At 41.3% G+C, this 144179-nt stretch overlaps 1 protein-coding gene, 1 non-coding gene and 3 pseudogenes across 2 annotated transcripts; 4 read left to right on the top strand and 1 right to left on the bottom strand.

Annotated features, from left to right (window-relative positions):
* The first annotated feature begins 21901 nt into the window (after nucleotides 1-21901).
* Nucleotides 21902-115044, top strand: RAB10 (RAB10, member RAS oncogene family). Its single transcript, XM_002757962.5, has 6 exons — nucleotides 21902-22540; nucleotides 76565-76625; nucleotides 89663-89801; nucleotides 104620-104709; nucleotides 105334-105435; nucleotides 112530-115044. Exons 1-6 carry the CDS (start codon nucleotides 22414-22416, stop codon nucleotides 112611-112613), a joined length of 603 nt encoding a protein of 200 aa, XP_002758008.1. The 5' UTR covers nucleotides 21902-22413; the 3' UTR covers nucleotides 112614-115044.
* On the top strand, nucleotides 29431-29537 carry LOC118147516 (U6 spliceosomal RNA). Its single transcript, XR_004733972.1, has one exon. It is a non-coding gene; the product is annotated as a U6 spliceosomal RNA (small nuclear RNA).
* A 4888-nt stretch (nucleotides 115045-119932) lies between the features above and the next one.
* LOC100394548 (epithelial membrane protein 2 pseudogene) lies at nucleotides 119933-120488 on the bottom strand (annotated as a pseudogene).
* A 9603-nt stretch (nucleotides 120489-130091) lies between these two features.
* Nucleotides 130092-131831, top strand: LOC100394192 (SWI/SNF-related matrix-associated actin-dependent regulator of chromatin subfamily E member 1-like; annotated as a pseudogene).
* Nucleotides 131832-137723: 5892 nt separating this feature from the next.
* LOC108588144 (peptidyl-prolyl cis-trans isomerase-like 1 pseudogene) lies at nucleotides 137724-138300 on the top strand (annotated as a pseudogene).
* Nucleotides 138301-144179: the final 5879 nt, after the last annotated feature.

A 144179-nucleotide genomic window follows, 5' to 3' on the forward strand; every position in this document is an offset into this window, starting at 1 on the left:
GCCAAGGTAGGCAGATCACAAGGTCAAGAGATTGAGACCATCCTGGCCAACATGGTGAAACCCCATCTCTACTAAAAATACAAAAATTAGTTGGGCATGGTGGTGTACACCTACAGATACTTGGGAGGGTGAGGCAGGAGAATTGCTTGAACCTGGGACGTGGAGGTTGCAGTGAGCCGAGTCGCAGCACTGCACTCCAGCCTGGTGACAGAGCAAGACTCCGCCTCCGAACAAACAAATAATTAATTAGTTAAAATAAGTAAATAAAATGGGATGTTACACAGCAGTGAAAAGAAATTATTTCTTCATACAATGCATAGAAAAGCTCAGACACAAAGAATACATACTGCAAGTTCAAAAACAAGCACCATGGTGTTACAAATTGGAAACGTGGCTCCCCTGGGAAGATGGGTAGTGATTGGAAAGCGCATGACATTTCTGGAGTGCCAGTAGTGTTCTGTTGATTAACGTGAGAGGTGGTTGCACAGGTGTGCTCATTTTGTGAAAGTTTATTGAGCTGAACACTTAGGATTTGTATGCTTTTGTGTATGTGTGCTTCAATAAAAATAATGACTTAACAAAAGAAGGCAGTATCTACTTTTTACCATGATGAAGGAATGGGGTTTAGATTTATCTTCTTAATCAACCAAAAAGTTGAATGAAATATATGAAACAGTGATTTTAAGACATTGGTTATCAGTCAACAGGTAACTCAGGACACTGATCCCTAAGAGAAGGGAAACTGGCCAGTTGCGGTGGCTCACACCTGTAATCCCAGCACTTTGGGAGGCTGAGGCCAGTGGGTCATGAGGTCAGAAAATCAAGACCATGCTGACCACATGATGAAATCTGGTCTCTACTAAAAATATAAAAAATTAGTTAGGCATGGTGGTGTGCACCTGTAATCCCAGCTACTCAGGAGGCTGAGGCAGGAAAATCTCTTGAACCCGGGAAATGGAGGTTGCAGTGAGCTGAGATTGCACCACTGCACTCCAGCCTGGTGACAGAGTGAGACTCCATTAAAAAAAAAAGAAAGAGAGAGAGAGAGAAGGGCCGGGTGTGGTGGCTCACGACTGTAATCCTAGTACTTTGGGAGGCCGAGGTGGGTGGATCACAAGGTCAGGAGTTTGAGACCAGCCTGGCCAAGATGTTGAAACCCCATCTCTACTAAAAATACAAAAATTAGCTGGGTGCGGTGGCATGCGCCTGTAATCCCAGCTACTCAGGAGGCTGAGGCAGGAGAATCGCTTGAACCTGGGAGGCGGAGGTTGCAGTGAGCAGAGATGGCGTTGCTGTACTCCAGCCTGGGTGACAGAGTGAGACTCTGTCTCAAAAAAAAAAAAAAGAGAAGGGAAACCAATGAGGTGAGCAGGGCAAATGTCCCAGCTCACTGCCTGGAGAGTGTCCAGGCTACAGCACAGAAAACATGAGCTCCTGGAGACCTGCAGAGGAGTTCCCTGACTTTTTTTTTTTTTTTTTTTTTGAGACAGGGTTTCACTTTGTCACCGAGGCTGGAGTGCAGTGGTTCAAACTTGGCTCACAGCCTGAGTAGCTGGGACTATACTTGCAAGCCACCATGCCTGGCTAATTTTTGTAATTTTTATAGAGACAGAGTTTCATCATGTTGCCCAGGCTGGTCTCAAACTCCTGAGCTCAGGTTATCTGCCTGCCTCAGCCTCCCAGAGTGCTGGGTTTATAGGCGTGAGCTATCGCGCCTGGCTTCCTTGATTCTTTGGGTTCCAATCAGTCCTGTGTGTGAAGAAACTACTGACCCACTGGGGAAAAGAACACTGGAGAGGAGAAGGAGATGGATCCATCAGCAGAGCCTACACAAGGCTGGGAAGAGTTGGTGTTCCCATTAGCTAGGGTAGAAAGACCTTCCAACCCACTGGGCATAGAGTGTGCCCACAGTAAGGCCCTGGGGCTAGACCGGCAGCCGTGAAAGAATTAGTGGGCCTCAAGTCTAGTTATTAAAACATGGCCTCTCCGGCCAGGTCAGACTAGAGGGAAATTTGATCTGCTAAATCCTCTGAGATTGAGCTAAAGCTTCTTAAGTCTTCCTGGTGCACAGGAGACAGGGAGGGTCTAGTATCTCAGAGATGCTGAGCCTGTATGCAGGAATTCAGTAACCCCAAGTGTGGACTCTCAGTTTATCTATTGATACATTTGCCTTTCTGTTCCGTGTCACCCCCTCATCAGCGCCTGCACTCTGTGAGGATAGAGATCTTATCTGACTGTCACAAGGCTCTGACCAATGCCTGGCACGTAAATGGCACTCAATAAATATTTGTTGAACTGATGTTGAATGAATAAACTCACTCTAAACCAAACCCACGAGGGAGAAACCAGATGCAGCATTATTCATTCATTCTGTGAACTATAATTGACAATAGGCTGGAAGAAACCCCTGTCAGCACATTCCTTGCTTTGTGGGAAGGCGCACTTGAGAAGCTCAAAGTAGATCCAAGAGTCGCTTTGTAAATAGAGTCGGGCTAAGGGGACTTGAAAGATCTTAAGAGCCTGTGTCACTGAGCTATGGCTCCGATGAGTCATGCTTTCCCACACAGGGACAGACATCCCTTGCCAAACAGGATCCTGCCTTGCCCAGCACTGGCCTCTCTTCTCTGTCATTGTGGGAGAAGCGCTGACGGTCTGTCCTCTCCCACTTCCCTTCTCCGTACTCTTTATCAGTCATAAAGCTTTGGTCCTTCTACTTGACCTCACATTACAGTGTCTTAGATTACACAGTGTCCCTTACTCGTTACATTTTCCATGTGAATTTGGCCACAATTTCATACCATCCTGCAAAAGACAAACCATCCTAGAAATAGATCAAGACCTCCCACTGTCTAAGTTGCAAAGTTCCTCAGTCACTGTCCCTCAATTCCCCTATCTTTAGAAAATGAAATAATACATATCCCTTTTCCATCTAGCCTACTGGGCTGTTAAGCAAAGAAAAAAAAAAAGGAAGAAAATGAATAAGAGTGGCTCAGAAAGCTGTGATTTAGGTCGGGCGCGATGGCTCACGCCTGTAATCCCAGCACTTTGGGAAGCCAAGGCAGGCAAATCACGAGGTCAGGAAAATTAGCTGGGCATGGTGGTGGGCACCTGTAAACCCAGCTACTTCGGAGGCTGAGGCAGGAGAATCACTTGAACCTAGAAGGTGGAGTCTGTAGTGAGCCAAGATCACACCACTGCACTCCAGTTCAGGCGACAGGGCAAGACTCCGCCTCAAAAAAAAAAAATGAAGTTGTGATTTAACCTTTCTAACTGAAGTTCTATACCAGATGTGCCACTAATGAACTATATGACATGAAATCATTTTGTCAGATGCTTAGCCCAGCATCTTATTCTTAACAAGCCTCCAGGAAATATTTATGATTGACATGGCTCTATTGCCATAGAATGAACTGAGATACCTCCCACTTTCCCAAGGAGCATGCTTGAGGAAAAATAGTCAGTTGCTTTTTAGGTAACTATTGTGCTTTCCTTTTGTCAAGTGACCATAGGCTTGGAAGAAAAGAAGGAATTCAGAAGTTGTAGCAAGGGAGGTAGCAAGGGAGAAAACTTGGAGGGAGAACAGGTCTAGCTGGTGGAGTGGAGAGATCTAATTGAGCTGTGCTTTATGGTGTGGGACGTAATCCTCTTCTGTCTTCCCATGAAGCCTTCAGTAAAATCTCCTTAGTCATAAATGCTTTTGAATATGAATGTGTGTGGGGGGATGTAAACAAAGTTCTCAGTTTGGACTTGAGGTGCATAAAGACTGAGCAAAGAACAATCATCTTCTGGTTATATTATCAATTTAAAAATGAGGAGGTGAGGCTGGGCCCGGTGCCTTATGCCTGTGATCCCAGCACTTTGGGAGGCTGAGGCAGGCAGAACACTTGAGGTCAGGAGTTCAAGACCAGCCTGGCCAATATGGTGAAACTCGTCTCTACTAAAAATACAAAAGTCAGCAGGGCATGGTGGCAGGTACCTGTAATCCCAACTACTCAGGAAACTGAGGCAGGAGAATTGCTTGAACCCAGGAGGCAGAGGTCACAGAGAGCCGAGATCGTGCCATTATGCTCTAGCCTGGGAGACGGAGTGAGACTCCAACTCAAGAAAAAAAAAGAATGCCTGGAATTATGCAGTCAGGACTGTGGTGTGGTGTGGTCTGGCAGATGATCAGAAAACAACGGGCCCATATAGGTATAAATACAATTTATGGGAGGCTACTGGTTTGAACTGAGCTCCTGCACTAGGTCCAACAGACCAAACCAAAATGAGGTTACTCATGCTGAAATTTCATGTCATCAAGCTGAAACTAAGTTTATCTGACCTTCTACAAAATCAGGAAAGTGAGAGATAATAGCCAAATTTCCAAAAAGGCCAGTTTTAGCCAGCGTGATAAGGAAGTCCCCTTTGTTTTAGCCTTTATAAGAAAAGTAACTTTGAAACAACAAATCCACTTTTTGTTTTCTGTTTCTGCTTTCTGCCTATAAAACCAACCTCCTCAGCTCAACTCATCGGAACATTCATTCGGCTTTATAGAATGAGATGTTGCCCAATTCTGGAATTTCAAATAAAAGCCAGTTAAAGCCGGGCACGGTGGCTAACACCTATAATCCCAACACTTTGGGAAGCCAAGGCGGGTGGATCATGAGGTCAAGAGATCAAGACCATCCTGGTCAATATGGTGAAACCCCGTCTCTACTAAAAATGCAAAAATTAGCTGGGCATGGTGGCACGCACCTGTAGTCCCAGCTACTCGGGAGGCTGAGGCAGGAGAATTGCTTGAACCTAGGAGGCAGAGGTTGCGGTGAGCTGAGATCGCACCATTGCACTCCAGCCTGGGTAACAAGAGTGAAACTCTGTCTCAAAAAAAAAAAAAAAAAAAAAAAAAAAGCCAGTTAAAATCTTTAAGCTAAATTTGTTGCAATTTTGTCTTTTGACGTGGAAATCAGTGGAAGGTATTGGGACTCTGGTGTAAATGCCCAGAATCAAGAGTGAAGAACTGGGCAGCGCTTTGTCTCAGGCCTAAAAGCTTTGATATCAGTGCAGTTTGAATAGGAGCTGGTCCCAAGGAGCAAGGAAAAGTGAAAGACACTGATTTCTTTCTTTTTTTTTTTTTTAGACAGGGTCTTGCTCTGTTGCCTGGGCTCACTGATCTCGGCTCACTGCAATCTCTGACTCCTGGGCTCAAGTGATCCTCCCTCCTCAACCTCCTGAGTAGCTAGGACTACATGCAAACACCACTGAGACTGCCAATTTTTTTTGTATTTGTAGAGACAGGGTATTTGTAGAGACAAATACAAAAATTTATTTTGTATTTGTTTCACCATGTTACCTAGGCTGGTCTTGAACTCCTGAGCTCAAGCCATCCCCCAGCCTTGGCCTCCCAAAGCGCTGGGATTATAGGCATGTACCACTGCACCCAGCAAGGACAAAGATTTTTATTGTGCACCAAGTGCCTCAAATGAATTACTTTGTCTGACCTTCATGACAACTTGCAAGGTAGGTGTTGTGTTCCTACCTTATGGATGAGAAAAACTGGGGCTCAGAATGGTTAGTTACTAGCTCAAGGTCACATATGCCTCAGTGGCAGGGCCAGGATTCAGATCAGGCTGGCCTGGAGGTCTGAGGTTGGAAGCAGGTGTCACCTTAGTGACTTAGCAATAAGATCGGTGTCTGTGTCCTCCAACCATAGTGCCAGGTTCGGTCCCCACCAATGCCTGGAGAATATGTTGACACTTATGGTAGCTTCATGTTTAGACCAAGAAAAGGCTGAGATGAGACGATCCATGAGAGTTTCTTACAGAAACACAGACCAAGAATTTGGTCTCCATATTGCCCTAGCCCTGTTCTCTTCTGGGACTGAACTTAGTGGTGCAATCCTGCTCTGCAGGAATCGGGGGCTTCTTTACGTTTCATAATGGTTTGTTTCCCTAAAGCAAATCCCAGAGCTACTCTGAGAGGGAAGACCCTTCTGCAGATGATGCAGAGGTGCCCAGGCCATCCTATGTCATCTATACCCAGAGACAGTGTCCAGATCTCTGTTCATGCCTCTGAGGACATGGAGTGGGCCTTTTAGCTCTCTTAGAGTTTCAGGCATGCGGTTGCTGCCCTATATGACAAGGATAGTGCAAAGGTGGGAACTCCAGATGCATGTAAGGGAGCAAAAAGCTGCCCACTGAGGAGGATACTGGGGTAACTCAGGGCTGGGCTGACCCAACCAGCTCAACTCAGCCAGTAAAGGGCAGGTCAGATCTGGCTCAGCAGGGAAGGCTGTGTAAGGGAGTGGTGCTGACTCAGGGCCTGGTGAGTCAGGTGACAACCAAGGACAGCTGTTGCCTGGGTGTTTTTAGAAAACTTTGGCTGCCAACCACTCTCTCATGGGTGCTTCTGCACCTACTCAGAAGCAGGCAGAAAAAAGGAGGGCATCCTCTGTATAAGCAGCTCTGGGTGAGGGGTATTAATATCTGGGTCTACTTGTGTTGATCCTTCCCATGAAGTACTTGGAAAACAGAGCAGAAATGAATTGAGAGGCTTCCAAATCCCTTCTGAATTCTCTGAAATTCACTTATCTTTTCTGCTCAGTTCTTTTTAGGCACCTTGCCAGATATCCAGCATAGACGTTAAGAGAGCAGGCTCTGGAGTTAGGAGGGCCTGGGATTGAAACCTAATTTTATCATTTATGTTTGTATGACTTAGATCATGCTAAAAACAACTTTTAATTATGAAATGTTTCAAATATATATGAATTATACACATGAGTGTGATGGACTTCCATAAACTTATTATCAAGCTTGAATAATTACTAACCCACTGTAATCTTATTTCAGCTATACTCTACTTATCCCCCTTGCTCCCAATTATTTTGAAGGAAACACCAGGCACCATCACATTCCATCTTTTTTCTTTTTTGAGATGGAGTCTTGCTCTGTTGCCCAGGCTGGTGTGCAGTGGTGCTATCTCAGCTCACTGCATCTTCCCAGATTCAAGCAATTCTCCTGTCTCAGTCTTCCGAGTAGCTGGGATTACAGACGCCTACCACCACGCCCGGCTAATTTCTGTATTTTTAGTAGAGATGGGGTTTCACTGTGTTGGCCAGGCTGGTCTCGCACTCCTGATGTCAGGTGATCTGCCTGCCTCAGCCTCCCAAAGTGCTGGGATTACAGGTGTGAACCATGGTGCCCACATTCCATCTCTTTTAACATATATATATTTTTGAGATAGAGTCTTCCTCTGTTGTCCAAGCTGGAGTGTAGTGGTGCAATCCTAGCTCACTGCAACCTCTGCCTCGAAGCTTCAAGCAATCCTCTCACCTCAGCCTCCCATGTAGCTGGGACTACAGGCACCCACAACCGTGCCCAGCTAATTTTTGTATTTTTCGTAGAGACGGGGTTTCACTATGTTGCCCAATCTGGCCTCGAACCCCAGGCCTCAAACGATGTGCTAGATTTGGCTTCCCAAAGTGCTGAGATTACAGGTGTGAGATACCATGCCTGGCCTCTTCTAACCTCTTTAAACACTTGTTTCTTCATCTGAAAATGGGGATGATTATAGTTCCTATATCAATGTATTATTGTGAAGTCATGCCTCTAAAGGGCCAGAACAATGCAGAAACTCGGTAAATGAGAACTCATGTTGTTAGATAAAATATAAAAATACCCTTGGCGTGGTGGTTCACACCTGTAATTCCAGTACTTTGGGAGGCTGAGGTGGGAGGACTGCTTGAGGCCAGGAGTTGAAGACCACCTTGAAATACAGAGTGACACCCCCATCTCTATTAAAAAAGACAAAGTAGCTGGGTGTAGTGTCTCACACCTATAATCTCAGTTACTTGGGAGACTGAGGCAAGATGATCACTTGAGCACAGGAGTTTAAGGCCACAGTTAGCTATGATCAAGCCATTATATTCCAGCCTGGGTGACAGAGTGAGACCCGCCTCAAGAAAAACAAAAACAAAAACAAAAATTAGCTGGGTGTGATGGCACACACCTGTAATCCCAACTACACAAGAGGCTGAGGCAGGAGAATCAACTTGAACCTGGAAGGCAGAGGCTGGAGTGAGCCAAGATAGCACCACTGCACTCCAGCCTGGACACAGCAAGACTGTGTCTCAGAACAAACAAACGAAAAAGGAGGTTTCTGCAACCTTCCTATCTCTTTGCCTGTGTCCCTCTTTCCTCCTGGTGACCCTCCCTTCTAGCATCTGAGGAATCTGCCCTGCCAGCACTAGGCCCGGTGCTGACATCACGACAGAGTTAGGATTACTGCCTAACCTGTCTAGGCCTCAGGATGAGCTGGGCGCACAGGGCACCTGAACCTGGGGTAGAAGGGGTTAGAAGGAGGCAGTGGAGACACAGGAGAGAGGGAATGAAGCTGCAGCAGCCTTGGAGGAGGACTGGCAGGCAGGAGCCAAGTTTGAGCAGAGGTGCAGCACATTCAAGAGGCGAGGTCAGCAGAAGATGGGAAAGAGGAAGTGGACATGCACGAATGTCAGGTACAGCTGGGGTCATCTTGGGAATTTTACCAGAAACAAATGTGTCAGTCATAGGTTTTGGTTGCAACAGAAACTGATATTTGGCATTTAGAAGCAGAACATAAATTCACTGAAAGGCTATTGGGTAGCTCTCAGAATTACTGGGAAGGCTAGAGAAACAGGCTTGGGGGTCTGAGGAAAGAAACAGGTCACAAATTCAGTCTGTTAGGCCAAGCAGTGAGTCCATCACTGCCCCTGCCAGGCCCCAAAAGAGATTCTGCAGCCTGTAGCACCACAGTGGCCAGCACTGGACTTGGAATCCCATCCAACTCTGGAGCCAAGAGGTGCCCCAGAATCCAAATGCTGCTGCTGCTGCTGCACCACTGCCCTCTCAGTCACCCTCACTGTGCCTGCTTCTTTGGGTCATCATCCTCTAAGAGTCCAAGTCTGGGGCTGGTGCTTCTGACTGGTAGAACTCGGGTCATGTCTCCACAGCCTAGAATGAGTTTGGGGTTGGGATGAGGTTGGGAAATGGTGCTGGGGAAGGGGCTCTGCCTACTGAAGCTCATGGTGGAATGTTTCCCAGTCAAAGACAAGGAGTTTGTTGCTGAACGGCCAAAGACCTGACAACTGTCCATTAAAAAAGGAAGTGAGGGTGAATATTGGTAAGGGTGGGGGGAATGGCACAGGTAGCAAAACGACAAAAAACAAAAATAGCATCCCTGGCCAGGCACGGTGGCTCACACTGTAATCCCAGCACTTTGGGAAGCCAAGGAGCGCAGATCACTTGAGGCCAGGAGTTTGAGATCAGCCTGGCCAACATGGTAAAACACCCTCTCTACTAAAAATACAAAAATTAGACAGGCATTGTGGTATGTGCCTGTAATCCCAGCTACTCGGGAGGCTGAGGTAGGAGAATGACTTGAACCTGGGAGGCGGTGATTGCAGTGAGCTGAGATAGTGCCACTGCATTCCAGCCTGGGCTACAGAGTGAGGCTCCATCTCAAGGGGGAAAAAAAAGAAAAAGAAATAGCATCCCTATTAGGCCTTCAAGGACACAGGGCATGTTTGCCCTGTGGATACTAGTGCCCTGAGGAAGGGCAAAAGGTAGTGGAACCCTGAATGCATAAGCTACATGGGCAAAAGCCTGCCTTCCTCTTGGGGGCATTTTTTCTTTTCTTTTTATTTTTAATGATTGTGGCTACCTAGTAGTTGTATATATTTAGCAGGTACATGAGATGTTTTGATACAGACATGCAATGTGAAAGATGCACATTGCAGAAAATGGGGTTTCCACTCCCCTAACTTTATCCTTTGAGTTGCGAACAGTAAAATTATACTCTTTTAAGTTATTATTTATTTATTATTATTTTTTTTGATGCAGAGTCTCTCTCCGTCACCCAGGCTGGAGTGCAGTGGTGCAATCTCAGCTCACTGAAACCTCCTCCTCCTGGGTTCAAGTGATTATCTTGCCTCAGCCTCCAGAGTAGCGGGGACTACAGGCACACGCCACCACATCTGGCTAATTTTTTGTGTTTTTAGTAGAGACAGGGTTTCACCATGCTGACCATGCTAGTCTCAAACTTCTGACCTCGTGATCTGCCTTCCTCAGCCTCCCAAAGTGCTAGGATTACAGGCGTGAGCCACTACACCCAGCCTATTTTTCCCCCTTCTTCCCTCCCATTGCCTTCCTCTTCCATAGGTTCCATGTGTAATATGTTTGATGTATGTTATTAAACGTGTGACACCTCATAAAAGAAAGTATAGTTTTGGTTTTTGTAATTTACCTGAATGGCATTGTATTATAAATCATTTTCTGTCTCCTTCATTTCAGTTCACCATGTTGCTGAAGGTGCAGTTAGAAGCTTAATAGAGCATGTGTGATAGGCCATGGGAAGCCTGCTATCCTTGCAATAATACAAGAAACTTTATGGTATACGGTAGGCCCTTGAATGCTGACCTGACCTCCTCCTGAGCCTAATCCTACCAAAAAAGCTAGTCCCAACTGTGACCTCATTAGACCAGTTTTCTCTCTATGAGTGTGGGATAGGCCATGGGTAAGGCCTGCGCTGATCACCAGAACTTGGGGATGTTTCTGTGAGGAAATAGGAAAGCATTGTTCTTATGCTTAGTGTTTGCCAGTTTATTACTTATTTATTTTTGAGAAGGAGTCTCTCTCCCTCTCTCACTCAGGCTGGAGTGCAGTGGCACTATCTCAGCTCACTGCAATCTCTGCCTTCTGGGTTCAAGCAATTCTCCTGCCTCAGCCTCCTGAGTAGCTGGGATTACAGGCCTGTGCCACCACACCTGGCTAATTTTTTTTTTTTTTTTGTATTTTTAGTAGAGATGGGATTTCACCATGTTGTCCAGGCTGGTCTCGAGCTCCTGACCTCAAGTGATCTACCTACTGTGGCCTCCCAATGTGCTGGGATTATAGGTGTGAGCCACCATGCCTGGCTGCCAGTTTATTAATATGCATAAATGCTAACTTGGGTCTGACTCGTCATAATAGCCAATTTTCAAACCCAAGCCAACCCTTTGTGATCTGGTCTAACTCAGTGAGCATCCATTGTATTTTATTTAGTTATTCTCCTAGTAATAGATGCTTAGATTGTATCCAATCCAACATATAACTACCACAAACAAAGCCATGATGAATCTGTGTGGGAATTTCTCTTGGACGCCCCCAGAAATGGTGCTGTTGAGTCACAGGTATGTACATTATTTATTAAACATTGCCTGGTTGCTTCCCAGAATGGCTGGGCCAGATTGAATTCCCATCAGCTATGCATGAGAGTTCTCATCTCTTCACATCTTTACTAACACTTGGTATTATCCATCTTTCTAATTTTTGCCATGCTGATAGATGGAAAATATTGTCTTATTGTTTAAATTTTAATTTCTCTGGTTACAAATTTGAATATTTTGTATTAGAATGTTTCTTTATATAGTCATACACTTCCGTGAATTACCTGTTCTTCTGTTAGTTTTATTTTATTTTTTGAAATAAGATCTCCCTTTTTCTCTCGGGTTTGAGTGCAGCGGCACTACCGCAGCTCACTGCAACCTTGAACTTGTGAGCTTAAGTGATCCTCCTACTTCAGCCTTCTGAGCAGCTAGGATTACAGGCGTGAGCCACCACGCCCAGCTAATTTTATTTTTTGTAGAGACAGGGTCTTGCCATGTTGCCTATGCTGATTGTGAATTCCTGGAATCAAGTGATCCTCCTTCCTCGGCCTCCCAAAGTGTTGGGGTTACAGGCACAGCCATTGTGCCTAGCCTTCTTGGTCTATTTTAAATTTGTAAATGTGAAATGTAATGTTAATCATAATTTATTGTATAGCTCTTTAGTTAATGCAGTTAACCTGGAAGGTGGTTTTCAAACCATCTTAGTCTTAGACATTTCTATTACCTGCCAGTGGTAACTTAATCTGGGTATTTCTATGGGATTATGCCGTCAACTCAAGCACAATTTCAGTTATGGGTGTCGCACTTTAAGAGAGACATAAGCAAAGCAGAATGATGGTGATGGTAGTTTTCTGAGAATCATCTTGTATGAAAAGAGTTTCAACACCTCAGAAGGGGAAAAAGAGAGAGAGGGTTAACTTAAAGCAGCCTAGAGGAAAACACCAATACTATCTTCAGATAGTTAAAGTGCTATCATGTGAAATTGGGGTTTTCTATGTTGCTCTAGAGGATGGAATTAAAACAAATGGGTGATGTTATAGAAAACCAGTTACTCTCATTCTATGGAAAGCTTTTTTGTCAGAAATACCCAGCCCTGCAATCGGCTGTCTGTATGGCAAGCTCACTGGCCATGCTGACATAGAGGCTGGTTGCAGCATTTCTACATGGAGCAGGAAATTAGTTATGACTTCCAACATTTCTCCCAATACAGATACAATTTAATTGTTTATTGAGCTCCTACTATGTGTAAGACACTGGGCCGAGATAGGAGGACTGCTTGAGGCCAGGAGTTCAAGACCAGCTCAGGCAACATAGTGAGAACTTATCTCTAACAAAAAATAAAATACATTAGTCAGGCATCGTGGCACATTCCTGCAGTTCTAGCTACTTGGGAGACTGAGGCAGGAGACTCAATTGAACACAGAAGTTTACTGTGGGAACAGAGAAGATACTGTGGGAAAGAAGACTCATCCACCTTCTCTGGAGGTTAGCATGTGGAAACTAGGGTAGAAAATAAGACTCAGTGATCTGGTGGTTATCTTGTAAAATTGTGTAATTGCACCTTTTTAGTGGTTGTTACTCAAATCTCAGTTTCTATAATTAATTGCTTATTATGGGCTAACTTGTAACACCATTTTAGACTTAAAAATTTTTTTTTTTTAGAGAAGGAAAGAAAAGGAGTGAAGGAGAGGAAGAAAGGAAGAAAAAGGGAGAGAGAAGGGAAATGTTGCTTTATTCTAAAAAAAAATGGGTATTAATAATGGCCAATCAATGTTTCATTTAAACCTATGAGTAGGTGTGATGTGGTATTGACAAGAATGTATATTTTGTGTATTTAAAGTGGAGAGCTCTATAAATATTTATTAAGTTTACTTGTTCCGGATCTGAGTTCAAGTCCTTGATATCTTTATTTTCTGTCTCGTTGAGTCTAAGTCTCTTTATAGGTCTTATGTATCTGGGTGTCAGGATCATTAGCTCTTTTTGTTGCATTGATCCTTTTACCACTATATCTTTGTTGCTTTAAGATCTATTTTATCATATTCGAGAATTGCAACTCCTGCTTTTTATTTATTCATTTATTTTTGCTCTCCATTTGGTTAGTAAATCTTTCTCCATCCCTTTGTTTTGAGTCTTTGTGTGTCCTTGCAAGTGAAATGGGTCTGGATGTAACATGCCGTTGGGTTTTGGCTGTATCTTTTGATTGGGGGATTTAGTCGATTTAAATTTAGCATTACTGCCATTTGATGTTAACTGGCTGTTTTATCCATTCGTTGATGTAAATTCTCCTTTATGTTGATGCTCTTTACTTTTTGGTGTATTTTTAGAAAGGCTAATACTGGTTGTTTCTTTCTATGTGTAATGCTTCTTTCAGAAGCTCTTGTAAAGCAGGCCTGATGGTAATAAAATCTCCGAGTACTTGCTTGTTCATAAAAGATTTTAGTTTCCCTTCAGTTGTGAAGCTTAATTTGGCTGGATATGAAATTCTGGGCTGAAAGTTCTGTTCTTTAAGGATGTTGAATATTGGCCCCCACTCTCTTCTGGCTTGTAGAGTTTCTGCTGGGAGATCTGCTGTAAGTCTGATAGGCTTCCCTTTGTAATTAACCTGACCTTTCTCTCTGGCTGCCCTTAGTAATTTCTCCTTCGTTTCAACCCTGGTGAATCTAATGATTATGTGCCTTGGGGTTGCTCTTCTTGAGGAATATCTTTGTGGTGTTCTCTGTATTACCTGGGGTTGAATATTGTCCTGCTTTGCTAGTTTAGGAAAATTTTCCTGAATAATATCCTGAAGAATATTTTCCAGCTCGGATTCATTCTCTCTGTCACATTCAGGTACACCTATCAAACGTAAATTTGGTCTTTTCACATAGTCCCACATTTCTTGGAGACTTTGCTCATTCCTTTTTATCCTTTTTTCTCTAATCTTGTCTTCTCGTTTTATTTCATTAAGTTGGACTTCTACCTCTGATATCCTTTCTTCTGCTTGAACAATTCGAGTGTTCAAGATAACCACCAGATCACTGAAATGTACATCTCTCTTAATAAATGTAAAAAGTAAATAATATTCAGTATTCTGAGGCACTGTATTATTTTGTATCTATATTATCTCTACATCAAAGTTGCTATTCTCCCACCCACTCCCTTGATAAGCAAACACAGCCAATGTCCAGGATCCCTCATATGGAGAGGTCAGTCAACGTCATAAATAATAATAGTAATAAAAACAATTTCTAATGGGAGAATTAAAAACGGACTGTGGAATCCAAATAGGATGGAAGGTACATGGCAGCATGAAACTGTTTCTCACTTCTGATTCTTCTGCATCACTGCCTCCCAAAGGACTAGAGAATCTGAAGCTCTCATTGCCACATCTACAAATTAAAGTATCATGTTTAAAGAGCTCACAGGTTCTACGAATGGTCAGTATTTAACAAAAGCACCCCACTACACAGAAACTCACTCAGCTGCAAAAAAAAAAAAAAAAGAAAAGAAGACTCATTGGCTAGGGCCTGGAGCCCCTCAAATGCCAACTGAGATTAGCATTTCAGAAATCAGGCATCCTTGGCAGTGGACTAGAACAAACACCTCCAATGGGCTGGGGAAGACTTCTGGGGCAATCATTTTCTCTTATTTTCTTTTTTGTTGAGACAGGGTCTTGCTCTGTTGCCCAGTCTGGAGTACAGTGGCGGGATCTTGGCTCACTGCAACCTTTACTTCCCAGGTTCAAGCAATCCTCCTGCATCAGCCCCCTAAGAAGCTGGGACTATAGGCATCTGCCACCATGCCTGGTGGACCAATCATTTTCTAACAAGAGGAGGCCCGAGTCAAGATATGCAGGCAGAGCAGAATACTGACAAGCTGCCAGCCGCGAGGCTATCAGTACTTAGCATCAGGAAAGTCCAACCAAGATCTGTCCTTATGAAGTCCCTGCAGGAAGACTATGGGTGTGAACACAGGAAGCAAGCAGTAATAAATACAGAAAGTCCTGGAGACTGGAGGGGAAGGTTTTACAGCAAGGTGATGACGTAGCAGTGGGGTGGTCCTTCCAGGGAAGACTCCATTCTTAGGAAGAACACTGAGAGTAAGTTGGGGAGGGACAAAAATTAAGAAATCAGGTATAGGGGCTGAGCGCAGTGGCTCATGCATGTAATCTCAGCACTTTGGGAGGCCGAGGCAGGTGGATCACGAGGAGATCAAGACCATTCTGGCTAACACCGTGAAACCCAGTCTCTACTCAAAATACAAAAAATTAGCAAAGTGTGGTGGTGGGTGCCTATAGTCCCACCTACTTCGAAGGCTAAGGCAGGAGAATCCTTTGAACCAGGGAAGCAGAGGTTGTAGTGAGGCGAGATCGCACCACTGCACTCCAGCCTGGACAGAGCGAGACTCTGTCTTAAAAAAAAAAAAAAAAAAAAGAAATCAGGTATAGAGACTGAACATGAGTGGGAACAGTGGTAAAGATGATCCTGCCTCAATATAAAAAAATGCTTGCTTCCAAAGATAAGGTAGAGGCAGATCCTAAAAGCTTAAGTGGAAGACTAGAACCATGAACTGGTCAGCTGTGCTTTTTCTATAAAAATATAGAGATAATACCTTAATTAATAGTATAAACATATAAATATGCTTATTTTTTTCTTGGCTTTGCAAATATTTGGACGACTTTCTTTTTGAGACAGTGTCTCACTGCTGCCCAGGCTGGAGTGCAGTGGCAGAATCATGGCTCACTGCAACCTTTGCCTCCCGGCTCTAGCAATCCTCTTACCTCAGCCTTCTGAGTAGCTGCGATCACAGGAGCACACTACCATGTCCAGCTAATTTTTTCTTAATTTTTAAGAGATGGGGCTTCACTATGTTGCCTAGACTGGTCTGGAACTCCTAGACTTAAGCTATTTGCCTATGTTGGCCTCCCAAAGTTTTGGGATTACAGGCGTAAGCCTCTGCGTCCAGCCTGGATTACATTTTTTGTTATTGTTGTTGAGACAGAGTCTTGCTCTGTCACCCAGGCTGGAGTGCAGTGATGCAATCTCAACTCACTGTAATCTCGGCCTACCAGGCTCGAGAGTCTCCTGCCTCAGCCTTCCAAATTGCTGGAATTACAGGCACCTGTCACCATGCCTGGCTAATTTTTGTATTTCTAATAGAGATGAGGTTTCACCAAGTTGGCCAGGCTGGTCTTGAACTCCTGAGCTCAAGTGATCTGCCCACCTTGGCCTCCCAAAGAACTGGGATTACAGGTGTGAGCCACCATGCCTGGCCTCTGGACTACATTCTGTATAGAGCAATTTTGAAAAAAAGCATAAGCCCTAAACTAGAACTAGATTGGTATTTTCTTTCACTATTTCCACTTTTATGAAAGATTTCTTCGTAACTCCAAGTTTATCCTCTAGGCCTATGTAGATCCCCATTTTATTCTTTTTTCTAGAGTCCGAGATCTTCCATGCCTTGATCATTTCTGCTTGCTTTACTGGCAGATATAGCTTGATGCTTAGGCCTCACTCCAGCAAAACCTTTAATTAACTTTAGAGAATCCAAATGCTAAGTACTGGCTGAGCCTCTCAATCCTCCCAATTCTCACCTTGACATAATATGATGTCTTATGGAGGTTTTCTTCTCTTTTCCCTTACCCATATAGTCTAAGTTCTGCATTAACACTGTGACTTCTGGGAAGGCTCTGACTTCTCTGAGCCTCAGACTCCTCATCAGTGGGTTACGTGCAGGGGTCGAATTATGCCTGGGCACGGTGGCTCACGCCTGTTATTCCAGCACTTTGGGAGCCCAAAGTGCATGGATTGCTTGAGCCCAAGAGTTCAAGACCAGCCTGGGCAACATGGCAAATCCCTGTCTCTACAAAAAACATAAAAATTAGCCAGGCATAATGGTGCGCATCTGTAGACTCAGATGCTGGGGAGGCTAAAGAGGGAGAATTGCTTGAGCTCAAGAGGTTGAGGCTGCAGTGAGCTGTGACTGCTCCACTGCACTGCAGCCTGGGTGACAGAGACCCTACCTCAAAAAAAAAAAAAAAAAAAAAAAAGGTATGATCCTGGCTGGGCGCAGTGGCTCATGCCTATAATCCCGGCACTTTGGGAGGCTGAGGAGGGCAGATCACCTGAGGTCAGGAATTTGAGACCATCCTGGTCAGGCATGGTGGCTCATGTCCTAGTTTAGGGCTTATGCTTTTTTCAAAATTGCTTTATAAGGAATGTAGTCCAGGGGCCAGGTGCAGTGGCTCATGCCTGTAATTCCAGCACTTTGGGAGGCTGAGGAGGGCAGATCACGTGAGGTCAGGAGTTTAAGACCAGCCTTGACAACATGGTTAAACGCTGCCTCTACTAAAAATACAAAAATTAGATGAGCATGGTGGTGGTGCCTATAATCCCAGCTACTTAGAAGTCTGAGGAAGGAGATTCACTTGAACCCAGGAGGCAAAAGTTGCAGTGAGCCAAGATGTGCCACTGCACTCCAGCCTGGGTGAAACAGTCAGACTTTGTGAAAAAAAAAAAAAAATTCTATGATTAATAATTTGTTAATAAATGTAACCTAAAGTTTCAGAATATGAGTTCATAGGGAAAATTTTCTAAGTGATAAAATGGTTGGTTACAGGATAAAAAATAAAGTCAAAAAATCTTTTCTACTGGTACATATTTGTACATATTTATGGAAGTACATGCGATATTTGATACATGCATACAGTGTGTAATGATCAAATCAGGGTAATGGGGGTATCCATCACCTCAAACATTTATCATTTGTGTTGGTTTTTTCAAATTTTTCAACTGTCCATTATCCCCAAAATTTATGTAGTGGTATTACTCTCCAAATTAGGCTTTTTATTTTTTTGAGATGGAGTTTTGCTCTTGCCAGGTTGGAGTGCAGTGGCGCGATCTTGGCTTACTGCAACCTCCCAGGTTCAAGTGATTCTCCTGCCACAGTCTCCCATGTAGCTGGGACTACAGGTGCACGCCACCACACCCAGCTAATTTTCATATTTTTAGTAGAGACAGGGTTTTACCATGTTGGCCAGGATGGTCATCTCTTGACTTTGTGATCTGCCCGACTTGGACTCCCAGCACTTTGAGCATGATCTACCATGCTCAGACTGAATTAGGCTTTCTACACGAAAAATCTTGGCTGGGTGCGTTGGCTCATGCCTGTAACCCCAGCACCTTGGGAAGCCAAGGTGGATCGCTTCAGGCCAGGAGGTTGAGGTTGCATTCAGGCCTCTGCACTCCAGCCTGTGTAACAAGCAAGACTCTGTCTCAAAACAAACAAACAAGACCTTTAACACTTCATTTTTTCACAGATGGTGTCCACTTTATTACCCAGGCTGGTGTCAAACTCCTGGACTCAAGCAATCCTCCCACTTCAGCTTCCTGAATAGCTGGGACTACAGGTTCAGTCACTGTACCCAGTTTAAATACATTTAAGACTTTTTTTTTTTTTTTTTTAAGATTGGGGTTTCACCATGATGGCCAGGCTGGTCTTGAACTCCTGACCTTAGGTGATCTACCCACCTTGGCCTCCCAAAGTGCTAGGATTACAGGCGTGAGCCACTGCGCCAGGCAAGACTTTTTTTTTTAAGACGGAGTTTTGCTCTTGTTACCCAGGCTAGAGTGCAAGGGCGCGATCTCGGCTCACCGCAACCTCCACCTCCTGGGTTCAGCCAATTCTCCTGCCTCAGCCTCCCGAGTAGCTGGGATTACAGGCACGCGCCACCATGCCCAGCTAATTTTTTGTAGTTTTAGTAGAGACGGGGTTTCACTATGTTGACCAGGATGGTCTCGATCTCTTGACCTGGTGATCCACCCGCCTCGGCCTCCCAAGGTGTTGGGATTACAGGCGTGAGCCACCGTGCCCGGCAAGACTTTTTTTTTTTTTTTGAGACTGAGTCTCACTTTGGTGCCCAGGCTGGAGTGTAATGGTACGGTCTCAGCTCACTGCAACCTCCGCCTTCCGGGTTCAAGCGATTCTCCTGCCTCAGCCTCCAAGTAGCTGGGATTACAGGCGCACGACACCATGCCCAGCTAATTTTTTGTATTTTTAGTAGAGACGAGGTCAATGTGTGTGCTGCTGACCCTGAGTATGGAAGGTCAGCAGCATACACATTCACCATGTTGACCAGGCTGGTCTCGAACTCCTGACTTCATGATCCGCCTGCCTCGGCCTCCCAAAGTGCTGGGATTACAGGCATGAGCCACCGCGCCCAGCAAGACTTTTTTTTTTTTTTTTTTTTAGACGGAGTTTCGCTCGTTACCCAGTCTGGAGTGCAATGGCGCGATCTCGGCTCACCGCAACCTCCGCCTCCTGGGTTCAGGCAATTCTCCTGCCTCAGCCTCCCGAGTAGCTGGGATTACAGGCATGCGCCACCATGCCCAGCTAATTTTTTGTATTTTTAGTAGAGACGGGGTTTCACCATGTTGACCAGGATGGTCTCGATCTCTCGACCTCATGATCCACCCGCCTGGCCTCCCAAAGTGCTGGGATTACAGGCTTGAGCCACCACGCCCGGCCAAGACTTTTAAGATACTTTATAACATTGGGGCTTGAGTTAATCTAACTTATTTTGAAAGGAATAATCAAGGTAAAAAGATTTTCCTTCTGACTCTGAATTGATAACACACCTGTGCTGCACTAACCATCGCTCACTTCGTGATTTGCATAGTCTATTTTAGAATTATTATCGTAAGGCATTCCCAACTGAAGTCAGAACGATTCATAGAGGACAAGAAGGTTTAAGTGAGGGCCGGTGCGGTGGCTCACTCCTGTAATCCCAGCACTTTGGGAGGGTGAGGCAAGTGGATCACCTGAGGTCAGGAGACCAGCCTGGCCAACGTGGTGAAAACCCATGTCTACTAAAAATACAAAAATTAGCCAGGTGTGTTGGCACACGCCTGTAATCCCAGCTACAAAGGAGGCTGAGGCAGGAGAATAGCTTGAACCTGGGAGGCGGAGGTTGAAGTGAGCTGAGATCTGCCATTGCACTCCAGCCTGGGTGGCAGAGTGAAACCCTGTCTCATTAAAAAAAAAAAAAAAAAAAAAAAAAAAAGTTTAAGTGACATGACTAGGAGCAATTAGAGAAAATGACTGAAGAGAGATGTATTAGTGAAGACAAGTATCTTTGGCAAGGATGCTTTAGGGGTGGTTGGGAAGAAAGGAAACATCTAAAACTGAAACCTAAGATGGAAATGTAAGACAGAATTGCCTGAAAGTCTAACTTTACACATAAAATACACGTTTTGGTGACTTGGCGATTGTGGGATGATGTGTGTAAAAATGTAGTTTTTACTTTCCTATCCCTGTTTCTTACTTCCCACGTCTCAGCGTTTTTCGCTTTATCAGGCTGAACCAGCTCACCAGGTTCAACTCCTGTGCCAGCACACCTAGACGTGCTTAAGGGATGGATGACCCTGAGAACGGAAGGTCAGCAGCATACACATTGCAACTACGGAAGGCAAGGAGAAAAAGAGCGGTGTAAATAGGATTGATGGGGAGAGAGGTCAGAAGTAGGTAAAACAAATGAAGAGAGAATGCGAGGATGGAGGCTGTGTCGGATTGGGGGTAGGCTTGACCACCTTTCAATTTTTTTTTTTTTTTAATCAGACGAGGTCTCGCTCTGTCGCCAGGCTGGAGTGCAGTGGCAAGATCTCGGCTCACTGCAATCTCTGCCTCCCAGGTTCATGCGATTCTCCTGCCTCAGCCTCCAGAGCAACTGGGACTACAGGCACGTACCAACACGCTCGGCTAATTTTTTGTTTTTTTAGTAGATATGGGGTTTCACCGTGTTAGGATGGTCTCGATCTCCTGAACTCGTGATCCACCCGCCTTGGCCTCCCAAAGTGCTGGGATTACAGGCAAGAGCCACCTCGCCCGGCCCACCTTTCAATTTTCAACCCAGTACGACTCTGGTGGCAGGTAGACGCTCCACGTCCTCTGCGGAGAGCTCTCGGGTTCTCCCGGATTCCTAAAGGCCAGCAAAGGCCTAGAGCAGGTTCTCTGAGCATCGCACATAACCTTCCACTTCGCGGGGTTGTTGTTCCTGCGCCCAGGTGTTCCTCAGCCTTCCTCTCCTCGCCCAGGAAGAGGCTGTGGGGATTACATCATACCAACCCGAGCAGCATGGCCAGGTTTTCCATCTCCAACTCTTGCTCCAGAAGCGAACCGGGATGGAGCGCTCAAGTTTCCCCGTCAGGGTTGGCCCTGGCGGGGGGGAGGGGAGCGGGTGGCACGCCGGGAGGAGTCTCGTTCTAGCAAAGAAGCTATTAAATGACCCAAGGCACGACTTTTTCTCGCATTCACGAGCTCCACCTACACAGGAACACATGGCCACCCAAGCCCGTCGCTGCGCCCAGACCTCCGGCTCAACACACCCGACAAACTCTGTGCAGAGAAACCGCAGCGCGGGCTAGTCGGCGACCCCGGGAAAGGAAAGAGGTGCGCGGTGCGGAAAGCGTGTACCCGAAGGCGCTGCGCCTGCGTAGTGGCTAGGCAGCGACTCCCGAGGGGCGTGCTCGTAACGCCGCGCACCCTATCAGGCGGCCAAAGGGAGCGCGCCGCGGCCTCACCCCCTCTCGCCCCTCCCTTCTCCCCTCTGGGTTTAGCTTCAGACTGAGGCTTGGAGGCCGGAGGGGGCGCTCCACTCTCCACCCAGGCGCGCCCCACGCCCTCTTGTGCGCGTGCGCAGAGGCGGACCGCAAGGCGAGGGCGCGAGGGAAGGGCGGGCGTACGTCCTTGCGTGCGTCTCAGGCAGCGCGCACGCTGGCGTGAGAGGGCACGGGGGAAAGGTGGCTCTGGCCGGGGTGGCTCGGCTTCCTGGGGCTATGTAGCTGAGCCCGTCGACTTGGGGGTTCTTCTTCGCTGTCCTCGCGGCGTGCTAGCGCAGAGTTTCTGCTCCGGGGAGAGACTGTACACACGCCCGCCGCACCTCCTCGACGGCAGAGCAAGCTTGCTCGCCCGTGGGAGCGTCCCGGCCGAGAAACCCTGAGGGGGGAGGGGAGGCCATTTTGTCCCGACCGACTCCCCGGAACCGGGCGGAGCGGCTGGGAGAGGCTGCGGAGCTGCGGTCGCCGCCCTCGGAGGCACTGGACGGAGGCACTGTCTGGGCTTCCTCGAAGCTGTTCGTAGGTCGCCCGCACCCTCTCGAGCTTTCCTTTTTCCCACGCTTCCCCGTCCTCCGGCCTGAGAACGCCCGAGTGAGGAGTTGGCTGTAGTGAGAGGGACCGATCCCTTGGGGCCGCCGGCGGCGAGAGCCCGAGCCGCTCCTCCCAATGGCGAAGAAGACGTACGACCTGCTTTTCAAGCTGCTCCTGATCGGGGACTCGGGAGTGGGGAAGACCTGCGTCCTTTTTCGTTTTTCGGATGATGCCTTCAATACCACCTTTATTTCCACCATAGGTAAGACCTGTGGGAGGACAGTGTACGGTCTCGGTAGCTGCAAACCTTTTATTTTACTCCAGACATCTTGCTTCCCGTGATATACGCCTTTGTTTCGGTGATTCCGATTCCAAACGACAGACCCAAGTTACTGTTTGAATCGGTATGGAGCTTACTGGGGCGGGGTCTTCCATGCTTTCCATCCGGCCTTTTGCTTTCAAGTCTCCCACTATGCTCAGTGCCTTCGGTTACAAAATATGCATCATTTAACCACGTTCCGGAACCTTATTTCTTCAGGACTGGCTTTTTCCACATTTGCGTGGAATTATTAGATGTGTGGTATATGTAAGGTATTTATTTCAGTGGTTGTGATAGAAGCAGTACTAGCTATTTGGGAAAGGCCTGAGTTTATACTCCGGGGCAAAAAGAAGATTCCATATGGTCATAACTTAGAGTAAACTTGAGGGTTTGTGTGTAGAATAATTAAGGCAAATTAGAAGGGAAAAGTGAGTTGTCCTCCTTGACTAATCCATTGATGTGTCAAACAATCGGAGGCCCTTCGCGCTTGGGGTGGGACTCTGGCATATTTGCCTCAGTGCCTTTTGAGACATCAACAGAAACAGTAATCTGAGGGAGATATGATCAGTTTCTGTCCTCAAACCCAACAGAATGAAGTCAAGTTCTCTCTTCTGTTTCGACTGTAGTATTTACAGGAAAGTATTTTGCCAGTCATAGCCCTAAGGACTTCTAATGTACTTTCACCACGTTTCAGAATTACTTAGTGTGGAAGTAAGAGCTAAAGAGTGACCTTTTAAATCGAATTTCCCATTTAGGAAAGGAAAAGGGAAGGCTCTAGGAAAGTCCCTTTTGAATCTGGTTAGAAAATTTAGTGGCGCTGATGCTAATTGTGCTAAATTAATTGTGAAACTCATCCGATCCCCAATACATTTCTTCAAGACACATAGCTGCCTCTGTCACTTGGAGCCCAGCACTCAGCATTGTGGCGGTGTAGTTTAACCCATTTTTAAATGTAATTTTCTATTGAGACGATTTTAAAAAGCAACTGCAGTTGTCTTTGAACTCTGGGAATTGTTAAAATTAAGCTGATTTGAAAGAATTTATAGCGTTACTGAAATAATTTGGTTTGGATTTTTGTGCGTGTGTGACAAATAGCTGCTTCATTCTCACAAAAGAAATTACACTGAAATTAAATTGGACAAGTGGTTTTTTAAAAATAGATTTTTATTTTGCTCACCCTTTTTGGGTGGAAATTACAGTTCTTATTTCCGGAGTATCTTACTGTTCTCTTGGTCTTTCACAAATTTCATGAAACTTAGAACTTGTTCTCTAACTTCTGGGTTAGAGAACACTAGCACTTAGCGCTAGCACTTACAATGCACTAAGTTTGCTTTTAACACTCCACTTTTAGCTGTAGTTGGGTGGGGTTAGGTGATCAGATGGGTCAGCAAATATTTACTGAGCACCTAATGCTTGGCACTATTCTTAGGCACTGGGAATAAGTGGTGAACACAACAGACCCCTCGAAGAGCATTCCAGTGAGGTCAATCATAACAATGTGGAAGGTGCTACAGTAGTAACCATAGGGAGGAGGACTGGCTAGCCTAAATCGTGAGGAGTCTGAGTAGGCTTACATAGAGATGATATCTAAAATGATGAAGTCTGAGGGACTAATAGGAATTGGGTCAGAGGGGTGAGATAAGGCCTTTCTGGAAAAGGGAACATAGAACAAACGTATAGTAAGGTTGAGGATTTAATTCATGTGGTCAACTTTATTTTGAGACAGAATTTCGCTCTGTCACCCAGGCTGGAGTGCAGTGGCATGATCTCAGCTCTCTGCAGCCTCCACTTCAGGGGTTCAAGCAATCCTCCTGCTTCAGCCTCCTGAGTAGCTGAGATTAAAGGTGCCCACCACCGTGCCTGTCTAATTTATGTATTTTTAGTAGAGACTGGGTTTCACCATGTTGGTCAGGCTGGTCTTGAACTCCTGACCTCAAGCAGTCCACCGCCTCAGCCTACTAAAGTGCTGGGATTCCAGGGGTGAGCCACCATGCCCAGCCATGTGGTCACCTTTAACCTGTCATTAGGAACAGTGGTGGATGGAGAGAATTGGAAGCAAAACATTGTCTACTCCAATGTTTTTGTAAAGGGTACATGCCCCCATCTAAAACTCAGTCCTCTAAGATAATGCTATAATCTTTTTGTCGTCCTTTTACTTGGGAAGATGTGTGATGATTTCGGATCAAGTCTGCTGGGTTGAAATCCTGGTTCCACAATACTACCTGTGCAACTTTGGCAAATTACTTAACCTCTCTTGGCTTCAGGTTCTTTAGAAGTGTTAATAATGGTATCTACCACATAGGACAATTGTGAAGATTTTATGAGTTAGTGAGAGTAAGGCACTTCACATGGTGCCAGGCACTTTGTAGGAGCACAGTCCACATTAGCTATATATAGAATATGTGACTCTTCTGCTGTGGAAGTGTGGCAGAACATGTCATTGTGTGGATTGAACATCCTGCGCATAGTGGTATCCAAGTATTTGTTGGTGCTCCACTAAATGATTACTTTTTTTTTTTTTTTTGAGATGGAGTTTCGTTCTTTTTGCCCAGGCTGGAGTGCAATGGAATGATCTTGGCTCACTGCAACCTCTGCCTCCCAGGCTGAATTCTCCTGCCTCAGCCTTCGAAGTAGCTGGGATTACAGGTGCCCACCAGCACACTCAGCTAATTTTTTGTATATTTAGTAGAAACAGCGTTTCACCATGTTTGCCTGGCTGATCATGAACTCCTGACCTCAGGTGATCCGCTCACCTCGGCTTCCCAAAGTATGGAGATCACAGGCGTGAGCCAGTGTGCCCACTCTCCCTTTTTTTTTTTTTTTTTTTTTTTTTGAGATGGAGTTGTGCTCCTGTTGCTCAGCTTGGAGTGCAGTGGTGCAATCTTGGATCACTGTAACCTCTGCCTCCCAGGTTCAAGCGATTCTCCTGCCCTCAGTCTCCGAAATAGCTGGGATTACAGGTGCATACCACCACGCCCAGCCAGTTTAGTATTTTTAGTAGAGACAGAGTTTCATCATGTTGGTCAGGCTGCTCTCCAACTCCTGACCTCAGGTGATCCACCTATCTCAGCCTCCCAAAGGTGCTGGGATTACAGGTATGTGCCACTGCACCCAGCCCCACTAAATTACTATAGATTCTGCATTTTGATACTTTCCTATAAAAATGTTTTCATACAGGCTGGGCGCGGTGGCTCACGCCTGTAATCCCAGGACTTTGGGAGGCTGAGGTGGGTGGATCACCTAAGGTCAGGAGTTCGAGACCAGCCTGACCAATATGGTGAAACCTCGTCTCTAAAAAAAAAATGAAAAAAAAAAAAGTTTTCATATTTAAGATGTTGAATAGTGTAAATTGAGAAAATGAATATGATTCTAAGTACTGCTTGAACACATTCATGTATTAGCTCTGTGTGCACAGGTTTAGAAGTCTGTCATTGAGTTTAACCAGTGCCATCCAAGTGAAATAATGTGAGCCACAAATAATACTTTCAATAGCCATCTTTTTTTTTTTTTTTTTTTTTTTTTTTTTTTTTTTGAGATGGAGTCTCGTTCTGTTGCCCAGGCTGGAGTTCAGTGGTGCAATCTTGGCTTACCACCTCCTGGGTTCATGGGATACTCCTGCCTCAGCCTCCCAAGTAGCTGGTATTACAGGCGTCTGCAACAATGCCTAGCTAATTTTTGAATTTTTTTTTTAGTAGAGACAGGGTTTCACCATGTTGGTCAGGCTGGTTTTGAATGCTTTACTCAGGTGATCTGCCCACCTTGGCCTCCCAAAATGCTGGGATTACAGGTGTGAGCCACCGAGCCCTGCCAAATAGCCACATTTTAAAAAGCAAATTTTAATATTATATTTCAACTTATATCTAAAATGTTATTTTATTGTGTAATCAAGACTTAAAAATTGTTGAGGGCAGGCTCAGTGGCTCACACCTCTAATCCCAGCACTTTGTCAGGCCAAGGTGGGAGGATTGCTTGGACTTAGAAGTTTGAGACCAGCCTGGGCAACATAGTGAGACTCTGTCTGTATGAAAAAAAATAAAATTGTTGAGATATTTTGCATTCTTTTTCTCTGGTTTGTAAGCTATGCTTACAACTCATCTCAATTTAGATTTGGTATATTTCTACATGGATAATATATTTTATAATGAAAAAATAAATTTTACAAAGGTACATTTCAAGTGATTAATAGCCACATGTGGCTAGTGGCTACCGTACTGGGTGGTACTTTTCTTTTTTTTTTTTTGAGACGGAGTTTCGCTCTTGTTACCCAGGCTGGAGTGCAATGGTGCAATCTCGGCTCACCGCAACCTCCGCCCCCTGGGTTCAGGCAATTCTCCTGCCTCAGCCTCCTGAGTAACTGGGATTACAGGCACGCACCACCGTGCCCAGCTAATTTTTTGTAATTTTTAGTAGAGACGGGGTTTCACCATGTTGACCGGGATGGTCTCGATCTGTTGACCTCGTGATCCACCTGCCTCCGCCTCCCAAAGTGCTGGGATTACAGTCTTGAGCCACCCTGCCCAGCCTGGGTGGTACTTTTCTAAACAATCTAAAGTAGCCAGTTGGCCATTATGCAGATGACTAGAAATGCTTTGAATGCAGAATACTTTCAGGAATGTGTTAGATTTTATCAAATGACTTGGGTTTGTTGTTTAAAAGATTAAATTTCACTCTTTCACCCAGGTTGGAGTGCAGTGGTGCAGTTGTAGCTCACTGTAGCCTCGAACTCCTGGGCTCAAGCAATCCTTCTTCCTCAGCCTCTCGAGTAGCTGGGACTGTAGGTGAGCACCATTGCATCTGGCTGGGTTGTTTCTAAAATCTAGAGCATTCTTTAAGTATAAGTGATAATGAAATTTGTGAGTGTCACTTGATTGTTAAAACATCCTGAGGGCTGGGCATGGTGGCTCAAACCTGTAATCCCAGCACTTTGGGAGGCTGATTTGGGAGGATCATTTGAGGTCAGGAGTTTGAGACCGTCTGGGCAACGTAATGAGACCTCCATCTCTACATAAACAAAAAATTAGCGGGACATGATAGCATGTTTTCTGTAGTTCTAGCTACAGGGGAGGCTGAGGTTGGAGGATCACTTGAGCCCTGGAGTTCAAGGGTGCAGTGAGCTCTGATCACGCCACTGCACTCCAGCGTGGGTGACAGAGCGAGACTGTGTGAAAAAAACAAAACAAAAAACATCCCAAGGTTTGTATAGTAATATCTTGCAGGTGTTCAGAAGAACCAGACAGCCAAAATAAGGCAGGCCCTCATTATTTCAGGTACAGTCATCCTAGTTTCTTATTGGCTATTGGTTTTTTGAAGAAATAATTTTTATAGATTTATAGGGTGGTATTCACAAAGACTACTGTATTTGAATTTTTTTGTGTATTTTTAGCTCTCATATATCTGTGTTAGGAATTATGTATTATATTTATGATCATATTTTTTGCAGACTGCTGCAAAAACAAGTTCCTGGTATGTTACACTCAACCAATCTCAAAATGAATCTGAGGGCACCAGAATATAAGTTGCACAAGGGCAGAAATCTTTTGTTTTTTTTCTCATGTGTGCTAAACTACACTTACTGGGTACACCATAAATAATGAATGAAGGCGGACAGGTGGTACAATCAGGATCCTCTTAATGCAAATTGGGACTAGTTTATTTAAAATTTTTCCTTTTTTTTTTTACCTACTTTCTGATCATTATGTGAAGTAGGTTGGCATCGGGCTTAAGAATATTAGCTGTGGTCAGGCCCTGTGGCACATGCCTATAATCCCAGCACTTTGGGAGGCTGAGGCAGGCAGATTACCAGAGGTCAGGAAGTCGACCTGACCTCGAGAGAGGAAGGCCAATAAGGCAAAACTCTCTCTCTACTAAAAATACAAAAATTAACTGGGCATGGTGGTGCCCACCTATAGTCCTAGCTGCTTGGGAGGCTAAGGCAGGAGAATTGCTTGAACCCGGGAGGTGGAGGTTGCAGTGAGCCAACATTGTGCCACTGCATTCCAGCTTGGCCGACAAGAGTGAGATTCTGACTCAGAAAAACAAAACGAAAAAGAATATTAGCTGTTTGGCTAATAGGGCAGGACTGCTCTTAGAAATTGAAAGGTTGTTTGAAAGATAGTCTTGAGAGAGTTACTGCTTTTGGATGAGCAGATTTCAGTGGTTGATTTGACCATAACCATCTTGGTAGTATGAGCTCAGGAACACATTTCTCATCAGTGGTGTGGGAATTACATAGACTTGTCCCCAAAGCACAAGTTTTTAGTGGGCTGCTTCTATACTGGATATGCTACCTTTTGGTGTCATTAATTCTTTCACCACCATAAAACTTAACTCCTTTTTTTCACAGGGAGTATTTTCTATTGGGAATTGGAGTCTCTGGGCTCCATGTCAGTAATCAAGTTGGTAAAGGCTGTTGTTCCTGAGAGAGGTATAATACATACATTTTGTTAGGATGTTTTTTGCTAAGTTTTGGAAGAGTAGGTTGGTTCCACTAATCAGAGTTTAAGAAATGATTGATTAGGCTGGGTGCTATGGTTCACACCTGTATTTCCAACACTTTGGGAGGCTGAGGCAGGAGGATAGCTTGAGCTCAGGAGTTCAAGACCAGCCTGGGCAACTTAGACCACATCTCTACAAAAAGATCTTTTAAATAAAAAAATTAGCTGGGTGTGGTGGTGTATACCCATAGTTCCAGCTACTCAGGAGGCTGAGAGGGGAGGATCACTTGAGCCCAGGATTTTGAAGCTGCAGTGAGCCATGATTGTATCATCACACTCCAGCCTGGGTGACAGAGTGAGATTCTATCTTAAACCAAAAACCCCAAAAAACTATCCAGAGTGCTTGCTTTGGCAGCATATATACTAAAATTGGAATGATATGGAGAAGATTAGCATGGCCCCTGTGCAAGGATGACCTGCAAATTTCTGAAGTGTTTCATAATTATTATTTTTTTAAAAAATCTATCCAGATATACTTCAAAGAAGATAAACAGTTGGCCAATAAGCACATAGAAAGATGTTCAGCATCACTAATAATTAGGGAAATGCAAATCAAAACCACAATGAGATGCTATTTTGCCACTGTTAGGATAGTTATAATAACAACAATAAAAGACAAAAACAAATTGAGGTTGTAGAGAAATTGGAACCTTGGTACATTGCTGGTAGTAATGTGAAATGGTGCAGCCACAGTGGGAAACAATATAGTGGTTTCTCAAAAAATTTAAAATGAAATTACCATATGACCTACTAATCACACTTCAAGTTATATCTAGAATAATTTAAATCAAAGATTCAAACAGGGCCAGGTGCGGTGGCTCATGCCTGTAAATCCCAGCACTTTGGGAGGCCAGATTACTTGAGCTAAGGAGTTCAAGACCAGCCTGGGCAACATACTGAGATTCTGTCTCTACCAAGAAACCCCCAAATATTAGCTGGATGTGGTGGCGCATGCCTCTTGTACCAACTATTTGGAAGGCCAAGGTAAGAAAATTACTTGAACCTGGGAAGCGGAGGTTGCAATGAGCTAAGATCATGCCACTGTGCTCCAGCCAGGGCAGCAGAGTAAGACCCTGTCTCAAAACAAAAGACAACAATAACAAACTCAAACAGATATTTTTTTCACCAGTGTTCATAGCAGCTTTATTCACAATAGCTGAAAGGTGGAAACAACTCAAGGGTTCATCAGTGGATGACTGGATAAAAATATGTGGTATATACATAAGATGGAATGTTACTCAGCCTTAAAAGGGAGGGAAATTCTAAAATATGTAACCACATGGACGAGCCTTTAAAGGTTTACTAAGTAAAATGAGTTGGATACAAAAGGACGGATAATGTGTGAGGTACCTGTAATAGACAAATTAGTGGAATGGTGGTTACTAGGGTCTGGGGGATTCGGTAATGGGGAATTATTGCTTACTGAGCAGAGTTTTAGTTTGGGGGGATGAAAAAGTTCAAGAGAAGGATAGTGGTGATAGTTGCATAACAGTATGAATTAATTTAATGCCACTGAACTGTTCACTTGAAAATGTTTGAAATGCATGAAAAGACAACTACTAAGTGATTTCATTTATATGAGGATATCAAAGTCAAATTCATAAAAAGAGAAAAAATGATGATTACGAGGGGCTGGGGAAGAGGGAAATAGGAAGGTGTTTAATGAGTATAAAATAACGCATTACAGTTTTGCAAAAATGAAAAGACTCTGGAGAGCTGTTGCACAGTGGTGTGATACACTTGACACCTATTGGACTGTACACATTAAAAATGGTTAAGATGGCAAATTTAATGTTATATTTTATGCCATGTTTTAAAAGATGGTTTAGATATATTTTCCCCACCACCCAACAAACCCAGAAAACTGACACTTGACCTAGCTCTCTAAAAGAACATTTGATTACAGATGGCCCCTCCTGTTCCAGGTGTTAGCTACTGTTAACCAGTGGTTGTGAATCAAGAGGATCCTTTATGGTACTTTCCCATGCTTTAATATCACTGGTCTGTACTTTTAGATATTAAAGGCAGATTTGTCTTTTTGTTGTCTGTATCTACATAGACCTTCTTGGAATGTTAGGATCATAAAATATTAGTGCAGGAATAAACCCTAAAATGAATTTTCAAAGTGGGAAAACAGACTGGTGAGGTGAAGTAACTTCCAGAAGGTCACATGGCTAATTAGTGAAGGAGTTTTTTGTTTTTCTTGAGATGGAATTTTATTCTTGTTGCCCAGGCAATGGCATGATCTTGGCTTATTGCAACTTCCACCTCCTGGGTTCAAATGATCTTCCTGCCTCAGCTTCCTCAGTAGCTGGGATTACAGGCACAAGCCACCATGCCCGGCTAATTTTTGTATTTTTAGTAGAAATGAGATTTCACCGTGTTGACCAGGCTGGGTCTCAAATTCCTGAGCTCAGGTGATCCGCCCGCCTCGGCCTCTCAAAACGCTGGGATTACATGCGTGAGCCACTGCACCCAGCCAGGAGTTTTTATCAGAATCCACAGCCAATCTTGTTCATAACCACATTGCTCATTCTGAGAATTTCATTATTGTGTTTAAAAAAATCAATGATAGTTGATACTCATCAATTTCAATTTGAAAAGTAGAGTTGCTATGGTTTTTTGTTTTTTGGGAGGGACAAAAATAGGGAAATAACAAGTCTTAGCATAAAATATCAAGGATTTTGTTCAGTTTACTTGTCCTTTGCTAACTTAGAGCATAATCGAGAAGAAAGAATTGTATATATAATGATGCACAAGCCCAGCAAAGGAAATACTGATATTCTTATTTTGTTTGCAAAAGGGAGAGAACAATAGGAGAAATATTGGCAATCTCTTTCAACTATTAACAGTAGAAGGTTGCCCAGGCAGAGCTGTGGTAGCAGTTGTGAAGAACAGAGGAGTAGGAGCTTGTTGAGTGTTTATTTACAAATAAGAGACCGTCATTTAGCACAGAATATAAATTGTATGATTGGCTGAAGAGATTTGCAGAGAAAACTGTTTATTGAGATGGTTAAGTCATAAAGGAGGAGTTTAGTTTTTATTTTATTTGACTCTTGTAGAGACAGGGTCTTGCTATGTTGCCCAGGCTGGATTCAAATTCCTGGGCTCAAGTGATCCTCCTGCCTCAGCCTCCCAAAGTGCTGATATTATAGGTGTGAGCCACTGTGCCTGGCCTAGAATGCTGTGTTTCAAATATGACCCAGAAACAGAGCTTCCAAAGTTGTAAAACATTAGAAAATGGAAAAACCATTATTCTGGAGACCCAAAAAGTACATCACATCAAAATTAGAACAGAAGACAGTGTTGATTTGTTTCTTTCATATCATTAGTAATGTTTATCTACAGTCTTTTTAAAATTAAAATTTTATTATTATTTTTTAAGACAGTGTCTTGCTCTGTTGCCAGGCTAGAGTGCAGTGGCGAGATCTCGGCTCATTACAACCTCCACCTCCCAGGTCCAATCGATTCTACTGCTTCAGACTCCTGAGTAGCTGGGACTACAGGTGCCTGCCACCGTGCCCAGCTAGTTTTTGTATTTTTAGTAGAGACAGGGTTTTACCATGTGGGCTGGGATGATCTTGATCTCTTGACCTTGTGATCTGCCCACCATGAGCCACCATGCTCGGCCTAAATTGAAATCTTTATTAGAATAATTGTAGTTTATCATGCAGTTGTGAAAGATAATACAAAGAGATCTCTTGTACACTTTGCCCAGTTTCTCCCAGTGGTAACAGTTTTGGGAAACTGTAGTATAAGATCACAAGCAGAATATTTACATCTGTTGTAATACATCAGACTTATTAAAATTTCCCTAGTTTTATTTTTATTCATTTGTATTTATATTAAATTTGGTACAATTTTATCACTCATATAGGTTCATGTATCCACCACCACAGTCAGTACACAACAGTTCCAAGGAACAAGAATCCTTCATGTTCTTTTATAATCATAGTCCGCGATATTTCTACACTCCACACCTTGGTAACTGTGAAACTATCCTCCATTTCTAAAATTTTGTCACTTTACAAATGTTATATAAATTGAATCATAAAGAATGTAACCTTTTGGGATTGGCTTCCCCCCCACTCCCACTCAGCATAATTCCTTGGAGATTAATGCTAGTTGTATGTATCATTAGTTGTTTTTCCTTTTTCTTTCTTTCTTTCTTTCTTTCTTTTTTTTTTTGAGACGGAGTTTCACTCTTGTTACCCAGGCTAGAGTGCAATGGCGCGATCTTGGCTCACTGCAACCTCCGCCTCCTCGGTTCAGGCAATTCTCCTGCCTCAGCCTCCTGAGTAGCTGGGATTACAGGCACACGCCACCATGCCCAGCTAATTTTTTGTATTTTTTTAGTAGAGACGGGGTTTCACATGTTGACCAGGGTGGTCTCAGTCTCTTGACCTCGTGATCCACCCGCCTTGGCCTCCCAAAGTGCTGGGATTACAGGCTTGAGCCACCGCGCCTGGCCTCTTTTTCTTTCTTTCTTTTTTTTTTTTTTGAGACAGTCTCACTCTTGCTCAGGCTGGAATGCAGTGGTGCAATCTTGACTGACTGCAACCTCTGCCTTCGGGGTTCAAGTGATTTTCCTGCCTCAGCCTCCCAAGTAGCTGGGACTGCAGGCATGTGCCACCACAGCTGGCTAGTTTTCGTATTTCGTAGAGACAGGTTTTCACTGTGTTGACCAGACTGGTCTCAAACTCCTGACATTAGGTGATCTGCCTGCCTTGGCCTCCCAAAGTGCTGGGATTACAGGTGTGAGCCACTGTGCTTGGCCCATTAGTTTTTTAATTGTTGAGTAGTACTTCATGGTATGTACCATAGTTTGTTTAATCTTCACCCATTGAGGAACAAACATCTGGGCTGATTCCAGTTTTTAGCTAATAGGAATAAAGCTGCTACAAATATTTGTATACAGGTTTTTGTGTGATCATAAATTTTCATTTCTCTGGAATAAACACCCAAAACTGCAGTTGTTGGGTCACATAATAATTGCATGTTTAGTTTTATAAGAAACTGCCAGACTGTTTCCAGAATGGCTATACCGTTTTACACCCCCATCCTCAGCAGCCTATGAGTGCACTTTATCTGCATTCTCACCAGCATTTGATAATGTTACACTGTTTTGTACTTTAGTCATTCTGGTAAGTGTGTAGTGATAATCTAATTATGGTTTTTAATTTGCATTTCCCTGATGGCCAAAGGTGTTGAAAAGTCTTTTTATGTGCTTATTTGCCATCTTTGGAAAAATGTCTGTTCATGTGGTTGCCCATTTTCTAATTGGATTGTTTGAAAATTTTTTGTACATTTAAAATTCTAGTCCTGACTCATGCCTGTAATCCCAGCACTTTGGGAGGCTGAGGTGGGTGGATCACTTGAGACTAGCTTGGGCAACATGGGTAAACCCTATCTCTACAAAAAAGAAAAAAAAAATTAACTGGATATGGTGGTGCGCACCTGTAGTCCCAGCTACCTGGGAGACTTAGATGGAAGGATCAGCTGAGGACAGGGAGGTTGAGGCTGCAGTGAGCTGTGATCGCTCCAGTCTGGACGACGGTGAGACTCTATCTCAAAAGAATAGAAAAATAAATAAAATTCTAATCCTTTGTTGGATATGTGGTTTGCAAATATTTTCTTCCAGTGTGTAGCTTGTCTTTTCATTCTCTTCATAGTGTGGGGTTTAGGTTGAGGTTGACTTATTTTTTGCTTGTGGAAGAGATGTCTGTTTGCCCCAGTACCATTTATTGAATATGAAGGCCTTTCTCCCCCACCTAATTTCATGTAGTTAATCAGATGATGTAGATGTTCTCAAGGTTTCAGAGATTCTGTATGACCTGACAGGAATGAAAATTGACTTAGTGGTTTACTCTTACCATAATTTACAATGTGCTTTCTGAAATTTTTTTTTCTTTTCTTTTTTGGGATGGAGTTTTGCTCTTGTTTCCCAGGCTGGAGTGCAATGGTGCAATCTCGGCTCGCTGCAACCTCCGCCTCCCTGGTTCAAGTGATTTTCCTGCCTCAGCCTCCCGAGTAGCTGGGATTACAGGCGCCTACCACCACACCCAGCTAATTTTTTTTTTGTCTTTTCTTTTCTTTTTTCTTTTTTTTTAAGATGGGGTTTCACCAGGTTGGCCAGGCTAGCCTTGAACTCCTTACCTCAGGTGATCCACCCACCTCGGCCTCCCAAAGTGCTAAGATTACAGGCATGAGCCACCACACCTGGCCAATGCCCAGCTAATTTTTTGTATTTTTAGTAGAGACGGGGTTTCACCATGTTGGCCAGGCTGGTCTCAAACTTCTGACCTCAGGTGATCCTCCTGTCTCAGCCTCCCAGAGTGCTGGGATTACAGACATGAGCCACTGCCCTGGCCTAGATGAGAATTTTAACCTTTTATAGTCTCATTCCACTCTCTGTTTCAATTCTTTCTTAAATTGGTATGCAGTGGTTACATTAATGTGGCTGTGTAAATATTCCATTTAGTCAAGTAGTCTACTATATTTCTTCTGAAGTTAAAAATTCTCTTGTTTGATTAATTTCAATCTTCCTATGTACGCCAGCAACCTCTCAAAATGAATTTCCGCATAGTCAAACCATCAGAAAAATAATCTTTTGGTTTTTATTGTTTTCCTGGACACCTCTCTACTAAGATATTTTCCTCTGTCCTGCTTCAGTAATGGACTGATTATTAATTATGCCTATTTTGTAATTATTGCCTTGGGAATTTTGTAAGTTTCTCTCCTGTATGTGATACCTTATTTTATTTTATTTTTTTGCAATACCTTTCTTTGTTGGTTTACTGCTTTTGAGCGTATCATTCTGTCATAGTTTCTTGCTAAAAGGGTATATGGTAAAGGAAATTTTTTGAGGCTTTCCATGTTTAACAATGTCTTAATTCTTTCCTTTACACTCAGTTGAGTGTTTGACAAGGCAAAGAGTTCTATGTTGAAAACAGTTTTCCCTAGGACTTTGCAAGCATTATTACATTGTCTTCCAGTTGCTGATAGTTCTGATACTGTTCTGATTCTTTATCCTTTATCAGTAGGATAATTATTTGTTTATAGTAGCCTAGTTTGTTTCTGAAAGATTGCTAATTTTTTAAAATCTTAGTTTAAAAAAATTCATAATCTTGTACCTTGGTTGGTGGGGCTTTTTCTGTTGTTCTGGGTACTTGGTGGGCCTTTCCACTTCCCACTTTGTTAATTTATTTTACTGCCTGGGAGATTTCTTTGACTTTATCTTTTTACCTTTATATTGAAAGTTTTATTTCAGCTGTCTTATTTTTTAATTTCTAGTAGTTTTTTTCTTGTCTATTTCTTACTTTTTTTTTGAGACAGGGTTTTACTCTGTCACCCAGGTTTGTGACAGCCTTACTCTAGCCTCAACCTCCTAGGCCCAAGCCGTCCTCCCACTTCAGCCTCCTGAGTGGTTGAGACCACAGGTGCACACCACTACGCCTGGCTAATTTTTTCTGTTTTTTTTTTTTTTTTTTTTTTTTTTAATACATGGGTCTCATTTTGTCTCCAGGTCTCAAGTGATTGTCCCATGTCAGCTTCCCAAAGTGCTTAGATTATAGGTATGATCCTTGTGCCTGGTCCTTAAATTTTTTTGTTTGATTTTTCTTTTTGGAAGCAGAGTCTTGCTCTGTCGCCCAGGCTAGAGTGCAGTGGCGTGATCATGGCTCTCTGCATCCTCAACCTCCTGGGCTAAAGTGAACAGCAGGTGATTCAGCAAATTCGTAATCTGCTAGAGGATTTCAATGGGTCCCATATATCATAGCACTTAGCATTGAATAATAAGGTATCATTTTGATTTTTTTGCTGATTTGAAACGTGCTGGTAAACATTTGTGCTTACAAAGTGGGAGTATTTTTAGTCTACCTCTTTATATATTCTTAGTCTTACATAAATACTTTTGCTGTCCTTAAATTAGATATTAATGGATACGTTTATTTTTTTAATCCAAGCAAATATTTTTTTAAAATAATTTTTTAATTTTCTACTTCGGTTTTTTGTGGAAAATATATATATTTTGAGATGGTGTCTCACTCTGTCACCCAGACTGGAGTGCAATGGTGTGATCTCAGCTCACTGCGACTTCCACCTCCCAGGTTCAAGCAGTTCTCCTGTTTCAGCTTCCCGAGTAGCTGGGATTATAGGTGCCTGCCATAATATTTATTTATTATTATAAATAAATAGAGTTCATATCCAGATCTTGGTTTCTTTTTTCTTCTTCTTCTTCTTTTTTTGAGAAGTTGTTTCACTCTTGTTGCCCAGGCTGGAGTTCAGTGGTGTGATCTTGGCTCACTGCAACCTCCACCTCCTGGGTTCAAGCAATTCTTCTGCCTCAGCTTCCTGAGTAGCTGGGACTACAGGCATATGCCACCCACACCCAACTAATTTTCATATTTTTGGTAGAGACCGGGTTTCACCATGTTGGCCAGGATGATCTCGATCTCCTGATCTTGTGATCCACCCACCTCAGCCTCCCAAAGTACTGGGATTACAGGCATGAGCGACCATGCCTGGCCCCTTTTTTTTAAGATGTAGAATTTTAAACACTCAGTTTAGTAAGACCACATTTATCTAGAGATTAGTCTTTTATCAATTTCTGACTACAATCCAGATTCAAACAAGATGTATTTTCACATATTCCCTAAATTATTTATTATTTTTCTTGAGACAGAGTCTTGGTCTGTCGTCATCCTGGCTAGAGTGTCATGGTGTGACCATATAGCTCACTGTAATCTTCAACTCTTGGGCTCAAGCAGTCCTCCCCATCAGCCTCATGAGTAGCTAGGACTACGGGTTCATGCCACTACACACAGCTACATTTTTATTTTTTGTAGAGGTAAGTTTTGCAATGTTGCCCAAGTTGGTCTCGAACTCCTGGCCTCAAGTGATCCTTATGTCTCCTGAAGTGCCGGGATTATAGGTGTGAGCCACTGAGCCTGGCCCTAAAAACTGTGTGGCGCCAACTACGAAGGACTTTGTATGATCTGACAATAAGCTTGTACTTTGCTGTATAGAGGTGTCATGGGTGGCAGCATTAGCTCTATGCCACATATTTCTGGTACTACCACTGGCTGGGCCAACTGGTAACATTAACTTAGGGAATGAATATGCAAGAAAGAGCATATCTCAGAGGCATGATATTCCTTGTTGTGACATGCTTGTAGGATATTTAGGTTAATGTGTCCAGTAGACATTTGTATGCTATGTCTGGGAGATAAGGAGTGGAATCTAGACTTGAGAAATAAAAGTACTTGAAGTCATAGTGGCTTCAATGAGTATGGGGTGAGAAGACCTCCAAAAACTAAGGAAGCTGGGCATATTGGTGGGTGCCTATAGTCCCAGCTACTGGGGGACTGAGGCAGGAGGATTGTTTGAGCCCAGGAGTTTGAGCTAGCATGACACACAGTTGTGCCTATGAATAGCCACTGGACTCCCACCTGGGCAACAACAGTCAGACAGTCTCTAAAAAAAAAAAAAAATAAAAATAAAAAAACTGTAAGGAATGCCAACAATTAAGATATAGACAGGATGGGAATCCAGCAAAGAAATTAAGAAGCAGTGGCTAGAGTGGTTGGGGTGATGATGTTGAGAAAAAGGCCATGGATTAATTGGAATTTGTTTTGTCCCTTGTTTGACTAAAGGCAAGTTTTATTTATTTTTTTTGAGACGGAGTCTTGCTCTGTCACCAAGCCTGGCTCACTGCAACCTCTGCCTCCTGAGTTCAAGCAGTTCTCTCACTTCTGCCTCCCGAGTAGCTTGGATTACAGGCACACCACCATGCCTGACTAATTTTTGTATTTTTTTTTTTTTTTTTTTTTTGAGATGAAGTCTCACTCTGTCACCAGGCGCAATCTCAGCCCACTGCAACCTCTGCTTCCCGGGTTCAAGCAATTCTCCTGTCTCAGCCTCCCAAGTAGCTGGGATTACAGGAATGCACCACCACGCTCAGCTAATTTTTGTGTTTTTAGTAGAGAAAGGTTTCACCATGTTGGCCAGGCTAGTCTCCAACTCCTGATCTTAGGTGATCCACTGGCTTCAGCCTCCCAAAGTGCTGGGATTACAGGCGTGAGCCACCACACCCAGCTAAGAACAAAAATTATTTAATAACTGTTTCCAGTGATCTCTAAATCATAGACCACATTTAACAGTTCTGTGTATCTTAAATAAAGTTCTTTGTATATAGTAGGTGCTATATAAAGTTCATGTTTTAGTATGAAGTATTGTACTAATTGCTTATTGCTTTACCATTTTAGAAATCTGTACTTGATTATTAACAACGTTCTTTTTGTTTAGGTGCTCCAACAAACTTAAAGTTGGAGATGCAGTATATTTTCGTTTTGCTAATACGTTCCTTCATTTGAATATTTGAATAGCCCAGTATGTGCTAGATACTGGGGATATGACAGCGAAGTTCTTTTCCTATGATTTTTTTTTTTTTTTCATGGAGTCTTGCTCTGTCGCCCAGGCTAGAGTTCAGTGGCCCGATCTTGGCTCACTGCAATCTCCACCTCCCAGGTTCAAGCGATTCTCCTGCCTCAGCGTCCCGGGTAACTGGGATTTCAGGCACCCACCACCATGCCTGGCTAATTTTTGTATTTTTAGTAGAGATGGGATTTCACAATTTTGGCCAGGCTGGTCTCGAACTCCTGACCTTGAGATCCACCCACATTGGCCTCGCAAAGTACTCGGATTATAGGTGTGAGCCACTGTGCCAGGCCATGAAATTTTATTCTAGTGGGAGAGACAGGTGTATCAAATAAACACAAACAACATACGAGAATAGAATTCTAGCATTTAGTAGCATAAGCAAGCATACATTAGAATAAACTCTTAATTTAGGGATTTTGTTTTTTAATCAAAATGCAAAATTTGAGAAGCATATAGTAAGTAAATGTTTCAGAAATTTGTTGGGGCAAAAATTGTGAGGACTTTGGTATTAAAATTATCGTAAGTACTCAACAAATTAAAAATAGAATTACCTTATGATCCAGCAGTCCCACTGCCAGGTATATATCCCAAAGAACTGAAAGCAAGGTTTTGAGATCTTTGCATACCCATGTTTATAACAGCACTATTCACAGTAGCCAAGAGGTGGAAACAACTTAGTTGTCCATTGATAGTTATCAGGATCTGGGGGAGGGAAGGGATGAAGGGGAGTTATTAACGGATATGGAGTTTCAGTTCTGCAAGAGGAAAAGTTCTGGAATTATATTTCACAAAATTGAAAATTAAACACTATTGAACTGTACAGTTAAAAATTGTTAACGTGGTAAATTTTAACAATTTTGATGTGTTTTAAATTATGTGTTTTTAAATAAAATATCACAATAAAAATATTGAAAGATTGTCATAACTAGGTTGGGATTGTATAGCATAGTTCAGGCCATACCATCACGGTTTTGTTCTAAGTATACATAATAATAGCTAGAATTGGGGGTAGAGGCAGATTACTTATAATGACAGTCTTTTCTAAATCCTCCTTAATTGGCACGTTTGAAGAAGCTTGTTTGGATTTAGAATTTGAATTCAAGTGAATGCTGTGAATTCGCTAATATGGAGGGGGAAAGAGAAAGATACTGAACAACTGCTATATGCCTGGCACTGTGTGAAATACTTTTATATGGATTACTCTATTTTATTTTTTTCTAACAGTAGTTCTCTGAGGAAAATTGTATATCCTTATTTTGACAATGAGAAAATTTTGGATTAGAAACATTAGGTAATTTGTCAAAGAAGGTTATGTCGCTAATAGTAAGTGGTAGAACTGGAATTGCTAACCCAGGTCTGTCAGACTCCAAAACTCATGTTCTTTCTTTCTATCACATTATGCCAGAGAAGCTGTAGAGTTTTTTGTTTGTTTTAGAGTAAAACTAGTTAAAAAAAGCCACAACAATAAAATATCTGCTGGCCAGACTTAAATGTCTGGCATGAGGGCTACAGAGCTGCCATTTTGTGACTTGAAAAAAACTTCATTGACAAAAATCTTCTAGATGAGTGATTTCTTCAGTTACATATAATTTTGGGAGTGGTTATAGACAGACTAGATGTAGCTTCTTTGTATACAAGAACTTCATTTGCTTTTTTAAAAATACTGATTGAAAGAGCTGATAGTTGAGGTTTTTTTTTTTTCATTTATCTCTCTTTTTCTTTTTTTGAGACAGGGTCTGACTCTGTCACCCAGGCTGTATTACAGTGGTGCCATCTCAGCTAACTGCAACCTCTGCCTCCGGAGCTTAAGCTATCCTTCTACCTCAGCGACCCCAAGTAGCTCGGATTGCAGGCTCACACCACCAGTCCCAGCTAATTTTTTGTGATTTTGTAGAGATGGGATTTCACCATATTGCCCAGGCTGGTGTTGAACCACCTGAGCTTAAGTAATTCACCTGCATATGTTTCCCAAAGTGCTGAGATTACAGCTGTGAGCCATTGTGCCTGGTCCATTTTTTTTTTTTTGAAAGACAGGCTCTTGCCCTGTCACCCAGGCTAGAGTACAGTGGCACAGTAAATAGCCCACCACAGCTGTGATCTTTGTTGGCTGCCCAAGTAGCTAGTATTACAGGTGAGTGCCAGTATGCTTGGCTAATGAAAAAAAATTTTTTTTGGTAGAAACAGGTCTCGTCAGGTTTCTCTCCCGGGCTGGTCTCGAACTCCTACCCTACATTAATTCTCCTGCCTTGGCCTCCCAAAGTGTTGAGATTATAGGCATGAGCCATTTTCCCCAGCCTTATTTATCTCTCTTAATGGTAATTTTAAGCAGCCATCTCTCTTCACTTCATATCTGCTCCCCAGCCCCTTGTTACTTTTGAGACAAGGTGTCATGCTGTCACTGAGGCTGGAGTGCAATGCTACGATTTTGGGTTACTGCAGCCTTGACCTGGGCTCAAGTGCTCCTCCTGGCTCAGCCTCCAATGTAGCTGGGACTGCAGGTGCATGCCACCGCACCTGGCTAATTTTTTTTTATACAGAGTCTCACTTTGTTGCCCAGGCTAAACATCATATCCCTTAAAAGGAACCTACTGAAACAGCAAAATCTCTTACCATGAACAGTTGATGGTTCTAGGAACTTGCAGAAAAGGGTTAGAGGTGAGGTTTCTGTATGCGATGTCTTTTTTGGTTCAGAATAATTTTTGTTTGTGGTAAATTACTGTAGTAAGGGTAACTTTCAATAATAGGCAATAGTAAGTACAGTTTTTTTTTGAATTATATTTATTTAAAATTAAACGTTAAAAAGTAGTGCCTGTTAGTTTAAAAACATAGTAATAGATAATATAGCATAGAAAGTATAAATACTGTAATTTTCCTTCTTCGTAACCCGTCCTCTGCTCCACAGCCTTAGTGTAATTTTGGTGGCAATACTTTTTCCAATGGATCTATGTATTATGATGCCTTTATTTGGAAGTGACGGTTCATCCCCTCCCCTCAAAAAAAAAAACCCCAAAACTATAAAACTGCAGCCAGGCTTGGCGGCTCACGCCTGTAATCCCAGCCCTTTGGGAGGCTGAGGCAGGCAGATCGCTAGAGGCCAGGAGTTTGAGACCAGTGTGGTTAACATGGCGGGACCCTGTCTCTACTAAAAATACAAAAATGCCCTTTTGGCCGGAATTGCCATCTTCCAGTAATTCGCCAAAATGATGAACACAAAGGGAAAGAGGAGAGGCACTTGATGTATGTTCTCCTTTTAGAAAACATGGTGTTGTTCCTTTGGCCACATATATGCGAATCTATAAGAAAAGGGATATTGTAGTCGTCAAGGGAATGGGTACTGTTCAAAAAGGAATGCCCCACAAATGTTATGGTAAAATTGGAAGAGTCTACAATGTTACCCAGCATGCTGTTGGCGTTGTTGTAAACAAACAAGTTAAGGGCAAGATTCTTGCCAAAAGAATTAATCTGCGTATTGAGCACATTAAGCACTCTAAGAACCAAGATAGCTTCCTGAAAGGTATGAAGGAAAATGATCAGAAAAAGAAGCCAAAGAGAAAGGTACCAGGGTTCAGCTAAAGCACCAGCCTGCTCCACCCAGAGAAGCACACTTTGTGAGAACCAAGGGGAAGGAGCCTGAGAGGCTGGAACCTATTCCCTATGAATTCATGGCATAATAGGTGTTATATTTAAAAAAAAAACAAAACTCTGGACTTAAAAAAAAATACAAAAATAAGCTGGGCATAGTGGCACAAACCTGTAATCTCAGCTGCTCGGAAGGTTGAGGCACGAGAATTGCTTGAACCATGGAGGCGGAGATTGCAGTGAGCTGAGATCACGCTGCTCCACTCTAGCCTGGGCAACAGAGTGAGACTCTGTCTCAAAAATAAATTAATTTTAAAAAATCCCCTTCCAACTGACTTAAACTTAATAAAAAGTTTAAATAACTTGAACCTTCTAAAGGAGTACTACTTCTAGGGTTAGTTTGTTGACAACCTCATCAAGAATCTAAGTTATCCTGGCCAGGTGCAGTGGCTCATGCCTGTAATCTCAGCACTCTGGAAGACTCAGGCAGATGGATCACCTGAGGTCAGGAGTTCAAGACCAGGTTGGCCAACATGGTGAAACCCTGTGTCTACTAAAAATATAAAAATTAGCTAGGCGTGGTGGCGGGCCTGGTGGCAGGTATCTGTAATCCCAGCTACTTGGGAGGCTGAGGTAGGAGAATCATTTGAATCTGGGAGGCAAAGGTTTCAGTGAGCCGAGATCACACCATTGCACTTCAGTCTGGGCAATAAGAGTGAAACTCCATTTCAAGAAAAAAAATTAAATTATCTTTAAAATCTAATGGTCAGTCTGTTAGACTCAGGCTGGCTGGCTTATGGAGATAGCCTTGGCAGTTTTAGACTACAGTCATATTGGACAGATCATCTGAGAAAAGAGGGACCATCTCTTCCTTGTGTCCCTTTTCCCTTTCAGCTTTTTATTTTGAAAGGTTTCATACCTACTGACACTCTGGAAGAACTGTGCCATTGAACATATACCCTTCATGTGGGTTTTCTCATTACCATTTTATTGCATTTGGTCACTCACATTCTTTGTGTGTGTGATTTTTCTTTTGCTAAACCATTTGAAAATTTGAAAAGTAAGCTACAGATGTCATGATACTTCATCTCTAAATACTTCAGCATATACCTCTTCAAAACAATATTTTCTTACATAAGAACAGTATCATTACATGCAAAAAGTTTAATATTAGGAAGTAATATTACATACTTTATAATATAATCTTTATTCAAGCTTCCTCAACTTTTTTGCATTTTGGGAAGTGGTGGTGGTAGTGGTAAGGTGTCTAGAGTCCAGTTCAGGATCATGCATTGAATTTAATTGCGTTGTCTCTTTGTATTCCTTAATCTAGAACAAATCCAGTCATGACATTGACATTTTTGGATGAGTCTTAATAGAATGTTTCATAATTTGTTTTTTCACCATTAGATTCAAATTAAACATTTTGGCAAAAATAACTGCATAGGTTTTTTTGTTTGTTTTTTTGAGAAACAGAGTCTCTGTCGCCCAGGCTGGAGTGCAATGGGGCAATCTCAGCTCGCTGCAACCTCTACTTCCCGGGTTCAAGCGATTCTCCTGCTTTAGCTTCCAAAGTAGCCAGGACTACAGGCATGTGCCACTATACCCAGCTAATTTTTGTATTTTTTAGCAGAGGTGGGATTTCACTATGTGTTGGCCAGGCTAGTCTCGAACTCCTGACCTCAGCTGATCCGCCCTCCTTGGCGGTAATGTCTTTCTCAGTTAATCCCAGTAGTAGGTGCTTAATGTCATTTTGTTCAATTTTTGGAGATACTAAATTTGAGCCTTCTGGTAGGATATAGTCTGCCATATTTCTTCATTGAAGATACTCTTCCCCTTTGTAATTAATAAATAAGGAGGGCCAAATCCTATGATAAAGCCAAGGATGTGGACCAGCCATGGTGGCTCACGCCTGTAATCCCAGCACTTTGGAAGGCCAAGGCGGGTGGATCATGAGGTCAGGAGTTCAGTACCAGCCTGGCCAAGATGGTAAAACCCTGTCTCTACTAAAATTACAAAAATTAGCCAGATGTGGTGACAGGCACCTGTAATCCCAGCTACTCAGGAGGCTGAGACAGGAGAATCACTTGAACCCGGTGGCAGAGATTGCAGTGAGTTGAGATTGTGCCGCTGCACTCCAGCCTGGGTGATAGAGTGAGTCTCTGTCTCAAAAAAAAAAAGCTTGTTACCATTGTAGGGCACTTAAATTGACTTATGAAGTAGTTCTGCGAAGGTTCAAACATTTCCAAAAATATCATTGATGACATGTAACAAAAATCACATGTCGCTATTCATATGTATTTAATATGTAAATCATCATCTTGATCACAGATTTTATAGTTCAGTTACTATGTATATCTATACATTTCCACATCTACAGCATATATTTCAGTTGGTAAAATATTATAGTCTTTTTGCATGTAGTTATGAGTAATGTACTCCATAATCATTTCAATTTTTTTTTAATCCTTTTTTTGGCTTAGTGGGAATATTGTTTTTACCATGACAGTCTACTTAATTAAAATTCGTATTCTCATTGTCACTAAAACAAAATTTTATCTTCAGTGTTACGTATTTTTAAACAGAGTTCACAACATACACAGTAATATGATATGTTTTACTTTTAACAGAGTTAACTTTCAAAAAGCTTTATTTTGATCCCATGAATTGGATGAAGGAAATCAAGCAGTTAATGTGATGATGTTTTTTTCTGTGGAAGAGATCTCATGATAGCGATAAACTTACATCTGCTCTCTCTGGGAATTTCTGCTAGTGAAGCCAACATGAACAGTTACTGATTTTTTTTTCCAGTGGGCAAGAAAACTTGGACTTGAAAAGAAAATTTAGAAGAACAGCCATCGGATCTAATTACAAGTTCTGTTTCACAGGATGTTTTTTAAAAGCATCTTTTGCAGCTGCATGTATTGTCATTTTCAGACAGTCTTACAATAACTGCTTATTGCCTTTGAATTAAATGTTGATAGTGTTAGTCTTTTCTCATGCTGCTATAAAGAAATACCAAAGAATGGGTAATTTATAAAAGAGTTTTATTGACTCAGTTTCGCATGGTTGGGGAGGCCTCAGGAAACTTACAGTCATGGTGGAAGGCACCTCTTCACAGGCTGGCAGGAGAGAGAGTGAGAGACGAGTAAAGGGGGAAGCCCCTTATAAAACTGTCAGATCTTGTGAGAACTCGCTATCACGAGAACAGCATGGAGGTAACCTCCCCTATGCTTCAATTACCTCCCTTCAGGTCCCTCCCATGACACGTGGGGATTATGGGAACTACAATTCAAGATGAAATTTGGGTGGAGACACAGCCAAACCCTATCATCAGTTTTGTTTTGTTTTGTTTTGTTTTGTTTTTTGAGACAGGGTCTTGCTCTCTTGCTCAGGCTGGAGTGCAGTGGCATGATCATGGCTCACTGCTGCCTCAACCTCCCAGGCCCAAAGGATCATCCCAGCTCAGCCTCCCAAATAGCTGGGACAGGCTCATGCCACCACACCTGGCTGGTTTTTGTATTTTTAGTGGCGAAGGGATTTCTCCATGTTGACCAGGCTGGTCTCAAACTCCTGACCTCAGGTGATTCGCCTGCCTTGGCCTCCCAGAGTGCTGGGATTATAGGTTTGAGCCACCTCTCGGGGCTAATTTTTTATTTTTTGTAGAGATGGGGGTCTCCCTGTGTTGCCCAAGCTGGTCTCAAACTCCTGGGCCCAAGTGATCCTCCTGTCCTAGTCTTCTAAAGTGCTGGGTTTGCAAGTGTAGACCACCTCACCTGGCCAAATGTTGATGCTTCTTCAGATTTTCTGCTCAAAGTCATTGTTACCACTTTATGCTTGAGTGCATTGCTATCTAAAGGGCTTATTTCAAAATACATAGATTAGTTTTAGATACATACTGTATAACAATGAAAAGGTCATTGTAGCAAAAGATTTTTGAACTGTATCTGTATTCTCTATGAAAGGACCACTCATACACATTTCCTATGTATATATTTTTTTCATGTTTTGTACTATCTCTTGTTGGTTGAGGAATTGGCCATTGCACAGATGATGAATGGGGCAGCAGCATCAAACATTCTCCTCCTAGCAACTCTCAAGACCAGAGGGAGGGAGTGAGCTGCCCGTTACCATACTTGATATTGATTTGCTGTCCCAAAAAGGAAAAATTTCCTAAAAAGGAAACTGTTAGTTGTTTCAAATTCATAAAGGGTTGAGAAAAGAGGCAGACTACCACTACTCATCTTTTTAGATTTAATCATGTTAAAAAATGATAGTTGTTTACAGTGCACATCTCACATGACTCCTGTGTAAGACTTTGTCAGAAGTTAGAAATACCAATTCATTGTCTATGAAACCATCAGTATTTATTTTAATGCAACTCTGTTGAAAATGTAAAGTCTAAGACGGTAGATTTGTACATGATGTTGGGAAACACCAATCAAGTGAAGACTTGTAGTCAAAGAGACTTATAAGCACCATACCTGCAGCAGAGTTTGCTGGGGGGTGATATGTTCATCAAATAAACAGAACCACCAAACCAGAGTAGTTCTCTAGTTAGTGAAATCAGAACAAACAGGTCATTAATCTATGTCAGGGGATGGTCAGGTGGCTTAGAGAATGCTGTCCTGGGGAAATGACATTTATACTGCTATATGAGATATGATTAGAAGTTAGGTAGAAGAACAACATTCCAGGCAGAGGAAATGGGCATTAAAAGGTCCTTAGTAAAGGAGCTTATTGAGTTCAAATAACTGAAAGGGGATCTGTTTTGCAAATGTGACTTGTGAGGCTAGCAGAAACGATAGATGTTGAAGAGGTGGGTGTGAGCCAGATCGTGCAGAGCCTGGTAGTCCATGCTAAGGATTTGAATTCCATGGAAGGTTTAAGGAGGGATGTGACAGGGTAGGATTCAATTTTTAAAAGATGATTGGCCCAGAAAATGTGGAAAACTAATTGGAGTTGGAATTTTCTAATTAAAGACTTAACAAAGATGTATTTAAACTTTTATTGTCCATTATTTAATGTTTAAGGATTATGAGTGATTAAATGTGAAAATACCATCAGTGACTGTGATAATGAGCCTTTAATTTTTTTTAGGTGATCATTTTAGTGCTAATTACATCAGACAGAATTTTGAGCTAGGAGGCAGAGTTCTACCATAGTTTGGTTTGTGAGCTTGAGCAAGTCATTTAAACTCTGAGCTTTTTTCTTTATCTGTAAATTGAGCATGTTTGAGAAATGTGTGCTTAAAGTTAACTTTAATTGTGTTAATCGCTTAACTTTAGTTAACATATGGGCTGAGTGTTGCTGAGTCATTTTCCCTGATGTTGTGGGCAAGGCTTAATTAAAACCAGCTAAGCAAACTTAGTGACACCTTGTGCCTCTTCTGTAGAAGTCAGAGGAAAGAGTTGTTTCAAAAATGTTTTTATTTATTGTTTTCATGCAGATTATCTCTTCATGGAGGAGAGAATACAGTACATGATAGCTTAGGCATGAGCTCAGTACATGATAACTGATGCACTGCCTTCCATTTTAGTGGCAGTTTGAATTTAAGAATTTCTAATTTGCCTTAAGCCTCTCTGTAACCTCTCACATATATGTATTTTTAATTTCAACTGATAATTACTTTTTAAATATCTAATATAGCCTCTTTGCCTTCTGAACAGCACTGAGATGCTTTAACATTTTTATGCCCAAAACGTTAAGGTAGTATTATTCATTTCTGCAGTAGAACCAATGTTAAGGCTAATGGTCTCATCAGCATTAGCAGGCCCGTGGCTAGTCGCACAGTAAAACCACCTGTTTCCCTCTAGTAAAGGAGATAACCCCAACTGTTTTAGGATTAATGCTGAGTCGTTGAGTTCTTTGGGATTTACAGGTTTTTGTTTTTCTATAATTTATACTTCCTGAGGCATATCTTGAGGATAATAGAAAGGCATTTAAAAAACTTCAACTGCTCAGATACTTTTTTTTTTTGAGACAGGTCTCACTCTGTTGCCCAGGCTGGAGTGCAGTAGCACGATCTCGGCTCACTGCAACCACTGCCTCCCAGGTTTAAGTGATTGTTCTGCCTCAGCCTCCGGAGTAGCTGGGACTACAGGCCTGTGCCACCATACCTGGCTAATTTTTGTATTTTTAGGAGAGATGAGGTTTCGCAATGTTGGGCAAGCTAATCTCAAACTCCTGACCTCAAGTGATCTGCCCTTTGGCTTCCCAAAGTTCTGGGATTACAGGCGTGAGCCACCATACCTGGCCTCAGATACTTTTGATAATAATCTTGGTTTTGGCAGAGCTGTGTGTGTGTGTCAGTCTTAGGTTTATACTCACTCTGCATTGTGTGTTGTATTGAGCTAAATGGATGTGCAGCTATCCAGATGCTTCTAGAGGTCCTTGAAGCTATGCATCCTTGGCTTTATCACAAGATTTGGCCTTCTTGGCCTCGGTTTTTCAGAGTAGAGAATTTGCTTTTGGCTCTTCTAGGAAGTACACAAATGAGAACTTGCTGCAGGAGGATAGGCTTGGGAGCGCAAAAGAAAATGGTGGGAAAAGACTAGAGTAAATCAAGTAATTGTGTGATTTGAGTGAAGTAGTGAGCCAGGATCACACCATTGCACTCCAGCCTGGGCAACAAGAACAAAACTTCGTTTCAAAAAAAGGAAAAGAAAAGAAATGAGAATAGTTAAGTACAGTGCTAAGAGCATCAGGTAGTAGATAGTTATAGTTGGCTATGAACACTGCATAAATAAGAAAGGACTCCACAGTTACCTTCCAGTTCCTAGTAAAGGGAGGGAAAAGTACAGAAGGGAATGAGTAGCGCTAAAGTGTTATGAAAGCTAAAAATGGATGTAGATAAGATTTGATTGAATAGAAAGAATTGGAGGGTTTCTAGGCAGTTGATCAATATGAATAAAGGGAGATTACAGTGGGTAAATTGATTACAGTTTAGAGGAGGTTATATATTTTAGAGCAATGAGAAATCAGGTTGAATATGCAGACCAGGAGCAGTTTATGTTGAGTGCTGTGAAAAACTGGCAAAGGTATTCCAAATTTGTCTGGTAGAAGCTTCAGCAAGATTGACGTGATGAAAGGCGTCTTATATTAGGAAGGTCAGCATGGTGAGAAAATGTAGGATGATACAGAAGAGGCGACAATATCAGGAAGATTGCCTTGGGAGGTCACTGGTAATCTAAGCATGAGATGATGGTTTGGTAGCGGAGAAAAGACCCTTAAAGGAGTATTTTGAATGAAACAGATATGAAGGGCTGTCTAGATTATAAATGGTGAAATGAAGGCAAATTAGAGATGACTTAAAAGATTTTAAACTGCTTATCTCTAATCAAAGTGTATAGTTGGGATTGGAAGCAAGTGATTGTGAAATTAAGGGATTAGAAACGGTGAGAAGTGTACTTTTAAAGTATTTTTATTTATTTATTTATTCATTTATTTTTAGAAACAGAGTTTCACTCTTGTCACCTCAGGCTGTGTGCAATGGCATGATCTTGGCTCACTGCAACCTCCGCCTCCTGGGTTCAAGCAATTTTCCTGCCTTAGCCTCCTGAGTAGCTGGGATTACAGGCACCCACCACCATACCCAGCTAATTTTTGTATTTTTAGTGGAGACAGGGTTTCACCCTTGGCCAGGCTGGTCTCTAACTCCGACCTCAGGTGATCCACCCACCTCGGCTTCCCAAAGTGCTGGGATTACATGCACGAGCCACTGTGCCCAGCCTTTAGATGTTGAAAAAAGTAAGAAGGAGCATTCGTAGTTAAGAGCATGGGATCTGGAGTCAAACTCAAGTACTAGCCTTGTGTGCTTGAGTAAGTTACTTAACTCCCTTCTGCCTTAGTTTTTCTCGTCCATAGCACTCTAAGAGCTGTTAGGAGCATCAAATGAGTAAATAAATGTTTGTAAAATGCTTGGAACATGTCTGGCATGTAGTAAGCACTATAAATGTTAATAAAACAAAAACAGTAGTAAATACCAAGGACTTTTGGGAGGGACAAAAATTTGGGGAAAGGGCGAAGTTCTTCTCTCATATTTCTTGAGAGCAGAGAATGAGATTAGTTGGTAGCTCTTGGAGAGACTGGACTGATTCTAATTTTGAAGCAGCTGGATGGACGATTATCAGAGTACAGGCTTCCTGGAGAGCAAACTACAAAAGATGCCAAGATGAGATAAATTGAAGGTAGAATATTGGTAAGGGATTAGAGAACATTGTGTTCAGTTTTTACCAAGATGAGATAAATTGAAGGTAGAACATTGGTAAGGAATTAGAGAACATTGTGCTCAGTTTTTACTAGTACCTTTCTGTCTCTTTTTTCGCAATCGTACTTTCTTAGCAAATCATTGTGTGCTAAATTATTTAGTACCAAAAGTAGAGCTGTTCTTTATTTCGTCAATAGGGAGAAGAGTCCTGATCTCCTCCATTAAGTCATTTATTGCCTGATACTATTTGAAGATACTTCCTACCCACCTCCTCCCTCTTCTTTGTTGGAATGAACTGTTTTTGTGCTTTGACTGCAGGGGTCCTGAATGGATAAGCACAGGTTTAATTCGTTTAAGCAGATGTTTTGTCTCTCTGATAAAAAAGCTCAAGAACAGATTGCTTGAAAGATTTTACAGAATTTTTTAAAAGGAAAACATAAACCCTCAACTGAAAGCTAGAAGGGGAGAAGGAGGGAGGTAAACAGATAAGCAAGAATTTAAAGTAGTTATGTTTATTCTAATACAGAAGAATCATGACCAAGGGACAAGTTGTCATGACATTATGTGGGGAGTAAGCATTATGAACTAATAAATTTGAAACAGTTAATCAACAAGTCTTGGATTCTGAAGATTTGGTGGCTTTTAGAGATAATATCTGAATTCATTTTTCAGCAATGTAGAAAAATAGGAAAACTTGTAAATGTCCTTAAAAGGTGGGGGGTTGGGGGTCGAAGACAAGTAGGGGGTTAGGAGATCAGTAAGCAAGTTCTAAGACAATTGAGCATAGAGTTGCCAACCTGAAAGTCATGCTGTGGTATATAGTTTGAGCTAGATCAGGGAGTTATATCAGGAGAAAATGATAAGGGCAGGCCAAAAAGAAGGTAGACATTTGGTTCACTATTGGCAAAGGATTGGATTGGGAGGAGGTTGAAATTCAGTAGCTAGCATAGTAGTATCCAGAAGCAAGAGAATTTAATAGCATAACTGAGGGCTGTTTATCTATCCAGGCCTTGACCTAGGCTTTCTACATGTGATCTCATTTAATCCTCATAACATTGGAGACTGTAAGTAGGGGAAACAGGCCTGGAGAAGTTAAAATTTCACCTGATACTACACAGCTAGAATGTTGCAGAGCCAGAGACCATGCTTGTCTGAATTCTCTTAATTACTATGTTATATACTGCTTTTTTTTTTTGAGACAGAGTCTTGCTGTGTCACCCAGGCTGGAGTGCAGTGGTGCGATCTCTGCTCACTGCAACCTCTGCCTCCTCCCAGGTTCAAGCGATTCACCTGCCTCAGCCTCCCGAGTAGCTGGGACTACAGGCACGTACCACCACGCCTAGCTAATTTTTTTGTACTTTTAGTAGAGACGGGGTTTCACCGTGTTAGCCAGGATGGTCTCGATTTCCTGACTTCATGATTTGTCTGCCTCAGTCTCCCAAATTGCTGGGATTACAAGCGTGAGCCACCGTGTCCGGCCTGTATTGCTTTTCTTAATTCTGAAAGTGAATCTACTGTCAACATTATACCTGTATTTTCTTATTAGCATGTAGTTTATAACCTGACATCATAAAAATTTGTTGGGAGTAGCTTTGTGGTTATTTGAGGCAGGATTACTCTTTTTTTTTTTTTTTTTTGAGATGGAGTTTTGCTCTTGTTACCCAGGCTGGAGTGCAATGGCGCGATCTTGGCTCACCGCAACTTCTGCCTCCTGGGTTCAGGCAGTTCTCCTGCCTCCGCCTCCTGAGTAGCTGGGATTACAGGCACGTGTCACCATGCACAGCTAATTTTTTTTTTTTATTACTCTTGATGCTCTTCAACTGAAAAGGGCATAAGATACTGCCACGTTCTGAAGAACACCTTCTTTTGGAAGGTGTCCCCAAAGTTTCAGATAGTAGAGGTGACAGTAGAAGCAGCAAAATGGGATTTCATCACAGAATCTACTTAGTTTTTTTACACAAAAAAGTTTCTCCTCTTTATAGAAAAGTGTCAAAAGAACACTATAAAGAGAACTCCGAAATTAAAGAAATGAAGGAATTCGTTAGGAACTCATTAACTACACGTGCCAAATTTAAAACTACCTCTGGATATAAATCTTAGGACTTTTGTGAAATAAATCTGCATTAATTTCACTATACCAATTTTGAATTAAAAGTAATTCAGACATATGATTGTGTTTTACTTTTTCAGAGCTTTTGATTTTTTAAAAATCTTGTGAAATCAAATGCAAATTTTTTTAAGTAGTACATGTATATTGCAAATATAGGTATTAAAGGAAATTTCAAATTGTCAAATGAGAAAATTTCTTATTCTGGTGGCACATCTTTTGCCTGTAGAGAAACATATTAATTTTGTGGTGTTTGCTTCTCTTGCTATGTTATTGTCCATTAGCTGATACTGTGGAATTCATCAGATTTCTGAGAATCTTAATGACCTTATGAATCTTTCTAAAATTAGTGCATAAAAAACAAGACTTTTGTTACTCTGTCTTAGATCTATGGATTCAGCAGTTCTTGGGAATTAAGAATTTGTTACATTACTGTGTAATGTCAGCTTCTTTTGTTTACTTGGATGACATTTTTTTATTAGAATGACTTGTTTTAATTTGTAATATAATTTTAATGTCGTGCAGAACTTCAGAGCAGAATTGCTACCTTGCTTTTTAAAAGTCTGTAGATGGGATATAAAAAAATTAGTTGTGTTTCTGTACACTAGCAATGACTCATCCAAAAATTAAATTAAGACAATTTCATTTACAGTAGCATCAAAAAGAATACCTAGGAATAGATTTAACAAAAGAAGTGTAAAACTTGCACAATGAAAACTAGAAAACATTGTTGAAAGAAATTTTAAAAGATCTAAATAAATGGAAGGGCATCCAATGTCTGTAGACCAGAAGACTTAATGTCGTTAAGATGGCCGTACTACCCAAATTGCTTATAGAGTCAGTGCAGTTCATATCAAAATTTTAGCTAGCTTGATTGCAGAAATTGACATATGGCTCCTAAAATTCATATGGAAAGCGGCAGGAGGGAAAAAAATTCGTATGGAAATAAAGAGGACACTGAATAATGAAAACAGTCTTGAAAAAGAAGTAAAAAGTTGGGAGCCTCACATTTCCTGGTTTCAGCACTTAAAAGAAAGCTGTGGCAATTAAGGCAATGGGGTGCTAGCCTAAGAACAGGTGTACAGATCAATGGAATAGAATTGAGAATCTGGAAATAAAACTTAAGATTTCTGATCAGTTGATTTTTTTTTTAATAATAAATATCCAAGCACCCTAAAATGCTGTCCTCTCCTGTTTACTATTTGTCTCTATCCTCTTTCTTCCTTTACTTAAATTGACAGGTATTTGCTGGTCAGTAGGTAGGATTAGGTTGATTTCTGAGGTGATACATGTAATTGGCATCTAGAAAAGAGTGGGGAGGGGTTGCGGAAAAAGCATTTGAAGAAATAATGGCTAAAGAGTTTCCATCTATGATGAAGGCTATAGACCTGATGGACCTAGGTAGGGTAGATACAAAGAAAATCATACCGAGGCACATCCTAATCAAGTTACTAAAAGCCATAGTAAAAAAATTAACATTTTATATATATGAACAAAGATAGGAACTGTTAACTTTTTTCTCAAAAACCTTGCAAGTCAACAAATGAAAATAACTGTATTACAAAGGAACAGCATAATCACACCGAGGAAGAGTAAAAGAAACTTTGGAAAATATTTTGACTTGGCCAGGAGTGGTGGCTTACACCTGCAATCCCAGCACTTTGGGAGGCCAAGGTGGGTGGATCACTTGAGGTCAGGAATTCGAGACCAGTCTGGTGACATGGTGAAACCCGGTCTCTACTACAAATACAAAAATCAGCTTGGTATGGTGGTGCATGCCTGTAGTCCCAGCTACTCTGCAGGCTGAGGCATGAGAATCACTTGTCATAGGAGGTGGAGGTTGTAGTGAGCTGAGATTGTGCCATTGCACTTCAGCCTGGGCAACAGAGCAAGACTCTGTCAAAAGAAGAATTTTTTGTGGACTAGATAATATAAGGCTAAAGATAAAATGAACCATATACACATATTTTATTCTAGTTAGTAAGTCTTGTTCCTCATGGGGTGGGGATAGGAGCTAGCAAGTTTGAAACATAAATACACACTAGAATTAAATATATAAGTAAAAATTTATAGATAATGACAGCTGGGTTTCTTATTGTTGAAGAAAGAAGTTATGAATAAGGAAAGGAAGAAGGCTAGAATGAACTGTGATATTGGATTGGAATTAGAGGTATCAGTATGAACTCATGGTTCCATATAGATATGTAAATGTAAATATGTATATATGTATGGGTTAGTGCATAAAAATATATTTCCTTATTCTGCTCACTGGGAAGTCATAGAAGAAATGATGCCGAAGTAGCAGTAAAGATGCCCAGATCTTGGACTATAAACATAGTCCCTCCCTCTTTTCGCTTTTTTCCCTTTTCTGCCTCCCTTTCTTTTCTCCTTCCCTTTTTCTCCCCTTTCTTTCCCTTTTTTTGACAAAGTCTCTGTCACCCAGACTGGAGTGCAGTGGTGCAATTACAGCCCACTAAAGCCTCAACTTCCTGGGTTCAAGTGATCCCCCTGCCTCAGCCTCCCTACTAACTGGGACTACAGGCATGTGCCACCATGCTTGGGTGATTTTTGTATTTTTTGTAGAGACGAGGTCTCACTATCTTGCCCAGTCTGGTCTTGAATTCCTGGGCTCAAGTGATCCACCTGCCTCAGCCTCCCAAAGTGCTGAGATTACAGATGTGAGCCACTTCTCTCGGCTTAAATATAATCTCTTAATAAAAAGAATTCGTTTATTTTTTAACTGGGGTAGGAGAAATACAGAATGATCCTGGAACATCTTGTGATTCTAGAAAACAAAGAAGTGCTCAGAAAAAGATGGGACATGTTAGAAGTACACAGGAACTGGCCTGAAGGAGCTTATTGGCCAGAGCTGGAATGAAATAATGGTAGTATTGAATTACAACCAATAGAATAAAATATCTATTAGTCCATACTAGCAAAAATAAATAATTGAATAAACAATAGAATGGAAGAAACAACTCTCAAAAGCAGAATTTCACCTAAGGACTGTAAAAAGCATGAGAGAAACACAGAATCACTGTTAGGGAAATACTACACTAACAGTTGTTGCAGGCAAGAACCAGTCATGGAATGTAAAATCACTGGGCAAAAATATGATGAGAAACATGATATTTATATAGTCTGAAAGTATCTTCTCCAGTAAATTTTTGTATCAAGATACAGTTCTGACTTCTTCACCCCCAAATTCAAACCTAAATTGAGGGAAATTTTATGGAATACCTGACCATTATTTGTCAACAATGTATGCAGGAGTACAGTGACACAATCTTGGTTCACTATAACCTAGAACTCTTGGGCTCAAGTGATCTTCCTGCTCGTCCTGAATAGTTGTGATCTCAGGCACACACTACCACACTTGGCTAGGGTTGGCTTTGGTTTGGTTTTGTGTTGTGTTGTTTGTAGAGATGGGATCTTGCAATATGTTGCCCTGGCTGGACTCTCTCCTGCCTTGGCCACCCAAAATGATGAGATTACAGGTGCTTGGCTCCCAAGAAATTTATTAATTACCAAGTGGAAAACAGTAAATTTACAATAGAGAGAAGCTCTGTAGCTACTACCATAACCAAGTATTGGAAGTGTATTCAGGGTTAATATCACTAGTAACAAGACCTGTTGATATGGTTTGGCTGTGCCTCCACACAAATCTAGAATTGTAACTGCCACAATTCCCACATGTTGTAGGAAGAACCTGGTGGGAAGTAATTGAATCATGGGGGCACATTTTTCCTGTGATAGTGAATAAGCCTCATGAGATTTGATGGTTTTAAAAATGAAAGTTTTCCTGCACAAGCTCTCTCTTTGCTTGCTGCCATCCATGTAAGATGTGACTTGCTCCTCCTTGCTTCCACCTTGATTGTGAGGCCTCCCCAGCCATGTGAACTGTAAGTCCATTAAACCTCTTTCAACAGTAATTTGCCCAGTCTCAGGTATGTCTTTGTTAACAGTGTGAAAACAGAATAATACACCTGTTCATAATTTGTACTCCTGGATTTGATGAAGTGAGAAAGGTAAAACATCATATCTGTGATATTCTGTGACATTTCTATACCCCAGAATGCAAACAGACCTAAACTGAAGGAAATTCTATGGAATACCTGACCATTATTTGTTAAAAGAATGAAAGTCCTGAAAGGGAAAGACTGAAGGACTGTCTTAAGTTAGAGCAGACTAAGGAGATACACAGCTAAATGCAATGTGGGAACCTGAATTGGATCCTGAAACAGACGAAAAAAAGTTTAAAAAAAACCTGGGGAATTGGGTTTGTAGTTTAGTTCATTTCAGTGTACCAGTGTTATTTTCCTGTTTCTGATTGATGTACTTTGGTTATATAAGTTGTTAACATCAGGATAAGTTGATTGAAAGGTATTTGTGAACTTTGTACTGTTTTTGCAAGTTCTCTGGAAAGTTATTTCAAAATAAAAAGTTTCTTAAATTTATTTTTCTTCCAAAAAAGGAAAAAGAAAAGAATGCAAGGCACAAGACAGTGAAGTAATATTTAAATTCAGAAAGGAAACACTATCAATTTAGAATTCAGCCCTGACAAAAATAGCATTAATAAAGGCAAAATAAAGACACTTTTCAGACAGACAAAAGCTGAGAGAATTTTTTACCTGTGGTTTTAAGAAATGTTAAAGAAAGATTTTCAGCCTGAAAATAAATTATTCTAGATGGAAATTGAAACTAAAGGAATGAAAAGGACAGGAAATGGTAAAAATGTTGGGAAATGGAAAATATTTCTTCTCAAATTTTAATTTATTTAAAAGGTAATTATTTACAGTAAAATATTTTGATGTTTTATAGGATTTATAGCACTTAGCAGTAAAATGTCGAAGTGTAGCAGAGAAATTTTTAAAAACAATAATAGCCCAATGATGAGGGGGATAAGAATGGAAGAGGTTCTTACGTTAAAAGCTGTATAATACCATTTGGAGGTAGACTGTACTAGTTATGATGTATATTATGAACCTTAGAGAAACCACGAAGAAATATATTGGGCATATCTAATCAGCTACTAAATCTTAAAGTTGGAGTGCTATGTTAATATTAGACAAGGTAGATTTTAGAGCAAGGAGTATATTTCCAGAAATAAAGAGGATCTTTTTATTTATAATGATAAAGGGGTTAGTTTATCATATATGCCTAATAACAGAATATCAAAATACTTGAAGCAAAAACTGACAGATTTGGAAGGAGAAATAGAAATCCACAATTATAAGTTGGATATTTCAACAGTTCTTTCTTAGTAGATAGAGTAGTAAGTAGATACTTATTTAAGAAATGGAATCTTAATTGAAAACCTTTCTGAAGGAAACCTTGAGGCCAAAATAGCTTCATTGGTGAATTATATCAAATGTTTAAAGAAGAATTAATATGAATCTTAAGCTCTTTCAATAAATGCAAGAGGGTATGCTTTCCAAGTCGTTTTATGGGATCAGCCTTGTCTTTGATACTAAAACCAAAGATATGACCTATCCCTAATGAACACAGAGACTTTTTTCAAGAACATAAGAATTATTAACTAAATAATTACAAATCAAATCCAGGAATTTATGAAAAGAATAATACATCATGACTCACGTGAACTTTATTCCAGGAATGCAAGGTTGGTTTCACATTCAAAATCAAAGTAATTAGCTGCCTTAATGGAGTAAAGAAGAAAAATCATATCATCATGGTAGGCACGGAAGAAGTATTTGATGAAACACACCTTATGATAACTCAAGAATCTGGGAACAGAGGGACGTTTCTTCAGCGTGCTAAATTTTGTACAGTTAACATACTTCAATGGCAGAGCTTTTAGTCTAAAGCTTTCTAAGGTCAAGTACAGAACAACAGAATATTAGAGGTTGTAGATAATAAAATAAAACGAGAAATAAGTTGGAAGTTGTAAAAGTGCCTTTATTTAGACTATGTTGTTACATACATGGAAAATCCTAAATAATCTACCTTCCCCACAAAAAAAGAGCAACTAGAATTAATAAGCGAATATAACAGGTTGCAAGATACAAGGACAGTATACAAAAAACAATTGTATTGTTTTTCTTTTTTCTCTCCCCTCCTCTCCCTCTCCTTTCCTCCCATTCCTTCCTTCCTTCCTTCCTTTCCCTCCCCTCTCTTTACTCCCCTCCCCTTCCCTTCCTCTACCCTCCCTCCCCTCCTCCCCTCTCCCTTCCCTCCCCTGTCCTCCCCTCCTCTCCCTCTTCTTCTCCCCTCCTCTTTTCCCCTCCCCTCCCCTTCCTCCCCTCCTCTCCCTCTCCTCTCCCCTTCCCTCTTCTCCCTCCCTTCCCTCCCCTCCTCTCCCCTTCCTCCCCTCCACTTCCCTCCCCTCCCCTTCCTTCCTTCTCTCCTTCCTCTCCTCCCCTCCCCTTCCTTCCCTCCCCTCCTCTCCCTCTCCTCTCCTCTCCTCTCCTCTCCTCTCCTCTCCTCCTGTCCCATCCCTCTCCCTCCCTCCCTCCCCTCCCCTCCCCTCCCTCTCCTCTCCTTCTCTCCCTCTCCTCCCCTCCCCTTCCCTCTGCCTCCTTTCCTTTCCTTTCCCTCCCTCCCTCCCTCCCTCCCTCCCTCCCTCCCTCCCTCCCTTCCTTCCTTCCTTCCTTCCTTCCCCTCCGCCTCCCTCCCCTATTTTAGTAGCCAGAGTTACAGATGTACACCACCAAACACACTAAGTTTTTGTATCTTTAGTAGAGAGTGACTTTACTATGTTGGCCAGGCTGGCCTCAACCTCCTGGTATCAAGTGATCTGCCTGTGCTGGCCCCACAAAGTGCTGGGATTACAGGCATGAGCCACTGCACCCAGCCTAATCAATTGTACTTCTGTGTTTAACAGCAAACAGAAAATGTTAAAAAAAAAAAAATTATTTACAATAACATCCAAAAAATGAAAATGAAATGGGGGTACATTTTAGAAATATGCGCAAGGCTTAGACATGGAAAACTACAAAATATTGCTGAGAGAACTAAAGACAACCCAAATAGAGCTATACCATATTCATGGATTAGAAGGCTCATCACTCTGTTCAAAATGCTTCTTGTGTTTCTTGAACATGCCAAGCATATTTCATGTCAAACCCTTTGTACTTGCTTTTTCTTTGCCTGGAACACTCTCCCTAAATAGTCACATGGCCTGTTCCCTTATCTAAAGTCTTTGCTCAGATGTCTCATTGAGTCATTCTTTGACCACCTCATATAAGACAGCTCTTCTTTCTGTTCTGGTTCATAGGATTTATTGTTAACTAACATTAGAGATTTGAAATTGGGAATGGGTAAATTGGGAACTTCCCTTTTGTAAGTTCCCTCAGCAGAAGGACTTTGTCTGTCTTAAGCATTGCCTAGTGTGTATAAATGTGGTTTACCCTGCTGAAACTTATGTTACTATAATGTGAATTAGCTTATAGCCAGTTATTAAAAAGTGAATATCAGAATAATAAGGAAGTCATGTTGGCTCATATGTGCTTTCCCCTAGTGTGTTATGTTTTTGGTACATGGTACATCATGTTTTGGTATGTGGTGCATGTTTTTGGTACTTGGTTCACTAAGTACATTGTTACAGTTGATTGCAGCAGTGTGTCCCAGAGGAATACAGAAGTGTGCATATACCAACTCATTCCTCAGCCTTGCTATTGGCACAGTTTGGCCAAGGGAAGTTTATAAGGTTCTGTGTAATTTTTATACATTTTACCCCTTCTTTCATAATTCTGCAGTTTTAGTCCTTCCTTACATCCCTTTTCATCAAATTACCTCTGCCTCCCAGGTTCAAGCAATTCTTCTACCTCAGCCTCTGAGTATAGGATTACAGGTGTGCACCACCATGCCCCGGTAAATTTGTAGTTATAATAGAGACGGGGTTTTGCCATTTTCGCTAGGCCAGTCTCAAACTCCTGACCTCAGGTGATCAGCCTCCCAAAGTGTTGGGATAACAGGCATGAGCCACCATGCCGGCCATCTTTATCATTTTTAAGGGTAAAAATTGATACTTGTAGTCGCTTCATTATTAAGAAGTCAACATTTATTTTTAATAGTGCTAGTATTTTTAGTTTTCTTAATAAAATTGCTTATAACTATCTACCTTAACCCTTTTCTTATAAGCCTGATTATTATTATTATTATTAATTTTTTTTTTTTTTTAATACGGGGTTTCACCATGTTGGTCAGGCTGGTCTTGAACTCCCGACCTCAGGTGATCCACCCGCCTTAGCCTCCCAGATGGTCTTGAACTCCCGACCTCAGGTGATCCACCCGCCTTAGCCTCCCAGAGTGCTAGGATTACAGGCATGAGCCACCCTGCCTGGCCTAGCCTGATTATTTTTAATTTGTGATTTTGTGGAACTAAAGGGTTATTTAGGAATGTGTACATTACATTGTACTAAAAATGCTTGTATTACCCCCAGTTTCAACTGGTTTCTTAGTTGTAGTTGGCAGAAGTTCAGTTTAACTTTGATTCTGTCACCTAGGATTTTTCAGTATCCAGGAACTACTCTCTCAGCTATTTCAGAAATCAAAATGAGTGGAGCCATGGCATGCAGCAAAAGGAAGAATGGATAAAATAATTGGACTTCATCAAAATGAACTCTTGTTCATTTTGCATCAAAGGACATAGAAAGTGAAACAACATGCCGGGCGTGATGACTCATGCATGTAATCCTAGCACTTTGGAACACCTGGCACTTTGGGAAGCCAAGGCAGGCAGATCACTTGAGACCAGGAGTTTGAGACCAGCATGGTAAAACCCCGTCTCTACTAAAAATAAAAATAAAAATTAGCCGGGTGTGGTGATGTGCATCTGTAGTGTCAGCTACACTGGAGGTTGAGGCAGGAGAATGGCTTGAACCCAGGAGGCAGTGGTTGCAATGAGCCGAGATGCACCGCTGCACCCTAGCCTGGGCGACAGAGCAGGACTGTGTCTCAAAAAAAAAAAAAAAAAAAAACAACATGAAAAGACACTTTCAAGTTACCGGCTTGATCCTCTTCTACGTGTATTTTCCTTCCCTGTGTTCCTGCTCTAAAGCTTTTTAATAAACTTTCACTCCAGCTCTGAAAAAATAAAGAAGTGAAAAGACAGCATACAGAATGGAAGAAAACATTTGCAAATCTCACGCATCTGATCAAGATTAAGATTGTAAAATATATAAAGAGGCTGGGTGCAGTGGCTTATGCCTGTAATCCCAGCACTTTGAGAGGCCAAGGCAGGCAGATACCTGAGGCTGGGAGTTCGAGACCAGCCTGACCAACGTGGTAAAACCCTGTCTTTAGAAAAATAAATAAAATAATAATAATAAATAATCAGGCTTATAAGAAAAGGGTTATAACATGGGGAAACCCCATCTCTATTAAAAATACAAAAAAAATTAGCCAGGCATGATGGTACATGCCTGTAATCCTACCTACTCAGGAAGCTGAGGCAGGAGAATCGCTTGAACCTGGGAGACAGAGCTTGTGGTGAGCTGAGATTGCGCCATTTCAGCCATTACAATCCAGCTTTGGCAACTCTGCCCTAAAAAATAATTTTAAAAATGCAAAGTGTCAGGCACAGTACCTCACGCCTGTAATCCCAGCACTTAGGGAGGCTGAGGCGGGTGGATCACCTGAGGCCAGGAGTTCGAGACCACACTGGCTAACATGATGAAACCTCGTCTCTACTAAAAATACAAAAAAAATTAACCAGGTTTGGTGGCAGTGGCCTGTAACCTCAGCTACTCGGGAGGCTCAGGCAGTAGAATCACTTGAACCCCGAAGGCAGAGGCTGCAGTGAGCCAAGATCACACCATTACACTCCAGCCTGGGCAACAAGAGCAAAACTCCATCTCAAAAAAAAAGGGCAGAGGACTTGAGTAGACTTCAGAGATATACAAGTGATCAACAAAGACATGGAAAGTTCTCAGCATCCTTAGTCATTAAAGAAATGCTCATAAAAAACCACAATGAGGTATCATTTCATACTCACTTGGATGGCTATTTAAAAACAAGGAAAGTAACAGGTATGAATGAGGATGTGGAGAAATTGGAGCCCTTATACATTGCTCGTGTCAGGGTAAAATGGTACAGCCACCATGGCAATTCCTTAAAAAGTTAAACATAAATTTTCCATATGACTCAGCATTTCCACCCGTTGTATATACCCCAAAAGAATTGAAAACAGATCCAAATACATGTATATGCATATTCATAACAACTCTATTCATAAAAGCCAAAAGGTGGAAACAGTTTAGATTTCCATCAGGAGATGATTGGATAGACAAATTATGCATACAGTGGAATATTATTCAGTCATAAAAAAGAGACAGAATGCTAATACATGCTGCATAATGTGGATGGACCTTAAACATACTAAGTGAAAGAAGCCAGACAAAAGCTCACATGTTGTTGGCTTCTGTTTCATGAAATATCAAAAATACATAAATCCATAGAGACAATGCAGATTGGTGGTTTCCAGGGACTGGAGGGGAGGGGAGAATGGGAAGCAATTGCTGAATGGATATGGGATCGTTTTGAGGTGATAAATCATTTTGCAACTAGATAGAGGTGATGGTTACACAGCATTATGAATTGTTTATTTTTTATTTTTTCTATTCCTTTTTTTTTCTTAATTTGAGACACAAGTCTCACCCTGTTGCCCAGGCTGGAGTGCAGTGGCACGATCTCTGCCTCCCAAATTCAAGCAATTCTGCCTCCGCCTCCCAAGTAGCTGGGATTACAGGCATGTGCCAGCACACCTGGTGAATTTTTGTATTTTTAGTGGAGATGGGATTTCACCATGTTGACCAACTTGGTCTCGAACACCTGACCTCAGGTGATATACCTGCCTTGGCCTCCCAAAGTGCTGAGATTACAGGTGTGAGCCATCACGCCCAGCCGTTTTCTTCTCTTTTTTTTTGTTTTTATTTTGTTTATTTTTAAAATTATTCACTTTAAACTGGTCAATTTTCTGTGAATTTTACCTCAAAAAAAAAAAAAAACAGAACTTAGTATAGGTTGAAAGCATGTATGATATGAATAAAACAGGCATGTTATTGAATCCTGGTTCTGCCATCTGTTAATTCTGCACCTTTAAGTAAATTACCTTGGACTTCCTGTTTTATTAAATAGGCATATTGGTACTGTCTCAGGATTTTTGTGAATATTAAGTGAGATAGTATATGTGAAATGCTTGGCACTCTTAGTAATTATCTACTGAACACTAGTGTTATTGCTGTTATTGCTGCTGCTGCTGTTACTGAGGTGAAGTTTTGCTCTTGGAGCCCAGGCTGGATTGCAATGGCATGATCTCAGTTAACTACAACCTCCATCTCCTGGGTTCAAGTGATTCTCTTGCCTCAGTCTCCCCAGAAGCTGGGATTACAGGCGCCTGCCACCCCACCCAGCCAATTTTTGTGTTTTTAGTAGAGACAGGGTTTTATCATGTTCAGGTTGGTCTCGAACTCCTGACCTTAAGGGACCTACCCGCCTTGGTCTCCCAACGTGTTGGAATTACAAGGCATGAGCTACCATGCCCAGTCTTGCTGCTATTGACTTTTTATTTTCTTTCTCATTTGCAAAAAGGAAATACTACTATGAACTAGGATTGTTCTGAGATTTTAATGAGTTAATCCGTGCAAAGATCTTTTTTTTTTTTTGAAACAGAGTGTCGCCCTGTAGCCCAGGCTGGAGTACAGTGGCATGATCTGCCTCCTGGGTCCTGGTTCAAACGATTCTTCTGCCTCGGTCTCCCTAGTAGCTGAAATTACAGGCACATGCCACCACGCCTGGCTAATTTTTGTATTTTTAGTAGAGACAGGGTTTCATGATGTTGGCCAGGATGGTCTCGGACTCCTGACCTTGTGGTCTGCCTGCCTCAGCATCCCAAAGTGCTGGGATTACAGGTGTGCGCCACCATGCCCAGCCCATGCAAAGATCTTCTAACAGTGCCAGGCAAATTGTGCCTGGCATTGCCTGGCACTGTTAACGGGAGTGTTAGGTACCCTGTTATTATCATTACATGAAAGGATCTTTAGAGGAAACTTTTTCACATTCTGTATTTTTACATCTGCATACAGATAAAGAAACAAACACCCATATTAGAAAATGACCTTTTCAAAATGTATATTGTTAATGACAAAGCTAGGACCTGGTCTCAAAATCCAGACTAAGCTGCATTCAAACGATATAGGTATGTGATTATTTCTTCTCCAGGTATGTGGAAGGATCTGGACACTTAATTTTCACATGTTAAAACCCCCAAAATTGATCATTTAGCTATAAATGATGGTTTGGTTATTTGGTTGGTTACTTCTGCCTGCATTAATTACTATCTATTGATATGTTATCAGAAGCCAAGCTCTGGAAAAGTGGTATTTTTAGTGGCTAGAGGTTGCAGTTACTCCTCTTGCCACTGGATGGTGCTTCTGCAACATCACTAAGGTAAATATGGTGGCTGATACTGTTTTTCTCTTGAGCAGCTAAAAATCGAAATTCCCTTGAGCTGGGCCCTAAGAATCTGTAAAAAGTGCGAATTTTGTTTAGTGTGTTTTTACATAAGCAAAACCAAAAAAAGAATCACTGGGTCAAACTCTGTAATTTCTGTGCTAATTTAGCAATTTATAATGTTGCAGGAGAGTCTGATTATTTCTTCTGACAGAATTTCAGAGGGTGGTAGGTTTTTCTAGCATCTCTTGTTAGCGGAACTGTTGACTTTCTCTTATCTCTAAATTTTATCATAAGCTTTTCCACTCTGTTTATCTTCAGTTTTACTCCCCACCACTCCTCCCAAGAGGAAGTCTTGCTCTGTCACCCAGGCTGGAGTGCAGCAGTGTGATCTCAGCTCACTGCAACCTCCGCCTCCGGGGTTCGAGTGATTCTCCTGTTTCAGCCTCCTGAGTGGCTGGGATTACAGGTAACCACTACTGTGCCTAGCTAATTTTTGTATTTTAGTAGAGACAGGGTTTCACTATGATGGCGAGGCTGGTCTCAAACTCCTGACCTCGTGATCTGCCTGCCTTGGCCTCCCAAAGTGCCGGGATTACAGGTGTGAGCCACCTTGCTTAGCCTATCTTCAGTTTTTCTTAGGTGTTTGCTTGTGGGTATATATGGTGGAGGAGGGTGGAAAGTACCTGCTAATATAACAATGGTATTTACTTGAAAAAAGTTAGCATTTTTAAAGTTGTGTTTGAATGTGACTACAGGAGAAAAACTGAAGGGAATAAGACTGGAGAGGTGGCTTGAGGCCATGCTCAGAAATATATTTATTTGTAGAGAGTGATGATTGAGGCCACACTCCATGGGTCATGCCTGTAATCCCAGCATGTTGGGAGGCAAGGCTGGAAGATCATTTGAAGTCAGGAGTTTGAGACCAGTCTGGCCAAAATGGTGAAACTCAGTCTTTACCAACAACACAAAAATTAGCTGGGCATGGTGGTGGGTGCCTGTAATCCCAGCTACTCAGGAGGCGGAGGTTGCAGTGAGCAGGGATTGTGCCGCTGCATTCCAGCCTGGGAGACAGTGAGAGCCAGTTTCAAAAAACAAAAAAAAAGAAGTGATGGATTGAGTTCAAGTTGTTAAGTAGTGGAGAGAATGCATTTGTAAACATACCTCCTTCTCTGTTAACCTAATTTTTATTTCTATGAATAGGTACATATTTTTAAAAGTCATATTACTTTAGGGCTGTGACAGTGAAGCAGCAACTGCAGCAACAAATCCTAGCCCCATATGCACCTGTGCCTTACCTTTCTCAAACATTTTTGGCTTTTCTTCTGTTAAATTTATCTCCTATTCTCTAGTCATGTTTCTAAACTTTAAAAAGACCTAGTCTTAAAAGCACTCTTTTTGTTATGGAAGATGAGAATTTAATACTCTTACACCACCAGATATTCCTAGTACCTCTTTCTTTATCATTTCAGTTAGTAATAACAAATATTTTGTTTAACTGCTAAGCCAAATAGTGTACTATAATTGCATTTCCCTTTTTGTACAACTTTTAAATTTTATTTTAGTTTACAGTTATTTGTTACATTTGCCTAGATTTCAAGGCACTGTCTTTTCTTTATCTCATGTAGAATTGTTAGATCCTTTTGTTTTTCAAACAGATTCTACTAATACTATTTCCTCCTTCTCACCCCCAGGAAACATACCTCCTGGAACTTTTCTGTTCTGAACTAGTTGCCCTCTAGGCCAGTGTGGTCTGCCATTTACTTCACACTGTTGAATGGATTTCATTTCTTCTTCTTTGCTGGTTTGGTAAAGCTATCTCTTAGCACTATCTTAGAAAGGATGCTTGGGAGCTAAATATTTTGAGATCTTTTGTGTCTGGGAATGTGTTTCATTCAGTTTTGGCTGGATATAGGTTGAAAGTATTTTTAAAAGATACTGTGCTTTTGTCTTCTGGATTCTAGTGTTGTTATTGAGAAGTTGAGAGTTGTTCTTGATGTTTTAATGTGGTCTTGTTTGTTTCTGTGTGTGCTTTTAGAAACTTTCTGGTATTCTGAAATTTCGCTGTGATGTGCTTTGCTATAACTTTTATGTTCATTGTTCTTCATGCTAGGTTCTTGGAGGGTCTTTGAGTTTAAAAGTAGATTGTTTTGGTTCTGCATTCTTGCATAATACTTTTGATTATTTTCTATATGTTACTTTCTCTGTTCTTTTTCAAACTTCTGTTGGATGTCAGAGCTGCTTTGCTTTTCTAATTTGTTATGTCTTATATTGCTTCTGTTAACTTTTTTTTTGTTAAATTGTTTTGATATCTGGCTGGACGCAGTGGCTTGTCCCTGTAATAGCACTTTGGGAGGCCGAGGAGGGTGAACCACATAAGTCTGGGAGTTCGAGACTCATCTCTACTAAAAATACAAGTTAGCTGGCTGTGGTGGTGCCCACCTGTAGTCCCAGCTGCTCTGGAGGCTGAAGCAGGAGAATGACTTGAACCTGAGAGGTAGAGGTTGCAGTGAGCCAAGATCACACCACTGCACTCCAGCCTGGGCAACAGAATGAGACCCTGTCTCTTAAAAAAAAAAAAAAAAAGTTTTGCTATCTCATTGGAGCCTTTGGTCTGAGGCTCTAAAAAGCTGATTGAAAGCAGAGTAGAAAAGGATGGGGCTTGTCAAGTGATGTTTCAACTAAAGGGTGAAACATTTTTCTCAGGGACTCTTTAATTTCTCCAGAAAACACCATTTATCTGTTTATTCGACGGATACTTTTTTGAATACCTGCTAAATATCAGATAATGTTCTTAGGTGCAGGGAATTTAACTCAGTTAAACAGATAAAAATCTCCCCTTTTGGGTCTCACATTTTGGTAGCATGAGACAGATAACAGAAATAAGGACACATTTAAGTTCAAAGGTCAGGAAGAAGATTAGGAAGTGTTAACAGACGGAGGGTGGGGAACATGGAGAAATATTGCAGGTTAGGATAGGGTAGCTAGGGGAAAGAGCCATGATGGACAAGGATAGTCAGAGGTTAGGGAAATAGTACCTTTGTGGAAAGGCAGTGAGAAGCAAACCTGCCTGTTGTGTGCGGAGAGCCTCAAAAAGGAAGGCAATACAGTTAGCTAGATCAGAGTGAGACCATGTAGAAAATGTTGAGGGCGGGGTAAAAAGGGGGACGTAGGAGAATATGTAGGGCCTTATTTATTTATGGATTTAAAAGAGTTTTCCTTTTAGTCTTTATGAGAGATGGGATTTGGAGATAACTAATAAGCAATTGGGTATCTTGGGTTTGGAGTTCAGGTGAGAGACCATCGGTGTATGTGGAATTTAAAGCCATAAAACTAGGGAATGCATCAAGATAGAAAAGAGAAGTCCACTTCAGTTTTTAGGGGTCAGAGAGATGAAGAGAAACCAGCAGTGAAGATTGATGAGTGGCTAGAAAGGTAGGAAAGTCAGGAGTTTACATGAAGAAAACAATGAAGAACTCCTTCAACTACAGCTAGTAAGATCAGATGAGGACCAGGCACGGTAGCTCATGCCTGTAATCCCAGAACTTTGGGAGGCCAAGGTGAGTGGATCACCTAAGGTCAGGAGTACGAGACCAGCCTAGCCAACATGGTGAAACCTTGCCGCTATCAAAAATATAAAAATTACCTGGATGTGGTGTGCCCACAAGTAGTACCAGCTTCTCAGGAGGCTGAGACAGGAGAATCACTTGAACTTGGAAGGCAGAGATTGCAATGAGCTGAAGATGGTGCCACTTCATGAGACTCTGCTGCTAAAAAAAAAGAAAAAAAAATATCAGATGAGGACATTGACCATAGTGAGGGGTGTGTGCGTGTGTGTGTGTGTGTGTGTGTGTGTATGTTGGTGGGAGTGGTTAATAACAAAGCCTGTTTGGAAAAGATTCAAGAGATGGGAGGAGAAAAAACTCGACATAACATGTATAGGTAGCTTTCAAGAAGTTTGATAAAAAGTGAAATGGAGAGGAAACTCAGTGAGGAAGGATCCTTAACCTCCAAATTAAAGAGGTTTAGTAACAGAGCCTAGTAGTTGTGATTATTGTCAAGATGAAGTTGTGAGGGAAACTCATGGAGTCCAAAATGAGGCTTCTATGTAGATTAAGTAGGTGCCTTGGCCGGGTGCAGTGGCTTACGCCTATAATCTCAGCACTTTGGGAGGCCAAGGTGGGTAGATCACCTAAGGTCAGGAGTTCAAGACCAGCCTGGCCAAACATGGTGAAACCCTGTCTCTTCAAAGGAAAGATTTAATAGGTGCCTTAAAACAGCCCAAATTCTTAGGTATTTTCCAGTGATGCCTGGTTTTCATCCCAAGGGAGATTGTATCCTTATTTCATCTTTCTTCAGGCTGGTTTCCTGAAATATTATCAGTTGTCAGGCTCATTATTAAAATTAATTAATAAATTGTATGCGTGGCTAAAGTTGTTGGTCATGTTCTGAGTTAGTCTTGACAACCGCGTCATTTTAGGGTGATTTTCTGAGAAATTCTTAAAGGAAAACAAAATATGTTCAGACATAGACTCATGCCTGTTTATTAAAAAAAATAATAATTAAAAAGAAAAAGAAAATATGGGCTGTAGAAATAGGGTTAGGTTAATGGTGAGTAAATGGCCCCTTTTTCTTTTGATTCTATATGAGAAACAGTAGGGGCAAGCTGAAAGGTTTTGACTGATTAAAAAGCAGACTGGCTCAAATTAAGAGAAGAGCAATAAGGTAAACCCAAGGGTTTGAAGGGGTAGGGGTGTTATTGTAGGTTCTGGGGAATAACAGGTTTTGTCAAAGGTTGATTTTAGACCATTTCTTAGTGAGAGGTTAGTTATGAAAAAGGAGATGCAGAGTAGAGGGAAGGTGTGGGCAGGAAACTCACTGAATCATTTTGTTTCTTGTTTTTACATGGTGGGCATTTCCCTACCCCAGAACCTCTTCACAGAAGTTTATAGGCAAGGACTTTGTTTTCTTCTTTCTTCCCTGGATGCCCAGAATATTTGAATCAAAAATAATTCCTTCCCTAGAAAAATTTGTGAAGTCTTTATAAAAAAGTTTTAATTATCGGTATATACTCTCGTCATGGAAAGATGATGTCAGCAATACACATCAAACCAATATTCATTAGAAACACCTAACAGGTTTTAATGATCTCACATATATATTTATATATATTTAAGATTACAGCACATATTTTCTTAAGTTTGATTTACCTTTAGGTTTGTTTATGTGTTTTAGACAGATTGCATCATTAAATGTTCATTATCAGTTGAGGCTTGCATAGATACCTCTTTAGTGCTTGTTCCCCAGGAGCAAAACTGAGTCTTGAAAGTTAAATGGAAGTTTACCAGGAAAACTGGGATGAGGAGAGGATTTGAGAAGTAGCATATGCTAAATGAGAGACATGAGAAAGCATGATGAACAGGGATGTCATGTAGACTGAAGACTTTGATACTGGGATGCATTTTTCACAGTTTTATCCTGAAAGCCTAGAGAAAACAAATCAGCTTGTCTTTTTCAAAACTTATGCTGGCTGTAATCTCAGTAAAAGGACAGCTTTTAAAGTCAAGCTTTATGAAAAATTTACTACCTTGTTTCCGTTTTTCTCATGTTTATTATTTTATTTTGAGACAGGGTGTTATTGTGTTTTGCCCAGGCTGGAGTGCAGTGGCACGATCACAGCTCACTGGAGCCTCAACCTCCTGGACGCAGGTGATCCTCCCATCACAGCCTCCCAAGTAGCTGGCAATACAGGTGTGCACCACCATGTATGACTAATTTTTTGTAGAGATAAGGCTTTGCCATGTTGCTCAGGCTGGTCTTGAACTCCCAGACAAAAACGATTCTCCTACCTTGGCCTCCCAAAGTGCTATATCACAAGCCACCACACCCAGCCTTTTCCCTTACTTTAAAAAAAAAAAAAAAAAAAAAAAAAAAAAAAAAAGCCCCCTTAATTATTTTGTTATTTATTTATTTATTTATTTTTTTGAGAGGGCGTTTCACTCTTGTCACCCAGGCTGGAGTGCAGTGGCATGGTCTTGACTTAGTGCAACTTTTGCCCTCCAAGTGAAAGTGATTCTCCTGTCTCAGCCTCCTGAATAGCTGGGATTACAGACACCCACTACCACAACTGGCTAATTTTTGTATTTTTAATAGAGATGGGGGTTTCACCATGTTGGCCAGGCTGGTCTCAAACTCTTGACCTCGGGTGACCCTCCTGCCTCGGCCTCCAAAAGTGCTGGGATTATAGGCATGAGCCACCACACCTGGCCTTATTTTAAAATTTATTTTATATATATATATATTTTTGGAGGGGGGGGGACGGAGTCTCGCTCTCTTGCCCAGGCTAGAGTGCAATGGTGCGATCTTGGCTCACTGCAGCCTCAGCCTCCCGAGTACCTGGGATTACAGGCACATGCCACCATGCCTGGCTAATTTTTGTATTTTTAGTAGTCATGGGGTTTCACCACATTGTCCAGGCTAGTCTTGAACTGACCTCAAGTGATAAGCCCACCTCAATCTCCCAAAGTGCTGGCTTTACAGGCGTGAGCCACTGTGCCTGGCCACACCCCGTTAGTAATTTTAATCAGGTTAAGGAATTATTTTATCATCTGAAAATTTGGGGGTTCAGTTGTCTTTGTTGATTAGTCAAAGTGGGTAAGTTTTATATGGTATTTAATGTTTCTTAATTTTGTATTGTTAGCTAGTATTCAATAGTTTTATTTGTGGGAATCCTGTAGGTTCTGATGAAAGGATTTGTACCTTTAGATAGTTTTTACATTTGTTGTTAATAGCCAAGGATTATTTTTTATGTATTAGTATTGTCAAATCTGAACCATGAGGCCTGATACCAAACGCTTCCTTATGATCTCCCTTTGCCAGTGAATAGTTGTGTTTTGTTTTTTCCCCAGGCAGCTCTCACTAAGATTGTAGTCCTTTTCTGGGTTTCAGACAAGGGTCTTGGTTCCAGCTGCTTAAAGGCTCCAGACCTAGACCTTTCATTGTGTTCTCAGTATGATTGTTAAAAATGCAAGCCCAGGTTGGATGCAGTGGCTCACGCCTGTAATCCCAGCACTGTGGGAGGCTAAGGCAGGAGGATCACTTGAGCCCAGGAGTTGGAGCAACAACCTGGTCAACAGAGCAGGGTGTCGTCTCTACAAAAAATACAAGAATTAGCTGGACAGAATGGCATACACCTGTAGTCCCAGCTACTCAGGAGGCTGAGGTGGGAGGATCACCTGAGCCCAGAAGGTTGAGGCTGCAGTGAGCCATGACTGTGCCACTGCACTCCATCCTGGGTGACAGAGGGACAGCCCGCCTCCAAAAAGCAAGTTCTTTGGTAAATGTTCTCCACAGCCCTGCCACCACCAAAGTGCAAGTAAAGCGTGTTTATCTGCTCTGGTTTTTAGTTTTGTCTTTTTTTCGGGCATATAGCAGTTTCTCTTGGAAAAATCTAATGACAGTGTGCTTGATATATGAAACATTTTTGGATGTTTTGTAGTGAAATAAATTTATTGGGACTGCTCTATTACTGGGATTTGATAACACAAATTTGTCTGCAGATTTACTTAATATTCATTTTATAAACAGACATTAGCCCTTTCTTTCACTTCGCTTTTTGCTTTTTACTCCACTTACTGCCTTCAAGTCAAATGGACTATTGCTGTCATTCATAAGATGATGTAGTCACAGAGCAGCTTCAGAATACTCATGTAGAAAATATAAGGATGATATGCCAGACTTGGGTATTTTTGTGGAGTCCTTGCCATAGTGATGAATAAATGAAGAATGAATCTTCTAGTAATGTTTAGTTTGCAGCTTATGCCTTTTTCGGGATTGACTTTGTTTTGAAGGTACCTTTTTCTAGTAACCTTTTTCTACTCTGTCAAATAAGTCCTGTGAGGACCGCTTTTAAAAACGTGGCTTTTTTGATCTTTGGAACATGCTTTAAGAATTACTGACTTAGGCCGGGCGCGGTGACTCACACCTGTAAATCCCAGCAGTTTGGGAGGCCAAGGCGGGAGGATCACGAGGTCCAGAGATTGAGACCATCCTGGCTGACACAGTGAGACCCTGTCTCTACTAAAAACACAAAAAATTAGCTGTGCGTGGTGGTGGGCGCCTGTAGTTCCAGCTACTCAGGAAGCTGAGGCAGGAGAGTTGCTTGAACCTGGGAGGCAGAGGTTGCTGTGAACCAAGGTCGCACCACTGCACTCCAGCCTGGGCGACAGAGCAAGACTTCATCTCAAAAAAAAAAAAAAAAGAAAAAGACTGACTTAACCTGTTCTTTTGGCGTTTGTCTCCTTCTGAAACAATGCTTTCATTTTGTTATAGTTTTATTTCCTAACGTGAAATTTTAATGTAATACTAGGAATTTCTCTCTAAAATACTGCTTTAGCTATATCCTACAAATTTTGATATTATGTTCTCATTTTAATTCATTTCAGAAATTTTCTAATTTTCACTATAATTTCTTTTTTGACCCATGAATTATCAAATATTTGAGAATTTTCCCAGATGTCTTTCTGTTATTGATTTCCAGTTCAGTTTTGCTGTGGACAGAAAACATACTTTGGGCCAGGTATAGTGGCTTATGCCTGTAATAATACTAGGACCTTGGGAAGCCAAGGCCAGTGGCTCACTTTGAGCTCAGGAGTTCGAGACTAGTCTGGGCAACATGGCGAGATCCTATCCTAAAAAACAAATAAAAAGTTAGCTAGGCATGGTGGCTCGCCCCCGTGTTCCCAGCTGCTTGGGAGGCTGAGATGAGCTTAAGAATCACTTAAGCTGGTTGCAGTGAGCTGAGATCATGCCACTGTACTCTGGGTGACAGAGTGAGACCTTGTCTCAAAAAAAAAAAACCCCAGGAAACAAAAATAGACTTTGTATGACTTCAATATTCTTTGTTTGTTTGTTTTTGAGATGGAGTCTGGCTTTGTCACCCAGGCTGGTGTGCAGTGGCATGATCTCAGCTCACTGCACCTCTGCCTCCCGGGTTCAAGCAATTCTCCTGCTTCAGCCTCCTGAGTAGCTTAGATTACTAATGTGTACCACCACCATGCTCAAATAATTTTTTAATTTTTCCTTTTTTTTTTGAGACGGAATTTTGCTCTTGTTGCCCAGGCTGGAGTGCAATGGCTTGATCTCGGCCCACCACAACCTCCGCTTCCCAGGTTCAAGCAGTTCTCCTGCCTCAACCTCCCGAGTATCTGGAATTACAGGCATGTGCCACCATGCCTGGCTAATTTTGTATTTCTTTCGTAGAGATGGGGTTTCTCCATGTTGGCCAGGCTGGTCTTGAATTCCTAACCTCAGGTGATCCGCCTGCCTCGGCCTCCCAGAGTGCTCGGATTACAGGCATGACCCACTGTGCCTGGTGACTTCAATACTTTTAAATGTGTTGAAACTTTTTTTGCAACTCTTATGTTTTATCTTGGTACATGTTCAGTCTGCACTTGAAAAGGGTATATATTCTGTTGCTGTTGGATGGAAATTTCTGTATATGTCAATTATGCTAAATTGGTTAATGTAGCGTGGTTTTAAGTCTTCTGTAGCATTGATTTTTCTGTCTACTTAAAAAATCTGTTTTTGAGGGAAGGGATGTTGAAGTCTCCAACTATAATTGTAAGTTTATGTATTTTTTTTTTTTGCAGCTGTATTAATTTTTGCTTCATGCTAAACATTTGTATTTTTATCCCTTCCTAAAGAATATACTGTTTTTTAAAAAAAAAAAGACTGTTTTATCATTATGAAATGACTCTATCTCTGATAGTTTTCTTTTATTCTACAAGTTAGCGAAGGCAATATTTTTTCCCCCACTAGGAAACATGTTTTTATTCTTTTGCATTAGAATATTAGGTATTTAAAAGTTTACTTTATTTCCTAATTTCTAAGAACTCTTTTTTTTTTTTTTTTTTTCCCTTTTCTTTTGAAACAGGATCTCGTTCTGTTGCCCAGGCTAAAGTGTAGTGGCACAGTTAGAGGCTCTGCTCCCTGGGTTCAAGGGGTTCTTCCACCTCAACCTCCTGAGTAGCTAGGACTACAGGTGTGTGCCACTATACCTGGCTAATTTTTGTATTTTTAGTAGAGACAGGATTTCACCATGTGCCCAGGCTGATCTTGAATTCCTGGGCTCATGCCATCTGCCTGCCTCAGCCTCTCAAAGTGCTGGGATTAGAGGCATGAGCCACCACGCCCAGCCCAAAACTTGGTCTTTCCTTACCTGTTTTTCCTACTATCCTGGATCTTGTATTTCTCAGGTTTAAAATTGAATATGGGCCGGGCGCGGTGGCTCACGCCTGTAATCCCAACACTTTGGGAGGCCGAGGTGGGTGGATCACGAGGTCAAGAGATCGAGACCATCCTGGTCAACATGGTGAAACCCCGTCTCTACTAAAAATACAAAATATCAGCTGGGCATGGTGGCGCGTGCCTGTAATCCCAGCTACTCAGGAGGCTGAGGCAGGAGAATTGCCTGAACCCAGGAGGCAGAGGTTGTGGTGAGCCGAGATCGTGCCATTGCACTCCAGCCTGGGTAACAAGAGCGAAACTCCATCTCAAAAAAAAAAAGAAAGAAAATTGAATATATTTGCTCAGTGTTGCGTACTTGGTAAATATCTGGAATCAAACACAGACAAGTTTAAAGGTGTGAGCCTTTTCACTGTGATTAATTTTAGTATAGCCAAATGTAAAGCCACAGTTACAGTTTACCTTTTTCTGCATTGTAGGAATAGACTTCAAGATTAAAACAGTTGAATTACAAGGAAAGAAGATCAAGCTACAGATATGGTAAGTGATGCTAATTTACTTTACATAGCGAATGCTAAGTTCCTTAAGGTTTCATAGTGAAATTCTTTTTTGTCACAGGTTTAGATTCTGAGACTGGGTTACATGAAATAATCTCTAAAGTTTTTAGTGACATGCTTTGTGAAAATATTTGTTTTCTTTAATAGGTTTTTAACTTTTTATGGGCATTATTTTTATTAGTTTGTATTAGGTTTGCCTGAAGAAGTACAAAAAATTATTTGAATTTGTATTTTTCTGAATCAGAATTTTGAATTATAATAACAATATTTTCCAACAAATATTGTTTTATTTGTATTATGTATATTAACCTATTAATTATTAACAAGGACCCTGTGAAATCTGTGTTACACCTTTTGAGAAAACAGCTTTACTGAGGTATAACTGACAGAATAAGTGCACATTACGGTTTGATAAGTTTTGACACGTATAAACCTCTAAAACCATCACTACAGTCAAGATAATGAACAGATTTGTCACTTCAAAAGTTTCCTCAAGTCTCTTTGTGATCATTTGTAATCCCTTCTTCCCTACTACCACTGGGTCCCCAGGCAGCTACTGTGCTTTCTTGTCACTATTTCTAATACTAGATATAAACGGAGGGTATGTTTTCTCTTTGTCTTTTTGCGGGGGCTAGGGTCGGCCTTCTTTCACTCATCATAATTGTTTTGGAAATGATCAATACGTTTATTACTTTTTATTGCTCAGTACTATTTCATTAAGATACACAACTTGTTTATTCAGCATAAAGCAGCTATGAGACTTTGTATAGGCATATACTTTCTTTTCTCTTGGATTATTCCTATTTTACAGATAACGAAACAGACGTACTTTGAGATAATTTAACCAAGATCTTAGAGCATATTTGTGGCAGAGCTGGGATGCATACTTGCTGGGATTACAGACCTGAACCACTGCTCCTGGCTCATTTTTTGTTCTTCATTGCCTGTCAGCAGTTGTGCTGGGCCAAATGTGGTGACTCAATTGTGGAGGCAGGAGGGTCTCTTGAGACCAGCCTGGAAACATAGTGAGACCCCTATCTACAAAAAAAAAAATTATGAATTTTTATGTTTTCTCAATGGGTTTTTTTTTTCTGTGATAGGACCTGTTATATGATAGTTAGGATGAGTGATACATATAGAGTACTTTAGAACAGTGTCTGACACATAATTAATGTTCAGTAAATCATAGCTACTGTTATTTTGGGGTCTCCCGTTATGAGGTTAGAATGCTAAGAATATTATTTTAGGCTATGAGCAGAGGAGGCAGTTAGCAAAGGACATTGCAAAGCCATACCTGGAGACTTAGAATGAGGAGAAATCAGTGTCCCAGAATCCGATAGAAGACTGTTCTGAACGTTAGGTATTCCCTTTTAAAGGAAGCTAATAGTTAGAAATTGAATATGTTTAACCAAAATGTCTCTGTTACCTGATGTTGTAATTAGAAATATCTTTATGTGTAACGTTCTTTTAATATAAATTTAAATAGAATTTAGATATTTTTAAGTGTTTCCTAAAACTAGTAGTTCTCTTTGAAACAAAATCCACTTGATGATCATTGATTTTTGTTTACTTTAGCTGGGAAATAACTCAGCAAATGAACTGTGGCTCATACTCTGTTTCATTATAATTAAAGTTGATCTCTGAGGAAGGACGTCAGCTATTTATTTTGAATTTCAAATAGGTGCCCCCTCATCCATGTCTGACCTTCGTTCTAAGTGGTGACCTTAGTACCAAGCCCTGACTAGCTCTGCCATGCTGATTGGCTCTCTTAACTATGTTCCTTTGTGTTTATACTTCAAGCTACGGATTAGCTTTTTGACAGTAAGAGATACATTGTGGCTGGGTATATATATATATGTATGTTTGAGTATATATATAACAGAAACAATATTTCCTTAAAATATATTTTACATAAGACCTTTGCCCTACAAATTTATACTGTTCCTCCATCTGTTCTCCCTCTTCCACAAACTTTCTCTTATTCTGTTCCTTGACTTTGTAGATTTATATATTTCCCCTTTTCATTTTAGTCTTTTTTTTTTTTATTTAGATAGAATTTTGCTTTGTCACTCAGGTTGGAGTGCAGTGGCATGATCTCAGCTCATTACAACCTCTGCCTTCCGGCTTCAAGTGATTCTTGTGCCTCAGTCTCCCAGGTAGCTGGGATTAGGATGTGCATCACCACGCCCAGCTACTTTTTATTTTTATTTATTTATTTTGAGACAGAGTCTCACTCAAGCGCCAGGCTGGAGTGTAGTGACACAACCTCCATCTCTCGAGTTCAATCAGTTCTCCTGCCTCAGCCTCCCAAGTAGCTGGGACTACAGGCACGTACCACCATGCCCAGCTAATTTTTGTATTTTTAGTAGAGACAGGATTTCACGATGTTGGCCAGGATGGTCTTGATCTCTTGAACTCATGATCTGCCCACCTCAGCCTCCCAAAGTGCTGGGATTACAAGTGTGAGCCACCACACCTGCCCTAATTTTTATATTTTTAATAGAGATGGGGGTTCACCATTTTGGCCAGGCTGGTCTCGAACTCCTGACCTCCAGTGATCTGCCAGCCTCAGCCTCCTAAAATGCTGAGATTACAGGCATGAGCTACTACACCTGGACCCATTTTAATTTTTAGCTAGCTTTTAGACTTCTAGAAGTAAAAAGTAACAGGCCAGAGTTGGTGGCTCAGACCTGTAACCCCAACACTTTGGGAGGCCAAGGCAAGTGGATCGTTTGAGACCAGCCTGAGCATTGTGGTGAAATCTCATCTCTACAAAAAAATACAGAAATTAGCTGGGTATGGTGGCATGTGCCCATGAAGTCCTAGCTGTTTGAGGACTGAGGCAGGAGATCGCTTGAGCCCTGGAGGTCAACTGCAATGAGCTGTGTTCACACCACTGAGCTGTGTTCACACCACTGTACAGCCTGGGTGACAAAGCAAGATCCTGTCTCCAAAAAGAAAAAAATAAACAAACAATAAATAAGTAATGATTGACACTGGTTTTTAAAGAGAGCCTTCCCTAAAAGATGCTCTAGTGGCCTTCAAGATTAATCTGTAAAAGATTTCTATTGTACCTATGAAACTCAAGAATATTACAGAAATAGTAACATTTCCAATTTAAAGTTGTTTAATTTTTAGACATGTTAAATAGAACCTCTCTGAGCTAAAACGCTTTTCTACATGCTAACATGCCAGAGAGAAAGAAGCCATGCAGCTCAAGGTTAAGAGATCTGAGATATCCAGGTAATTTAACAAGGCTTTTAGCATGAAAAAGCTCATTACCCATAATTTACGATACACAGAAATGCAAAACATCGTCCTCAGCTTTAATGCTTTGCCTCCAGTTGTTACCGAAAAGTACAGTGATTTTTTTTAAATCTCACTAGTTCAAATAAATATATTCAGATTCTTATTGTAGCGTGAAAATTCCTATTCTGTCATTAAATATTAGCTTTGGAAAATTTCTTCAATTTGTGCTTAAGCTTTTCCTATTTTTCTTTATTTGAATGATCTTCATGTCTTGCTTTCATTCCAGGAAATCCATGGTGTACAACACCCTTTGTTCTTTAATGTTTTAACTCCTTCATCTTCCAGAATCTCTTATGCCCAGTTATCCTCCCTATTTTTATATGATCTCCCATTTGATTTTTTTTTAACATTCTAGATCCCATTTTTATTTATATGTTTCAAACTTTTTTTTTTTTTTTTTTGAGATGGAGTCTTGCTCTGTCACCCAGGCTGGAGTGCAGTGGCGTGATTTCGGCTCACTGCAACCTCCTCCTCCTGGGTTCTTGGAATTCTCCTGCCTCGGCCTCCTGAGTAGCTGGGCCTATAGGCACACACCCCCACGCCTGGCTAATTTTTTGTATTTTAGTAGAGATGGGGTTTCACCATGTTGTCCAGGCTGGTCTCGAGCTCCTGAGCTCAGGCAATTCAGCCACCTCGGCCTCCGGGATAATAGATGTGAGCCACCGCGCCCGGCCTGTTTCATTCAGACTTTTATACTTTTTAGCATGACTGTATCTATCCCACAAAATAGTCTGGCTCCTTGATTTTAAATTATCCTTTCCTTGAGTCCTGCCCAGACTGTCATTATACCAGCCCCTAACAGTTGTTAAGGCAATCAACAATTTATTTCCAACAAGGGAACAGGGTCCTTGCCTCACTATTTCTAGGCTAAATGATGCTCCTCTGCCCAGGGCTAAAAATAGCCACAGCTGCTTGTTTATTGGTCACATTATTTTTAGGTTTGCATACACACATATGCCTAAATCTACTCCAGCCCAGCAGGTCAAATCCAATAAGCAAAAGAAAGTGGTAAATATCTGAAGAGACAGTTAAACATTGTACATGTTCACAGTATCTTTTTATGTCACTATAATACAGGTTTCTAAGCCTGTTTTCAAAACTACTCTCTTATCTTCTGTTTTTAAAATTTTTTCCCTGCCAGTCTACTTAGTAAGATAAGTTTCTGAAATTACAGAACAATGACAGTAGAATTTTCCTCACTTAAAGTAATAAATAGCCGAGAATTGCTGTGAAATCCTACTTTTCCCACTGACAAATTATAAAAATTAAGTGATATGTTCTTCAGAATTAAAAAGGTATGTTTCCTTAACTGTTAATACCACACTTGGGGTCAGGTAAGCTATGTACTCTGGCTGTTACTATGACAGTTATTTTTGGTCTGGGCACTGACAAAACCAGGAGAGGCCAGAGGCAACATCAATCTACTCTGCAAGACAGAGACCCCAAGTTTCATAACTCTGTGTTTTTTGGTAAAATAATGAAGTTGTTCCTTACTTTATAAATTAGGATGTCAAATTTCTCATGTTGAGTTTTCTTTTAAGCAGATCTGGATTTCTTCAGATACACAATTTGGCTATACCCAAAATACCATGAGCTTGTTAAGTTTCTCTTTATTCAAGAAATTTTTTTTTCACAAATTGTGATAAATGCTGTCAAGGTGAATAGGGTAAAATGATGGAGAATGGGGTAAGGATGAGGGAGGAAGTGATTTAGATAGAATGATCAGGGAGGTCCTCTCTATAGAGGTGATATTTAAGATAAGAAGTTGAGAGATGAACAGAAAGCAACCAAAGTCATTTAGTCAGTAAATGTTTATTGAGTATCTATTTGTCAGCTGTTGGTTGGTGGTAGGAATATAAGCATAAATCAGACATATAGGAGCCCTGCCTGCAAAAGCTTACATTTTAGTAAGTTAAGTCTAGATCTTATTATGCTTTTTACCATGTTGCCCAGGCTGGATCTGCCTCCCTTTTCAAAGAGTCTGAATTAATTAACTTTATTTTTCTTATACTATAAAAGCACTACATAGCAGCCACAGCTGGAGCCTGGGTCTCCTTCATAGAGACTCTGGTATGGGTCTTACAAGTTGGTCAGTGAATACCTGATAGGGAGACTCATTGAACATGTTGTCTTTCTTGAGGTATTGAGGATGAGATAGCTGTAGGTCTTGAAGATAGTATTAAAGGTAACCTTGGCAAAGGTGCCTAGGGTAGCAGTGCAGCTCCTGGTGGAGGTGTAGCAGTCATTGATATGGGCCATCAGCAGCAGCTTCTTGGGCATAGGGGCTGACAGTGCCTCTAGGGGACTGGGATGAGGCCACCAGCACAGAGCTACAGTGGTTACCTTGCAAGGGACTGTGGGTCTTGCTGATCTTGATCCCTAAGTAGCTTCATTGAACATGGGAAATGGAGAGGTTGGCCCGTATATGTTGACCCTGGAGATGGCAGGGACTACTTCCTTGAAACACGTAACATAGAGACTGATGTGACTCTTGTCCCTGACTGTGACAGATGCCTTGAACCTGGTCCACTGGCCAGCACAGGTCTCTTTTTGCATGGGCGTAATCTTCAAAACCTCATCTTTGAGGACATCCTTAGGAAAAAATGAGCAATCTCAGGCTCCTTGATAGGCAGGGAGAAGAGAGAGATTTCCTCCAGGAACTTGACTGTTATGTCATTTATCACGTGGCCCACCTTGGTGACAGGGAGCTTTTCCTTGTCCTTGTCTCCTTGAGCTCCCAGGCCTTGGTGACAACCCTGGCCCAGTCACCCCTCCTGAAGCTTCCCAGTTTAGGGCCCCTAGCAGTGGCAGAATCTTTATCTCTTTTCTTGCTCCACTTTTTGTTTCCTTGACACTTACAATCCTCTGACATTCCATAATGTTTCACTTATTTGTTGTCTATCTTCAGTAGAATATAAACTTTGTTACAGCAGGACTTTTTATTTCATTTATGGCTTTATCTCCAGTGCCTAGAATAATGTCTAGCATGTAGTACTTGCTTAGTAATATTGGTAGAATGAAAGAATGGGATATTGTCTTATTTTCTTATTTTAAAGGGTAGGTTTATATACTTTGAGATGAAATGAGCAAATCACAGGGCTGTGATTTTCATAAGGAGATTAAAAAGTCCAAGTCTTTCACTTAGCTAAAAACCATTTTATTTTACTTGTGTAGAAGTAGGCTACAGGCAAAGCCAGCATTTTCCTTGTGAGGCAGCTGTAAGTACTGCTTAAGCACAGATAAATATTAACTTGAGAGCTCAGTACCATAGAGCATCTATCTGCAAAGATGGTCTTGACTTAGAGCATTGTTAGGACATCTTAAAAACATAGAATTAAATTTTGAGTCTCATGGTGACATGATTGTAGCTCTGCATATTTTTATGGAAAATATTTCTTATTGTTTGTTATCTCTCCTTATTGTTTATAAGGGGGGGAAAAAAAGAGCAACAGCTAAGGTCCAAGGAAGTTAAGTACATTCATGGTCACTAAGCTGGTAGAGGTAGAACCTGACGATAAATTTAGGCCAGACCCCAAACCCATGTTCTGTGTATGTTCTTGCATAATGCCCGACGTATAGTAGACATTCAGTTAATATTTGGATTGATGGATAAATGAGTAGATGGCAAACGTATGAACATTCTAAGAGCATTAAAGATATGAAAAGATTGAGAATCTAATCATATGCAGGGAGTAGGAACAGATCTTGCAGAAGTTCTTAGTAGGAACAAACTTAAGAATTTAAAAATGGTTTCTAGTGATTAGCGAAAAGAGTACCTCAAAATGATAGAGGCTGGAGAAAGGTTTAAAATACTGTAAGGCTTTGTAACCCCCAGAATAGAGTCTGAATTGATTCTGGTTATAATGAGTTTTTATTGGAAGTTTTCTGTTTTTACTTTTATTTTTGTGGAAAGCCCAGTCATGTTTTCAGTTTGTTTTGTAGTAACTCTTTTGATCATAATTCACATACCATACAATATACCCATTTAAAACAATTTAATAGTTTTAGTATATTCGCAAATTTGTACAATCGTTGTTACCATTTGAGAACATTTTTATCTCCCCTGAAAAGAAACCCCATGCCTGTCATTCTTTATCCTCCCAACCTCCTGGCCAGGGAAACCACTCATCAATTTTGTCCCTATTAAATTTCTTATTCTGGACATTTTAAATATATGGAATCATATAATATGTGGTCTTTTGTGACTAGTTTCTTTCAGTTAGCATGAGGTTATTGGGGTTTGTCTGTGTTGTACGTTAATCAGTACTTCATTCATTTTTATGGCTGAATAATATTCCATTGTATGGATATACCACATTTTATTTATTCATTCATTAGTTGATGGACCTTTCAGTTGTTTCTACTTTTTGGCTATTATGAATAATGTTGCTGTGAATATTCACATCTGTGTTTTTGTGTGGATCTACAAGTTTTCATTTCTTTTGGCTGTATACCTAGAATTGTTGGATCGTACGGTAGCTCCATGTTGAACATTTTGAGGAACTACCTTACTGTTTTCTAACATGGCTCTATCATTTTACATTGTCACCAAGAGCATATGAGGGTTTCAGTTTCTCTACATCCTTACCAACGCGTCTTACTGTCTTTTGGGTCATAGCCATCCTGTGGTGGTGGGGGTTGTATCCTAGGTTTGTATCTTATTGTGGTTTTTATTTGCATTTCACTAATGACTAAGGATGTAGTGTATCTTAAGTGTTTATTGGCCATTTGTGTATCTTCTTTAAATAAATGTCTGTTTAGATCTTTTGTCCATTTTTAAGTTTGGTCATTTGTCCTTTTATTGTTGAGTTGCAAGTTCTTTGTATATTCTGCATACACAAGTCCCATATCAGACAGACAGTTTGCAAATAATTTCTTCCATTCTGTGGGTTGTCGTTTCACTTTGTTGGTAGTGTCCACTGAAATAAAAGTTTTTAATTTTTCATGTCCCATTTACCTGTTTTTTCTTGCTTTGGTCAATTGTCAAATCGACTATTTGAAGATGACCCCATATGTTTTCTTCTAAGAGTTTTTATAGTTCAGCTCTTGGATTTAGGTCTTCATCTATTTTGAGTTAATTTTTATAAACGGTATGTGGTAGAGGGTCCAACTTCATCCTTTTACATGGATATATATTCAGTTGTTTCAGCACCATTTGTTGGAAAGCCTGTTTTTTCTCAATGAAACTATTAGAAGTTTTAAGCAGAAAAATAGGATCAAACAGATATTTAAAGAAGATCACTCTGGCTGCTGTGTGAAGAATGGCAGTCCATCATCTTTGGATCTTAGAATGCCAACAAAAGGTACTGTGAACAAGCAACCAGTGACTTAGAATGAAGACCACCAGGAACTTATCCAAAGAGGCATGAGAATAAAGTGTTAAAAGGAGAAAATGCAGTTGGCCGAGCACAGTGGCTCACGGCTGAAATCCTAGCACTTTGGGAGGCTGAGGCAGGCAAATCACCTGTGGTCGGGAGTTCAATAGCAGCCTGGCCAACATGGTGAAACCTCGTCTCCACTAAAAATATAAAAATTATCTGGGCCTGGTGGCACGCATTTGTGATCCCAGCTACTTGGGAGGCTAAGCCAGGAGAATAACCTGAACCCGGGAGGTGAAGATTACAGTAACCCAAGATTGTATCACTGCACTCCCTGAGACTCTGTCTTAGAAAAAAAAAAGAGAGAGAGAGAGAATGTAGTCAACTGTGTAGCATTCTGCTTAGTGATTAAGATGCAGTCATGCAGTGCATAATGATATTTCAACACAATGGTTGTCCCATTAATATTATATTACCATATTTTTACTGTACTTTTTCAAGATGTATTTAGATGTTTAGATATACAAATACTTATTGTGTTACAGTTGCCTACTGTATTCAGTATAGTCACATACTCTACACGTTTGTAGCCTGGGAGCAATATGCTCTACCATATACTACAGGTATGTTGTAGGCTATAATAATTTAGGTTTGTATAAGTACACTCTATGATTTGTGCACAATGATGACACTGTCTAATGGTGCATTTCTCAGAATGTATCCCTGTCATTAAGAGGTACAAAATATATGAAAAGGAAGTAGCTATTGGATTTAGTATCCAGGTTATTGGATGGAGACCTTCTGAAAAGGAGTTTTGGTAGAGTAATCAGTAATAGCAATCCAATTAGAATTAGTTAAGGACCAAAAATGGGAAAACAGCAACTAGAGAAAACTCTTTAAAGAAATTTGCTGGGAAGATTTTTGTGTAAATATAGATAAGTTTATCCTAATATTTATATGGGAAGGCTAGGATAGCTAAAACAATTTTGACAAAGTAAAGTAAGTGGGAAGAATCAGTCTATCTGTTTATTTAGCCTCAGTAATGAAGACAGTATGGTAATGGAGGAGGCCTAGACACATAGGAGATTAAAAGAGAAAAAGAACCCATAGATTGAACTGTGGTATGGCCTGCAGCTTTTTGACAGAGGTACAAAAGCAATTCTGTAGGGGAAGGTTATTACTTCGGTATTTCCAGCAAATGGTACTAGAGCAATGGACATTCATAGGCAAAACTGTAAACCCCTACTTAAAATTCACAGTTTGTGCTGAAATTAACTCAAAATATACCATCAGTTTAATAAAACCATAAGACAGCCAGGCACAGCGGCTTATGCCTGTAACCCCAACAGTTTGGGAGGCTGAGGCAGGCAGATCATCTGAGGTCAGGAGTTCGAGATCAGCCTGGCCAACATGGCAAAACCCCGTCTCTACTAAAAATAGAAAAATTATCTAGTGTGGTGGCATGCGCCTATAATCCCAGCTACTCAGGAGGCTGAGGCAGGAGAATCTCTTGAACCCTGATGGCAGAGGTTGGAAGAGCTGAGATCATGCCACTGCACTCCAGCCTGGGCGACAGAGGAAGACTCCATCTCAAATATATATATATATATATATATGTAGAAGAAAAATCTTTGGAACATAAGACTAGGTAAAGAGGCTGGGCACAGCAGATCACTTGAGGTCAGGAGTTTGAGACCAGCCTGACCAACATGGCAAAAACCGTCTCTACCAAAAATAAAAAATTAGATAGGTGTCGTGGTACATGCTTGTAATCTCAGCTACTCGGGAGGCTGAGGCAAGAGAATCACTTGAACCCAGGAGATGGAGGTTGCAGTGAGACGAGATCACCCCACTGCACTCTAGCCTGGGCAACAGAGTGAGACCCTATTTTAAAAAAAAAAAAAAAAAGGTAAAGATTTCTTAGACGTACCACTAAACACATGATCTGTGAAAGAAAAAAATCAGTAAATTAATTAGACTTTCACAAAATTAAAAGCTTCTTCTCTACAAAATACCTTGTCAAGAGAATGAAAAGACTAGCTACAGACTTGGAGAAAATATTTACAATCCAGTGTATCTGACAGTGGACTTCTGTTTAAAAATAACTTTCAAAAGTCAACAGTAAAAAAAACTAACAATCCAGGCCGAGCACAGTGAGGTGGCTCACACCTGTAATCCCAGCACTTTGGGAGACCAAGGTGGGAGGATCACCTGAGGTCAGGAGTTCAAGACCAGCCTGGCCAACAGTACCAACAATTGCTACTAAAAATACAGCAATTGGCTGGGTATGGTGGTGGGCGCCTATAATCCCAGCTACTCGGGAGGCTGAGGTAGGTGAATCGATTGAACCCTGGGGGTAGAGGCTGAAGTGAGCCAAGACCGCACCATTGCACTCCAGCCTGGGCAACAAGATCAAAACCCTGTCTCAAAAAAAAAAAAACCCAGAAACAAAAAACCAACAATCGAATTAGAAAGGGGACAAAAGAGATAAACAGAGATTTCACCAAAGAGGATGTGCGAATGGCAGATAAACACATGAAAAAATGTTCACCATCTTAGCCACAGGGAAGTACAAATTAATATGATGATGAAATATTACTATATGCCCTCTTAGAACTGCAGAAATTAAAAAATAGCAACAGCATCCAATGCCGATGAGGATGCAGAGAAACTGGATCTTTTATATGTTGCTAGTGCAAATGTCAAGTGATAGACCCACTCTGGAAAAAGTTGGCCAGTTGCTTACAGTTGTACACTTACCATATGACCCATGAATACCATTCTTGGGCATTTATTTCAAAGAAATCAAAAGTTATGTCCTCATATAAACCTGTACATGAATATTCTTAAAACTTTGTTACAGCCCAAAACTGGAAACAGCCTCAAATGTCATTCCCTTGGGTGAATGATTAAACAAATTGTGGTATATACATACCATAGAATGCTACTCAGCAATGAAATGGAACAGACCAGGAATACATGCAACAATTTGGAGAGGACCTCAAGAGCATTATGGTGAAAGAAGTGTTAAATGACGGTTTCAAACGGCAGCATACTACACGATTGTACTTACGTAACATTCTGGAAAAGAAAAAAGTATAAACATGGAAAACAGATTATTGATTAGAGTTTAGGGACTATGGGGAGTACAGGAGTGATGCAGTAGTTCTCTATGGTGTTTGTTGTGGTAGTTACATAAATCTATACATGTGATAAATTGTAGAGAACTATGTATATATACATGCATACACAAATAAGCGCACGTTAAAAAAAAAAAAGCCCTGAAATCTGAATAAGGTCTGTAGATCATAATACCCAATGTCAATTTTCTGGTTTTGCTATTATGCTGCAGTTATATTCGATAATATCATTAGGGAAAGCTGGGTGAAAGGTACTCCGGACCTCTCTGCACAGTTTTTTAACTTCCTGTAGGCTATAATTATTTCAAAATAAAAATTTTAAAAATATCACCTCAAAAAAGGAACAGGAATGGTTGGAGAGATGTAGGGTTGAGAGTGGGGTTTTTTGCTTTATTTTTGCCTTTATTTATTTTTTTGAGATGGAGTCTTGCTCTGTCACGCAGGCTGGAGTGCAGTGGTGTGATCTCGGCTCACTGCAACCTCTGTCTCCCACGTTCACATGATCTTCCTGCCTCAGCCTCCCGAGTAGCTGGGATTGCAGGCATGCACCACCACGTCCAACTAATTTTTTTATTTTTAGTAGAGACAGGGTTTCACCATTTTGGCCAGAATGGTCTTGAACTTCTGACCTCAAGTGATCTGCCCACCTCGGCCTCCCAAAATGCTGGGAGTACAGGCATGAGCCACCATGCCTGGCCTTATTTTTGCTTTTTTAAAAAAGATACTAAAACATGTTTGTAAGCTTATGAGATGATCAAAAAGGGCAAAATGATGATACAAATGAGAGGACATAGTTAACAGGAACAAATCTTAAACCTTTGGCTTTAAGCATTAAATGAGAAAAATAGTATTATTTACATTTCTGTCTTATTTATAAGTGAGGTTATCTTTACAACATTTTGTAAATGATTCTAAGTGTAAATGTGGCTATCGTATGGTATAGTTCTCTAATGTTCTAAAAATTCTACCTGCTTTTGTATTGCATCATGGAACTAAATTATTAAATAAAATTAAATTTTAAGAGTTTTTATGGTGTTTGCTATGCTTATTCAATAACCTTGAGTTTTATGTGTCACTTCCTACTGTTTTCCCTTTCGGATTTTTATCCAATATGGGTAGGTTATTAATTTCCTTCAATTAAAAAGTTTTTATATATACTTAGGAAAAACTAATTATTTATTCTTGTTTTGTCCTTTATGTAAAATGTGGTAATATAAAAATGCTTAATAGAAATTATTGGCTGTTTATTTCAGGGATACAGCAGGCCAGGAGCGATTTCACACCATCACAACCTCCTACTACAGAGGAGCAATGGGTATCATGCTAGTATATGACATCACCAATGGTAAAAGTTTTGAAAACATCAGCAAATGGCTTAGAAACATAGATGAGGTAAGACTAGAAATTGTATAAACCCTTCATGAACACACATTTGTGTGCTTGGTTAGGAAGAATAAATATTCCAGTTGATCTTCACGATATAATGTACTGTTGAAGACATTACTATTGAAATATTTCTACTTTCTAAAAGTTAGTGTTGGCTGGGTGCGGTGGTTCACACCTGTAATTCCAGCACTTTGGGAGGCTCATGCAGGAGGATCACCTGAGGTCAGGAGATTGAGACCAGCCTGGCCAACATGGTGAAACCCTGTTCCTACTAAAAATTACAAAAATTAGCTGGGCATTGTGGCATGTGCCTGTAGTCCCAGCTCCGGGAGAGGCTAAAGTAGGAGAATCACTTGAACCTGGGAGGCAGACATTTGGAGTGAGCTGAGATCGCACCACTGCATTCTAGCCTGGGCAACAGAGCAAGACTCAGTCTCAAAAAAAAAAAAAAGAAAAGTTAATGTTATTATTTGCCTACCTTTTTCTTAAGTTTTTGGGAAGTCTGTCTAGAGCCCTATTCAAGACAATTAGTAAATTACTTCAAAACTCTATATAGCCATCTTATAAGATGACCCCAAATAGAAGCTACCAGTGACTTTCTGGAAATGACTTTTTTCTTTTTTTTTTTCTCCTAACCACTAGACCACCAGGAAGAATTTTTTCTTAATAAATTTTTACTGAATGAGTGAAATGTCCAGCAATTTTTTAAGACTTTATTTTTCATGTTATAGAAATAAAATATTGTTTCTAGGCATTTTGAATTATGTGGAATGCTAATACAGTAAAAACCTAACTAAGAAAATAGTTCCATTGCATGTCAAGATGTTGGGGTTTGTTTTTTGATTTTTGTTTTTTTGAGGTAGTCTTACTTCATCACCCAGGCTGGAGTGCAGTGGCATGATCTTGGCTCACTGCAACCTCTTCCTCCTAGGTTCAAGTGATTCTGTGTCTCTGTGTCCTGCGTAGCTGGAATTACAGGTGTGTGCCACCACACCCGGCTAAGTTTTGTATTTGTAGTAGAGACGGAGTCTTGCCACGTTGGCCAGTCTGGTCTTGAACTCCTGGCCTCGAGTGATCTGCTCACCTTGACCTCCTGAAGTGCTGGGATTGCAGGGGCGTCCAGCCTGATGTTGCTTTTTATAAGTTAAAACTATGTATCGAAGCATGTTTGTTTCTTTGCTATGGCATAGGTGGCTTCTTGTTAAAGAGTTTTTTTTTTTCCATGCCTATTGCTACCTTCTAGGCTTTGAATTTCATTAAGAGTAACTCTTTGAAGCAAGTTTTGGCCAAACACACAAAGACCAAGTCTTAAGCCAATATTAGACCTAAGATAATACCCTTAATGGTAGCAATACTAAGGACTCATTACTACTTTTTTGTTGCTAGAATAAATCTTTAGGAGAAGTCTATTATTTTGTAATAATTATTTAAAGATACACAGATCTTACAAAAAGCTTTATTTTGATTTCCTTATTCTTTATTATTCAGGTAAGTAGTCTATAGTAAGAGCAGTTTAAAGATTTTGCAGTGCGTTTCCAACAACCATCATTTCTCTGATTCTACCACATGAACTGGTGTCCTCCTATTCAATCCTATTTGACATTAACCACCCTTAGTGTCAGACTCCACAAGTTTGAGGATTCAGTCCACAAGACCGCCCTCACTTGCAGCACCACTTGCAAGTCCTGGGTCCCCAGGCTTACCCACATTTCTGTCTTCTGTCCAAGTTGGCTGTAGATTTTGGAAATGCCACTCCATGTGATCATTTGCTAGAGTGAGTCATAGAACTCAGGAAAATGCTATGCTTAGGATTACCATTTTATTATAAAATATACAACTTGCAAACAGCCAAATGGAAGAAGGGCATATGCAGGGAGTTGGGGCAGGGCTCCAGAGCTTCCATGCCCTCTCCGGATACGCCACCTCTCCCAACACCTTGATGTAATTCATTAAATTGGAATATTCCTTACCCTCAGTTTTTCAGATTTTGAATTGAAATTCCATCACTTAGGCATGATTGATTAAATCATTGACCTCTGGTGATTGAGTGTAATGTCTGTCTCCCTTCCCCTCCTAAGAGGTCAGGAAGTGGGACTGAAAGTTTCAGCCCTCTAATCACTTGGTTGATTCCTCTGGAGACCAGCCCCCATTCTGAAGCTAGATAGAAGCCTTGTCATCAGTCATCTCATTAGCATAAACCCATTATAGTCAAAAGAATCTTGTTATGAATAGCAAAAGACAACCCTGTCACTTAGGAAATTGGGAGGTCAGTGACAGGAACCGGGAACAAAGACTCAATATATGTTTTTATTATACCACAGACTTAAACACCTGACATGGTAGACTGAATGGTTTGTTTCCCATCATAAACTGAGAAACATACAACCTAGGTATTAAAAAGGAAAATTGTGGGTGTGGTGATACACACCTGTGGTCCCAGTTACTTGCAAGTCGGAGGCAGGAAGGTCGCTTGAGCCCAGGAATTCAAGGCTGCAGCGAGCTATTATCATACACTGTACTTCAGCCTGGGTGACAGAGTGAGACCCTGTCTCTAAAAAAGAAAAAACAAATTAAGTTATTTAAAAAAGAAAATCTTGGCCGGGCACAGTGGGTCATGCCTGTAATCCTAGCACTTTGGGAGGCCAAGGCAGGCGGATCAGCTGAGGTCAGGAGTTTGAAACCAGTCTAGTCAACATGGTGAAACCCTGTCTCTATGAAAAACACAAAAAATTATCTGGGCGTGGTGATGGGCACCTGTAGTCCCAGCTACTTGGGAGGCTGAGGCAGGAGAATTGTTTGAACCCAGGACGCGGAGGAAGCTGTCATGAGCTGAGATCATACCACTGTACTTCAGTCTGGGTGGCAGAGTGCAACTCCATCTTAGAAAAAAAGAAAAAGAAAATCTTGTTTCTTTGACACATTAAAGGGTTATATAACATGATCAAGAGGAACTTACCCCAGGAATGAAAGGGTAGTTCAACATATAGAACTATCAATATAATATACCATATTAATAAAGGACAAAACTATATAATCATCTCAGTTCACACAAAAAGTAACATTTGACAAAACCCAGCATTCTTTTATGATTAGAACAGTCGTCTGGGCGTGGTGGCTCACACCTGTAATCCCAGCACTTTGGGAGGCCAAGGTGAATGGATCACCTGAGGTCAGGAGTTTGAGACCAGCCTGGCCAACATGCTGAAACCACATCTCTACTAAAAATACAAAAATCAACTGGATGTGGTGGCAGATGCCTGTAATCCCAGCTACTTAAGAGGCTGAGGCAGGAGAATTGCTTGAACCGGGAGGCAGAGATTGGAATGAGCCGAAATTATGCCATTGCACTCCAGCAAGACTCTGTCTCAATAACAACAACAACAACAACAAAAAGGCAGCAAACTAGGAATAGCAAATAACTTCCTTAATTCTGTAAGTGACATCTACAAAACTACCACAGGTAATAACATACCTGTCCCCTAAGATCAAGAACTTGGCAAGAATATCTGCTCTGGCCACTTCTGTTCAACATTATGCTGAGATTCCAGCCAGAGAAGGAAAAAAAAAGCCATCCAGCTTCAAGAAACTATTTATAAATGGTGGAATCTTTTATATAGAAAATCCTTAAGAATCCACATATATATATATCCGAAAACTCTTAAAACTATAAACAAGTTTAGCAAGGTTGCAGGAAATGAGATCAAGATACAAAAATCACTTTTATTTCTGTACACTAGCAATAACCGAAAATTACACTGAGAATAAAATTCCTTTTGTAATAATATCAAAAAGGAAAAAGTAATTAGGAGTAAATTTAACCAAGAGTGTAAGACTTGTACACAGAAAACCATGAAATATTATTGAAAGAAATTAAAGGTCTAAATAATTAGAAAGATAACCAGTGTTCATGAATTGGAAGACAGTATTGTTAAGGTGGCTTTACTACCCAAAGTGATCTACAGATTCAGTGAATCCCAATTGCTTTTTTAAAAATCCCCCCCTGCAGAAATAGGCAAATAGGCAAACTGACCCTAAAACTAACACAGACAGGCAAGGGACCCAGAATAGCCAAAATAATCTTGAAAAGGAAGTGCAAAGTTGTAAGACTCACACTTTCTGTTTTTGTTTGTTTGATTTTGTTTTTGTTTGTTTTTTTGAGACAGACACTTGTTCCGTCACCAGGCTGGTGTGCGGTGGCGCAGTCTTGATTTCCTGCAACCTCCACCTCCCAGGTTCAAGCAATTCCACTGCCTCAGCCTCACGAGTAGCTGGGACTACAGATGCACGCCACCACACCCAGCTAATTTTTGTATTTCTTCAATAGAGACGGTGTTTCACCATGTTGGCCAGGGTGGTCTCAATCTCGACCTCGTGGTCCACCCACCTTGGCCTCCCAAAGTACTGAGATTGTGCTCGGCCACACTTTATGGTTTTAAAGTTTACTGCAAAGCCACAATAATCAAGACATTGTGATACTAACACAAGGATAGTCATAAAGATCGATGGAATAGTACCGAGAGTCTAAAAATAAACTCTTACATATATGGTCAGTTGACATTTAACAAGATTGCTAGACAGTCCAGTAGGCAAAACAATAGTCTTTCCAGCAAATGGTACGGGAAAACTGGCTATCCTCATGTGAAAGAATGAAAGTTGGATACCCACTTCATCCCATACAGAAAAGTTAACTCAAAATGGATCATGACACCTGGGGATGGTGTGCCACACCTGTAATCCCAACACTTTGGGAGGCCAAGGTGGGCCAGTTGCTGGAGCGCAGGAGTCTGAGACCAGCCTGGGCAACATGGTGAAACTCTATCTCTAGGAAAAAAAAAAAATTAGCCGGGTATGGTGGCATCCACCTGTAGTTCAAACTAGCTGGGAGGCTGAAGTGGGAGTATCACTTGAGTCCAGGAGGTCAAGACTGCAGTGAACCATGATTGCACTACTACACTCCAGCCTGGGCAACAGAGTGAGATTCTGTCTTAAAAAAGAAAAAAAATGGCCGTGGACTTACATGTAAGATCTAAAGCCATGAAGTGGCAAAAGAAAAGAAATGGATAAATTGGGGTACATCGGATTTAAAACCTTTGTGCTTTGAAGGTTCTACCATTAAGAAAGTGAAAAGCCACCCCACAGAATGGAAGAAAACAGGACAGACTTTAACAAGTGTTGACAAAGATGTAGAGAAATTGTATATTGCTGGTAGAATTGTAGAATGATGCAGCTGCTTTGGAAGATATTTTGGCAGTTCTCAAAATGTTAAACACACAGTTACCTTATGACCAACAATTTCACTCCTAGGTATTTTTACCCAAGAGAATTAACAACATATATCAACACAAAAGGTATACGCAAGTATTTATAACAGCATTATTCACAGTAGCCAAAAAAATAGAAACGACGCGAACATCCATCAACTGACGAATTCATAAATAAAATGTGTATATTCATATAATGGAATATCACTCGGCCATTAAAGGGCATGAAGTACTGATAAGTGGTACAATGTGGGTGAACCTTGAAAACCTGATGGAAGAAGCCAGACATGAAGGCCATATATGATTCCCTTTAAATGAAATACCCCAAATTGACAAAAACATAGAGACAGAAAGTACATTCATGGTTGTCAAGGGCTGGGGATGATGTGTGGAGAGAAAAGAGTGATTGCTCTGAATAGAGGTTTATTGGGGAGTGATAAAAATATTCTAAAGTTAGTAGTGGTGATAATTGAACTGTCTCATAAATATACTAAAAAACACTGAATTGTATATTTTTACAGGGTGAATTTTATGATGTGTGAATTATAAACTCAGTAAAACTGTTATTTTTTTAAAACTTGAATTGAGCTTTAATACCTTGCTTTACAATTACAGCTGACCTTTGAACAATTGGGTTTGAACTACACAGGTACAGTTATTATTTTTTAATTTGAAAAATATTTTTGAGATGGGTGTCTCACTGTGTTGCCCAGGCTGGTCTTGAACCCCTGAGCTCCAGTGTTTCTCCCATCTTGGCCTTCCTAGTAGCTAGGACCATAGGCGTGTGCCATCATGCCTGACTCACAGATCCACTTAATATACATATTTTTCAACCAAAGTCAGATTGAAAATAAGAATTTTGACACTCACATGTAATAAAGCGTGGTTTGGGGCCATCTTTGCATGTATGTCTGTTTCACAGGGCTGGCTGCAGGACTTGAGTATGCGTGGATTTTGATAAAGGAAGTAGGGTTCTGGAACTAATCAACCACCCCCATGGTTACTGAGGGGACTGTATTTCTTCCCCCTCCCATCCCCTTCCCTCTCCTCTTTCGGTTTCTGAATGGTTTTATTATTATTAAACGTCAACATCCTTTTAAAGTATTTGTTGTTTCTATTTAATTATAGACAGTGATCTCTCTGTGATATGTTTATCAATATGTGGAGATATTTTTGGTTATTACAGCTTGGGTTCAAGAAAAATGCTGACCCAAAATGTCAGTAGGGCTGATGTTGAGAAACCTTGGTCTAAATACACCTCTCTGTATTAGTACCTTGGGAAGATTAATCATATTTTAAGCTAGTTACAGTTTGCATGTGTAGTTCATGTAGATAGAGATATGTGTCCTCCTGCATAAACATGTCTCTTTATGGATTTGTCTGTGTGGTGTAACTACCAGTCTTTCTTCGGGTGTTTTTGCCTTACATGGTTGTAAACACAATATGTATCTGACTGGAAAAAGATTAATGTGCATGTTGGCATAAGAAAATGTATGAGAGAAGTTCTCTATATACTGAGTGCTGCCCTGGCTCAGCAGTGAAGTCTTTAACCTCATCATGCTTGTTTCTTATTGTTAGTAAGGATCATACAAATAAGGATGATCTTAGCTGTGAAGATATGTATTGGACCGTGCATAGCGGCTCACACCTGTGATCCCAGCACTTTGGGAATCTGAGGTGGGAGGATTGCTTGAGCTTAGGAGTTCAGGACCAGCCTGAGCCGTATAGCAAGACCTTACCTCTACTAAAAAAAATTTTTAAAGCCGGGCATGGTGACAAGTACCTGTAGTTCCAGCTATTTGGGAGGCTGAGATGGGAGGATCACCTGAGCCGAGGAGATCAAGGCTACAGTGAGCTACGATTGTAGCAGTATTGTAGCACTCCAGCCTGGGTGACATAGCAAGACCCTGTCTCAAAAAAATAAATAAATTTTTAAAAAGACTTGTATAATACTGTTTTGATTTTTTTTTTTAGTTTTTATGTTTTATTATTCAGAGAAGCATATCCTAGCTCTTTTTCAGATCTTAGCTTTTTTTTTTTTTGAAGACAATTTCTCACTCTGTCACTTAGGCTAGAGTGCAGTGGCACAATCGCAGCTTACTGCAGCCTCTACCTCCTGAGCTCAAGCAATCCTCCCACCCCAGCCTCCCAAGTACCTAGAACCACAAGCATGCTCTATCATGTTTGGCTAATTTTTATTTTTGTCGAGAGGGAGTCTCACTGTGTTGCCCTGGCTGGCCTCAAATTATTGGGCTCAATCAGTCTTCCTCCGTTGGCTTCCCAAAGTATTGGGATTACACAAATGAGCCACTATGCCCAGCCAGGCTTACTGTCAAATATGTTTTTGAGGCCAGGCGCGGTGGCTCAAGCCTGTAATCCCAGCACTTTGGGATTATAGGCCGAGGTGGGTGGATCACGAGGTCAAGAGATCAAGACCATCCTGGTCAACATGGTGAAACCTCGTCTCTATTAAAAATACAAAAAATTAGCTGGGCATGGTGGCGCGTGCCTTTAATCCCAGCCACTTAGGAGGCTGAGGCAGGAGAATTGCCTGAACCCAGGAGGCGGAGGTTGTAGTGAGCCGAGATCGCGCCATTACACTCCAGCCTGGGTAATAAGAGCAAAACTCTGTCTCAAAAAAAAAAAAAAAAAATGGTTTTGAGCTAAAGTTTTATTTATGCTCTGAAATGCCACTCATGTTTAAGGAATTATATCTGTTTCCTCACTAGCCCCAGAATACTGATGCAAGTTGGCATGGAGGTGTAGTTGGTTGTAAATTGGTGGTCAGATTGCTAAAGCTTTTTTTAAAAACAGGCTGAAAACACCTTAACACTTATAAATTTATATACAAGGTAATTTTACCTTTTTTTACTTCATTGATCACTTATTTATTGGCTTTCTTCTATCGGCCTGCTTGCAATAACTTACCAGGTATTCTTAGTAGAAGAGTAGCTTCTGAAACTACAGATAATTTGTCTTCTGTTTGAGTGGAGGTTCATGTTAGTGTCTCTGGTAACTTGCAGTGTCTGGTAGTGATCAGGATGTGGGTAGATTATTACAGGTCACTGTAATAATTTGTCCATTTAGCTGCTGGGAGCCTTTTAAAACCATACTTCTGTACTTTTTTGGGATCATGGACCCCTTTGAGAAATTAGAATCTTACCAGAATGATGTACTTCTACAACTTGCAAAGTTTTATATGTGGTTCTTGGAATTACTGATGTCCGTGAAGTCCATCCATAGATTCTAAGATCAAAATGCCTCTTACTTTTACTGACCCTTAGCACATGGCAGAATTTTAGGAACACCTGATATATTGCTGCTTATTACTGGATATTTGCCAGGTTTCCTTTGTGTTAGCAGTAACATAAATTAAGAGGCACTAAATTCAGATAAGACCATGGAATCCCCAAGTAGGGAGTTTCTTTATAATACGTTATATGTAATTTTTCTTTCTCTTTTTTTTTTTTTTTTTTTTTTTTTTTTTGTTGGTGGGGAGTGGTGGGCAGAGTCTTACTCTGTCTCCCAGGCTCGAGTGCAATGGCATATTCTCATCTCACTGCAACCTCCACCTCTTGGATTCCAGTGATTCTCCTGCCTCAGCCTCCCGAGTAGCTGGGACTACAGGCACCTACCACCACACCTAGCTAATTTTTGTATTTGTAGTAGAGACAGGGTTTCACCAAGTTGGCCAGGCATGTCTCAAATGCCTAACCTCAGGTGGTCCACCCTCCTTGGCCTCCCAAAGTGCTGGGATTACAGTTGTGAGCCACCATACCCGGCATGATTTTTCTTTTTTAAGCTTGTGATTCTACTAAGGATATCTTCCCCCCAACTAAAGAGTTTCCTCCCTAATCCCACCTTTGTTTGCCCCCTTTAAAACTATAATTGGGGCCAGGCGCAGTGGCTCACGCCTGTAATCCTAGCACTTTGGGAGGCCGAGGCAGGCGGATCATGAGGTCAAGAGATCGAGACCATCCTGGCCAACATGGTGAAACCCTGTCTCTACTAAAAGTACAAAAAAATTAGCTGGGCGTGGTGACGCGCACCTGTAGTCCCAGCTACTTGGGAAGCTAAGGCAGGAGAATTGCTTGAACCCGGGAGGCGGAGGTTGCAGTGAGCCGAGGTCGCACCACTGCATTTTAGCCTGGCGCCTGGTGACGGAGTGAGACTCTGTCTCAAAAAAAAAAAAAAAAAAAAAAAAACACTATAATTGACCCTGAACAACGGGTATGTGAATCTCACAGGTCCACTTACACAACGATATTTTTTATTTAAAGAGATGGGGACTTGCAGTGTTGCCCAGGCTGGTCTCAAACTCCAGGTGTCAAGTGATCTTTCCTCCTCAGCCTCCCGAGAAGCTGAGTTTACAGGCATGTGCCACCCAGCTCTATACACAGGTTTTTAAAAACAAATCTTTTAGAAAAAAATTTAGAGACTTAAACAACAGTTTGGAAAACTCACAGGCAAATCATATAGCCTAGAAATATGGGGGACAGGAATTAAGCAAAATTAAGTATATCATGAATGTATAAAGTATACATAGATACTAGTCTATTTTATTACTTAGTACCATAAAATGTACGCAGATCTATTATTAAAAGTTTAAATTTATTAGAACTCAAAACATACAAACAGAGTTCATACATGGCATCTTTTGCAGTCAAGAGAAATGTAAACAAAGATACAGTATTAAGTCAACTGCATAAAAATAACCATAATACATACTGTACTACTGTGATAATTTTGTAGCCACCTCCTGTTGCTATTTTGGTGAGCTCATATGTTGCAAGTGTCTGCTTAAAACACCATGTGATGTGGATCATCTCCCCATGAACAGTTTGTGTCTCCAGTAAATCCCATATTGCAATCAAAAGTGATCTCTTGTGGTTCTTGCTTGTTTTCATTGTGCTAGTGCAATACCATAAACCTTGAATGACACCATCCAACCTATACAGAGTGCTACTAGTGATGCCAGAAGCACTCCTGGGAAGCAGAGAAAAGTCATGACATTACAAGAAAAAGCGGAATTGCTTGATATGTGCTGTAGAGTGAGGTCTGCAGCTGTGGTTGCCTGTTATTTTAAGATAAATTAATCCAGCATAAGGACCATTTTAAATAAAATCTGTGAAGCCATGACTGCAACTACAGCAGGAGGTGTAAAAACCTTGCATGTTTTATGAAATACCTTTTTAATCTCATGTTGAAAATGCAGCTTTTATGTGGGTACAGGATTGCTGTAAGAAAGGCATACTCATAGACTTTTCTTGAATATAATATTCAAGAAAAAGTGAAGTCATTAAATGACAAAGCAAAACAAAAGTGAAGCTAGAGGATTTAAAGCCAGCAGAGGATGGTTTGATAATTTTAGAAAGAGATTTGGCCTAAAAATGGCAGGATAACAGGAGAAGCAGCTTCTGCTGACTAAGAGACAGCAGACGAGTTCCTGGGCACCATTAAGAAAATCATTCAGGAAAAAGGATATCTGCCTGAACAGGTCTTTCATGCAGACAAAAGTGTCCTATTCTTGGGTGGTAGAGGAGGACACAAAGGACATGTGTTAGGAAAAGAAGAAAGCACAGGGAATTAAGGCAGGAGGGGATAGGCTAAGTACTATTTTGTGCAAATGCAGTTGGGTTTATGATTAGGACTGACTGCCCTTATGTATAAAGTTGCTAACTCCCAAGACTTGAAAGGAAAAGCTGCCAGTTTTTTGATCATTCAACAAGAAGACCTGAACACTGAGAATCCTTTTTCTGGATTGGTTCCATCAATACTTTGTCCCTGAAATCAAGAAATACCTTGCCATTATGGGACTGCCTTTTAAGTTCTTTTGATATTGGAGAGTACCCCTGGCTACCCAGAACCCCATGAGTTTAACACCAAAAGCATCGAAGTGGTCTTTTTGCCCCCAAACACGGTGTCTCTAATTCAGCATCTAGATCAGGGGGTCATGAGGACCTTTAAGGTTAATAACACACAGTACTCTAACCTCAATAGAACATGAAAATCTGGAGGGATTACACCACTGAAGATGCCATCATTATAGAAAAAGCCATGAAAGCCATCAAGCACAAAACAGTATCCTCCTCCTGGAGAAAATTGTGTCCGGATGTTGAGCATGATTTCACAGGATTTGTAGCAGAGCCAGTCAAGGAATTTCTGAAAGAGACTATGGATAAGACAAAAGCTAATAGACACCAACCAGAGGAATCAGCAGAAGACTCAATGAAGATGCCGGTGTTTCCAACCAATGCTAGACAATAAGGAAGAAGATAACAGAAGTAGTGCCGGAAAACAAATTGACTTTAGGCAATCTGGCAGAAGGGTTCTGATTATTCAAGACTGCTTGAGACTTACTGTACAACATGGACCGTTATATGATACAGGCACTGAAACTGAAGCAAATGATGGAAGAAGGATTGGTTTTTGTATAGAAATATTTTTAAAGAAATGGAAAAGCAAAAAATACAGAAATTACAATGTTTTTCCATAAAGTTACACTGAGTGTGCCTGCCTCCCCTTCTACCTCTTCTACCTCTTCTGCCTCTGCTTCCCCTGAGCCTGCAAGACCAACCCCCTCCTCTTTCTCCTCCTCAGCCTACTCAATTTGAAGACATTTGAGGATGAAGACCTTTATGATGATCCACTTCCACTTAATGAATAGTAAATATATTTTTCTTCCTTATGATTTTCTTGGTAACATTTTCTTTTCTCTAATTTTGTGGTAAGAATACAGTGTAGATACATGTTAATTGACTATGTTATTGATAATGCTTCTGGTTAGCAGTAGGCTATAGTAGTCAAGTTTTGGGGGAGTCAAAAGTTATACATGACATCCGCTTACCCCTATTGTTCACGGGTCAACTGTATGTTGTTTTAAATTAGCATATTTTATAACTTGTAACTGCAGCCACTTGGCAGTTTTGTTGTTGTTGATTTTTTTGTTGTATTCTTTGAGATGGTCTTGCTTTGTTTCCCAGGCTGGAGTACAGTGGCAGTGATAATAGTTCACTCCAGCCTTGAGCTCCTGGGCTCAAGTGATCCTCCTGCCTCGGCCCCTTAAAGTGTTGGGATTATAGGTATGAGCCACTGTGCTCAGCCTGTTGTTTTTGAGTACCTTTTAAAATTATGATAAAATACATATAAAATTTTCATTTTGTCCATTATTTTGGTGTATAGTTCAGTAGAGTTAAGTACATTCTCCTGTTGTGCAGCCATCACCACCATCCATCTCCAGAACTTTTTCATCTTTCTGAACTGAAGCTTTGCGTCCATTAAACAATATTGCTGTCTCCCCCTTTCCCCAGCTCCTGGCAACTGTCACCATTGTATTTTCTATGCATTTGACTGTTACAGGTATCTCATAAGTGGAATCATATGGTATTTGTTCATTTGTAAGTAATTTATTTCATTTAACCTAAAGTTTTCAAGGTTCATCTACATTGTGGCATGTGTCAGAACTTTATTTTTTAAGGCTAAATAATATTCCATTGTTTTTATATGCCATGTTCTGTTTATTCATTCATTCATTGTTGGATATGTGGGTTGTCTTCTCCCTTTTACATTGTGAATAATGTTGCTGTGAACGCTGGTGTACAAATACCTGAGTCCTTGCTTTAAATTCTTTTGTGTGTATACCCATAAGTGGAATTGCTGGATCATATGATAATCCTATGTTTAACCTTTTGAGGAATCACCAGACTTTTCCACAGTGATTGCACCATTATACATTTCTACCAACAGTACACAAAGGTTTTGGTTTGTCCACATCCTCACCAACATGTGTTTTCTGTTGTTGTTTTTTTTTTTTAATAGCAGCCATACTAATGGGTATGTAGAGGTATCTCATTGTGGTTTTGATTTACATTTCCTAATGTTACTGATATTGAGCATCTTTTCATGTACATATTGTTTGTTTGTATGTCTTCTTTGGAGAAATGTCTATTCAAATCCTTAGCTTGCTTTTGAGATGGGGTCTTGCTCTATTCCCCAGGCTGGAGTATAGTGGCATGATCATGGCTCACTGCAGCCTCAACTTCCCAGGCTCAAGTGATTCTCCTACCTCAGCCTCCTAAGTAGCTGGGACTACAGGCGCACACCACCATGCCTGGCTGATTTTTTAAATTTTTTTGTAGAGTTGAGGTCTCACAGTGTTACTCAGGCTAATCTCAAACTCCTGGGCTCAGGTGATTTTCCTGCCTCAGCCTCCCGAAGTGCTGTCATTTTTTGTTGTTGTTAAGAGTTTTGGGTGTTCTTTATATATTCTAGATATTATTCCCTTTCAAATACATGATTTGCAAATATTTTCTCTTTTTCGTTGGGTACCTTTTCATTCTCTTGAGAGCGTCCTTTGTTGCACAATAGTTTTAAACTTTGATGACGTATAAGTTATCTGCTCCTTTTATTGCCTGTGCTTTTGATATCATTTCAAAGAAACCATTGCCAAATACAGTGTCCTAAAGCTTTTCTCTGTGTTTTCTTCTAAGAGTTTTATAGTTTGAGGTCTTTGATCTATTTTGAGTTAATTTTTATATATGGTTTGAAATAAATATCCAGCTTCACTCTTTTGCATGTGGATATCTGGTTTTCCTAGTGCTATTTATTGAAAAGACTGTCCTTTCCTTATTGACTGATTTTGGCATCCTTGTTGAGGATCACTTGACTAAGTATGTGAGGGTTCATTTCTGGGCTCTCTATTCCATTCCATTAGTCTGTATATCTGTCTTTACGCCAGTTCCACACTTTCTGATTTGCAGTAAGTTCTGAAATCTGACTCCCCCAGCTAATGTTATTTCGGCTGGGCTCAGTGGCTTACGCCTGTAATCCCAACTCTTTGGGAGGCTGAGGTGGGCAGATGGATCACTTGAGGCCAGGAGTTCAAGATCAGCCTGGCCAACATGGTGAAACTCCCCATCTCTACCAAAAATACAGAAATTTGCTGGCGTGGTGGTATACGCCTGTAGTCCCAGCTACTCACATCTACTCAGGAGGCTAAGGCAGGAGAATCGCTTAAAAACTCGGGAGTCGAAAGTTGCAGTAAGCCAAGATCATGCCATTGCACTCCAGCCTGGGCAACAGATGAATTTCTGTCTCCAAAAAAAGACAAAAGATTATTTTGATGTTAACTGATGTTAACTGATTTTTCTGCATGGACCTCCTTGTGCCATAGCAGTGTAGCTACTTGAGACTTTAAGGGCTCTGTAAAACTTTTAGTTAAGACTTCTGTAGGGTAGTATGCATTATAAAATCTGAAATGATCCAGCCTGGATTTAGATTATACAAGTTTCTTTGCCTGTATCGTCTCTTTTGGTGAGAAAGAATACACCTAGAATGCAGACAGCCTCCTTCAGGGAGGAAATAGTATTTGACATGGATATGTCTTGGGAATTGTGTCTCTTTTGCTAGGTAATCTAATAATTTGTGTAGGCTTTTAGCATGGGGTGGTTTTAGGGTGACTGCTTTCTATAGAAATGACACTCTAAGAGAATAATGTCACTTTTGAAGACTGTTACACCATAGTTCATGGTAGTGTGTAAAAGTAAAATTGTATTTCCTTTTAGCATGCCAATGAAGATGTGGAAAGAATGTTACTAGGAAACAAATGTGACATGGATGACAAAAGAGTTGTACCTAAAGGAAAAGGAGAACAGGTACAAATCTGAATGAAACAAATATTCTGCTCTTTCTTTATAATGATAATGCTACTTCTGGTTATTTTTATAGTAATAGTGATGGAATGCACTGAGCTAATAACATAGTTTTTAAAATGCTTGTTGGAAATAATATTTTGTCATTTGAGTGAACTTTTTTCAGTGCATATTTAACATGTATGGGAGAATAAAATGTGTCCATAATATTTTTAGCCTTATTTAAACTACAAAGAAAGAAAAACATAAGTCAGTAATCCTCAGTTTTTAAATTTAGGACTTTAAGGAATTTTATCAATTAGTATGATTCTAAAATGTGACGATCTAGAGCCCGTGATGAGCAGAAATTAGACCCTGAGAAGTCATGTTGAGCTTCTCTTAAGTTTGCCCCCAGAGTAAAATATCTAATTTAGAATATCTGAAATAAACTTTTCGGGTAAGGAGAGGATTATTTTGATTACTTTTCTTTTGTGTGTTTTATGAAAGAGTTTGACTTGCTGAAATAATCTGTGTTACATATTCTAGTTGGGATCACTGCCTTCAGAATAAGATTAATATTTAAGATGTTAAAGTCAGCAGTTGGCAACTCATGCTTGATAATTTTATGATACTTTGTTTCTGTTTTAGATTGCAAGGGAGCATGGTATTAGGTTTTTTGAGACTAGCGCAAAAGCAAACATAAACATTGAAAAGGCGTTCCTCACGTTAGCTGAAGATATCCTTCGAAAGGTAAGTTCCTGCTTTTGTTTCCTGCTGGGTACCTGAGTGTCTCTGTTGAATAGTTTGTCTGTTCTGAGGTGCTGAATTTACATACAGATTTGAGTGTTGGTGGTATTGTTTTTATAGGGCAGCAGTCCCCAACCTTGTTGGCACCAAGATAATTCTTCCACGGACCATCCTGGAGGGTAGTTTCTGGATGAAACTACCCCACCTCAGATCACCATGGGGACTTCTGCTATAAGGAACTGGGGAAACAGAAAGCCATGTAGAAATCTGAAGGATCTAGTCAGTGGTAACAATATTCTTAGCTCCACAATCACTGTCTAGTCCCTAGTTCCCTTATTTTTTCCAGCCTTTTATCTTTCCTAGCTTTTTTTACTCTTGGACTCATTTCTCTTAATGAGTCCTTTGCATTCTCATAGATAATTTAGGAAATTTTAAGATAAGAAATGACTCTGTTATGTAGTTATTGCCACAGAATTGCTCTTCTGCCATATAGTCACTTCTCACACAAATAAAGGGCATGTACATATGCTGTATGGATGGAATAAAATCTATTATGTAAGAACATAAATAATGTTTAAAATGTGATCTTGAGGAATTCTCATTTTACCTCGGGTTTATTTTTGGGTTTAAGATTTGTGACTCAATATTTGTTAGTATAAGCAACATGTAGCCAAATTAGGAAATCTGATTTTCATATTTTCCCTTAAGTGTCTAGATATAATGTATGGATTTGGTTATGAGTCCTGAATTCTCTGTCAATCTGTTATAATTTTAAATGCAAATAAATACAGTTAAAATCTGACACACATCCTGAAATAGAAGCAGACATTGTATAGGAGAAATTGTAATTAAATTTGGTAACCTTCCTATTTTTATATTTGAAATACTAATATTTTTTCTAAAACCAACCTGTAAATAAAAGGTAGATGTTTGTTTTTCAGTTTTTTTTAACCAATTTTATTTTCTTTCTCCACTTTGGAAGGACAGATATCTGTAAAACATTAGCTGTAATAGAGGTATTATGTCACATATAAATCTAGTGAAATTTCTGAGCAGTTAAAAGAAATCAAGTTGAGATATTTACCTTGAAGTAAATTGTTATATAGTCATTAAAACAAAGGAACCTAATTTTTAGAGTTAAATATTGTAGGTATCTGTTAACTACAATTGAATATTGAAACTGGAAAAAACAGTCATCGGTTATTGCTCTTCAAGGGGGCAATAGAGTTGGTACCCTTTTGAGTTTCCCAGCTTCCTTGCATATCATGTTTTGGGACTACTGCTTTAGGAGATGTTTTTCTATGAGAATCCAGTCAGATCAAAAATTGAATTTGATTTCAGAGAATGAGAGAGGCAGACAGCAATTTTAAAAAGTATAAAGGATCTCTATAGTGTATTGAATGATAGAAAGCAAATTAGGATATAATACATGAGTGATCTCATTTTGCAAGATTATGATATCAGACACACATATGTACACACAGATAGCATTTTGTTATTTTTAGCAAATAGAGAACCGGAAGGTAGATACCAAACTCTAAATAGTACTCACTCTAAGAGAGTGATGGTGGTAAGGGTAGGGATCATAGGGCAGATTCATTTACTGACTATAGGCAGTTTCATTTTGAAATTTCAACAGATTCCTTTTTTGAATTATAAAAATGATTTTAAGATTTTTTAAAAGGACAGTCTTTCACAATTGAGTTAAGGTAAAACTCGTTGGAATTCATTGAGAAAATGAATCTATATTATTTATTGTTCTTTTGAAGAACAAAAAAATAGAAGAATATAACTAGGAAAAATTGTGTTTCTTTCCACCACCACCCCTGCTTTTTTTTGTTTTCTTTTTGAAACAGAGTCTCACTATGTTGCCCAGGCTGAGGTGTAGTGGCTGTTGGCAAGTGTGATTATGTTCTCTATAGCCTCAAACTCCTTGTCTCCAGTGATGCACTAGCAGCTGGGACCACAGGGGTACTCTATATCAAGCCTGGCTTTCTTTTTCTGTTCTTTTTTTTAAAACTCCTGACCTCAGGTGATCCGCCTGCCTCAGCCTCCCAAAGGGCTAGGATTACAGGCATGAGCCACTGTGCCCAGATGGGGTCTGACTATATTGCCCAGGCTAGATTTGAACTCGTAGGCTCAAGCCATCCTCCTGCTTCAGCCTTCTGAGTAGGTGGGACCACAGGAACACAGCACCATGCCCCACTAATTTTCAAATTTCTTTGTAGAGATAGGGGTCTCACTATGTTGTTCAGGCAGGCCTTGAACTGCTGGCCTCAAGCAATCCTATCACCCTGGCCTCCCAAAGTGTTGGGATTATAGGTGTGAGCCATGTGCCCAAAATTGTATTTTTAATTAAATAAAGGAAATAAAAGAAGTAGAAAAATGCTTTTTTTAAAATTGGCAGAAGGTACTTTATATTTCAGACATTGGTGGAGGTGTCATTATGTCATCTCTCAGGAGGAGACATTATCTAGTATTCACAATTGAGTTAAAGACCAGGATAAGACTGGCAAGAGTTACCACAGAACCTAGTGAAACACTCTTGACTCTGGGTCCTTTCTCTTTTTGGTCTTCATGGTTTCTGCTTACTGTTTGTTTGTTTTTGAGACAGAGTCTTGCTCTGTTGCCCAGGCTAGAGTGCAGTGGCACGATCTCGGCTCACTACAACCCTCACCTCCCAGGTTTAAGTGATTCTCCTGCCTCAGCCTCCCACGTAGCTGGGATTACAGGCACCCACCATCACACCTGGCTAATTTTTGTATTTTGAGTAGAGACAGGGTTTCACCATATTGGCCAGGCTGGTCTTGAACTTCTTTCCTCATGATTTGCCTGCCTCGGCCTCCCAAAGTGATGGGAGTGCAGGTGTGAGCCACTGTGCCCAGCTCTGCTTACTTTCTGTTTATACTATGTCCTTTGATCTTCTCACCAGTCTTAGCTCTTTTTTTTTTTTTAATAGTGCTATATAGTCATTATATATATAACTTCGTGCCCAGTGAGGTAGAGCTTTCCTTGTCATTATTCAAGCTTAAATATGAGTATGTTAATAAAGATCTCAGTCTAGACTCACAGAAGTGTCCAGTCTTTTGGCTTCCCTGGGCCACACTGGAAGAATTGTCTTGGACCACATATAAAATACACTAACCATAGCTCATGTGCAAAAAAAAAAAAAAAAAAAAACCACACACAAAAATCTTTTATGTTTTAACAAAGTTAACAAATTTATTGTGTTGGACCACATGCAGGCTGCAGGTTGGACCAGTGTGGTCTAGAGTTTTCCCCAAGTAAGCAGGCCCAAATACTAGGTAGCAGTTTTGTTTCATACACTTAAATGTGGTGACGTTATGAGTTAAAACAGCAAATGTAAACTTGCTTCATGTTAGAATTAACTTAGAATGAAAGCAATTTAAAACATCTTTTAACGTAATTATTTGGCTACATAATTCATTCTCTTGCTTCAAACATTTAAATGAAAAAAAAAAAAAAAAAAGGATACAGAAATTTCCCAGCATGTTCCCTTTAGTTCCCTCAATAGCAGTTGCCAATTCCTCATTTCCCCCTTACTCGCCTGGTAACAGATATAATTAATTTCTCAGTTATTACTCTGAGTAAATATGAATATGTTTTTATCCCACTTCCCTGCCCATAACCTTTTACTTTTAACAGATAACACACTCCACTGATTGTCACTTTGCTTTTTTCGCTTACTATAAGTAAAATAATTTTACTTTTTAAATAATTATATGCTATTCCTTTGAATATTTATATCATAATTGAACAAGTCTCCCAGTGAGGGACATTTAGATTATTTTCAAACTTACTTACACATAAGCTGTGTTTGTGGCACGTAATCTTAAGTTTAAATTATTTCCCACATGCACATACATTTGAAGGACAGATTCTGAGAACTGGCCAAAGAGCGTACATGTACATACATTTGCAATTTTGATAGATGCTGCCAGAGTCTGTCCTGAGGGTTATACCTATTTACACACCCACTTGCAGTATATGAGAATGTTACAGCCTGGCCAGCACAGTGAATTTACAAGACTCAGATCTTTCCCAGTCTAACATGTTAAAAAATGTAGATTTAATTTGCAGGTAATTTCTGAGTAAGGCTGAACATTTAAAAACATAGGTAGGTAGGTGGGTCTGTTTGTTTTGAGATGGAATTTCGCTCTTGTTGCCTAGGCTGGAGTGCCGTGGGATGATCTTGGCTCACTGCAATCTCTGCCTCCCGGGTTCAAGAGATTCTCCCGCCTCAACCTCCCAAGTAGCTGGGATTACAGGAACCCACCACCACACCTGGCTAATTTTTGTATTTTTAGTAGAGGCAGGATTTCACCATGTTGGCCATGCTGGTCTCGAACTCCTGACCTCAGGTGATCCACCTGCCTTGGTCTCCCAAAGTGCTGGGATTACAGGCATGATCCACTGTGCCTGGCCTAAACACATATGTTTAAGAATCACTTTTACATTTCCTTTTCTGTAAATATTTTTGTTTATTCCTTTGCCCAATTTTTCTATTGGTGATTGGCCTTTTCTTATTCTTAGCTAGGAGCCAGCTTAAAACTTTTAATAAACTTAATTAAAACTCAACTTGAACTTAATAAATTAATATTTTGACTCTAAAAGAGTTTGCTCTGCAAGAGATACCCTTTTTTAGAGTCTGTTTCAAGGATCTAAGTTAAATTCTAAAAAGTCAGTGAGATGCTAAGAAAATCAGTGTAAGGGCCTTCCTGGTTACCCATGTGTCTTGCACCTGACCCATATGTAGAAGTTCCCAGAGAGAGTATTTCCAAAGCAACTCTACTTTTTTTCTTGCTGGGTGCTGGTCTGCCTCTTATTCTTCTTTACATTTTTCTCAAAGATCTATATTAGGAGCAAAGTCACTTATACAGGAAACCCCACAAAGGTCTTTGTAATGTATAATTTGCTGCTTTAACATACATGGAGGAGAAGAATCCGGAGTAGGTAGGTGAGATCTAAGGGCACGTAACAATGTCACCCATGAATTAAGTAGGCTTCTCTTAGGCTACTTGAGATTGTAAAATATTTTAATTTTTTCCCGCTTGGGCTACACAAGCCCTTATTAACTTTATATTGTTTACATGAGAGAATAAGTTCTCAGGTACATCCTAGCTTTCAAAATGTTGTGATGAACTACTGTTTTATACAACAGCATAGGTAAATCTCAGAGACTTGATACGGAGTGAAAGAAGTCAGATGCAAAAGAATATATTCACCTATGGTTCCATGTATGTGAAGGTTAGGAACAGAAAAAAAATGATAGATGCTAGAAATCAAAATATTGGGTAGCTTGAAGAGAGCAGTACTGGCAGGAAAGGGAGCTTTATTGGGAATATTATGTTCTCTATCCTGATCTGGTAGTTTGCCAATATATACTAAAAATACATCAGGCTTACACTTCAGCTTTATGTGCTTTTCTGTAAGTTATCACTTTAAAAATACTTTTTATATATAAAGTACAGGCCTACCCTTTTAAAATACTGTATTCTTCTGATTTTATTTTTTGTTTCTTTCTCTTTTTTTTTTTGAGATGGAGTCTCACTCTGTCGCCGAGGGTGGAGTGCAGTGGCACAGTCTCTGCCCACTGCAGCCTCCTTCACCTCTTGGGTTCAAGCGATTCTCCTGCCTCAGCCTCCTGAGTAGCTGGGATTACAGACATGCACCACCACACCTGGCTAATTTTAGTAATTTTAGTAGAGACAGGGTTTTACCATATTGGCCAGGCTGGTCTTAAACTCCTGACCTCAGGTGATCACCCAACTCAGCCTCCCAAAGTGCTGGGATTATAGGCATGAACCACTAGACCCAGCCCTTCTGATTTTCAAAGTAATATTTAATGTTAAGAAAAAACAGAATTATACTAAGGATAACATAAAATCAGCCAGGCACGGTGGCTCATGCCTGTTACCCAACTAGCACTTTGGGAGGCTGAGGCAGGTGGATTGCCTGAGCTCAGGAGTTCAACACCAGCCTGGGCAACACAGATGAAATGTAGTGGCATGCACCTGTAGTCCCAGATACTCAGGAGACTGAGGCAGGAGAATTGCTAGAATCTGGGAGGCGGAGGTTGCAGTGAGCCAAGATCACGCCACTGCACTCTAGCCTGGGTGGCAGAGGGAGACTCTATCTCAAAAAACAAAAACAAAAAAAAGAATAAAATCAAACATAATTTTACCACCTAAGGGTTGCTACTGTTAGTATTTTGTTGTATCTCCTTTGGGATTTTTTCTGTGTCTTTTTGGGGGGTTTGGGAGGAGTCTTACTCTCTTGCTCTGTTGCACAGGCTGAAGTGCAGTGGAGTGGTCATAGCTCACTGCAGCCTTGAACTCCTGGGCTCAAGTGATCCTCTTGCCTCAGCCTCCTAAGTAGCTGGACTACAGCCTTGAGCCAGTGCATCCAGCTAATTTAAAAAATTTTTTATACAGATGGGAGTCTCGCCGTGTTGCCCAAGCTGGTTTTAGCTCCTGGCCCATCAAGCGATCCTCCCACCTGGGCCTCTCCAAATGCTGGGATTACAGGCATGAGCCACTGTGCTTAGCCATCTGTAACCATTTTTAACATGAATTAGATAACTACATCTTGTCCACCCCTTTTTACTTAATCATAGTTGAGAGTGCCTTTTAAAAACTATGGTACAATAACAAAATTAGTCTAAAAAGGCAGGTAACTAAACAGAGAAGAACTGTTTTATTTCTGTGACGTTACACATACCCAACATTGGTTTTATACAGCTTGCTTCACAATGCCTTTTAAGTACTAAACATATTCAGAGGTCAGGGCTATAAGATAACAAAATCTATTTAAGAGTTAGAGCAGAGATTTCAGAAGCTTTATAAAGGGATGCCAGGAGATGTCTACAATATTTCACAGCTTGGAGGAAGCAGGCAAAATGAAGATCAAAACAGAGCTTCCAGATCTTTGCTCTGCATGGAGGGGAACCTATCTCATGTGATTGTAGTTGTATTTTGTTGCATAAATTGACATTTATGAGAATATTGCTGTTGAATCTTGATTTTATCCATGGCAATGTTTTTTCACGGGTTATTTTCCTTGTGTGTTTGTTGCAGACCCCTGTAAAAGAGCCCAACAGTGAAAATGTAGATATCAGCAGTGGAGGAGGCGTGACAGGCTGGAAGAGCAAATGTTGCTGAGCATTCTCCTGTCCATCAGTTGCCATCCACCACCCCGTTTTCTCTTCTTGCTGCAAAATAAACCACTCTGTCCATTTTTAACTCTAAAGAGATATTTTTGTTTCTCATCTTAACTATCCAAGCCACCTATTTTATTTGTACTTTCATCTGTGACTGCTTGCTGACTTTATCATAATTTTCTTCAAACAAAAAAAATGTATAGAAAAATCATGTCTGTGACTTCATTTTTAAATGTACTTGCTCAGCTCACCACTGCATTTCAGTTGTATTATAGTCCAGTTCTTATCAACATTAAAACCTATAGCAATCATTTCAACTCTATTCTGCAAATTGTATAAGAATAAAGGTAGAATTAACAATTTTATTTTGTACAACAGTGGAATTTTCTGTCATGGATAATGTGCTTGAGTCCCTATAATCTATAAACATGTGATAGCAAAAGAAACAAACAAAAGTCAGGAAAACACTCATTTTCGCCTTGACTATATAAATGGGATTAATTTTGTCCTGTGCCTTATGTGGAAAGGAACTTCTTTGGTTTTCCTTTTTTGTTCTGGTGGAAGCATGTGCAGGAGACATATCATCCAAACATAAACCATTAAAATGTTTGTGGTTTGCCTGGCTGTAATTTTCAAAGTAGTTAATTGAGAACAAAGGGTAATGCAGAAATGATAGCTTTGGTTTGCTGAGTCTTGTTTTAAGTGGCCTTGATATTTAAAACTACTCCTGCCACCATTTCTTCTCCTTGGCCACTTTTTCCTTACGTCTCCCTCCTGCATGCTGCTTTATTTGCTTCTCCCTCCCCCACGACCTCATGGTATGAGTTATTTAAGAGTGAAAGGGACAAACTAGTAGGTTCATCAAGTTTAATATAAAGCACTGATGTAACTTGGTAGGTAAACCAGAAGATAAGTTCTAACTGCCTACTCTCCTATGTCAGTTAATTGGTGTCTTCCCCCTCATTTGCTCTCTGCCCTAAAACCTGCCCCAGATTCCTTCATTCGCTGTTTTACTTCTATATTCTATTTTTCCTCCTCTCTTTCTTCCCTTCATGTGTATCCATTGAGTTTATGAAATGGAAGAGTTAACTGCATGCACTAGTGTTTGGAGGGTGTTTGTGGTTTGTCTTTCTAATTAGGTGTATAGCCTATTCACTTTCCTAGAATGAACCTCTTAACCTAAATTTGAGTAGTCTCCATTTTGGCAACTCCTCTAGCAGTTTGGTAGCCCAGTACAGGTTGTTTTTTAAAAAAAGAAAAAGGAGGAGTGAATTTTATTAACATGTTTGCCAAATGTATTGAGATTTGGCCTCAAGAACACTTTTTCAGTGTTAAGTTGTCTTTACCTTAAGATTTAGAAATACTTTAGAGTATTACTAATTCTAAGTCCTATCTTCACATCCTTTTGGGAAACTTGTATTACCATGGATTTGGAAAAAGGACAACAAAAGGCTTTTCATGTAAAGATAAGATCTCTAGCTATCTCTAACCCTGTCCTTTTTTCACTGCATTTTTTCTAGTTTTGCTTCATTGCTTATCATTAGGATAGGGTAATTAAGTTTGCTATGCTGCTAGCGTCCTAAGATGATACCTTTGTTGAAAGAATTGTGAATAGCATGATTCATTTCTAGCAGAGGCTGAGTTTAGGACAGCAGCTTCCACTGAGAAGTCTTTCTGTGTCGTGAATAGCATTTTAATGACCTCTTGGCTCACATAAGCAAACAACATAGGGATGTATCTGCTATGAAAATCCACAAATTTTTCAGATAGTGCCCTAAAAACAGTTTTATATGCCTCACTGGTTGTTATTCTTAGGTTGTTCCCACACTTGACTTTATCATTGTTTACTACTAGTAAAAAGCAGCATTGCCAAATAATCCCTAATTTTCCACTAAAAAAAATGATGTTAAGCTTTTTGAAAATTTAGGTTAAACCTACTGTTGTTAGATTAATGTATTTGTTGCTTACCTTTATCTGGAATGTGGCTTTAGCTTTTTTATTTTAACCCTCTTTAATTCTTATTCAATTCCATGACTTAAGGTTTGAGAGCTGAACACTGGGATTTTTGGATAACAGACTGACTGTTTTGTTTGCATAACTATAATCGGCATTGTACATAGAAAGGGTATGGCTACCTTTTGTTAAATCTGCACTTTCTAAATATCAAAAAAGGGAAATGAAGTATAAATCAATTTTTGTATAATCTGTTTGAAACATGAGTTTTATTTGCTTAATATTAGGGCTTTGCCCCTTTTCTGTAAGTCTCTTGGGATCCTGTGTAGAAGCTGTTCTCATTAAACACCAAACAGTTAAGTCCATTCTCTGGTACTAGCTACAAATTCGGTTTCATATTCTACTTAACAATTTAAATAAACTGAAATCTTTCTAGATGGTCTACTTCTGTTCATATAAAAACAAAACTTGATTTCCAACTGTGTGGTTTGGTTTTCATTTATTTATGGAGTTGGAGGATTAATTCTGAAAAAAATGTGGAATAGACCAAAAGAGTGACCAAAATGGGACATCACTGTCAACCTATGGAAAACTGGAAAGGCAATTTCAAGAAATGTCTTTGCTAAGAAACTACATAAAAAATAGAATTAGCTGAGATCCTAAAGCAGAATCATCCTAGTACCAAAATAGGAGATGCCACGATCCGAGTCACACCTTGCTTACACTAGTCAGATGTGCCAAAGGCCACTGCAACTGAGGCCACTTGATTCCTCGGGGACCAAGCTGGGCTCCTCACACTGGAGGGCAAATCCCTGTTTTAGCAGCAGCTGTCCTCTTATTTAAGATACAAAGTATTGGCTGGGCGCGGTGGATCACCAAGGTCAGGAGTTTGAAACCAGTCTGGCCAACATGGTGAAACCGTCTCTACTAAAAAATTAGCCAGGCATGGTGGCACACACCTGTAATCCCAGCTACGTGAGAGGCTGAGGCAGAATTGTTGGAACCTGGGAGACAGGTTGGAGTGAGCCGAGATCATGCCACTGCACTGCAGCCTGGGAGACAGAGCAAGGTTGTCTTAAAAAACAAAACAGGTGTAGGGAAATAGGATATGGTCTCCCCCCTCTTAAATCGATGATCTAGTTTAGAAAACAAAAGTAATTCATCAAGTTAAGCATATTACAAGCGCCAAATAGTTGTAATCTGGATATTAATTGCTGTATTAACAGATCAAATTCAGTTGGTGAGAATAGTTGGGATCGCTTTTTGAGGGAGGAGGGACATTAATTGGTTCTTAGACATTAAATTGACATTAAATGTCAATTCACTGGCTGGAGCAGAGGGGAGGTCATTGTAAGAGACTGCAGAGGCTGGACAATGTGGCAGGCCCCGAGGAGCCATGGCAAACAGCAGTGTGTTTGTGGAGAGCACGTCTAGATGGGTTTGAATAGGGAAAACAAGGATTCCAGAGGTCACATGGGAAGTGTTAATCGAGGTTTCAGTAAGACCTGGGTAAAATGGCAGAGGGCAATGCAGGGTTGAAGGCAAAGGTAGTGTGTGAAGGGGGAAGAGTATTTCTAGTCAGCCTGCGAGGTGCATTTTTTTTTTTTTTTTTTTTTTTTTTTTGAGACGGAGTTTCGCTCTTGTTACCCAGGCTGGAGTGCAATGGCGCGATCTCGGCTCACCGCAACCTCCGCCTCCTGGGTTCAGGCAATTCTCCTGCCTCAGCTTCCAGAGTAGCTGGGAGCGAGGTGCATTTTTGGCATTGCTCTGGGTTCTTTGGGTTGGGTCTTGAATTAGTACCCATTTTCCAAAAGAAGAAACAGTCTCAGATAAATAATTTGCTTCAGGTTGCACAGCCCATTGGTGCTGGAGTTGGATTTTGAATCCAGGCTAACACCACTGTCCCTCCTATGTATCACAGTTCTCCAGAAGGGCCCGGGGTAATGAACAGGTGCCAAAGTCAGCAGAAAGAGTCTGGAGTGGTCCTGTGACCACTTAGCCCAAACTTGGCACCTTCTAACAAAGAGTAATACCCTCGAAAAATACTTCATTTACTACTGCTTTTGCTTTAAATCTATATTACCCCCATCACCTCGCTAATTTTCCTTTGTTCTAGTCCACAGCATCTTTTAGCCAAAAATAAGCAGTCAAGTAGTGGCTTTTCACAATTCTCCTTGGCTTTCTGGGGCTCTACTTTGAGGAGGACTTTTGTGGCTTAATCATAGCTACAACAGTAACAATGGTACAATAACTCAGAGGAAAGGGGCAAGATGGCCGTTGGATACAGTTTGTGCCAGCTTCCTAGGTGGATTGGAGATAGTCTATAATAAATGAGTACAGCTTGACTTTAGGAGCCACACAGGGGAGGTGAGGGTGCAAGTGAAAGTGCTTTGCTGGTTGGTCCACTGAGTTTAGGTCTGAGATTTCCTGCACCAAGGTTAAAAGAGGGGCCTGTATTCCTGTTGCATCCCATTAAAAAGTGCAAAGCAATTGTCAAGGAAAGAAAATCTCTGGCACAAAACTCAGGAATTTTTATCATTAAGGGTCATTGAACTAAAATGAAAAGTGTCTTCAGTGCAGGTTTATCAGATGCATAAATTTGCTTATATTCCTCTATCATCTGTTGAGTACCATTGAGTAAATAGCAAATGACTGGTGACATTTCTTCAGGGAGCCAAAGTAATAATGTCTAGGTTTGTAGTTTATGGCAATCTTTCTATAGACATAATATATTGCTTAAAAAGGGATAATTGGGCTGGGCGTGGTGGCTCACACCTATAATCCCAGCACTTTGGGAGGCCGAGGCGGGTAGATCACGAGGTCAAGAGATCTAGACCATCCTGGTCAACATGGTGAAACCCCACCTCTACTAAAAATACAAAAACTAGCTGGGCATGGTGGTGCGCACCTGTAGTCCCAGCTACTCGGGAGGCTGAGGCAGGAGAATTGCTTGAACCCAGAAGGCGGAGGTTACGGTGAGCCGAGATCATGCCATTGCACTCCAGTCTGAGTAACAAGAGCGAAACTCCATCTCAAAAAAAAAAAAAAGATAACTGGCATTTTTGTTAGATTCTGAAATAGTCCCTTTTGGTCTTTTGACAAGCTAGAGAGCAGGCAATTCAATATTAAACTCTTGTGATGCTTGAAGTGCAGATTTTTAGTGTGAAATTAAAAAGATCCAGGCTGGGTGTGGTGGCTCACACCTGTAATCCCAGCACTTTGGGAGGCTGAGACAGGTGGATCACCTGAGGTCAGGAGTTCAAGACCAGCCTGGCCAAACGTGAAACCCGTCTCTACTAAAAATAAGCCAGGTGTGGTGGTGCACACCTGTAATCCCAGCTACTTGGGAGGTTGAGGCAAGAGAATCGCTTGAACCAAGGAGGCGGAGGTTACAGTGAGCTGAGATCGTGCCACTGCACTCCAGCCTGGGCAACAAGAGTGAAACTTCATCTCAAAAAAAGAAAAAGATCCATTTGTAGACATCAGATGTACAGGAAGCAGAGTGGATGTTGCTTTGAAAATGATAGGAGGTCATTTTACTGGAATACCTCAGAACAGGCATTATAGAGAATATTCCAGGCCTGTTCTGAGGTATTCCAGTAAAGCCTGTTAAGTTTCACATTGTAAATCACATAAATGACAGAGGCCTGGAAGATTGTGAAGGTAGACATGGTAGTGAAGCTTCCTGTGTGGTGAGCATGCAAATTGAGCAGGCTTCCTCCAAGCAAGCTTCCTGGGATGAGTTGGAAATCAAGGGACCCAGGGCTGCTGAGCTGTGGCTCTCCATGTTGTGTGCCCTTCGTTCCTGCAGCTTTGAGAACACTGCAGTGTGAGCTCTTACTTGCTCTCTCAACCCTGGCTAAGCTCTATTTTCTCTAACATGCCAGTTAAGTATCACCTGGGAAACGTTTGATGAGAATTGTGTAAGGAATACATTCCTGAGATAGGGGTCCCCTTTTAGTAGAGACAGTGTTTGCACCATGTTGGTCAGGCTGGTCTCAAACTCAGGACCTCAGGTGATCCGCCCGCCTCAGCCCTCCAAAGTGCTGGGATGACAGGCGTAAGCCACTGTGCCCTGCTAACTTTCTTTTAATTGGCTTATTTTCTGATCAGCTTTGAGACCTGAGCTGCTAACTCCTCCCTCATAATCCCTAGTACTGTTGAGATGTCTTGCATCATCTCAGGTCTCTTCTCTTTGCATTCCTGCCGCTCGACTTTTGGCACCTCTCTCCGGCCCAAGGTGTTCGTTTCCTAACTCATCACCCGGTGTTGCTCTCCCTTACACCCCTAGTCTATCCTGTATATATCAGGTTAATCCTGTACCCCACTTTCCTGCTCAGTCTACAATGGCCCCATTGCCGACTGCAAGGATCTGTCATGGTGAAGTCCTACTTTGTCACTTTACGTTTGCAGGGGAATGAAGAGGAGACCCCCTCTAACAGTTGGGGGTCCTTCGCCAGCCCTGAAAACTTGAAACAAAGAGTTGTACAAATCCACTCAGCTATTGCTAGACATCAAAATAGATCAGGTCCCAAATGTTTGCTTCTGCCACCCCTTTTGCTTAGTTTTGGTTCACTATCAGTTTGGCTTCTTAGCTGCAAGCAGTAAACACCAACTCTGGCTAATTTAAGCAGTGGAGGACATTTATGAAAAGGATATTAAGATAGCAGCAGTGGCATGATTTTTCATTTCCCACAAGTTCCTCCATAAAATCCCAGCAACTAGGAAAACAAAACCCATGAGCAACATGAACAGCAAAAGTAACTGACAAGCCGTTTCCACAAACCCCTCACAGAAACAAGCTGAGTAATAGCATCTGCGCAGAAGAAAGCAAAGGGAAGCAATGGGGCATCTGATTGGTCTGGGAGCTCCAGATAGCCAGCAGGTACTTGAAGGCTGCAAGCCAGCTTGAAAGCAATGACTGGAGCTCGAAGGGGCGTGCACACTCCAACAGCAAATGAGAGAGAGACCCACAATAAACTGAAGGATATTACAGTACTACGGTTGGCTCTAAGAAATTCCCTTCTCCCACTCTAAGAAACCAGGGCTTCCTTTCTTCCTTCCCTTCCTTCCTTCCTTCCTTCCTTCCTTCCTTCCTTCCTTCCTTCCTTCCTTCCTTCCTTTTTCTTTCTTTCTTTTTTTCTTCTTTCTTTTTCTTTGGTTTCTTTCTTTTTCTTTCTCTTTCTTTCTTTCTTCCTTTTATTCCTTTCTTTTTTCTTTTTTTTGCCCCGAAAATAAATAAATAAATAAATAATCCATCTTTTATTCCTTCCTTTCTTCCCTCCCTTTCTTTTCTTTCTTTCCTTTTAAAGGAAATAATATGTTTGCTACAAAACCCACAAAAAATAATGATTATATACAAAATGGTTATCTGAATGTGGATTCTGTACTGCAGCAAAAGCAGCCCAGCTCTGGAACTCTATTTGGCTTCCTCAGTATCGAGTACATCATTGCCACGGATGAAGATGATGGCAAAGGCCACCCTCACCAGGATGTAGGAGTAGCCATAGCTGCTGCCTTTGGTCAGGTAATAGAATTCTGTGTTTTATCATGAATGTCTTCACGCCTGTCTGTATAAATGGAGGCTGCAATCATGACATACAGACATGACATTAGCTGGATGACGGAAGTTAGGACAAACCTCTCTCCCTGCTTCAGGTGGAAGAGCTGGAACACGAAGACAAAGAAGGCAGTACAGCAGAGAATGGTGGATGGAGAGAATCATGGTGGCCTGGGTCACCTGCAGCATGGAGGACCCTTTAAAGCTGTCACTGATTCCTGTACAATTCATGTGGTTGCTACATATTCTCCAGACATCTGCAAGAAACTCATCTACCCACCAGCCATTGTCGATGGTAGCGATGAACAGCAAGGCCGCAGAGGTGATGTGGAGGGCCATGACGAAAGCAGGAAGCACCAACATTTTCACAGGGAAGGGCAGGGAGGGGCGAGGGTGACTTTGTTGTTGTTGTTGTTTTGTTATGTTATGAGATGGAGTCTCCCTCTGCCACCCAGGCTGGAGTGCAGTGGTATGATCTCGGCTCACTGCAACCTCCGCCTCCCGGGTTCAAGCAATTTCCCTGCCTCAGCCTCCTGAGTAGCTGGGATTACAGGTGCACACCACCATACCCAGCTAATTTTTGTATTTTTAGTAGTGATGGGGTTTCACCATGTTGGTCAGGTTGGCCTTGAACTCCTGACCTTGTGATCCGCTTGCCTTTGTCTCTCAAAGTGCTGGGATTACAGGCACGAGCCACCGCACCTGGCTGAAACCAGGGCTTCTTGAAATGGTGGATTCCAAATTGTGGCAGGAAAGGTCTGAGATGGGCCTGAAATAGCGGATGGCATCTAGGGATATTATCAAGATGTCTTGGGAGTCAACTTGAAGATGCTCACTCTGGCCAAAGATGGGACAGTTTGAACCCATTGAATATGAGTAAATCCATGAGTTCGTGATGATACCAAACACACACATGCACACATCCCTAACTGGTCACTTTCGGAGAATGCCAGGGAACTCTCTCTCCCCTCGCACTACAACTCTTCTCTGGTGGTAAGTAAAGAATCAATAATTCCATCTCACGCCAGTTAGAATGGCGATCATTAAAAAATCTGGAGACAACAGATGCTGGAGAGGATGTGGAGAAAAAGGAACACTTTTACACTGTTGGTGGGAGTGTAAATTAGTTCAACCATTGTGGAAGACAGTGTGGCGATTCCTCAAGGCCTTAGAAATAGAAATTCCATTTGACCCAGCAATCCCATTACTGGGTATATATCCAAAAGACTATAAATCGTTCTACTATAAGGACACATGTACACGAATGTTCATTGCAGCACTGTTTACAATAGCAAAGACCTGGAATCAACCCAAATGCCCATTGATAATAGACTGGATTGGAAAAATGTGGCACATATACACCATGGAATATTATGCAGCAATCAGAAATGATGAGTTTGTGTCATTTGTAGGGACATGGATGAATCTGGAGAACATCATCCTCAGCAAACTGACACAAGAACAGAAAATGAAACACCGCATATTCTCACTCATAGGCGGGTGATGAAAAATGAGAACACATGGACACAGAAAGGGGAGTACTAAACACTGGGGTCTATTGGGGGGAAAAGGGGAGGGCCAGTGGGAGGGGGAGGTGGGGAGGGATAGCCTGGGGAGAAATGCCAAATGTGGGTGAAGGGGAGAAGAAAAGCAAAGCACACTGCCATGTGTGTACCTACGCAACTGTCTTGCATGCTCTGCTCATGTACCCCAAAACCTAAAATCCAATAAAAAATTAAAAAAAAAAAAAGAATCAATAATTAATCTTGCCTTCCTTATATGAACTGTACCACTGGGTAACTGAATAGCCAACAAGATGAAGTTTCTCTGTCAAGAGAAGTATTCCAACACAAAAAGAAGAAGTGATAGAATCTTACCATCTCACAACCTCTAATCCATTCATGGATCTAGGCAGTGATCAATGGCTACTAACGTCACAAAAAGATCCAACAAAACAGATATTTATGTTCCTACTGATGAAGAACACAATGCTTATAAGGAGGCCATCCCTGATCAAAAGATCAGATTTGTGGTCTAGACCCAACTGCCAATTTATAGGAATTATGAGGACTGAACATGTAAAACTAAATCCATCAACAAAATCCAGACTGTAAACTTTACAGGGCAGTTGCTTCAGCCTCTTCAACAATTCAGTGTTAATGGGTAGTCAGAGAAAAGCAGGCAAAACTAAACTATAGTGTGTTTAGGAAAGTACAGGGTAATATACTAAAGTAATTAAGGAAATGATAGGGATTTTCTTTTTTTTTTTTTTTGAGACAGAGTCTCACTCTGTCACCCAGGCTGGAGTGCAATGGTGTGATCTCGGTTCACTGCACCTTCTGCCTCCTGGGTTCAAGTGATTCTCATGCCTCAACCTCCCGAGTAGCTGGGATTACAGGTGCCCACCACCACACTCGGCTAATTTTTGTATTTTTAGTAGAGACACGGTTTCACCATGTTGGCCAAACTGGTCTCGAACTCCTGACCTCAGGTAATCTGCCCTCTTCCGCCTTCCAGAGTGCTGGGATTACAGCTGTAAACCACTGCCCTGGACAGGATAGGGATATTCTTAGCAGAGAAGGAGGAATTATGACTGGTAGGGGAGCATACAGAGGGTTCCTAAGATAGCAAAATCTTATCTTTTCACATGGATATCGGTTGCAAGGGGGTTTGCCTTATAACAATTCACTAATCTACACATTTGTTTTATGTAAGTTTTTAAAATTTGTTATTTTAAAAGGGCTGGGCGTGGTGGCTTATGCCTGTAATCCCAGCACTTTGGGAGGCTGAGGTGGGAGGATTGCCTGAGCTCAGGAGTTCGAGACTAGTCTGGGCAACATGACAAAACCCTGTCTCTACAAAAAATAACAAAAATTAGCCAGGCATGGTGGTGTGCACCTATAATCTCTGCTACTTGGGGCACTGAGGTGGGAGGATCAGTTGAGCCCTGGAGGTTGAGGCTATAGTGAGCCAAGTTCACACTACTGTGCTCCTCTCAACACTCCAGCCTGGCTGACAAAGTGAGACCCCCATCTCGAAAAACAAAGTGTTGTAAGTTTAACCCTAAAGGGCTGTGAATGTGTGTATCTATGATTATATTGGGTAGCTCCCAATCTCCAAGGCCATAGAACCAGTCTGAAAGGCTGTGCACCAAGATCCAGTGCGGCCTCCAATACAAAAAAAAAGTTGTGCATCATGACCAGTGCTCAAAATTAGACTTAAGAGAATTGGTCAGCTAAGGCCCCGAAGCCCCTGCTGATCAGCACAGGCATTATGCCCCAGGAATTGTCCCTGCTGCTTCTAAAAAATGGCTGCCACCAGTGCCAAAACTCTTGCAAAGGTGGATGGATACTGTGTGGGTTCCACTTGTTTCAGTGGCTTCTGGTTCAGAGTCTGGGTGGTTATTGGTTGGTGAAGCCCAAAATACATGCCCCTGCCCCAAGTGCCAGGGAAGTGGGGAAAAGGGAGAATTTCTTGTTTTCAGCTTCAATAGTGGAAGGTGACCTCTGACTCTAAGATGGACAAAAAGAGTGACAAATATCTACTATACCAGTGGTGTGCAAACTTTACTGCACATTAGTGGTGTGCTTTTAAAAATACCAACGCTTGGCTGGGCACGGTGGCGCACGCCTGTGATCCCAGCACTTTGGGAGGCTGAGGTGGGTGGATCACGAGTTCAGGAGATTGAGACCATCTTGGCTAACATGGTGAAACCTGTCTCTGCTAAAAATACAAAAAAAAAAAAAAAAATTAGCTGGGCATGGTGGCACACACCTGTAGTCCCAGCTACTCAGGGAGGCTTGAACCCAGGAGGTGGAGGTTGTAGTGAGCCAAGATGGCACCACTGCACTCCAGCCTGGTGACAGAATGAGATTGTCTCAAAAAAAAAAAACAACGCTGGCTCTGTACAGTGGCTCGTGCCTGGAGTCCCAGCACTTTGGAAAACCAAGTTGGGAGGATTGCTTGAGCCCAGGAGTTCAAGACCAGCCTGAGCATACAGTGAGACCCTATCTGTACACAACAAACAAACAAAACCAATGCCAAGGTTGCACCGCAAAATCTCTGGGATGATAGTGGCTTTTTGTTTTTTTTAACTTCCTATGTGATTCCCACGTTCAGCCAAGTTCACGAACCAGTTCCTACACCCTTGCTACTAAGTGTGTTCTTCAGATCACCTGCATGGGGATCACCTGGGAGCTTGTGAGAACTGTGGCTGCTCTGCACAACTAGCTGAGCAGGGGAGTCTCACACGAATCACAGTGAGAGGAAGGTGGCCCTGTGCTATTCTCCCAGGGCCAGCCCAAATCCCACCGGCAGGTACATTTCCCACTCCCAAGCAAAGAGGTTGCCTCTCCCTTCTAAATTCTGAGAAGAACATATTTGGCCTGCTTTTCTATCAGGCATTTATTGCCTGCTTCCTTGGATGCAGTTAATTGGCTTCTCTCTTTAATGGATTGTGAGTAGGTGGCAGGCAGGGACTTCGTCTAGTCCTCTTTGTGTGTCCACAGATCTTCGTGCATTGCTGTCCATAGAGTAGGTGCTCAGGACACGCAGTGAATGAACCCGTGATGTTCCTTCAGCTTCCCTCTTCCACCATATTCAAGCAGGGGATGCACCAGCCTCCTTTTCTCCACCCCCACTTCCATACATTCACAATTGCATCGTGATTTAAAGGCAACTTGGATTATAACTTTTAGGCTGGGCCCGGTGGCTCATGCCTGTAATCCCAGGACTTTGAGAGGCCAAGGTGGGCAGATCACATGAGGTCAGGAGTTGGAGACTAGCCTGACCAACATCTACTAAAAATATAAAAATTAGCTTGATGTGGTGGCAGGCACCTGTAATCCAGCTACTTGGGAAGCTGAGGCAGAAGAATCTCTTGAACCCGGGAAGCGGAGGTTGTAATGAGCTAAGATCATGCCACTGCACTCCAGTCTGAGTGACAGAGCAAAACTGTTGCAAAAAAAAAAAACCTTTAAAGTTCAAATCTATTCTTACTGCTTCCGGGTATTGGATAAATTAGTTGACTCCTGTGAATCATTTCCTTGTCTCTAAAGGAGGTGGATTAGAAAGCCCTCGGACACTCAGTCCAACGGAAATATTCTACAATTCTGTGGTTCACCTAGCTGGATTAGCCAGGTCTCCAATACCCCAACTCTTGTGGAGCTGGCAGTGGGGCTCGGAGCAACTATAAATTAAATGTAGGGTCGCTATGCCACCATGTGACCAATTCTGGAAACTGCATTTTTTTCAGTGCGCCGTGAGAGATTTCTCAGAAATCCATTAAGATTTTAGGGTAATACAACCACACGAAATTAAATCATCTCTCCCCGTCACCACCAGCATGGCAGTAACGGAATTTTAAAAGTATACTTATAAGCCTGGCCGGGCACGGTGGCTCACACCTGTAATCCCAGCACTTTAGGAGGTCAAAGCGGGTAGATCACCTGAGGTCGGGAGTCCAACACCAGCCTGACCAACATGGAGAAACCCCGTCTCTACTAAAAATACAAAAGTAGCCAGGCGTGTGGTGCATGCCTGTAATCCCAGCTACTTGGGAGGCTGAGGCAGGAGAATCACTTGAACCTGGGAGACAGAGATCATGCCATTGCACTGCAACCTGGGTAGAAAGAGCAAAACTCCATCTCAAAAAAAAAATAAAAAAATAAAAAATAAAACAGCAAGTTTCTTGCTTTAATTTTAAGAGAATTAAAATTTTTATGTATGCAAACATTAATCTTTAAAAAATGGAAGATGGAAAACAGAGCTAAGTGACATGGAGCATAAGTTACAACCTAAATGTTTACAAAGGGAGATGCTGATAAGAAGTGAGCAGATTTTCTCTGATGGAATCCCAAGAGTTCCAGGACTTACAGGTACCAGGTACCATGGACAAGTCATGGCAATGGGCTGAAAATGGGGCAAGGAAATAATGGAATCCCAAGTGTCTGTTCCCGCCCCTCGCAGCCAGGAGTTGCTGCCACCCCTCATTGAGGTTTATTATTCACAGAAATGAAACTATAGAGGCTCCAGATTTGAGGACACCAGGCCCAGAGAGAGGTGGCAGTGAGTCATAGTATCCAAAGCCAGGAATGCAGTGGACACCTGCATCTTGAGTGATGGACTCCTAAGCTGCTTTTCTTCACCCTTCCTTCTTTTTCCCCGAATTTTAGCAGCCAAATACATGTACCCAGGCAGAAGATTAGGAAATCCTTCTGTCACATGGAAGTTCAGCAACGAAAAGGCCCCTCATTGCAGATTTCTTTAGTCATGAGGACATATGAACACATATAAAGTTCCCAATCTACCAAAACCATATATATGAAATCATTCAACATAAAGTATAGGAAAATTAATAACAATTCACATACCTGATACCCAGATTCGGTCAGCTATTCAGTTCTTCATGTTGACATAAAAGAGACAGTAAAACAACTAACAAGGAGAAAAGGAAACTTAAGGGGGAAAAGGTACAGAAAACTAAATAAAAACCCCAAACACACTTTAAGTAATACTTTTTAATGTCAAGGAATCCATAAATCAAGAATAGGAGGCAATAAAAAAAGGAACAAAGAGTGAGAAAATGATCTCTAAAATAAAAACTATCCACTGAAATAAAATGATTCAAGAGAAGAATAGGCTGGATGAGGTCACTTACATCTGTAATTATTCCAGCACTTTGGGAGGCTGAGGTAGGAGGATCACTTGAACCCAGGAGTTTCAGACCAGCCTGGGCAACATAGTGAGATCTTGTCTCTCTTTTTAAAAATTTAAATAAAAACAGAGAAAAGGCTGAGTGTGGTGGGTCACACCAGTAATCCTAGCACTTTGGGAGGCCGAGGCAGGCAGATCACTTGAGAACAGGAGTTTGAACCAGCCTGGCCAACATGGTGAAACCCCATCTCTACTAAAAATACAAAAATTAGCCAGGCTGATGGCACACGACTGTAGTCCTAGCTACTCAGGTGGCTGAGGCATGAACCTGGGAGGTGGAGGTTGCAGTGAGCTGAGATCATGCCACTGAACTCCAGCCTGTGCAACAGAGTGAGACTCTGTCTCAAAAAATAAAATAAAATGAAATAAAGTTTCCACTTAAAAAAAAATAGAGAAGAATTAGAATATGAAAGTCAAGGCCAAGCATGGTGGCTCATCCCTGTAATCCCAGTGGTTTGGGAGGCTGAAGCAGGAGGATTGCTTGAGCCCAGGAGTTTGAGACCAGCCTCGGCAACATAGTGAGACTCTTTATTGATTTATTTATTTTTGAGACAGAGTTTCGCTCTTTTTGCCCAGGCTTGCTACCTGCAACCTCTGCCTCCCAGGTTCAAGCAATTCTCTTGCCTCAGCCTCCAGATTAGCTGGGACTACAAGTGCATTGCCACCATGCCTGGCTAACTTTTTGTATTTTTAGTAGACAAGGTTTCACTGTATTAGCCAAGATGGGCAAGACCCTGTCTCAAAAAAAAAAAAAAAAAAAAGGAATAAAGTTAAAAGTGGGGGAAATAGGCCAGGCACGGTGGCTCACACCTGTAATCCCAGCACTTTGGAAGGCCAAGGCAGGCAGATCACAAGGTCAGGAGATCAAGACCATCCTGGCCAATATAATGAAACCCCATCTCTACTAAAAATAAAAATATTAATCGGGCATGGTGGCTGCAATCCCAGCTACTTGGGAGGTTGAGACAGAAGAATCGCTTGAACCTGGGAGACGGAGGTTGCAGTGAGCTGAGATCGTACCACTGCACTCCAGCCTGGGCAACAGAGCCAGAGTCCATTTCAAAAAATAAAAATAAAAAAGTGGAAGAAATAAATTTCTGTTTTTTATAAATTAGTCAGTCTATGGTATTTTGTCATAGCAGCACAAAACAGACTAAGATATAAAATAATGATCAGAGAGAAAATACAAAAATACAAAAAAAACTTACTTGTCAAATGTAAAAGCATAATAAATGACATATTCAGATATTCAAACAGGTGAATTTTTTCTTCCCTTGCTCTCCTTCTCAGGAATCTACTCCAGCAAAATGAAAGAGTACACCAAGGAAAAGAAAGGCCCGAGACTCAGAAAACAGGGACTTCAGTGTGGGCCAGTCCTGGAGGGGCTGTGTAGTTGGACGTGGAAGCAACCTATCCAGAGGGGAGCAGAAAGACAGTCCCCAGGGAAACCCGTGGGAGAAATAATATTGCCAGCTGTGGGATATAGCTGAGGGACAGTGCAAAAGTCGTGAGGATAAGAAACAGAAAACCTTTCTATCTGCTGGGAGCAGCTCTCTGAGAGCTAGTATAAAAATCTGTCCTGTCTCGCACTGGATCTCCAGGGCCTGACTATTCCTGGCACATAGTAGGTGGCCAAGAAATACTGTTAAATGAGGCCAGGTATGGTGGCTCATACTGGTAATCCCAGCCCTTTGGGAGGCCAAAGCAGAAGGATTGCTTGAGCTCCTGAGTTTGAGCCCAGCCTAGAGAATGTAGGGAGATTCCATCTCTACAAAAAATTAAAAATCAGCTGGGTGTGGTGCTATGTGCCTGTGGTCCCAATTACCGGGGGTGCTGAGGTGGGAGGATCACTTGAGTCTGGAGGTCCAGGCTGCAGTGAGCCATGATTGCACCACTGCACTCCAGCCTGAGCAACGGAGTGTGGATCCTATCTCAAAAATATATACATACATAATATATTTAGATGAGTGAATGAATGAATGCATGCAGGAGAGTTGATCAAGCTTCCCATTTGTGCTTTAAGCCAAGTGCTAAAGCAGATCAGTTAACCTGAGCACCTGAGCTCCCCTCCTCCACTACAGATACCTTAGAAATACATCAATATAATTTTGAACTCATAATTAAGTTCTCAAGAAAGCAAGGATAATCTGAAGCAGAAACAGGTCACTCACAAATCATTTTTTTTGTTGTTGACATATAAAAAGCCATACATATATGTACACATCTTTATGTATACAGACCCTACAATGGCGTGATCTCAACCCACTGCAACTTCTGCCTCCCAGGTTAAAGCGATTCTCCTGCCTCAGCCTTTTGAGTAGCTGAGACTATAGGCACACACCACCATGCCCAGCTAATTTTTGTATTTTATTTTTTTTTGGTAGAGATGAGGTTTCACCGTTTGCCAGGCTGGTCTCAAACTCGTGAGCTCAGGTGATCCGCCCGCCTCGGCCTCTGAAAGTGCTGGGATTACAGACACCTCCTTGTGATCTCTGCTCAAATGTCCCCTTATCATTGAGACCTTCCCTGGCCACACTGCATAGGATAGGAACAACACCTCCCCCAGTCCTGAATTCCCTTTCGTCTTCACTTGGCTTTCCTTTTTCCTCTACAGCTCTTACCACCATCTGACATATTAAAATTTACTATTCATTTGTTTTTTGCCTGTCTCTGCTAGGATAGAAGCTCCAAGTGGCAGGGGCTCTGTCTGCCTTATTCACAGCTGTGTCTTCAGCACCTAGAACAGCACCCACCGCATGGAAGATGCTGACTTTTTGTTGAATGAATAAATCTGATCTCTCGTGCCCCTACTTCCCACTGGGAAATCTACAATGAAGAGAGGAGAACAAAGCCAACATTCTTGCATTTTTTTAGGGTCATGGGGGGATTCTGATTCCTAGTGTCCCAAAGGTGCTTGTCTGAGTCCTGAAAGTGAAGGGGCTATTTGTAGTAAAAAACAAACAAAAAGCCACTTTAGGACATAATATAGGACGTGGGCTGGGCTCAGTGGCTCACACCTGTAATCCAGCACTTCCGGAAGCCAAAGTGGGAGAATCACTTGAGCCCAGGAGTTCGAGACCAGCTGAGGCAACAGTGAAGCCCAGTCTCTACCAAATAAATAAATAAATAAAATCAAAAAATTGGAGGAGGCAGGGCATGCATGGAACACATAGAAGTAAAGCCGAAATTTTGGGCACTTTCTACCAGTGATGTCTCAGATTCATTAAGGAGCTGAGAACTTAATCTTCCAAAATGTCAAAAAGGCCATCTTATGCCCCACCTTCCACCCCAGCTCCTGTAACACAAGTGCCAGCACACCAGGGTTGGCGGGATACAATCCATAAAGTCATCTCACCTACAACAACTACAGGCTGGGAGGCAACCCGGCACCGACCCCTGGGTCACGGCGTCCTTTGGTATTACAGTTCCAAACCTCCAAAGCCAGCCAATGTGCCACTGATGCCCTACATGAGGTACAGCAGAAAGGTCTGGGACCAAGCAAAGTTTTCCAACACTGACCTAAAGATGTGGGAGACTGGCAAGATTATTGGTGGCGTGTGGCAAGATGTCACTGATGAAAAGAAACAAGAATACATGAATACGAAGCAGAAAAGGTGGAGTACGGCTGGGCATGGTGGCTGACACCTGTAATCCCAGAACTTTGGGAGGCCGAGGCTGGTGGATCACCTGTCAGGAGAGCGAGACCATCCTGGCTAACACAGTGAAACCCTGTTCCTACTAAAAATACAAAAATATTAGCCAGGCACGGTGAGGGGCCCCTGTAGTCCCAGGTACTCGGGAAGCTGAGGCAGGAGAATCACTTGATCACTTGAACCTGGGAGGTGGAGGTTGCAGTGAGCCGAGCTTGCATCACTGCACTCCAGCCTGGATGACAGAGCAAGACTCCATCTCAAAAAAAAAAGAATAGAGTGCAATGAATCTATGAACGTCTCTAATTCCATCTGTACCTTGCTCATAAATGCAAAAAGTCATGCAGAAGCTACTTTAGAGAAAGAATGTGAACAGAGACAGTCTTGCATGAAGAGAGGAGAACCTGACATGAGCGTACGGCCTGCTGAAGATCCAGATGATTATGACAATGGCTTTTCAATGGAGCATAGGGACACTGCCTGTTTCCAGAGAAATCACAGCCTCATCAGTAAAATCCGTAGTGACAGCATAGTGCCAGATGTTCACACTGTCACAACAGCTGGAATGCAGGTCCTCAAATGACAGGTCCAGTCCTTAAAGGTTCATCAGCGAAAACTAGAAGCTGAACTTCAAATAGAGGAACGACATCAGGAAAAGAAGAGGAAATGCCTGGAAAGCATGGCTTCACTTAAAAGGTTGTGTGGTCTGAGGGTAGAACTGGATATGGAGAAAGCGTAAGATTACACAGGTAGGTTGGGCACGGTGGCTCAAGCCTGTAATCCCAGCACTTTGGGAGGCCGAGGCAGGTGGATCACGAGGTCAAGAGATCGAGACCATCCTGGTCAACATGGTGAAACCCCGTCTCTACTAAAAATATAAAAAATTAGCTGGGCATGGTGGCGTGTGCTACTCGGGAGGCTGAGGCAGGAGAATGGCCTGTTCCCAGGAGGTGGAGGTTGCGGTGAGCCGAGAAAAAAAAAAAAAAGATTACACAGGTAGAGGAACAGGCCTGCAGAAGGCAGGAGGAAAGGGAGAAGGTGGCAGCAGTGCAAGCTGACCGCAGTCAGAGCATCTTTCCTCAGGAAGAGCAAGCAGCCAGCGAAGGCAAGAAGAAAGACGATGAGAACATGGCAATGGAGTCAGAGGAGACATACCCAGAAGAAGGGCCAACAGAATGGTGAAGAAGGCATGTCTACTCCTGAGGACAAGGAGAGGGGGCAGAAGGCGTGGACCATATGGCAGAGAAGGAATCAGTGATAGTAACACTGGCTCAGAGAGTAACAGCCAACAGTGGAGGAGCCACCAATAGATCCCATACGAGGAGATGAGAAAAAAGAATAAATGCTGTCTTGTTTTATGTGTTCTAAATTTTTTTTTTTTTGAGATGGAGTTTTGTTTTGTTGCCCAGGTTGGATGCAATGGCCTGATCTCAGTTCACTGCAATCTCTGCCTCCTAGGTTCAATCAATTTTCCTGCCTCAGCCTCCGAAGTAGCCAGGATTACAGGCACACACCACCACGCCCAGCTAATTGTATTTTTAGCAGAGATGGAGTTTCACCATATTGGTCTGGCTAGGTCTTGAAATCCTGACCTCAGGTGATCCACCCACCTTGGGTTTCCCAAAGTAGTGGAATTACAGGCATGAGCTACCACACCCATGCTTAAATACTTTTTTATTTTTATATTTTATTTTACTTATTTTTGAGACAGAGTCTCACTCTGTCACCCAGGCTAGAGTAGAGTGGCCCATCTCAGCTCACTGCAACCTCTGCCTCCTGGTTCAAGTGAATAAATCCTTTCTTTTAATGAAAAATCATTTTTTGGTTTAGAAAAAATAAAAAAATTAGCCAAGTGTGGTGGCTCACACCTGTAATCCCAGCTACTTGGGAGGCTGAGGCAGGAGAATTGCTTGAACCTGGGAGGCGGAGGTCACAGTGAGCCAAAATCACACAATTGCACTCCAGCCTAGGCAACAAGAGGTAAACTCTGTGTCAAAAAAAAAAAAGACAAATATTGCATGATTCCACTTACATGAGGCATCTAAAGTAATCAGACTCAAAATCAAAAGCCAAATGGTGGCCAGGGGCTGGGGGAAGAGGGAATGGGGGTTATTCAATGGGTGCAGTGCTTCAGTCATACAAGATAGGAAACTTTAAGATATCCATTGTACAATATTGTGCATTTAATGAACAATACTGTACTCTATACTTGAAAATTAAGAGGGTAGGCTGGGCACAGTGGCTCATGCCTATAATCCCAGCACTTTGGGAGGCTGAGGTGAGAAGATTACCTGAGCCCAGGAGTTCAAGATCAGCCTGGGCAACACAGTGAGACGCTGCCTCCAAAAAACAACAACAACAACAACAATAACAAAAAGAAAAAGAAAAAATGATCTAGGTGTGGTGGCACACACCTGCGCAGGAGGCAGGAAGATTGACCTCAGCAGGTGGAGGCTGCAGTGAGCCATCCCATGAGGATGGCTATAACAAAACCTAACCAACAAATAGGCAAACTGTAAAGTAAAAAGCAGAAGACAACAAGTGTTGATAAAGATATGGAGAAACTGGAACCCTCATACCTTGCTGGAGGGAATGTGAAGTTGTTCGACTGCTGTGGAAAACAGTCTGATGGTTCTTCAGTAAGTTTAACATAGAATTACCAAATAACCCAGCAATTCCACTCCTAGATATTTACCCAGAAGAACTGATAACAGGTATTTAAACAAAAACTGGTACAGGAATATTCATAACAGCACTATTCACAGTAGTCAAAAGGTAGAACAACCCACCTGTCCATCAACTGCTGAAAGGATAACACGTGTGGGGTATCCATACTTTAGAATGTTATTCAGTCATAAAACTTAACGCAGTATTGATACACACTACAATATAGATGAACATGGAAAATATTATGAGTGAAGTCAGACAGAAAAGGCCACGTGTTACATGATTTCATTATATGAAATAGCCAGAAGAGGTACATCTAGAGAGACAGAAAGCAGATTAGTGGTTGCCAGGGCTGGGGATGGCAATGGGGAGTGACTGCTTAATGGGAATAGAATTTCCTTTTGGGTGATGAAAATGTCCTGGAACTAGTGAGGATGTTTGCACAACATTGTAAATGTACTACATGCCACTGAATTGTACCTTTTTTTTTTTTTCAGAGACAGGGTATCTCCCTTTGGCCTAGGCTGGAATGAAATGGCTTGATCATAGCTCACTGTAACTTTGAACTCCTGGGCTCAAGTGATCCTCCTGCCTTAGCCTCCCTACTAGCTGGAACTATGGGCATATACCACCGCACCTGGCTAATTTTTCTATTTTTTGTGGAGACAAGGTCTTTCTCTATTGCTCAGCCTGGTCTCAAACTCCTGGCCTCAAGCAATCCTCCTGTCTCAGCCTTCTGTCTCAAAGTGTTGATATTACAGGCATGAACCACTGTGCTGTACATTTTTAATGATGAATTTTAAATTTTTATGTGAATTGTACATTTTTAAATGATGAATTTTAAATTTATGTGAATGTAAATTTATGTGAATGTTATCATGATTTTAAAAAATAGTGTTACATAATTGAATCAATAATTCATTAGTAAATTAAACAGTTTTGTGAGCAGTGGAAGATAATGTGAGTTACCCAGAGTTATCCACTGAGAATCTGTACAGACCTCAATTTTTGCCTCCTCGGAAGAAAAAATTCAGCTGAGGGGCATAAGGCAGAAGAGCTAGAGGCACGTTTCGGAGCAAGAGTGGAAGTTTATTAAAAAGCTTTAGAACAGTAAGGAAAGGATGGAAAGGAAAAAACGAAGGAAGAACAGTTTGGACCAGGGCCAAGTTGAGGAACTGAGAAACCAACTGTGCAGCTTGACTCTGGCTTTGCATGTTCCAGGATCTTGCATTACTTCTCCCCACTCTTGAATCTTATTGGGAAGCTGCTGATCAGTTTCAGGTATTTTCTATCTATTAGGAAACGGTCCTTCCTTGGCACCAGCTGTAACCAATTATTACTTTAGAGAAACAGTTGGCCGGGCGTGGTGGCTCACACCTATAATCCCAGCACTTCGGGAGGCTGAGGAGGGTGGATCACCTGAGGCCAGGAATTTGAGACCAGCCTGGCCAGCATGGTAAGTGCCCCCCGCCCCTGTCTGGTCAACGTATAGAAAAACCCGTCTTTACTAAAAATACAAAAATTAGCTGGGTGTGATGGGGTGAGCCTGTAATCCCAACTACTTGGGAGGCTGAGGCAGGAGAATCACTTCAACCTGGGAGGTGGAGGTTGCAGTGAGCCAAGATCGTGCCACTGCACTCACACTCCAGCCTGGAAGACAGAGAGAGACTTTGTCTCAAAAAAAAAAAAAAATTCCACTGACCACACAAATAAATAGAAATCTGTAATTTGATTAAAAATGAGTGGTTCTTGGCCGGGCACAGTGACTTTAGGAGGCTGAGGTGGGCGGATCACGAGGTCAAGAGATTGAGAGCATTCTGGCCAACATGGTGAAAACCTGTCTACTAAAAACACAAAAATTAGCCGGGTATGATGGCACACACCTGTAGTCCCAGCTACTCGGGAGGCTGAGGCAGGAGAATCACTTGAACCCAGGAGGCAGAGATTGCGGTGAGCCGAGATCATACCACTGCACTCCAGCCTGGTGACAGAGTGAGACTCTGTCTCAAAAATAAATAAATAAATAAACAAAATGAGAGATTCTCATATCATGTAATAACCAGTGATATCACAGTGACTTTTGAGTTTGCACTGGGTTTACTTGTGAGGCCAGGACCATAACATGAAAGATATTCCAATAGACCACAAAGGCATTCCCATCAGCTGTTCAGTCACTTTGCAGGTGACTGGGTGGGAGCTTTCTGACAACTTCTGGAAACTCCTTGGTTTGCCTAGAGCAGTAAATCCAAGGTTCTCAGTTGCTGACTTTCATTCCTGCTGCCAGGTTTGGCTGCTTGGTTGTGGGGAGGCTGTGCAAACCCCTATGAAGCAAGCAGGTGGTCCGGGCAAATTTATAGTAGACTTGTCTTCTTACAAAAGTAACAATAGGCCAGGCATGGTGGCTCACTGTAATCCCAGTACTTTGGGAGGCAAATCACTTGAAGTCAGAAGTTCAAGACCAGCCTGGCTAACATGGTGAAACTGAGTCTCTACTAAAAATACACTCACCAAAAAAAAAAGCAAAAAAGTGAGCCAGGCATGGTGGTACATGACTGTAATCCCAGCCTCGGGAGGCTGAGGCAGGAGACTTGCTTGAACCTGGGAGGCGAAGGCTGCAGTGAGCTGAGATTGTGCCACTGCATTCTAGCCTCCAGCCTAGGTGACAAAGCCAGTGAGACTGTCTCAAAAAAAAAAAAAAAAAAAAAGTACCAATTATGCTATGGTTTTTGTGCTGGGAACAACTCCATTTCCCCAGGAACTGGGGGATCTCGCTCCTTTTCCTGTTCTGATTCAAATGGAATGCCAGAGTGTCAACTCCTAGGATTTGCCGCTGTCTTCAAGATGTCAGGTCTTAAATCTGGAGAAGGAAGGTACAGCACACTTTTGGAATCACGCATGTTATACAGGTCTATCTACTGCTCAGATAGGCAAAGGAGTGCTTTCGGTGTTTTGTTTTTTGTTTTTATTTTATTTAATTAATTATTTTGTTAAAAGATGGGGTTTCACCATGATGGCCAGGCTGGTCTTGAACTCCTGACCTCAGGTGATCCACCCACCTTGGCCTCCCAAAGCGCTAGGATTACAGGCATGAGCCACCGCACCCAGCCTGCTGTTTTATCTTAAAATAAGTCATCACCCAACCCAAGGTCACCTAGATTTTCTCTTGTGTTATTCTTTAGGAGTGTTATTATTTTACATTTTACACTTTGGTCTATGATCCATTTTGAAATAATGTTTATGAAGGATGTAAGGTCTGTGTCTAGATTAGTTTTTTCAGTCTGTGTATGTCCAATCATTCTAGTGCCATTTGTTGAAAAAGACTGTGCTTTTTCCATTGAATTGTCTCTGCTCCTTTGTCAGAGGTCAATTGACTATATTTGCGTGGATCTATTTCTGAGCTCTCTATTCTATTCCATTGATGTATTTGTCTTATTGCGCAGATTGGAATTTCAGGGGAATTGTTGGACAATCTGTCTCAGGCGACAAAGGCAAAACTGTTGGATCCCCAGCTAATTACTGACTTGGCTCATGGGAAAGATGTTGGATAATTTCTACAGTGTTACTCCATCATTTGCTATCACTGAAGCCCAGATGACACCAAGTTCATCTGAAATGTTCACTCAGGCAAGTGTGGTTCTGAAATGGTGTGAAAGACCACTGACACAAAACCTCTCTTTCGGGAAACAGTTTGAATAAAGTAATTTTTTTTTTTTGAGACAGAGTCTCGCTCTGCCACCCAGGCTGGGGTGCAGTGGTGTGATCTTGGCTCACTGTAAACTCTGCTTCCTGGGTTCAAGCGATTCTCCTGCCTCAGCCTCCTGAATAGTTGGGATTATAGGCACCCACTACCATGTCCTGCTAATTTTGTATTTTTAGCAGAGATGGGCTTTCACCATGTTGGCCAGGCTGGTCTTGAACTCCTGGTCTCAAGCAATCCACCCACCTCAGCCTCTCAAAGTGCTGGGATTACATGAGCCACCATGCCCGGCCCGAATAAAGTAATTTTTAAAGGATTCTGAAACTTGCCATGTCTTGAAAAAGCAAGAGATGGGTTGGATGTGGTGGCACATGCCTGTAATCCCAGCACTTTGGGAGGCTGAGGCCGGTGAATCACTTGAGGTCAGGAGTTGGAGACCTGTCCAGCCAACATGGCAAAACCCTGTCTGTACTAAATACAAAAATTAGCCAGGTGTGGTGGTGCACATCTGTAATCCCAGTTACCTGGAGGCTAAGGCACGAGAATTGCTTGAACCCGGGAGGCAAAGTTTGCAATGAGCCGAGATCACTCCAGCTTGGGTGACAGAGTGAGACTCTTGGTCTCAAAAAAATAAAATAAATAAATAGCTGGCAAGAGATGAAAAGGATAATAAAGCTTCAGTTTAAAAATGTGTTAGAGTGAAACATGCATTTTTGTTCTTGCACCTAGGGTCTTCTCACCTCGCACTCTAGCTTCCCGGCATTGGAAGAAAGGTCCGTCCTCTTCCTTGTCCTGACCCCCTAAATCCTGGCATTGAAAGGGTTGAATGGTGGGGGCCAGAAGTGAGCGCAGAGCAGCAGCAGTAGCAGCAGCAGCAGCAGCAGCAGGTCCCCAGCTAATTGACGCCGGAAGCAGCAATTGCCAGAGAAGAATTCAGCCCGCTTCACCATGGCGGCACTTCCTCCAGACTCCTGGCAGCCACCGAATATTTGCTTGGAAACCAGCATGGGAATCACTGCACTGGAGCTGTGCTAGAAGCATGCTCCAAAGACCTGTAAGAACTGCTGAGACGGCTCGTCGAGGTGACTACAGTGGCACAAAATTCCACAGAATCATCAAAGATTTCGTGATCCAAAAAGGAGACCCAACGGGGGCAGGTTGAGGCGGTGCATTTATCTATGGCACACAGTTTGAAGATGAACTTCATCCAGACCTGAAATTCACGGTCGCTGGAATTCTCACAATGACCAATGCAGGGCCAGACACCAATGGCAGCCAGTTCTTTGTGACCCTTGCCCCCACCCAGTGGCTCAATAGCAAACACACCATTCTTGGCCGAGTGTGCCAGGGGATAGGAAGGGTGAACTGAGTAGGAATGGTATAAACAGAGCCCCAGGACTGCCCTGTGAACGATGTGAAGATTATTAAGGCATACCCTTCTGGGTGAACTTGCTGCTGTCCTGAGCAGATCTTCTGAGATGACCCCAGTGAACCAGCTTCCCAATGACCTAGATTGACAGGTAATGCTAAATTTCATTTTGGCCTTGCAAATCATGATGCTTAAGAAGCCTGCAGTCTTAGGTGAGTTAGAGATGGAAGTGCATTTTAATAGGATGCTTCTTTTCTCTTCCCCCACTGCCTAGGTTGACAGCATTTGCACACATGCCGTTTATCCACAGGTTACTACTTACTGCACATGACCCATAACACTTCTTGTGCCTGGCTGCTCTGATATTCTTGGAACAAAATGCAACAGACGCTGTCATTTCTCAGTGTTCTTGCCTAACCAAACTTCTTCCTGAGGAGGTTTATATTCTGGCCTATACTGCAAACTTTGATAGCTGACAGCCAACGAATTCGAAACCAAGTAGTGTCTATCAGCCCTCTTAACTTTGTGCACACCATATTTCAGTCTCCTACATTTGTTCTTCTAGGAAATGTGTGTCTCTCTATATATTTTTCTCTCTCAAAACCAGAACATCAAAAAGAAAGAAAGAAGAGAAAGAAAGAAAGAAAGAAAGAAAGAAAAAAAGAAAAATAAAAAATAAAAAACAAAAACAGAACATCAGCTTGGTGTGGTAGTTCATGCCTGTAATCCCAGCACTTTGGGAGGCCAAGGCAGGCAGATCACCTGAAGTCAGGAGTTTGAGACAAGCCTGGTTAACATGGTGTAAGCCAGTCTCTACTAAAAATACCAAAATTAGCTAGATGTAGTGGTGCATGCCTGTAGTTTGAGCTATTGGAAAGGCTGAGGCTGGAGAATCACTTGAACCTGGGAGGCAGAGGTTGCAGTGAGCGGAGATGGAGCCACTGCACTCCAGCCTGGGGGACAGAGCAAGACTCCATCTCAAAAATAAACAAACAAACCAACCCACAAAAACCAGATCATCAACACTGCTGTTTCTGACAGACATCCCACACAAAGCCACACTGAACTTTTGCCGAATGAGAAATACATTCAACAATCAAGTTTCCAGGAAGTGGCGAATAATAATGTGTAATAATCAAAAAATGAATTTATTAAAAGGAAGCGGAAGTATTGAACATCTTTGTCCCAGAGAAGAGGAGAAATCTGGAGTGAGCATAAGGACAGACTATGAATTCTCTTTAAAAAGTAGAAGTCTCAAAAAGGAGGAATGTCACTTACGTTTTCTTAACCTAAGACTTTAGAGAAATTAGATATAAGATTTTTATACATTAAGTTGTTGGATTTTTTTTTCTGGATTTTGGAGGGAGGAGTAGGGAAGGAAGAAAGTTAATATAATACCTATGTAATACAGAGAAACTTCCAAAATAAAATATCCTTGATGGCTGAAATTGCAAACAAGCAAAAACATCTTAGTGATTACAGAGCTTAATTAAAACAAATTTTACAAAACTGAAAATATAGAATGAGCCAGGTGCAGTAGTGAGCACCTGTAGTCTCAGCTACTTGGGAGGTCGAGGCAGGAGGATTGTTTGAGACCAGGAGTTCAAGGTCAGCCTGAGCAACATAGTGAGCCTTGTCTCTAAGTTAAAATAAATAAAAATATAGAGTAGTGAATATAATGAAACATTATCATTTATGACTTTTCCCCTTAAGTTTAAAATAGTATTTTGAGTCAATTTTTTTTGTTTTGGCTAAACATACATTATTTGCTTAAAAATAATAGATTTGGATAATATTAATGGCTTCAAAAGCATGGTCTGACCTCCTTCTCCAGATTTAAGACCTGACGTTTTGAAGGTGGCAGCAAGTCCTAGGAGCTGACATACTGATTCCTTATATAACTGGAACCTATTTCTGTTGCCCATTTCAGGCAACTGCCATGGGATTGTAACTACAAACCCTGCTGCCAACCCGAGGACATCAGCTGACAGCCATCTGAGGACACAGTCACAATACTGAGTCTGTACAATGCCCAGCCAGAGTCGCTCAGTGGGGTAAATAATTACCTCAATCATATACCCCATACACTGTCTGATCCTAATCTTGCAAAAGAGAACCTGAAGGAGAATAGAAAACACAGTTTGAACAAAATGTTGAAACTGTATCCATGGAAATTACTTAGTGATTGTGAATGAAAGGAAAGACAGCTCCAAATAAATCAAAACATTATGTATGTTAGGTGCAAGTAATAAATGCCTACATTTGAAATAAAGATGTAGTGAAAGACTTTCTCTTAGCAAAGAAACTTAGGGTGAATGAGGACACAGTGGTCACCTCCCCGGGTGACCTTTGAGGAGGCCAGCTGGCTGTGCCCTGCTGTGGAGGACCATCTTGACCCCTGTTTCCCAGGGACTCTGCCCAACAAGCTTTTGCCCTAGTGGGGAACAGCTGGGCTGTGAGACCCAGTGCTACCATTCTTTCTTTTTCCCTTTTTTTGAAACAGAATCTCGCTCTGTTTCCCAGGCAAACAAAGCCTTGGCTCACTGCAGCCTCGACCTCGATCTCAAGTGATCCTCCCAAGTAACTGGACTACAGGCTTGCAACACCACACTTGACTAGTGTGTATATATATATATATATATATATATATATATATATATACACATATACATATATACATTTTTTTTTAGAGATGGGGTCTCTCTATGTTGCCCAGGCTGGTCTGGAACTCCTGAGCTCAAGCGATCCACCTGCCTTGGCCTCCCAAAGTGCCAGGATTACAGGCATGAGCCACTGTATCCTGCCATGAGTGCTCTTTTAATTCCTGTTTTACAATGAGAGACAGTGATGTGCTGGGAAATGTTTTACAACGACACTCCAGGAAAAAAAAAAGTCCCGATTCATGAAATTTGCCAATTTCTGTGGTGTAAATACTCCCACCTTAGTCAATTTCAAGCTATTAACATGCTATCCCTGGACACAGAGTTGGAAAGAAATGCATAACAGCACAACATTACATAGTTTTTCTACTATGCAGGTATGATGACATAAATAACCTCAAGAGCATAGAAAATAGTAAAATGGGCCTGGCATGGTAGCCCAGCTATAATCCCAGCACTTTGGGAGGCTGAGGTGGGAGGATTGATTGAGCCCAGGAGGTCAAGGCTGCAGTGAGCCATGATTGGGCCACTGCGCTCCAGCCTGGGCAACGCAGCAAGACACTGTCTCAAAAAGAAAGAAAGAATAGAATGGAATAGAATAAAATAATGAGGAAGTGAGGAGTCAAATATTGATTATGGTTGTGTCATATATATATGTATATTGATTATGGTTGTGTCATATATATATATATATATATATATATATATATATATACACACTAGTCAAGTGTGGTGTTGCAAGCCTGTAGTCCAGTTACTTGGGAGGATCACTTGAGATCGAGGTCGAGGCTGCAGTGAGCCAAGGCTTTGTTTGCCTGGGAAACAGAGCGAGATTCTGTTTCAAAAAAAAGGGAAAAAGAAAGAATGGTAGCACTGGATCTCACAGCCCATAAATTTTTATAATTTATGGCTGTCTTTAGTAATCTACTTGCAAAATTCCTGAAATTTTGACAATTAGCTTTTAAAGAATTTCTTAAATGTTTATTTATTTATTTGAGACAGAGTCTCACTCTGTCACCCAGGCTGGACTGCACTGGTATGATCTCAGCACCACAACCTCTGCCTCCCAGGTTCAAGCAATTCTTGTGCCTCAGCCTCCTGAGTAGCTGGGATTACAGGCTGGAGGCACCATACCCAACTAATTTTTGTATTTTTAGTAGAGATGGGGTTTCATCACATTGGCCAGGCTGATCTCGAACTCCTAGGTTCAAACAATCCACCTGATTCAGCGTCCCAAAGTACTGGGATTACAGACATGAGCCACCGTGCCCAGCCTGACAATTAGCCTTTGCCACCACTGGGCAAGTAATTTGCACAGCCAATCATCCTTCCAGTCATAGGCCACTTTGCCTCATCTGTTAATGCCTGCGGTTAGCCAGGCACCATGTTAGTCCCTGTAGGGAATCAATTTGGAATAGATATATATCTATTCCCCCACAGGGACACACATGGTGTCTGGGGAGGTGTATAGAAGTAAATGACTATAATGCAGCATAGTAAGTGTTATGGCAGTGGTGTGATATGCACACTGAGAGAGGAATCTGATTTATCTTTGGGAATTAGACTGTTATTTGTTTGTTTTATGATACCGGGTCTCACTCTGTTGCCCAGGCTGGAGTGCAGTGGCACAATCATGGCTCACTGCCGCCAAGACCTCCCAGGCTCAGGTGATCCTCCCACCTCAACCTGCCAAGTAGCTGAGACTATAGGCAGGCACTACCACGCCCAGCTAATTTTTGCGTTTTTTTCTAGAGTTAGAGTGTCATCATGTTGCCGAGGCTGGTCTCAAACTCCTGGGCTTACGCGATCCACCTGCCTCAGCCTCCCAAAGTGGTGGGATTACAGGCATTAGCCACTATGCCTATGCCTGACTGATTGTTAGGTTTTTAGTTGTGAAACATTATTATGGTTATAGTGTAAAAAATGACAAAAGTTTCTAAGCTGGGCATGGTGGCCCATGCCTGTAGCTCTAGCAACTCAGTAAGCTGAGGTAGGAGGGTCTCAAGTTCCAGCCTAGCCTGGCAAAATAGCAAGACATCATTAAAAAAAAAAAAAGAGTTTATATCTTTAGAGGTAGATGTAGAGACATTTACAGATAAAATACTGGGCTCAGTGGCCCAAGCCTGTAGTCCCACCCACTTAGACAGATTGTTTGAGCTCAGGAGTTCAAGACCAGCCTGGAAAGTATAGTAAGAATCTCTCTTTTAAAAAATAAAAAGAAATATTTATAAATAAAATAAAATATCTAAGATATTTTTCAAAGTTCTATGATGACATTTATGACTGAGACAATTAAACGGACAAAAGAATAGCCTCTTCAACAAATGGTGCTGGGATGGACTCCTACCTCACTCCATATGGACTGTAGATCTAAATGTAAGAGCTACAACTGTATCACTCTTAGAGGAAAACATAGGAGTAACTCCCTGTAACCTTGGGTTAGACAGTGGTTTCTTAGATATGATTAGATATGACACCACAAGCACAAACATAAGAAAAAAATAGATAAATTGGACTGCATCATAATAAAAAAAGTTGTGCTGAAAACAATAACAAGTGAAAACTGCCCACAGAACAGAAGAAAATATTTGAAAATGAAATCTCTGATAAAGGACTTATCCAGAATATATAAAGAACTCTTGCAACTCGACAATAAAAAGACAAATAACCCTATTTAAAAATGGCAAAGGACTTTGGGTGTGTATATTTTTTTTGTGTGTAGTGCTGAAGCTGGGAATGAATCTATGAGCAAGGGATTAGAATAAACATTTCTTCAAACAAGATATAAAAATGTCCAATAAATACATGGAAAGATACCGAGAATCATTAGTCATTAGGGAAAATGCAAATCAAAACCACGGTGAAATGTCAATTCATACTCACTAGGCCAACTACAATCAAAAATACGGACAATAACAAGTGTTGCGGAGAAATTGGAAATTGGAACTGTCATACAGTGCTGGTGGGAAATGTTAAATGACACAGCCACTTTGGAAAACAATCTGGCAATTCCTCAATAAGTTAAACATAGATTTACTCTACAATCCAGCAATTCCACCCCTAGGTAGAGAAATGAAAACGTATGTCCACACAAAAACTTGTACATAAATATTCATAGCAGCATTATTCATGACATCCCCCAAAATAGAAATAATCCAAATTCCATCCCAATTGCTAAATGAAAAAATAAAATGTGAAACATTCATATTATGGGATGTTACTCAGCAATAAAAAGGAATGAAATACTGATACCTGTTGAACCATGAAGACTGACGTGAAAGAAGCCTATTAGTCCAT

Source organism: Callithrix jacchus, chromosome 14 (genome assembly GCF_049354715.1).
Source record: "Callithrix jacchus isolate 240 chromosome 14, calJac240_pri, whole genome shotgun sequence".
Taxonomy (NCBI): Eukaryota; Metazoa; Chordata; class Mammalia; order Primates; family Cebidae; genus Callithrix; species Callithrix jacchus.

Coding starts and splice junctions, on each gene's coding strand:
- RAB10 (XM_002757962.5), top strand. CDS start 22,414: ATGGCGAAGAAGACGTACGACCTGCTTTTCAAGCTGCTCCTGATCGGG. Junction 22,541..76,564: donor CACCTTTATTTCCACCATAG/GTAAGACCTGTG, acceptor TCTGCATTGTAG/GAATAGACTTCAAGATTAAA. Junction 89,802..104,619: donor GGCTTAGAAACATAGATGAG/GTAAGACTAGAA, acceptor ATTTCCTTTTAG/CATGCCAATGAAGATGTGGA.